Source organism: Coregonus clupeaformis, chromosome 21 (genome assembly GCF_020615455.1).
Source record: "Coregonus clupeaformis isolate EN_2021a chromosome 21, ASM2061545v1, whole genome shotgun sequence".
NCBI classification, from domain to species: Eukaryota; Metazoa; Chordata; class Actinopteri; order Salmoniformes; family Salmonidae; genus Coregonus; species Coregonus clupeaformis.
In genome coordinates, this window is record NC_059212.1 from 50,963,918 (window position 1) to 51,105,948 (window position 142,031).

At 43.2% G+C, this 142,031-nt stretch overlaps 9 protein-coding genes across 19 annotated transcripts; all 9 read left to right on the forward strand.

Annotated features, from left to right (window-relative positions):
- Positions 1–11,989: 11,989 nt before the first annotated feature.
- LOC121535604 (zinc finger protein 333) lies at positions 11,990–13,621 on the forward strand. Its single transcript, XM_045206052.1, has 2 exons — positions 11,990–12,074; positions 12,251–13,621. The coding sequence occupies exons 1-2, from the start codon at positions 11,990–11,992 to the stop codon at positions 13,360–13,362; spliced, it is 1,197 nt and encodes a 398-aa protein (XP_045061987.1). The 3' UTR covers positions 13,363–13,621.
- A 9,078-nt stretch (positions 13,622–22,699) lies between these two features.
- Positions 22,700–26,344, forward strand: LOC121535602 (zinc finger protein 16-like). The gene is made up of 4 exons (XM_041842827.2): positions 22,700–23,117; positions 23,238–23,338; positions 24,550–24,664; positions 24,888–26,344. Exons 1-4 carry the CDS (start codon positions 22,904–22,906, stop codon positions 26,003–26,005), a joined length of 1,548 nt encoding a protein of 515 aa, XP_041698761.2. The 5' UTR covers positions 22,700–22,903; the 3' UTR covers positions 26,006–26,344.
- Positions 26,345–28,188: 1,844 nt separating this feature from the next.
- LOC121535603 (zinc finger and SCAN domain-containing protein 2-like) lies at positions 28,189–31,448 on the forward strand. Of its 2 annotated transcripts, XM_041842828.2 has the most exons (4): positions 28,189–28,522; positions 28,647–28,747; positions 28,905–29,019; positions 29,764–31,448. In XM_041842828.2, the coding sequence occupies exons 1-4, from the start codon at positions 28,309–28,311 to the stop codon at positions 30,867–30,869; spliced, it is 1,536 nt and encodes a 511-aa protein (XP_041698762.2). In that variant the 5' UTR covers positions 28,189–28,308; the 3' UTR covers positions 30,870–31,448. The 2 variants fall into 2 exon arrangements, with proteins under 2 accessions (XP_041698762.2, XP_041698763.2); XM_041842829.2 differs by lacking the exon at positions 28,189–28,522 and having other exon boundaries at positions 28,529–28,747.
- A 7,399-nt stretch (positions 31,449–38,847) lies between these two features.
- On the forward strand, positions 38,848–64,501 carry LOC121535594 (zinc finger and SCAN domain-containing protein 2-like). 4 transcript variants are annotated; one of them, XM_041842807.2, is made up of 7 exons: positions 38,848–39,231; positions 39,330–39,451; positions 39,612–39,726; positions 42,236–42,336; positions 42,890–43,004; positions 62,105–64,000; positions 64,415–64,501. In XM_041842807.2, the coding sequence occupies exons 1-6, from the start codon at positions 39,027–39,029 to the stop codon at positions 63,211–63,213; spliced, it is 1,767 nt and encodes a 588-aa protein (XP_041698741.2). In that variant the 5' UTR covers positions 38,848–39,026; the 3' UTR covers positions 63,214–64,000; positions 64,415–64,501. The 4 variants fall into 4 exon arrangements, with proteins under 4 accessions (XP_041698741.2, XP_045061891.1, XP_041698742.1 ...); XM_045205956.1 differs by lacking the exons at positions 42,236–42,336; positions 42,890–43,004; XM_041842809.2 differs by lacking the exons at positions 38,848–39,231; positions 39,330–39,451; positions 39,612–39,726 and adding an exon at positions 41,226–42,116.
- Positions 64,502–65,844: 1,343 nt separating this feature from the next.
- LOC121535596 (zinc finger protein 35-like) lies at positions 65,845–75,828 on the forward strand. 2 transcript variants are annotated; one of them, XM_041842814.2, is made up of 4 exons: positions 65,845–66,291; positions 73,859–73,980; positions 74,141–74,274; positions 74,473–75,828. In XM_041842814.2, exons 3-4 carry the CDS (start codon positions 74,190–74,192, stop codon positions 75,606–75,608), a joined length of 1,221 nt encoding a protein of 406 aa, XP_041698748.1. In that variant the 5' UTR covers positions 65,845–66,291; positions 73,859–73,980; positions 74,141–74,189; the 3' UTR covers positions 75,609–75,828. The 2 variants fall into 2 exon arrangements, with proteins under 2 accessions (XP_041698748.1, XP_041698747.1); XM_041842813.2 differs by having other exon boundaries at positions 65,846–66,291; positions 74,141–74,255.
- An 8,505-nt stretch (positions 75,829–84,333) lies between these two features.
- Positions 84,334–87,244, forward strand: LOC121535595 (zinc finger and SCAN domain-containing protein 2-like). The gene is made up of 4 exons (XM_041842811.2): positions 84,334–84,811; positions 84,910–85,031; positions 85,192–85,306; positions 85,524–87,244. Exons 1-4 carry the CDS (start codon positions 84,607–84,609, stop codon positions 86,666–86,668), a joined length of 1,587 nt encoding a protein of 528 aa, XP_041698745.2. The 5' UTR covers positions 84,334–84,606; the 3' UTR covers positions 86,669–87,244.
- A 2,583-nt stretch (positions 87,245–89,827) lies between these two features.
- Positions 89,828–92,327, forward strand: LOC121535601 (zinc finger and SCAN domain-containing protein 2). 2 transcript variants are annotated; one of them, XM_041842826.2, is made up of 4 exons: positions 89,828–90,256; positions 90,364–90,449; positions 90,608–90,722; positions 90,946–92,327. In XM_041842826.2, the coding sequence occupies exons 1-4, from the start codon at positions 90,043–90,045 to the stop codon at positions 92,064–92,066; spliced, it is 1,536 nt and encodes a 511-aa protein (XP_041698760.1). In that variant the 5' UTR covers positions 89,828–90,042; the 3' UTR covers positions 92,067–92,327. The 2 variants fall into 2 exon arrangements, with proteins under 2 accessions (XP_041698760.1, XP_041698758.1); XM_041842824.2 differs by having other exon boundaries at positions 89,829–90,256; positions 90,343–90,449.
- A 479-nt stretch (positions 92,328–92,806) lies between these two features.
- On the forward strand, positions 92,807–101,976 carry LOC121535593. 2 transcript variants are annotated; one of them, XM_041842806.1, is made up of 14 exons: positions 92,828–92,870; positions 93,421–93,777; positions 93,859–93,961; positions 94,041–94,185; positions 94,405–94,487; positions 94,789–94,896; positions 96,570–96,688; positions 96,790–96,946; positions 97,179–97,276; positions 97,399–97,470; positions 97,635–98,384; positions 98,538–98,725; positions 98,829–99,523; positions 99,634–101,976. In XM_041842806.1, the coding sequence occupies exons 2-14, from the start codon at positions 93,570–93,572 to the stop codon at positions 101,501–101,503; spliced, it is 4,596 nt and encodes a 1,531-aa protein (XP_041698740.1). In that variant the 5' UTR covers positions 92,828–92,870; positions 93,421–93,569; the 3' UTR covers positions 101,504–101,976. The 2 variants fall into 2 exon arrangements, with proteins under 2 accessions (XP_041698739.1, XP_041698740.1); XM_041842805.1 differs by having other exon boundaries at positions 92,807–93,777.
- An 8,894-nt stretch (positions 101,977–110,870) lies between these two features.
- Positions 110,871–121,605, forward strand: LOC121535606 (zinc finger protein 567). Of its 4 annotated transcripts, XR_005994759.2 has the most exons (6): positions 110,871–111,284; positions 116,286–117,143; positions 117,856–117,994; positions 119,332–119,408; positions 120,915–121,025; positions 121,454–121,605. XR_005994759.2 is itself a non-coding variant. In XM_041842833.2 (5 exons), exons 1-4 carry the CDS (start codon positions 111,008–111,010, stop codon positions 120,996–120,998), a joined length of 1,296 nt encoding a protein of 431 aa, XP_041698767.2. In that variant the 5' UTR covers positions 110,871–111,007; the 3' UTR covers positions 120,999–121,025; positions 121,454–121,605. The 4 variants fall into 4 exon arrangements, 2 of the variants coding, with proteins under 2 accessions (XP_041698767.2, XP_041698766.2); XR_005994758.2 differs by having other exon boundaries at positions 116,286–117,994; XM_041842833.2 differs by lacking the exon at positions 117,856–117,994.
- Positions 121,606–142,031: the final 20,426 nt, after the last annotated feature.

Here is a 142,031-nt window from a genome sequence, read left to right on the forward strand (position 1 = left end):
GTGCATTTTGTGCTGAGGGCAATAAAAGGCCACTAAAATGTGCAGTTTTGTCACAACACAATGCCACAGATGTCTCAAGTTTTGAGGGAGCGTGCAATTGGCATGCTGACTGCAGAAATGTCCACCAGAGCTTTTGCCAGAGAACAGAGAATTGAATATGAATTTCTCTACCATAAACCGCCTCCAACGTCTCAAAACATGGTACCCGCATACCCTGGGGATCCACACAAGTTTAATGTAGTCTCTGACCAGATGGAACAAATAGTTCAGAATTGCATATTTTTTTGCTAGCTTTCTATGGGGAAAGGTATTTTGAGACATTTTGACAAGCATTTCCTCCTACTTCATTAGTGAAATGATTTTCATGTTTGACTGTTAAGGGCTCCTCAGTTTTATTTAAAAAACCTTTTTATTTTTTATGAAACATATTCTATTCTCATTTACAATGTAAGTGACTCCAAAATGACACAATACATTATTTACTATTCATTACTATTGTGCACAACATAATCCGAATTACAACCAAAACAAACTGCACAAGCATCCAACAAGTCACATGCTTGATTTAGTCATTGCGTGCTAGGAATATGGGACCAAATACTAAACATTTGACAAAATGTAATACACTATAAGTGAATTTGTCCAAATACTTATGACCCCTTCAAATGGGGGGACTAGATGCGTAAAGTGCATTCATTTCTAAACGGTAAAACATATGTATGAATATACCCTCAAATATAAGGTGACATTCTGTACTGTCGCCTCATAGGGAACGTTTGATCTCAAATCCAAAATGCTGGAGTATAAAGCCAAAAGTTTTAGCTTCCCTGTCCAAATAAATACGTAAGGGATTGTATATGAAGAGTTTCATTACAAAACGCTATGTGTCAATTTTCAGGCATGTTGGTATATTAGCTTCTATTGTTTAAAGAGAGAGATTGGTGTGTTTTTTTCACCAACTAATCATGACATGGTTGTTCAATGACCGATGTATTTGTTTGAAATCTATCACTTGATGGTTTCATTTCAGAGACAAATAATAATGTTTTGTTGCAAAACTCTATATCCACCTCTCTCAGAGAAATAAAATAAAAATATATATTATAATTATAATAATACGTATTACTGCTATGTTTTACAGTCAAAAGTAACAAATAACGATATTTTTATAAATAACTGTACAAATGATACATTAGTGACATCAATATCAAACATTTAAAAAAATTAATCAATACAGTAATAAGATCTGTACCAAAATATTTTCATTTTAGTCATTTAGATGCTCTTATCCAGAGCGACTTAGTTAGTACATTCATCTTAAGATCGCTAGGTGAGTCAACAGTCAAATATACAGGATACGAACATTCCATTCCAGCTAAACAATGGATATATAGCGTTTTACAAAACCCATTTTAATACACATCTAAAATCGATGACTAAAACATCTGAGAACAGTAATATTTTACACACACATGAAGGTACAAGGTACCCATAAGCAATCATTTCTGATGAAAAAACACGTGAAAATTTGGTGGATATAGCCTTTTGGAACAAAACTCTTATGTACAGTGCCTTCAGAAAGTATTCATACCTTTTGACCTTATTCCACATTTGTTTTGTTACAGCCTGAATTCAAACTGGATTAAATTGTTTTTTCTCTCTCAGCACCCCATAATGACAAATGACAAAGTGAAAACATGTTTTCAGACATTTTTGCAAGTTTATTGAAAATGAAATACAGAAAGTATTCACACCCCTGAGTCAATACATAGAATTACCTTTGGCAGCAATTACAGCACATTTGCACACCTGGATTATACAATATTTGCACATTCTTTTAAAAATTCTTCAAGCTCTGTCAAATTGGTTGTTGATCATTGCTAGACAGCCATTTTCATGACTTGCCATAGATTTTCAAGCCGATTTATGTCAAAACTGTAATTAGGCTGCACAGAAACTTTCAATGTCGTATTGCCTAACGGAGCCTAAGAATGAAAAGAGGTTAAGTAGTCCCCCAGATAAGCAGGGCGAGTTCGTGCCCGCATAGGCCTTTCTTCCACCGTCACCGCTTGTGGCTCTGGCCCTTGGGGAACCCACAGAGGCTGGGGCTCAGGTGGTAGTGGTGGAGGAGGTCCATCCGGTGGCGTCTCTGGCCTGCATGTCTGTTTTGTGTGCCTTCGTGTTCCTTGAGGGGCAGGGACTTTTCTGAGGCGGCTGGCGTGCCAGCGTGATCCATTGCTCATCATGAATGTGGCGGGCCCCAGTTGTCGACTGACCTGCAAGGGGTCCGACCAGAATGAGGCCATTTTGTTGCACCGCTGAGGCCGTCGGGCTCGGACCCAGTCTGACACTTGAATGATCGACTTCTTCACCCTGTGTGCCTTGTCAAAACGCTGTTTCATTGCTCTTTGGTGCCTGGTCACTGCCTGCTGTTCTTGGGTGCGCCTAGTCGCCGGTTCTGCTACTCTCTGTGTTCTGAGTCTGTCCAGTGGCAGTTCCATCTCACGACCTAGCATGAGGGATGCCGGGGAGACCTGTGTTGTTGTGTGTTTGCTTGCTCTGTAGTGCATTAGCGTTTGATTCAAAGCAGTTTGGAGCGTGCACCCCTGGACCAGGTGCGGCTCTGATGCCGTTCTTCAGCGTTTGGTTGAAGCGTTCCACCCCCTCCGTTAGCTTGTGGGTTGTAGTAGGCCGTGCGGATGTGTTTGATTCCCTTGTTGCTGAGATATGAGGAGAACTCGGCAGAGGTTAGCTGGGGCCCATTGTCCGTGGTAAGGGTGAGGGTAGGCCCCACCTTGTGAACAGGCTGTCTAGGATGTCCACGATGGCCTGTGCTGTGACAGTTCCGACAGGAACCACTTCTGGCCACTTAGAGTGGAGGTCATACACCACCACCAGGAAGCGCTGATGGTGAGGGACTGCGTGTCCATGGATCTCGCCACAGATGTCCAGTTGGATGTGCTCCCAGGGGTGGGACGGCCATGCGAGAGGCTGCAGGGGGTGGGGCGGACTGTCCTGTTTTCCCACTGAGGAGGCATGCAGCACAATCCCTGACCAGGGCTTCAATGTCGTGGTCGATGCCTGGCCACCACACAAGGTCTCGACATCGCTGTTTGACCTTGACTATGCCCAAGTGACCCTCGTGCGCCATGGATAGAACACGCGCACGCAGGCCACTCGGGACCACAGTGCAAAACCCTCGAGAGACACAGACTTCTTCCCAGCAAGAAAGTTCGTGCTTCACTCTGGCGAAAGTCGCCAGCTCTTCCGGCACATGTGCTGGCCATTTAGTGCGTATGTAGGTGCGCAGGGTAGACAGTGTGGGATCCTGTTCCGATGCTTGCTTCAGCTCCTCCAGTGAGACGACTGACTGAAGAGGAGCGTAGAGCATTTGTACAAGCTCTGTTTCGTTGTCGTCTGGCAAGACGGTTGGAGTAGGAGCGTCAAAGGAGCGTGAGAGGAGGTCTGCCACCACGTTATCCCTCCCCGGAGTGAACTTCAGCTGATAGTCATACTGTCTGAGGCGGTCGGCCCATCTGTGCAGCCGAAGTGGCTTGTGGCCAGTTCCTGATGCTGACAGTAGCGTTGTGAGGGACTGGTGGTCGGTTCGGAGTGTGAACAGACGGCCATATAGGTAGAGGTGCCACCTTTCGCACGCCCAGACACAGGCCAGTGCTTCTCGTTCGCCCACAGAGTACCGTTGTTCTGTGGGGCTCAGGGCCCTTGAGGCGAAGGCGACGGGCCTCTCAATGCCATTCTGCAGCTGTGAGAGGACAGCTCCTAGTGCTCCAGCTGAGGCGTCACATGTGACAATGGTGTGGCAGACGGGGTCAAAGTGAGCCAAGACTGGGGCTGTGGTGAGCTGGCTCTTCAGTGAGCGGACCGCGTCTGAGCAGGCTGCCGTCCAGGCCCATGGCTCATCCTTCTTGAGGAGCTGGCGAAGGGGCGCTGTGGTCTGAGAGTAGTGGGGCAGAAACCGGAGGTAGTAAGCTGTCATGCCCAAGAATGAGGCCACCTGAGAGGCTGAGGTCGGTTCGGGATCCGGTGGACGGCTTCAATGTTCGAGCATGAGTGGGGCAATGCCTTTGGCCGACAGGCGGAAGCCCACAAACTCGACGGCTGGAGCTGCAAAGGTGCACTTTCCACCGTTCAGGGTCAGGTTGTTCCGCAGTAGAGCACTGAATACTCTGTGGAGTCGATAATCATGGATGTGGAGGTCAGGGCCATGGACCACGATGTCATCCAGATAGACCGCCACCCCAGGTATTCCAGCGAGGATGGTGCTCATCACCTTCTGGAAGCAGCTGGGGGCAGAGCTAAGTCCAAAAGGCATGCGTGTATATCTGAACACGCCAGCGTGTGTGACAAAGGCCGTGAGGTCTCTGCTAGCTGCATGGAGGGGTACCTGAAGATAACCCTGACGAAGGTCAAGCTTCGTGAAGATCGTGGAGCCATGGAATTGTGCGGTCAGCTCCTCAGCTGTAGGCAAGGGGTACTTATCCGGGACAACGGCCTTGTTCACAGCACGGAGATCCACACAGGTCCGGATTCCACCGGACTTTTTGGTTGCAATGACCAAGTTTGAAATCCAGGGGGCAGCGTTGACTGGCTCAATGATGCCTGCATCCAACTGTGACTGGAGATCTTTTGTGACATCATCACGCAGTGCAAAGGGAATGCGCCGCAGGGGCTGCATGACTGGGGTCACTTCCCGGATTCACTAGGGGCCTGTGAGTAAAGGCTGTGAGGCAGCCCAGTCCATCAAACAGAGTCGGCCAGTTCTGTTGCCATGTGCAGGTAACCTGGTAGATAGCTGACCCACTGTCATCTCTCAGTGTGAATCCCAAGCCTGTGAAGAGGTCGAGGCCCAGGAGGTTGGCACCCCGCTTTGCAACATGAAATGTGAATGATGGCAGATGTTTGGTGCCGTAGTGTACTGGGACCTGGAGGGTGCCTACAATGTCTATCTTAGATCTACCGTACCCACACAGGGCAGTGGAGGGCTGTTGGAGTGGTAGGTGACTGAAAAACTTGTAGTAAGTGGCAAGGTTGAGCAACGACACCGCAGCGCCAGTATCCAGCAGCAAAGGCAAACCCACCTCACCCAGCTGCACAGTGCATGTCCTGAATGACACATGGTTGGTGGAGACGGTTCGGATTTCCCGTGTGTTCATGTTGAGAGTGAGATGAAACGAAGGGCCTGTTCTGGGTGGAGCTAGTAGCAGGGGCAGAACGACACACTTTCGCAAAGTGATTGTATTTTTGAACAGTTCTTGCATATTTTCCCACGGGCTGGGCAGTTTGAAGCCCTTGAATTGTGAGAGCTAGCCCCACAGTTGCCACAGCTAGTTCTGTTTGTTTGTCTGTGTGCCTGCTGCACGGGCATGTCGGTGTCTGTGTCCATGCAGCTATCGACGCGGGAGGCGTGCGCAGCGCGTGATCGTTGTAGTGCGCCTGCTCGGGCTGAAGCTGCTGTGTGAGAATGGCTGGGGGCCGAGTGTATGCTGCAGAGCTGTCTGTTAGCATAGAAGAGCATTCCAACGCCGCTTCAACCTGGAGTGCTATTTTAATAGCTCCATCTAGTTGTAAATTATCCGATTCCAAAAGCAGTTTCTCCCTTGTCTTTTCACATAACGTCCCCTCTATCAACTGATCCCTGATGATCTCGTCCTGAAGTGTCCCGTAGTTACAAGAGCTAGCCAAATCCCTCAGATTAGCCACGTAGCTTTGAATGGACTCACCCGGCCGTTGGTGTCTCTTCCGTAGCCGGTAGCGTCGGAGGAGCACTCGCTCTTTCCCGGCGAAGTGGTTCCGTAAGAGGCTGACTGCAGCAGTGAATGTAGGAGCCGATCCAAGCGCTCTGAAAATCCTCTGTCCCTCTGTACCAAGGCAGTGACGGAGCAGTGCTGTCCTCCGCTTGTCGGAGATTGTAGAAAAGTCCATAGCTTCTAAATAAGTGTTAAAACTATCAAGCCAGTTATTCCACGGGACTGGAGGTTCGCCAGGCACGGCGAGGAATGGTGCTGGCGGTGGTAAACTGAATTCAGCCATCTTCGTCGCCAATGTTATATCTAGCCTAGTTGTAAAAGAACGGACATCTGCACAGTTTCACATTGAACATCACTCTGTCGTTTAATGACATGTGCCACGCATTCTGACAACCCATTCATCCGTAACGCAGCACACTGTCGTAAACCATAACAACGTACAGTACGACGTACAGCACGTCGTACCATACATAACAGTATTGCTAAGCAACTCCAGTGTATATTTGGCCTTGTGTTTTAGGTAAGTGTCCTGCTGAAATATAGATTTGTCTCCCAGTGTCTGTTGGAAAGCAGACTGAACAAGATTTTCCTCTAGGATTTAGCCTGTGCTTAGCTCTATTCTGTTTATTTTTGTCCTAAAAAAAACTCCCTAGGCCTTGCCGATGACAAGCATACCCATAACATAATGCAGCCACCACCATGCTTGAAAATATGAAGAGTGGTACTCAGTGATCTGTTGTGTTGGATTTGCCCCAAACGTTTTCTATTCAGGACATAAAGTTAATTTCTTTAGCAGTTTTACTATAGTGCCTTATTGCAAACAGGATGCATGTTTTGGGATATTTTTATTCTGTACAGGCTTCTTTCTTTTCACTCTGTCATTTAGGTTAGTATTGTGGAGTAACTTCCATCAGTGGTGTAAAGTACTTAAGCAAAAATACTTATACTACTTAAATCGATTTTTGGGGCATCTGTACTTAACTTTACTATTTATATTTTGGACAACTTTTTACTTTTCCACTACATTCCTAAAGAAAATAACGGACTTTTCACTCCACTTTTTACTCGGACACCCGAAAGTTACATTTTGAATGCTTAGCAGGACAGGAAAATGGTCCAATTCACGCACTTATCAAGAGAACATCTCTGGTCATCCCAACCGCATCTGATCAGTTAGACTCACTAAACACAAATGCTTCATTTGTAAATTATGTCTGAATGTTGGAGTGTGGCCCTGGCTTTAAAAAACAAGAACATTATCCCGTGTGGTTTGCTTAATTAATGTGAAGAATTTGCTATTATTTTAATTTTGATAAGTATATTTAAAACCAAATACTTTTACTCAAGTAGTATTTTACTGGGTGACTTTCACTTTTACTTGTCATTTTCTATTAAGGTATGTTTACTTTTACTCAAGTATGACAATCGGGTACTTTTTCCACCACTGACTACGATGTTGTTGAGCTGTCCTCCGTTTTCTCCTATCACAGCCATTAAACTCTGTAACTGTTTTAAAGTCACCATTGGCCTCATGGTGAAATCCCTGAGCGGTTTCCTTCATCTCGCAATTGAGTTAGGAAGGACGCCTTTATCTTTGTAGTGACTGGGTGTATTGATACACCATCCAAAGTGTAATTATTAACTTCACCATGCTCAAAGGGATATTCAATGACTGCTTTTAGAATGTTTTTTACCCATCTACCAATAGGTGCCCTTCTTTGTGAGGCATTGGAAAACCTCCCTGGTCTTTGTGATTGAATCTGTGTTTGACATTCACTGCTCAACTGAGGCGCCTTATAGATAATTGTATGTGTGGGGTACAGATATGAGGTAGTCATTCAAAAATCATGCAACTTATGTGACTTAAGCACATTTTTACTCCTGTACTTATTTAGGCTTGCCATAAGACATTTCAGCTTTTCATTTTTAATTAATTTGTAAAAATGTCTAAAAACATAATTCCACTTTGACATTATGGGGTATTGTGTGTATGCCAGTGATACAAAATCTAAATGTAATCCATTTTTAATTCAGGCTGTCACGTAACATTTTACATTTTAGTCATTTAGCAGACGCTCTTATCCAGAGCGACTTACAGGAGCAATTAGTGTTAAGTGCCTTGCTTAAGGGCACATCGACAGATTTTTCACCTAGTCGGCTCGGGGATTAGAACCAGCGACCTTTCGGTTACTGGCACAACGCTCTTACCCACTAAGCTACCTGCCGCCCATCAGTGGAAAATGTAACATCATGTGGAAAATGTCAAGGGGTGTGAATACTTTATGAAGGCACTGTGCATTGTACTGCACTTTCCCCGACATGTAACCATATACAGTATATTGACTAATAAGATCATACGTTTTAGGATCTGAATTCTTTATTCAGATCGTAAAACGTCTTCTTTTTTTTTGTCAATAGTTATGGCTACCCTACACTGTATATGCAGATTAGAATATACCCTGTTATTTTCTGGCCGGTGTTAATTTATACAATTTTTGAAGGGCTGTTGCAGTCTCATATTTACGGTAATAAATACTTACCTTCACGAATTGAACGGAAGAGCGATAGCAGTGGCTCCAAGACTTCAAGGCAGAATCACTGCAAGGACCATTGTAGCTAGGAAATGTCCCGCCCTCACAGGAGTCTTTTGAGCCTGTGAAGGGACCTGATTTGATTTTTTTTATTATGATTTTTTTTTACACAAAAGCAGGTTGATTTAGTTTAGTTAATTTATTTTTTGTCAGTTTGTATGATATTAGATTTATTTTTTACCCACATTATTTCATTTTTTTAGTATCTTTATTATTCAGCCGCACAGTAGGTGGCGGAATACACATCAAATTGTTGTTAACGCCATTATACCATAGAAGAAGAGCAGCGATTGCAATTGCGCACTTATCTCCCGCTTCACTACATTGTTGCCATTTATCAACAGATACGGATTGTTTATTGCACATTATCTTGGAAATTGAATACTATTTACTTCACACAGGCAATACGCATCTGTAATTTGGGCTGGACAAGATGGCGAGCTGTAATTTTCAGGCGCAGTTGGTATCCATTCTGGAGGTATTAGCTAAAGCAGCTGTAGCAGAAATAAACAAACGTGTAGATGATAGCTGTGCGATTATACGTTTGGAAATGACCCAAAGCCAGCGAGATATTGATGTATTGAAAAGGAAGTGGCAAATAATGGAGAGCGAGTTGGAGAAGAAACGAGGACGAAAAGGTAGTTTGTTATTTTTCATGATAAATGTATAGCCTGTCGACGTTGAATTGTATTGGATTCAACGTCGGGCATAAATTAGCATTTGGATCAGGAAAGTTGACTCTCACGATCTCTACAAGCCAGAATGTAATATATATATATATATTTTAATTTACTTTACCGGTTGTCCGTGCGGTTGGTCCTTTGGCAGGTAGGAATGCGTGAGATCCACAGGAAAGTATAATTAAATCGACTTTCAAAGTGCTAGTAGTTTATTTAAGCAATAAGGCCCGAGGAGGTGTGGTATATGGCCGATATACCTCAGCTAAGGGCTGTTCTTATTCGCAATGAGGAGTGCCTGGACACAGCCCTTAGCCGTGGTATATTGGCCATATATCACAAACCCCTAGGAGCCTTATTGCTATTATAAACTGGTTGCCAATGTAATTAGAGCAGTAAAACTAAATGTTTTGTCATGCCCTTGGTATACAGTCTGATATACCATGGCCTTCAGCCAATCAGAATTCAGGGCTCAAACCACCCAGTTTATAATCAGATTTCTATCACGTGCATGTATGAAAATACATACGCGCCACCATGCATACTTGCCAAGCTCTTGCACGTGTTTACATGGTTTTGTGCATGCTTCAGGTGATAGAAATCTGAATGCCCTACCAGCGCTTTGAAAGGTTGATTTAATTATACTTTCCTGTGGATATTGTCTCACAATAAAATTTTATTTGTCACATGCGCCGAATACAACAGGTTTAGACTTTACCGTGAAATGCTTACTTACGAGCCTTTTCCCCCCCCAAAAAAGGAAGAAAAATGTGCTAAAATGTTTTGCTAAAAATAGTAACACAATAAAATAACAGTAACGAGACTATATACAATGAGTACCGGTACAGAGTTAATGTCATGTAGAACCTGAACAGGTGATCTGCGTGGCAGACGTGTCGTCAATCTACAGAGTGCCTCTGCTACTGGAGGACCAGGGGGTGGTGGGCTACTTCTGTCAGAGACTAGACCTTCCTATAGAGACACGCCCCAGGAAGATGCTTACCAAGTGGAAGGAGATGTCTGACAGGTGGGTGAGTGTGTCTGACAGGTGTGCTGGCAAGGCGGTCTCGGGCTGGTAGCACTCAATTATTTAGACCAGGGCCTGGTTTCCCCAAAAGCATTTTAAGGCTAAGTTCATCATTAGAACCATTGTGGTTCTCATCCACGTACTCAGCATCTCCGTAAAGTCTTCCTGCAATGAAACGACTATAAGCACAGAGCAGGTATGTGGTGTGATTATGACACTGTGGTCTCTTACTTAGTATACTGTTGGTGGTCTTGAAAACTCAGCCTTAAGATGCTTTTGGGAAACCGGGCCCAGGGCTGTTCAATGTCAGTCATTCTAATAAGGGACTAATTCAGATCTGAGACACCAGGTGAGTGCAATTAACTACCAGGTAGAAACAAAAAACTGATGTTTCGACCCTCCAGGACCGGAATAGAACAGCCCTGATTTAGACCCACCATGTTTGAGTTTGACCCCTGGATAAAGAACTACATGTCTGGGTGAGAAAACTACAGAGATACTATATGTAATGATGCTGTTTGGGTGCTGTGCCTATTCACCTGTTCTATTGCAGCACTATGGAGTGACCTGTATTCAGATTATTGGTGCTTTCGAGACAGCTGGGAACTCAAAGAAAGAAACTCGGTCTCAACCGAGTGGTCTCAACCGAGTGGCGCAGTGGTCTAAGGCACTGCATCGCTAGCTGTGCCACTAGAGATCCTGGTTCGAATCCAGGCTCTGTCATAGCCGGCCGCGACCGGGAGACCCATGGGGCGGCGCACAATTGGCCCAGCGTCATCCAAGGTAGGGGAGGGAATGGCCGGCAGGGATGTAGCTCAGTTGGTAGAGCATGGCGTTTGCAACGCCAGGGTTGTGGGTTCGTTTCCCACGGGGGGCCAGTATGATTTTTATTTTTTTATAATAATGTATGCACTCACTAACTGTAAGTCGCTCTGGATAAGAGCGTCTGCTAAATGACTAAAATGTAAAATGTAAATGTAATGTGCAGGGGTACAAGGTAGTTGAGGTAATATGTACATGTAGGTAGGGCTAAAAGTATCTAGGCAGTCAGGATAGATAATAAACAGAGTAGCAGCAGCGTATGTGAAAGTGTCGGTGTGTGTGTTTGGGGCGTCAATATATCTGTCTGTGTTTTGTGTGAGCTTATGTAGTGTATGTGTGTGTTGGAGTGTGTGTAGTATGTGTGGAGTCCAGTGAGTGTGCATAGAGCCGGTGCTAGAGAGTCAGTGCAAGTAGTCAGGGAAGCCATTTGATTAATTATTCAGCAGTCTTATGGCTTGGTGGGTAGAAGCTGTTCAGGAGCCTTTTGGTCCCAGACTTGGCACTCCGGTATCACTTGCCGTACCGCTTTTCCTACCTGCAAAAGCAACAACAACAAGGACAACCGGTAAAGTAAGTTAAAATATAATTTTATTCAACATTCTGGCTTGTATAGGTTGTGAGAGGAAACTTTCCTGATCCAGATGCTCATTTATGCCCGACGTAGAATTCAATGAAATTTAACGTCGGGTCTCCAGGCTAGTAAATTGATTGCATATGTAAAACCCAAATGTGTGAATAGCCCTAATATTTGACTGAATACAATTATTTTCCATGTTTTTACCCCATGGCATCAGAGACATCTTCATATCCAGTCAAGATTGTTTTGAACAAGCAGAAGAGTAGCTCACAGTGGAGAGACAGAGAGATGGCTGTTGAAGAGGACTCTCAACCCCAGGTGTGATGCATCACCTTTTACAACTATAGAGACCTGACCTCTTGGATCAATTCTGCTATTGGAATATCAGGAGAATTTATCGCTTTTGTGTGATTCATGAGTATGAAAATGGTTAGATATGGTTTGTGTCCAGAGTAATAACCTCAGTCCCCTGTTACAGCCTACAGATGTGGAGCAGAGAGTGGAGACTGAACCCATACTGATCAAAGATGAGGAGACAGCAGAGGACGTGTGGAAGGCTGACCCTCAGGAAGAGCTCAGGGTCACTGGAGAGGGTGGGTGCGACCATAAGGGGTACTGCTCTGTCTGTCTATGGAAGACTGTGTGGGTGTGGTGGTATGCACGTTCCAAATTGCTACATTGGTGTTGGGTGTTTTATGTTCTGGCATATGGAGCGCACGGACACACAGTCAGTTCTAACTGTTAAGGGTCTTTTGTAATGTTTTTCATGTTTATCCCGAAATCTTTAGAGCCTGGTTCCAAACCTAGGAAACCACCATCCTTTGAACAACGGTACTGTAATGAAGAATTCATCACACAACCCAACATATCTCCTGAAGACTCAGTGGAACATTACCCCAATTCTGATCATCCAGAGGAACCAGGTACACCCCGGCTCGCGTCTACAGAAGTGTTCAGCACAGAGCAGCACCGGCAGGACGAGGACGAGGACTCACTAGACCTAGTGATGGTGAAGGATGAGAAAGAGGAGGAGCTAGATCAGACCACGGCCCTGGCAGGACCTGACCAGTTTGTTATGGATGAGACTGATGGGCAGCTGTGGACCTCTGTGGATCCAGGCAGAGATACTGACCCTGATGGCCACCCAGATTTCTCCTTTCATTCCACAGAAGAGTACTCTCAGAATATCTCAATTTTCCCATCTCATAGTGGGCTGCCATCCGTTCCTACTATGACAGATGATGTGGGGCCATCGCTTCACTCTTCTATATGGAAACCACATGCTAACATGTTCAGTGCAGCATCACACATGAAAAGACATATCAGGACAATGGCTGATGGGACTAGACAACAGATGCCAGAGGGAGAGAACAGCGAGAGGCTGAACTCAAATAATGAAGGAAATAGTTTAGCTCTACAGCCAATGCAGCATCAATACAGGGCTTCAGAAGCAACGGTGAGATTGAGTGAGTGCATGACAGAGTCAAACATGGCCACCACCTCCACCTTCTCTGGATACAGCCTGAGTCGCAGTAGTTTTAACATGGTGAAGAGAATGAGGACTCAGTGGAGGTCGGGCGGCACCACCGAGAGGCGTTTCAGCTGCACTTTCTGTGGGAAGAGTTTCCAGCGTCTCTGCCAGCTCAAAGAACACCTCCGGAGTCACACCGGAGAGAAACCGTACACTTGCGAACAGTGTGGCAGGAGTTTCACCAAGCAGTGCAACCTGATCAGACATGCTATGGTCCACAGCGGGGAGAAGCCCTATGAGTGCACACAGTGTGGGAAATGCTTCACCAGGCGCTCCAAAATGACATCGCATCAGAGAACTCACATAGTAGAGAGTCCAGTGTCTCAATACGTGGTGCCCGCATACCCTGGGGATCCACACAAAAGTTGAATGTAGTCTCATGAGATGGAACTTAATTGTATAGTTGTTCTGTAACACTTTATGTGAAAATGTGGTACAGAAGTTATTTTGAGACATTTTCAAATGTTTTCCTCACAATTGATTTGTAAAATGGTTTTCATGTTTGACTATTGATGGCTCCTCACTTTCGTTTTAACAACCTATTTACAACTGGTAACAATGTGTATTTGTACCACAATCATAAAAACAATGTTATATAATAAATAATCGTATTGATTTTATGAGTCAATCTGCGCTTTAAAATTAATAATACATGGGACCTATATAGAGCTTTTTAATTAGCCAAAGTTGATTTAGAATTGTAGAAACTAAACACAAAAAAACAGATCACTGCAAGACACCAGACTAACAGCAAGAAGAAACTAAAAGATGAAACAAAGAGAAGAGGGAGGGGCTTAAAGTAGGGAAAAGTGTGATGTGACCCTCAGTCCTCTCGTCTCTTCTTGAAAAGGTAATAGGGGAGGTGGCGAGGAGAGTGATGGGCATGAAAATGTGCTTGTATGTAATGACAGTCCTTATCCACTCAAGCGTCATCAGGAAAGGACATTTACAGGGATAGATCCCAAAATAAATGTAAAGTGATAATTCGTTTTTAAGTTAGTTGTGCAAGACATTTTTATAGATAAAAGGATAAGTAGCATATCATTTTTAAAGGTGAACTGCACTCACCGATTCTGCTTGTGTTCCGGTGCTCATTAAGAAATGCAGCGTCCATTACTGAAGCCCAAAATAGTTGTCTTTGTGGTTTAATGTGGATATTTCTTTGCCATTCAATCACAACAAACAAACAAGGGCAGTGGTGAGTAACTTAGTGACAGCGAGTTAAGCTAAGCTATCTGCTATGGAGACTTAGAAGTTTTTAAGTTGACTTCTCGCCTCTTGACTGACTCGCCATCTCAAGATGATCTGCTAATTCAGTTCTATGTGTAGGCTAAAGCCTGTGTTGACCTTGTGTTTAGCCAACCTGACAGCAGCTAGCTAGCTAGCACAGCTTCGGGATAGACTATCGAGCTGTAACTATCTAGCTGGCTGATATTTCTCTGTCATCAGTTATAGTGCCTTCAGAAAGTATTCATATCCCTTGACTTATTCCACACTTTGTGTTACAGCCTGAATTCAAAATGATTGTTTGTTTTTTACCCATCTACACACTACCCCATAATGACAAAGTGAAAATGTAGTTTTTTTTGCAAATGTATTAAATGAAATACAGAAATATGTAATTTACATAAGTATTCACACCCCTGAGTCAATACATGTTAGAATCACCTTTGGCAGCGATTACAGCTGTGAGTCTTTCTGGGTAAGTCTAACAGCTTTGCACACCTGGACTGTACAATATTTGCAATATTTGTCAAAACTGTAACTAGGCCACTCAGGAACATTTAATGTTGTCTTGCTAAGCAACTCCAGTGTATATTTGGCCTTGTTATAAGTTATTGTTATTGTATCCAGGACATAACGTTTAATTCTTTGCCACATTTTTTGCAGTTTTACTTTAGTTCCTTATTGCAAACAGGATGCATGTTTTGGAATATTTTTATTCTGTACAGGCTTCCTTCTTTTCACTCTGTCATTTAGGTTAGTATTGTGGAGTAACTACAAGTCACCATTGGCCTCATCGTGAAATCCCTGAGTGGGTTTCTTCCTCTGGCAACTGAGGACGCTTGTATCTTTTGTAGTGACTGGGTGTATTGATACACCATCCAAAGTATAATTAATGCTCAAAGGGATATTCAATGTCTGCTTTTTTATTTTTACCCATCTACCAATAGGTACCCTTCTTCGTGAGGCATTGGAAAACCTCCCTGGTCTTTGTGGTTGAATCTGTTTGAAGTTCACTGCTCAACTGAGGGACCTTACAGATAATTGTATGTGTGGGGGACAGATGAAGTAGTCATTCAAAAATCATGTTAAACACTTATTGCCAGCCCATGCAACTTATGTGACTTGTTAAGAAATGTTTTACTCCAGAACTTATTTAGGCTTGCCATAACAAAGGGGTTGAATACTTATTGACTGAAGATATTTCAGCTTTTCATTTTTTAAAAATTAAGTAGTAAAAATGTCTAAAAACAGAATTCCACTTTGACATTATGGGGTATTGTGTGTGTGTGTGTGTAAGCCAGTGACACAATCTCTATTTAATCCATGTTAAATTCAGGCAAAATGTGGAAAAAGTCCAGGGGTGTGAATTCTTTCTGCAGGCACTGTATGCCAAGATAGCAAGAAGTGTCTGGAATGTTTTTCATGAGACACTAGGTCTACAACACCTTGCTACAAAATAGCTTGCAACTTGATATCAACAAATGTGTTGAATATCCCTTCTTCAGTCAGCTCTGATGTCAACACAATATTCTATAACAGGCTAGTTTTGTCTAGTCCCGTTTCTCGTTATGTCTGTTGTTAGATCATTCCCGGGGGACAATTAGCAGAACTAATATCCCTACAGGTGGAAGCTACATGTGGACATTGCACAAAACATGGCCAGCTAGAGTGTAGATAAATGTATCAACAACAAAAAAATCGAAGGGTGTGTTTGTTACAAAGACAAAATATTTTCTGCTGTAAATAGGCTATCATATTGATTTGCTAATTAAGACAGTACAGTCGTGGTCAAAAGTTTTGAGAATGACAAGTATTGGTCTTCACAAAGTTTGCTGCTTCAGTGTTTTTAGATATTTTTGTCAGATGTTACTATGGTATGCTGAAGTATAATTACAAGCATTCCATAAGTGTCAAAGGCTTTTATTGACAATTACATTAAGTTTATGCAAAGAGTCAATATTTGCAGTGTTGACCCTTCTTTTTCAAGACCTCTGCAATCCGCCCTGGCATGCTGTCAATTAACTTCTGGCCCACATCCTGACTGATGGCAGCCCATTCTTGCATAATCAATGCTTGGAGTTTGTCAGAATTTGTGGGTTTTTGTTTGTCCACCCGCCTCTTGAGGATTGACCACAAGTTCTCAAAGGGATTAAGGTCTGGGTAGTTTCCTGGCCATGGACCCAAAATGTTGATGTTTTGTTCCCCGAGCCACTTAGTTATCACTTTTGCCTTATGGCAAGGTGCTCCATCATGCTGGAAAATTCATTGTTCGTCACCAAACTGTTCTTGGATGGTTGGGAGAAGTTGCTCTCGGAGGATGTGTTGGTACCATTCTTTATTCATGGCTGTGTTCTTAGGCAAAATTGTGAGTGAGCCCACTCCCTTGGCTGAGAAGCAACCCCACACATGAATGGTTTCAGGATGCTTTACTGTTGGCATGACACAGGACTGATGGTAGCGCTCACCTTGTCTTCTCCGGACAAGCTTTTTTCCGGATGCCCCAAACAATCGGAAAGGGGATTAATCAGAGAAAATGACTTTACACCAGTTCTCAGCAGTCCAATCCCTGTACCTTTTGCAGAATATCAGTCTGTTCCTGATGTTTTTCCTGGAGAGAAGTGGCTTCGTCGCTGCCCTTCTTGACACCAGGCCATCCTCTAAGTCTTCGCCACACTGTGCGTGCAGATGCACTCACACCTGCCTGCTGCCATTCCTGAGCAAGCTCTGCACTGGTGGTGCCCCGATCCCGCAGCTGAATCAACTTTAGGAGACGGTCCTGGCGCTTGCTGGACTTTCTTGGGCGCAATGAAGCCTTCTTCACAACAATTGAACCTCTCTCCTTGAAGTTCTTGATGATCCGATAAATGGTTGATTTAGGTGCAATCTTACTAGCTGCAATATCCTTCCTTGCCTGTGAAGCCTTTTCTGTGCAAAGCAATGATGACGGCACATGTTTCCTTGCAGGTAACCATGGTTAACAGAGGAAGAACAATGATTTCAAGCACCACCCTCCTTTTAAAGCTTCCAGTCTGTTATTGTCAACACTCTCACCTGTGTTAACGAGAGAATCACTGACATGATGGCAGCTGGTCCTTTTGTGGCAGGGCTGAAATGCAGTGGAAATGTTTTTTTGGGATTAAGTTCATTTTCATGGCAAAGAGGGACTTTGCAATTAATTGCAATTCATCTGATCACTCTTCATAACATTGTGGAGTATATGCAAATTACCATCATAAAAACTGAGGCAGCAGACTTTGTGAAAATTAATGTGTCATTCTCAAAACTTTTGACCACGACTGTATGCCTCGACTTCGCAAATGAAAATACGTTGTGTAGAGCACAACCACAGAACAAGGAGCATATACATCTTTGGTACAACTTCAGCTGTCCCAGAACTAGCAGGGAAGTCTATTCTATTTCTTTGGTCTATTCTAAGGATTTGGCTGTCTAACCACACACTGACATGCACATCTCTCTGGGTGAGGTTCTGTCTTCAAGTCTCCAGTGGGTGATGAAGTCCCTTCCATCTATGTAATGTATTACTGGTTATGGACAGGTGCAGTCAGGTGATAGGAGGGGTAGAGTGCATGACACTCCATCCTGGACATGACAGAGTTGGCCTCAACCCATGGGTCCAGCAGGCAGTTAAATAAAAACAGTCAGATGTAGGAAGTTGGCACTCTTCTTATACCACTATCAAATTAAATCAAATTGTATTTGTCACATGCGCCGAATACAACAGGTGTAGACCTTACAGTGAAATGCTTACTTACAAGCCCTTAACCAACAATGCAGTTCTAAGAAAAATAAGTGTTAAGTAAAAAATAGATAGGTAAAAAAAGAACAAATAATGAAAGAGCAGCAGTAAAATAACAGCAGCGAGGCTATATACAGGGGGTACCGGTACAGAGTCAATGTGCGGGGGCACAGGTTAGTTGAGGTAATATGTACATGTAGGTAGAGATAAAGTGACTATGCATAGATAATAAACAGAGTAGCAGCTAGCCATTTGATTAGCTGTTCAGGAGTCTTATGGCTTGGGGATAGAAGCTGTTAAGAAGCCTTTTGGACCTAGACTTGGCGCTCCGGTACCGCTTGCCGTGCGGTAGCAGAGAGAACAGTCTGACTAGGGTGGCTGGAGTCGTTGGCCATTTTTAGGGCCTTCCTCTGACACCGCCTGGTATAGAGGTCCTGGATGGCAGGAAGCTTGGCCCCAGTGATGTACTGGGCCGTACGCACTACCCTCTGTAGTGCCTTACGGTCAGATACCAAGCAGTTGCCATACCAGGCGGTGATGCAACCAGTCAGGATGCTCTCAGTAGTGCAGCTGTAGAACCTTTTGAGGATCTGAGGACCCATGCCAAATCTATTCAGTCTCCTGGGGGGGAATATGCTTTGTCGTGCCCTCTTCACGACTATCTTGGTGTGTTTGGACCATGATAGTTTGTTGGTGATGTGGACACCAAGGAACCTGAAGCTCTCAACCTGCTCCACTACAGCCCCATCGATGAGAATGGGGGCGTGCTCGGTCCTCCTTTTCCTGTAGTCCACAATCATCTCCTTTGTCTTGATCATGTTGAGGTAGAGGTTGTTATCCTGGCACCACACGGCCAGATCGCTGACCTCTCATTGTTGTCGGTGATCAGGCTTGCCACTGTTGTGTCATCGGCAAACTTAATGATGGTATTGGAGTCGTGATTGGACATGCAGTCATGGGTGAACAGGGAATACAGGAGGGGACTGCGCACGCAACCCTGAGTGGCCCCCGTGTTGAGGATCGGCCCATCAGGAAGTCCAGGATCCAGTTGCAGAGGGAGGTGTTTAGTCCCAAAGTCCTTAGCTTAGTGATGAGCTTTGAGGGCACTATGGTGTTGAACGCTGAGCTGTAGTCAATGAATAGCATTCTCACCTAGGTGTTCCTTTTGTCCAAGTGGGAAAGTGCAGTGTGGAGTGCAATCGAGATTGCATCATCTGTGGATCTATTGGGGTAGTATGCAAATTGGGGTGGGTCTAGGGTTTCTGGGATAATGTTGTTGATGTGAGCCATGACCAGCCTTTCAAAGCACTTCATGGCTACAGACGTGAGCGCTACGGGTCGGTAGTCATTTAGGCAGGTTACCTTAGTGTTCTTGGGCACAGGGACTATGGTGGTCTGCTTAAAACATGTTGGTATTACAGACTCAGTCAGGGACAGGTTGAACATGTCAGTGAAGACACTTGCCAGTTGGTCAGCGCACAGCTTATCATGAGAAACTCTACCTCAGGCGAGCAAAACCTTGAGACTTCCTTAATATTAGATTTCGTGCAACAGCTGTTATTATGTAGCTACTGACCAAGCTTCCTCCAGGAAGAAGCTTTGAATCGGTTAGTAACCTACAGAGGAATATGAGAAGAGTGCAATTGCTGAACTTATGTAGATATTCTAAACAAAGTGTTTTGATAACTTGCAAGTGTAATGGTTCCATGTAGAATAAACCATAATTCACATAATACTGTAGAAAGTGTTCTTCTAATATAACAATGTACAAATATTACACTTGTCTTTCATCTTCTATTGTCATTCACAGCCGATAAAAATACTGTATCACCATTTTGTCTGGTGGTACAAAATGTGCCTATTTACACTTTGTAGAAAATGTTGACACTAGAATGTATGTTTTTGACTCATATCGATGCCACATAGGCCGTTTAAACCAGAGAAGTTGGTTCTAGGAGGAAGTTCCTCTTTAAATGTGTGCATGCTTTACTCCTCCGACAATACAACTGCTGATTCTAAGGGGGTGTGGCAGATAACAAAACTCTTGAAGGGCACAATTGCGGCCTGCAATTCGTGGCGTTCCTGTATGTGGGCATTCCTGCATCTGCAGGAACCCCTCTTTATACTGCAAGTTAGCTAGCACACAGTGTCCCAGCTAACTAGCAAGTTAGCTAGCACATGGTGGCCCCCCGATCCTTCCACCTGCTGTGCTAGCGATAAGCGGGGGAGACACCGGTAGACAGTGTCCTTCGCCCACGCCTGTCAGGCACAGTTTTCTACAGCACGCGGGAGGAGTGGGCGACACTGTGTGCTAGCTAACTAGCAAGCTAACACATGGTGTCACTAACAAGCTAGCTAGTTAGCTAGCACATGGTGTCGCCCCAGCCTCCCGCCTGCTGTGCTAGCGTGAGGCGGGGGCAACCGGTAGACACAGTCCTTCAACCCTTCCTGTCAGGCAGTTTTCCCTCAGTTCTGTTAACGACGGTAAGGGCTGGTGTTCGGCAGGCAGGAGCGAAGGAGCGAAAAAACTCATACCTTTATTTCTCTTGACTCGCATTCAAAAGTGTCACAAGGAGTACGCTATGCTGAAGAGGTGGGACTTTAGGAGGGACTGAAAGATGGTGATGTTCTCAGTCACAGATGGCTGGTGGGAGGGAGTTCTAGAGCCTTGGTGCAACCCTGGAGAAGGCCCTGTCGCCGAAGATCTGGAGCTTGGACTTGGGAACGGCAAGGTGGCCTGCTGTGATGGAACGTGAGCGTGTGGGTTGGTAGGGGAGAAGAAGGTCGGAGAGCGGGCAAGGTGGTGAAGGGCTTTGTAGGTCAGAAGGAGGATCTTGTAGTTAATAAGTTGGGAGACAGGGAGCCAGTGGAGTTCATGGAGGACAGGGGGCATGTGTTGCGAGGACTTAGTGTGGTTAAAGAGTCGGGCTGCAGAGTTCTGAACCATTTGGAGCTTATATAGGGAGGCTTGCGTTGATGCCGGAGAGTAGTAAGTTGCAGTAGTCGACACGGGAGGTGATGAATGTGTGGATGAGGGTTTCAGCGAAAGGAAGGGAGAGAAAGGACCTGACTTTGGCAATATTGTGGAGGTGGAAGAATGAGGATTTGACAGTGTCGGATGTGGTGGTCGAAGGAGTGTGGAGTCCAGGATGATGCCAAGGTTGCGTGTGTGGGGGGATGGCGAGACAATGGTGTCATAAATGGTGAGTGTGAGTTTGCCAACTCTGCTGATACACTCCCCTATGTATGTATTTGGACACTCCAGCATTTTGGATTTGAGATCAAAAGTTTTATGATGCGACAGAACTGAATGTCAATTTGAGGGTATTTTCATACATATCTGTTTTACTGTTTAGAAATGAATGCACTTTATGTATCTAGTCCCCCCATTTGAAAGTGTCATAAGTACTTAGTGTATTAATACATTATTTACCATACACAACATAATCTGAAACACAACCAAATAAACTGCAAATGTATCCAAGTTTGTAGAGTAGTCATTGCATGGTAGGAATATGGGACCAAATAATAAACTTGTGTCGTTTTGGAGTGAACAGAGTGCCCCATGGTGGTGGTGGGATTCTGGTATGTGTAGGTATAAGCTACGGACAACGAACACAGTTGCATTTTATCAATGGCAATTCGAATGCACAGAAATACCGTGACGAGATCCTGAGGCCCATTGTCGTGCCATTCATCTGCAGCCATCACCTCATGTTTCAGCATGATAATGCACGGCCCCATGTTGCAAGGATCTGTACACAATTCCTGGAATCTGAAAATGTCCCAGTTCTTCCATGGCCTGCATACTAACCAGACATGTCACCAATTGAGCATGTTTGGGATGCTTTGGATCCACGTGTAGGACAGCGTGTTCCAGTTCCTGCCAATATTCAGCAACTTTGCACAGTCATTGAAGAGGAGTGGGACAACATTCCACAGGACACAATCAACCGCCTGATCAACTCTATGCAATGGAGATGTGTTGTGCTGCATGAGGCAAATGGTGGTCACACCAGATACTGACTGGTTTTCTGATCCACGCCCCTACCTTTTTTAAAGGTATCTGTGACCAACAGATGCATATCTGTATTCCCAGTCATGTGAAATCCATAGGTTAGGGCCTAATGAATTTATTTCAATTGACTGATTTGTGATTTCCTTATATGAACTGTAACTCAGTAAAATCTTTGAAATTCTTGTGTGTTGCATTTATATTTTTGTTCAGTGTGTATATACCTTTTTCTGTCCTTTAATAAATACCATACCACATTTTCAGAATGGTTTCATTAGGTTGTGTAGATGACAATATTTGATCATATATAAATATGTTGTGAAGGAGTCATTGGATGGATACACCGTGCTGCATTTGTGGTGGGAACCACGTGCCCGAGTTTCAAGAGTGCCCTGTGAAGGTGAAGGAGGTCGAAGTAGCGCCTAAAGGGATTGGGGTAGACATATATTTTTCACCCTTTCCCTATTTCCCCATGTTTTTTCTGCGTTAAAGTTCCCCAGTTTTCACCCCACACAGTAGGTGGCGGCTGTTATGTTTGTTCCTTTGAATAATGACAAACCGGGGCGTAGGTTGAACCACTTTTAATAAACTGATACTTTAGCTAGCAATCTCCCTGTGTAGCCATACTACAATCCCCCCCACCCCCCTCGCATAGCCTGCTGGGTAACGTAGTCTTCATGTTATTAACGCATAACAACACAGCGGCATGCACATCTAACGTATGTTTGCGGACCGCCATAATACCATAGAAGAAGAAGAAGAAGCCGACCAAGAAATGCAATTGCGCACGCATTTCCCACATTGTTGCCATTTATCAACATCTACGGGTTGTTTATCGCACATTAGCTTGGAAATTGTATACAACTTACTTCACACAGAGAATACACATCTGTAATTTGGATCTTAACAAAATGGCCAGCTGCAATTTTCAGGCACAGTTGGTATCCATTATGGAGGTATTAGCTAAAGCAGCTGTAGCAGAAATAAACAAACGTGTAGATGATAGCTGTGCAGTTATACGCTTGGAAATGACCCAAAGCCAGCGAGATATTGATATACTGAAAAGGAAGTGTCAAATGATGGAGAGCGAGCTGAAGAAGACACGAGGACGAGTCAAGAGAAAAGGTAGTTGATTTATCCGTTATTCATGGTAAATTGATTGTATATGCAAAACCCAAATGTCTGAATAGCCCTAATATTTGACTGAATATTTTCCTATTTTTTTATTTTATTCCATGGCATCAGAGAGATCTTCATATCCAGTCAAGATCGTTGTGAATAAGCAGAGAAGTAGCTCACAGTGGAGAGACGGAGAGAATGCTGTTGAAGAGGACTCTCAACCCCAGGTGTAGCCCTTGATCATGACTCGCAGTTCCATTCCATTACACATAACAATCATTGGACGAAGGCGTCTTCTGTACAGGGGACGCTACATTACTATGCATCGCTTGAGGTACGGTTTTGGAACTGTACTGTGATGCCCAAACTTGTGAAACATAGATGTCTACGATTGTTTCAGATTTGGTCAGGTCTGGACCAACCAAATGTGGTGGTGTTTGGGGGCGGAGCTCATTACAATAATAGCCAGTGTGTAGAATAATACCCAAATATACAAAACAACAGTGGTGTAAAGTACTTAAGTAAAAATACTTGAAAGTACTACTTAAGTAGTTTTTTTTGGGTATCTGTACTTTACTTTACTATTTATATTTTTGACAACTTTTACTTCACTACATTCCTAAAGAAAATTATGTACTTTTTACTCCATACATTTTCCCTGACACCCAAAAGTACTCGTTACATTTTGAATGCTTAGCAGGACAGGAATGGTCTAATTCAGTGTTGGAGCATGCCCCTAGCTATCCATAAATTAAAAAAACAAGAAAATAGTGCCGTCTGGTTTGCGTAAGATAAGGAATTTGAAATTAATTATACTTTTACTTTTGATACTTAAGTAAATTTAAAACCAAATACTTTTACACGTTTACTCAAGTAGGATTTTACTTGGTGGCTTTCACATTTACTTGAGTCATTTTCTATTAAGGTATCTTTACTTTTACTCAAGTACGATAATTGGGTACTTTTTACACCATTGCAAAACAAGGATATTGCATATTTCTACCTTTGTGTACCTATTCAGGATACATCACCATGAAGAGAATGATATTCATATCCATAATTATTCATTTCTGTATAGTACAGATCAGGGACCCATGATGTAATTCCATTACCGGATGTAAATCCACTTAATCTACTGTAGTTCAATAACCACTTTTTTTTTTTTACTCAAGGTGTCATAGCTGACACCCCATTCCTTCTGCAGACATCTTTGAATCTTAATTCGGAGCAGATATTTTAAAAATGTGGCAAACTAGGGAAAATTTTACCGTAATTCTGTTACCAAACTTTACATCTGCACAGTTCTTCCAGTTTTTGTGAAATGTTCAGTGTAAATTGTTCAAAGACTGTGTCTCAATGGGCTTTTCCTGGTTAAATAAAGGTAATACAAATAAATATATGGTGTGTCCAGAGTAATAACCTCAGTCCCCTGTTACAGCCTACAGATGTGGAGCAGAGAGTGGAGACTGAACCCATACTGATCAAAGATGAGGAGACAGCAGAGGACGTGTGGAAGACTGACCCTCAGGAAGAGCTCAGGGTCACTGGAGAGGGTGGGTGTGACCATAAGGGGTACTGCTCTGTCTGTCTATGGAAGACTGTGGGGGGTGGGGTGTGGTGGTATGCACGTTCCAAATTGCTACATTGGTGTTGGGTGTTTTATGTTCTGGCATATGGAGCACACGTACACACACAGTCAGTTCTAAAGCAGTCATGTTTTCCAACTGTTAAGGGTCTTTTGTAATGTTTATTTTATGTTTATCCCCAAATCTTTAGAGTCTGGTTCCAAGCCTGGGAAACCACCATCCTTTGAGCAACAGCACTGTGATGAGGAGTTCATCACACAACCCAATATATCTCCCGAAGACTCAGTGGAACATTACCCCATTTCTAATCGTCCAGAGGAACCAGGAACACCCTGGCTTGTGTCTACAGAAGTGTTCAGCACAGAGCAGCACCGGCAGGACGAGGACAAAGACTCACTAGACCTAGTGAAGGTGAAGAATGAGAAAGAGGAGGAGCTGGATCAGACCATGGCCCTGGCAGGACCTGACCAGTTTGTCATGGATGAGACTGATGGGCAGCTGTCGACCTCTGTGGATCCAGGCAGAGACACTGACCCTGATGGTCACCCAGATTTCTCCTTTCATGCCACAGAAGAGTACTCTCAGAATATCTCAATTTTCCCATCTCATAGTGGGCTGCCATCCGTTCCTACTATGACAGATGATGTAGGGCCATCGCTTCACTCTTCTATATGGAAACCACATGCTAATATGTTCAGTGCAGAAAAACACATGACAAGAGATGTCAGGACATTGGCTGATGAGACTAGACAACAGATGCCAGAGGGAGAGAGCAGTGAGAGGCTGAACTCAAATAATGAAGGAAATAGTTCAGCTCTACAGCCAAGGCAGCATCAATACGGGGCTTCAGAATCAACAGTGAGATTGAGTGAATGCATGACAGGGTCAAACATGGCCACCACCTCCACCTTCTCTGGATACAGCCTGAGTCGCAGTAGTTTTAACATGGTGAAGAGAATGAGGACTCAGTGGAGGTCGGGCGGCACCACCGAGAGGCGTTTCAGCTGCACTTTCTGTGGGAAGAGCTTCCCACGTTTCTGGCAGCTCAAAGAACACCTCCGGAGTCACACTGGAGAGAAACCGTACACCTGCGAACAGTGTGGCAGGAGTTTCACCAAGCAGTGCAACCTGATCAGACATGCTGTGGTCCACAGTGGGGAGAAGCCCTATGAGTGCACACAGTGTGGGAAATGCTTCACCCAGCGCTCCAACATGACGTCACATCAGAGAACTCACATAGGAGAGAGTCCAGTGTCTCAATATGTGGTACCCGCATACCCTGGGGATCCACACACAAGTTTAATGTAGTCTCAGAACAGATAGAACAAATAGTTCATAATTGCATTACGTTTTGAAAACACTTTCAATGTGAAAATGTAGCTGAATCAACATTACTTGCTATCTTCTACACTATCTGATGTGCTTACTTTTTGTATCTAATACCTCTACTGATATACTCCCCTACGTATTTATTTGGACAGTGAAGCTAAAACTTTTAATTTGGCTCTATACTCTAGGATTTTGGATTTGAGATACAATGTTATATATGAGGCGACTGAATGTACTGAATGTCATCTTTTATTTGAGGGTATTTTCATACATATGTTTTACCGTTTAGAAATGAAAGCACTGTATGTATCTAGTCCCCCACATTATAAGGTGGCATAAGTATTTGGACAAATTCCCATATGATGTATTACATTTTGTCAATCGTTTAGTATTTGGTCCCATATTCTTAGCACACAATCGCTACATCAAGCTTGTGACTACAAACTTGTTGGATGCATTTGCAGTTTGTTTTGGTTGTGTTTCGGATTATGTTGTGCCCAGTAGAAAGTAATGGTAAATAATGTATTGTGTCATTTTGGAGTCACTTTTATTGTAAATAAGAATAGAATATGTTTCTGAACCCTTTTACATTAATGTGAATGCTACCACTATTACGGATAATCATGGATTAATCATAGATAATGATGAGTGAGAAAGTTAGAGGCATAAATATCATGCCACCCAAAAGATGCTAACCTCCCATGTTATTGGTAGTGGTGAGAGGTTAGCATGTTTTGGGGGCATGATCTTTGTGCATCTGTAACTTTCTCACTCATCATTATCCACGATTCATTCAGGATTATCCGTAATCATGGTAGCATCCACATTAATGTAGATTATATTCTTATTCTTAATAATGTTCTAATTTACAATAAGTGACTCCGACACAATATATTATTTACCATTAATTTATATTGGCCACAACATCATCCGAAACAACCAAAACAAACTGCAAATGAAACCAACAAGTTTGTATAGTCACAAGCTTGATGTTGTCATTGCTTGGTAGGAATATGTGACCAAATACTAAACTTTTGACTAAATTAAATAAACTAAGTGAATTTGTCCAAAATACTTATGACACCTTCAAATGGGGGCAGCAGGCAGCCTCGAGATTAGAGCATTAGGCCAGTAACCGCAGGTTGCTGGTTCGAATAAAGGAGCCGACAAGGTGAAACATCTTTCGCCCTTGTGCCTTTGAGCAAGGCATTTAATCCAAATTGCTCCAGGGGCGCTGTACAATGGAGACCCTGCCTGTGACCCCACTCCCTGCGGGTGTCTCGGGCAGATGGGATATGCAAGAAATACATTTTCATTACACACTTGTGAGACAAATATAATCACCCCCAAAATTATTATTCTAAATGGGGTGACTAGATATATGACGTGCATAAACAGATATGCATTAAATATCCTCAAATAAAAGGTGACATTCTGTACTGTCCCCTGATATAAAGTATTTGATCTCAAATCCAAAATGCTGGAGTATAGAGCCAAATTAAAAGTTTTAGCTTCATTGTCCAAAATAATAAATAGGGGAGTATATGCATGTGCCTTATAATCCCTAAGAGAATAACCTCCGCTATAATGCATGAATAATGCAATAGTTACTTGAAATATACAGTATTATTAAATGAAGTTTACATTAAACTAGTTTATCATCTTTGTTCCCCAGCTGTGTGTCTAACAAGTTATAAACCTTTTTCTATCATTTAATAAATACCATACCACATTTTCTAAATGGTTTCATTAGGTTGTGTCGATGACAATATCTGATCATATATAAACCATGAGTTTTTATGAATGGTTGAAGAACGTGTTTTTGCATTTTACGTTTTACCACAGTGCAACATGCATTATGCATATATAGCCTTTTATGCATTAAAAACCATGCATGTGAGCCACTGCATTGCACTGCACTCTCCCCTTCATGTAGCAATAACAATTGACTAAAACAGAATACGTTTTATGGTCTGAATTCATTATTCAGATAGTAAAAATGATTTTATTATTCAATAGATATGTCTACCCTACATGCAGACTAGAATAGACCCTGGTACTGTATTTGTCTTGCCAGTGATAATTCCAGCAATATGAAGGCATGTTGTAGTCTCATATTTACGGTAATAAATACTTACGTCACGAGTTGAACGGAAGTGCGATTGCAATTGTGCACGCATCTCCAATTCAGACATTGTTGCCATTTATGAACATCTACGGATTGTTTAGTGCACATTAGCTTGGAAATTGAGAGTACAAATCTGTAATTTGGGCTGGACAAGATGGCCAGCAGCAATTTTCAGGCGCAGTTGTTATCTATTATGGAGGTATTAGCTAAAGCAGCTGTAGCAGAAATAAACCAACGTGTAGATGATAGCTGTGCAGTTATACGTTTGGAAATTACCCATAGCCAGCGAGATATTGATGTACTGAAAAGGAAGTGTCAAATGATGGAGAGCGAGCTGAAGAAGACACATAAACGAGTCAGGAGAAAGGGTAGTTGATGTGTTATTCATAGTCAATTGAATGCATTGCATATTCAAAACCCAAATGTGTGAAATATAGCTCTAATATTTGACTGAATACAATTATTTTCAATTTTTTTACCCCATGGCATCAGAGAGATCTTCATATCCAGTCAAGATTGTTTTGAACAAGCAGAGGAGTAGCTCACAGCGGAGAGACAGAGAGATGGCTGTTGAAGAGGACTTCCAACCCCAGGTGTGATGCATCACCTTTTACAATTACAGAGAACTGACCTATTGAATCATTTCTGTTATTGTAACAGGAGAATTTACCGCTTTTGTGTGATTCATGAGTATGAAAACGGTTAGATATGCTGTGTTTCCAGAGTAATAACCTCAGACCCCTGTTACAGCCTACCGATGTGGAGCAGGGAGTGAAGACTGAACCCATACTGATCAAAGATGAGGAGACAGCAGAGGACGTGTGGAAGGCTGACCCTCAGGAAGAGCTCAGGGTCACTGGAGAGGGTGGGTGCAAATCAAAACAAATCAAATAATTTTATTTTCACATACACGTGTTTAGCAGATGTTATAGCGGGTGTAGTGAAATGCTTGTGCTTCTAGCTCCGACAGTGCAGTAATATCTAACAAGTAATATCTAACAATTTCACAACATATACCCAATACACACAAAACTAGTAAGGAATGGAAGGGGTACTGCTCTGTCTATGGAAGACTGTGTGGGTGTGGTGGTATGCACGTTCCAAATGGCTACATTGGTGTTGGGTGTTTTATGTTAGCCTATGGAGCCAACGTACAGACACAGTCAATCCTAAAGCAGACATGGTATGCAACTGTTAAAGGGATACTTTGGGATTTTGTCAATGAGGCCTTTTTTCTACTTCCCCAGAGTCAGTTGAACTCGTTGATACCATTTTTTTGTCTCTGTCCAGTATGAAGGAAGTTAGAAGTAGTTTTGCGAGCCAATGCTAACTAGCATTAGCGCAATGACTGGAAGTCTATGGGTATCTTCTAGCAAGCAACAGTAGTAGATAACCATAGACTTTCAGTCATTGCACTAACGCTAGTTAGCATTGTCTCGCGAAACTACCTCTAACTTCCTTCATACTGGACACAGATACATACAAATTGTATCAACAAGTTCATCTGACTCTGGGGAAGTAGTTAAAGGACATAATTGACAAAATCCCAAAGTGTCCATTTTAAAGGTATTTTGTAATGTTTATTTTATGTTTATCCCCAAATCTTTAGAGTCTGGTTCCAAGCCTGGGAAACCACCATCCTTTGACCACGGGCACTGTGATGAGGACTTTATCACACAACCCAACAAATCTCCCGAAGACTCAGTGGAACATTACCCCAATTCTGATCATCCAGAGGAACCAGGCACACCCCGGCTCGGGTCTACAGAGGTGTTCAGCACAGAGCAGCACCAGCCAGACAAGGACTCACTAGAGCTAGTGATGGTGAAGAATGAGAAAGAGGAGGAGCTGGATCAGACCACGGCCCTGGCAGGACCTGACCAGTTTGTTATGGATGAGACTGATGGGCAGCTGTGGACCTCTGTGGATCCAGGCAGAGACACTGACCCTGATGGCCACCCAGATTTCTCCTTTCATGCAACAGAAGAGTACTCTCAGAATATCTCAATTTTCCCATCTCATGATGTAGGGCCATCACTTCACTATTCTATAGTGAAACCACATGCTAACATGTTCAGTGCAGCAGCACACTTGAAAAGACATGTCAGGACATTGGCTGATGAGACTAGACAACAGATGCCAGAGGGAGAGAGTAGTGAGAGGCTAAACTCAAATAATGATGGAAATATTTTAGCTATACAGCCAAGGCAGCATCAATACAGGGCTTCTTCAGAAGCAACGGTGAGATTGAGTGAGTGCACGACAGAGTCAAACATGGCCACCACCTCCACCTTCTCTGGATACAGCCTGAGTCACAGTAGTTTTAACATGGTGAAAAGAATGAGGACTCAGTGGAGGTCGGGTGGCACCACCGAGAGGCGTTTCAGCTGCACCTTCTGTGGGAAGCGCTTCCAACGTTTCTGGCAGCTCAAAGAACACATCCGGAGTCACACCGGAGAGAAACCGTACACCTGCGAACAGTGTGGCAGGAGTTTCACCAAGCAGTGCAACCTGATCAGACATGCTCTGGTCCACAGTGGGGAGAAACCGTACGAGTGCACACAGTGTGGGAAATGCTTCACCCAACGCTCCAAAATGATGTCACATCAGAGAACTCACATAGGAGAGAGTCCAGTGTCTCAATATGTGGTACCTACATACCCTGGGGATCCACACACAAGTTTAATGTTGTCTCAGACCAGATGGAACAAATAGTTCATAATTGCATTGTTTTTTCTGTAACACTTTTTATGTGAAAATGTGGTACAGAAGGTATTTTGGGACATTTTCACAAGCTTGTCTGCTCCTCACTTTTATTTTAACAACCGATTTACAACTGGTAACATTGTGTATTTGTACCAAAAAATCATAAAAAACATGTTATATTCAATCAAATTTGTTCTGTGGTTTTAGATCAATAATACACTCCCCTACGTATTTATTTGGACAGTGAAGCTAAAATATTTAATTTGGTTTTATACTCCAGCATTCTGGATTTGAGATCAAATGTTTTTTATGAGGCGACAGTACAGAATGTCACCTTTTATTTGAGGATATTTTTCATACATATCTGTTTTACCGTTTAGAAATTAATGCACTTAATGTATGTTGTGTCGTCCCCCCCCCCCAATTTGAAGGACGCAAGTTAATTTATAGTGTATTACATTTTGTCCCATATTTCTAGCACGCAATGACTACATCAAGCATGTGACTCTACAAACTTGTTATATGCGTTTACGGTTTGTTTTGGTTGTGTTTCGGATTCTGTTGAATATAAATTAATTATAAATCATGTATTGTCTAAATTTGGAGTCACATTAACTGTAAATAAGAATATAATATGTTTCTGAACACTTTTACATTAATGTGGATGCTACCATAATTACGGATAATCATGAATGAATCGTGAATTATGATGAGTGAGAAAGTTACAGATGCACAAAGATCATGCCCCCAAAACATACTAACATTTTTTCGGGATATGATATCTATGCCTCTAACTTTCTCACTCACCATTATTCACGATTGATTCATGATCATCCGTAATCATGGTAGCATCCACATGAATGTAGAATTGTTCAGAAACATATTATATTCTTATTTACCATTCATTTCTATTGGGCACAACATTTATTTTATTTTTATTTATTTCACCTTTATTTAACCAGGTAAGCCAGTTGAGAACAAGTTCTCATTTACAACTGCAACCTGGCCAAGATAAAGCAAAGCAGTGCGATAAAAACAACAACACAGAGTTACATATGGAATAAACAAAAACAAAACGTACAGTCAATAACACAATAGAAAATCTATATACAGTGTGTGCAAATATATTAAGTTATGGAGGTAAGGCAATAAATAGGCCATAGTGCAAAATAATTACAATTTAGTATTAACACTGGAGTGATAGATGTGCAGAAGATGATGTGCAAATAGAGATACTGGGGTGCAAATGAGCAAAATAAATAACAATATGGGGATGAGGTAGTTGGGTGGACTAATTACAGATGGGCTGTGTACAGGTGCAGTGATCAGTAAGCTGCTCTGACATCTGATGCTTAAAGATAGTGAGGGAGATAAGTGTCTCCAGCTTCAGAGGTTTTGCAGTTCGTTCCAGTCATTTGCAGCAGAGAACTGGAAGGAATGGCGGCCAAAGGAGGTGTTGGCTTTGGGGATGACCAGTGAGATATACCTGCTGGAACGCATACTACGGGTGGGTGTTGCTATGGTGACCAATGAGCTAAGATAAGGCAGGGATTTGCCTAGAAGTGATTTATAGATGACCTGGAGCCAGTGGGTTTGGCGATGAATATGTAGTGAGGGCCAGCCAACAAGGGCGTACAGGTCACAATGGTGGGTAGTATATGGGGCTTTGGTGACAAAACGGATGGCACTGTGATAGACTACATCCAATTTGCTGAGTAGAGTGTTGGAAGCTATTTTGTAAATGACATCGCCGAAGTCAAGGATCGGTAGGATAGTCAGTTTTACGAGGGCATGTTTAGCAGCATGAGTGAAGGAGGCTTTGTTGCGAAACAGGAAGCCGATTCTAGATTTAACTTTGGATTAGAGATGCTTAATGTGAGTCTGGAAGGAGAGTTTACGGTCTAACCAGACACCTATGTATTTGTAATTGTCCACATATTCTAAGTCAGACCCGCCGAGAGTAGTGATTCTAGTCGGGTGGGTGGGTGCAAGCAGCGTTCGATTGAAGAGCATGCATTTAGTTTTACTAGCGTTTAAGAGCAGTTGGAGGCCACGGAAGGAGTGTTGTATGGCATTGAAGCTCGTTTGGAGGTTTGTTAACACAGTGTCCAATGAAGGGCCAGATGTATACAAAATGGTGTCGTCTGCGTAGAGGTGGATCTGAGAGTCACCAGCAGCAAGAGCGACATCATTGATATACACAGAGAATAGAGTCGGCCCGAGAATTGAACCCTGTGGCACCCCCATAGAGACTGCCAGAGGTCCAGACAACAGGCCCTCCGATTTGACACATTGAACTCTATCTGAGAAGTAGTTGGTGAACCAGGCGAGGCAGTCATTTGAGAAGCCAAGGCTATTTAGTCTGCCAATAAGAATGTGGTGATTGACAGAGTCAAAAGCCTTGGCCAGGTCGATGAAGACTGCTGCCCAGTACTGTCTTTTATCGATCGCGGTTATTATATCGTTTAGGACCTTGAGCGTGGCTGAGGTGCACCCATGACCAGCTCGGAAACCAGATTGCATATCGGAGAAGGTACGGTGGGCGGGGTAAGGGTAGCTCTCGATTGTCGTAGATGTATCGGTGGTGACAGTGTTTCCTAGCCTCAGTGCAGTGGGTAGCTGGGAGGAGGTGCTCTTATTCTCCGAACATAATCCGAAACACAACCAAAACAAACTGCAAATGCATCCAACAAGATTGTAGAGTCACAAGCTTGATATAGTCATTGCATGCTAGGAATATGGCACCAAATACTTAACTTTTCAATAAATGTAATACACTATAAGTGAATTTGTCCAAATACTTAAGACACCTTCAAATGGGGGGACTAAATGCATAAATTGCATTAATTTCTAAACGGAAAAACACATACAGTTGAAGTCGGAGGTTTACATACACTTAGGTTGGAGTCATTAAAACTTGTTTTTCAACCACTCCACAAATATCTTGTTAACAAACCAAAGTTTTGGCAAGTCGGTTAGGACATCTACAGTGGGGGAAAAAAGTATTTAGTCAGCCACCAATTGTGCAAGTTCTCCCACTTAAAAAGATGAGATAGGCCTGTAATTTTCATCATAGGTACACGTCAACTATGACAGACAAAATGAGATTTTTTTTCTCCAGAAAATCACATTGTAGGATTTTTAATGAATATTTGGTCAATAACAAAAGTTTCTCAATACTTTGTTATATACCCTTTGTTGGCAATGACACAGGTCAAACGTTTTCTTTAAGTCTTCACAAGGTTTTCACACACTGTTGCTGGTATTTTGGCCCATTCCTCCATGCAGATCTCCTCTAGAGCAGTGATGTTTTGGGGCTGTCGCTGGGCAACACGGACTTTCAACTCCCTCCAAAGATGTTCTATGGGGTTGAGATCTGGAGACTGGCTAGGCCACTCCAGGACCTTGAAATGCTTCTTACGAAGCCACTCCTTCGTTGCCCGGGCGGTGTGTTTGGGATCATTGTCATGCTGAAAGACCCAGCCACGTTTCATCTTCAATGCCCTTGATGATGGAAGGAGGTTTTCACTCAAAATCTCACGATACATGACCCCATTCATTCTTTCCTTTACACGGATCAGTCGTCCTGGTCCCTTTGCAGAAAAACAGTCCCAAAGCATGATGTTTCCACCCCCATGCTTCACAGTAGGTATGGTGTTCTTTGGATGCAACTCAGCATTCTTTGTCCTCCAAACACGACGAGTTGAGTTTTTACCAAAAAGTTATATTTTGGTTTCATCTGACCATATGACATTCTCCCAATCCTCTTCTGGATCATCCAAATGCACTCTAGCAAACTTCAGACGGGCCTGGACATGTACTGGCTTAAGCAGGGGGACATGTCTGGCACTGCAGGATTTGAGTCCCTGGCGGCGTAGTGGGTTACTGATGGTAGGCTTTGTTACTTTGGTCCCAGCTCTCTGCAGGTCATTCACTAGGTCCCCCCGTGTGGTTCTGGGATTTTTGCTCACCGTTCTTGTGATCATTTTGACCCCACGGGGTGAGATCTTGCGTGGAGCCCCAGATCGAGGGAGATTATCAGTGGTCTTGTATGTCTTCCATTTCCTAATAATTGCTCCCACAGTTGATTTCTTCAAACCAAGCTGCTTACCTATTGCAGATTCAGTCTTCCCAGCCTGGTGCAGGTCTACAATTTTGTTTCTGGTGTCCTTTGACAGCTCTTTGGTCTTGGCCATAGTGGAGTTTGGAGTGTGACTGTTTGAGGTTGTGGACAGGTGTCTTTTATACTGATAACAAGTTCAAACAGGTGCCATTAATACAGGTAACGAGTGGAGGACAGAGGAGCCTCTTAAAGAAGAAGTTACAGGTCTGTGAGAGCCAGAAATCTTGCTTGTTTGTAGGTGACCAAATACTTATTTTCCACCATAATTTGCAAATAAATTCATAAAAAATCCTACAATGTGATTTTCTGGAGAAAAGTTTTCTCAATTTGTCTGTCATAGTTGACGTGTACCTATGATGAAAATTACAGGCCTCTCTCATCTTTTTAAGTGGGAGAACTTGCACAATTGGTGGCTGACTAAATACTTTTTTTCCCCACTGTACTTTGTGCATGACACAAGTACTTTTTCCAACAATTGTTTACAGACAGATTATTTAACATATAATTAACTGTATCACAATTCCAGTGGGTCAGATGTTTACATACACTAAATTGACTGTGCCTTTAAACAGCTTGGAAAATTCCAGAAAATGATGTCATGGCTTTAGAAGCTTCTGATAGGCTAATTGACATCATTTTAGTCAATTGGAAATTGCTTGACATCATGGGAAAACCAAAAGAAATCAGCCAAGTGTAGACCGCCACAAGTCTGGTTCATCCTTGGGAGCAATTTCCAAACGCCTGAATGTACCACGTTCATCTGTACAAACAATAGTACGCAAGTATTAACACCATGGGACCACGCAGCCGTCATACCGCTCAGGAAGGAGACGCGTTCTGTCTCCTAGAGATGAATGTACTTTGGTGCGAAAAGTGCAAATCAATCCCAGAACAACCGCAAAGGACCTTGTGAAGATGCTGGAGGAAACAGGTACAAAAGTAAAACGAGTCCTATATTGACATAACCTGAAAGGCCGCTCAGCAAGGAAGAAGCCACTGCTCCAAAACCGCCATAAAAAAGCCAGACTACGGTTTGCAACTGCACATTGGGACAAAGATCGTACCTTTCTGGTCTGATGAAACAAAAATAGAACTGTTTGGCCATAATGACCTTCGTTATGTTTGGAGGAAAAAGGGGGTAGCTTGCAAGCCGAAGAACACCATCCCAACCGTGAAGCATGGGGGTGGCAGCATCATGCTGTGGGGGTGCTTTGCTGCAGGAGGGACTGGTGCACTTCACAAAATAGATGGCAAGACATCAGTCAGGAAGTTAAAGCTTGGTCGCAAATGGGTCTTCCAAATGGACAATGACCCCAAGCATACTTCCAAAGTTGTGGCAAAATGGCTTAAGGACAACAAAGTCAAGATATTTGAGTGGCCATCACAAAGCCCTGACCTCAATCCTATAGAAAATGTGTGGGCAGAACTGAAAAAGCGTGTGCGAGCAAGGAGGCCTACAAACCTGACTCAGGTACACCAGCTCTGCCATGTGGAATGGGCAAAAATTCACCCAACTTATTGTGGGAAGCTTGTGGAAGGCTACCCGAAACGTTTGACCCAAGTTAAACAATTTAAAGGCAATGCTACCAAATACTAATTGAGTGTATGTAAACTTCTGACCCACTGGGAATGTGATGAAAGAAATAAAAGCTGAAATAAATCATTCTCTCTACTATTATTCTGACATTTCACATTCTTAAAATAAAGTGGTGATCCTAACTGACCTAAAACAGGGAATTTGTACTACGATTAAATGTCAGGAATTTAGAAAAAGTGAGTTTAAATGTATTTGGCTAAGGTGTATGTAAACTTCTGACTTCAACTGTATGTATGAAAATATCCTCAAATAAAAGGGTGACATACTGTCGTTTTAGGTTCACTGTCCAAATAAATATATAGGGGAGTGTGTACAGTAACTTCAGAAAGTATTCACACCACCTGACTTTTTCCACATTTTGTTGTGTTACAGCCTACATTTAAAATTGATTAAATTGAGATTTTTTGTCACTGGCCTACACACAATACCCCATAATATCATAATGGAATTATGTTTTTTTTTTATGTTTACAAATTAATAAAGAAATGAAAAGCTTAAATGTCTTGAGTCAATAAGTATTCAACCCCTTTGTTATGGCAAGCCTAAATAAATTCATGAGTAAAAATGTGATTAACCCTTTGAGAGTGGTGAAGTTATTAATTACACTTTGGATGGTGTATCAATAAACCCAACCACTACAAAGATACAGGCGTCCTTCCTAACTCAGTTGCCGGAGAGGAAGGAAACGGCTCAGGGATTTCACCACGAGGCCAATGGTGACTAAAATAGTTACAGAGTTGAATGGCTGTGATAGGATCAAACTGAGGATGGATCAACAGCATTGTACTTACTCCACAATACTAACCTAATTGACAGTGAAAAGAAGGAAGCCTGTACAGAATAAAAATGTTCCAAAACATGAATCCTGTTTGCAACAAGGCACTAAAGTAATACTGTAAAAAATGTGGCAAAGCAATACACTTTTTTGTCCTGAATTCAAAGGGTTATGTTTGGGGCCAATCCAATACAACGCATTACTGAGTACCACTCTCAATATTTTCAAGCAAAGTGGTGGGTGCATCATGTAATGGGTACGCTTGTAATCATTAAGGATTGGGGAGTTTTTCAGGATAAAAAATAAACGGAATGAAGCTAAGCACAGGCAAAATCATAGCGGGAAAAACCTGGTTCATGTCTGCTTTCAATCAGACACTGGGAGATGAATTCACCTTTCAGCAGGACAATAACATAAAACACAAGGCCACATATACACTGGAGTTGCTTACCAAGAAGACAAGTGAATGTTCCTGAATGGCCAGGTTACAGTTTTGACTTAAATCTGCTTGAAAATCTATGGCAAGACTTGAAAATGGTTGTCTAGCAAAGAACAACAACCAATTTGACAGAGCTTGAATGTTGAAAAGAATCATGGGCAAATATTGTACAATCCAGGTGTGCAAAGCTCTTAAAGACTTACCCAGAACGACTCACAGCTGTAATCGCTGCCAAAGGTGATTCTAACATGTTTTGACTCGGGTGTGAATACTTACGTAAATAATATATTTCGGTATTTCACTTTCAATACATTTTCAAAAATTTCTAAAAACATGTTTTCACTTTGTCATTATGGGGTATTGTGTGTAGATGGGTGAGAAAAATATCTATTGAATCCATTTTGAATTTGGCTGTAACACAACAAAATGTGGAATAAGTAAAGGGGTATGAATACTTTCTGAAGGCACTGTGCCTTAAAAACCCTGAGAAGAACCTCTGAATGCAAATCAGCTATAATGCATGTAGTATGCAAAAGTTACTTTAAATATATCATGAAATTAAGTTTATTTAAAGTTTACATGAAACTAGTTTATCGTCTTTGTTCCCCAGCTGTGTGTTAAACAAGTTATATACCTTTTTCTATCCTTTAATAAATACCATACCACATTTTCAGAATGGTTTCATAAGATTGTGTCGATGAGAGTGTATATGATAATATTAATGAAAATATTTGATCATATATAAATCATGAGTTTTTATTCATGGTTGAAGAAAGTGTTTTTGTATTTTACGTTTTACCACGTTTAACCATGTGAGCCACTGCATTGCAGTGCACTCTCTCACCCACATGTAGCCATACCTATTGGCAAAAAAAACACAAGACGTTTTACAATATGAATTCTTTATTCAGATAGTAAAACGTGTTATTTTTTTGTCAATAGATATGGCTACCCTAAACTGTATATGCAGACTAGAATCGACCACGGTATTTGCATTGCCAGTGCTAATTCTACCAATTTGAAGGGCTGTTGCAGTCTCATATTTACGGTAATAAATACTTACGTCAAGAGTTTAACGGAAGTGCTATTGAAATTGCGCACTCATCTCCTACTTCACTACATTGTTGTCATTTAGCAACATCTACGGATTGTTTATTGCACATTAGCTTAGTTAAATAGTATACTACTTACTTAACACGGAGAATACAAATCTGTAATTTGGGCTGGACAAGATGGCCAGCTGCAATTTTCAGGCGCAGTTTGTATCCATTATGGAGGTATTAGCTAAAGCAGCTGTAGCAGAAATAAACAAACGTGTAGATGATAGCTGTGCAGTTATACGTTTGGAAATTACCCAAAGCCAGCGAGATATTGATGTACTGAAAAGGAAGTGTCAAATGATGGAGAGCGAGCTGAAGAAGACGCGCAGACGAAAGGGTAGTTGATGTGTTATTATTCATGAAAAATTGATTGCATATGCAAAACCCAAATGTGTGAATAGCCCTAATATTTGACTAAAAACAATTATTTTCCAGGTTTTTACCCCATGGCATCAGAGAGAACTTCATATCCAGTCAAGATTGTTTCGAACAAGCAGAGGAGTACCTCACAGTGGAGAGACAGAGAGATGGCTGTTGAAGGGGACTCTCAACCCCAGGTGTGATACATCACCTTTTACAATTACAGAGACCTGACCTCTTGGATCAATTCTGTTATTGGAATATCAGGAGAATTTACTGCTTTTGTGTGATTCATGAGTATGACAATGGTTAGATATGGTTTGTGTCCAGAGTAATAACCTCAGTCCCCTGTTACAGCCTACAGATGTGGAGCAGAGAGTGGAGACTGAACCCATACTGATCAAAGATGAGGAGACAGCAGAGGACGTGTGGAAGGCTGACCCTCAGGAAGAGCTCAAGATCCCTGGAGAGGGTGGGTGCGACCATAAGGGGTACTGCTCTGTCTGTCTATGGAAGACTGTGTGGGTGTGGTGGTATGCACGTTCCAAATTGCTACATTGGTGTTGGGTGTTTTATGTTCTGGCATATGTAGCGCACGGACACACAGTCAGTTCTAAAGCAGTCATGTTCTGCAACTGTTAAGGGTCTTTTGTAATGTTTAATTGATGTTTATCCCTAAATCATTAGAGTCTGGTTCCAAGCCTGGGAAACCACCATCCTTTGAGCAAAAACACTGTGATGAGGACTTTATCACACAACCCAACTTATCTCCCGAAGTCTCAGTGGAACATTACCCTAATTCTGATCGTCCAGAGGAACCAGGTACACCCTGGCTCGCATCTACAGAGGTGTTCAGCACAGAGCAACACCAGCCAGCCAAGGACGAGGACTCACTAGACCTAGTGATGGTGAAAGAGGAGGAGCTGGATCAGACCATGGCCCTGGCAGGACCTGACCAGTTTGTTATGGATGAGACTGATGGACAGCTGTGGACCTCTGTGGATCCAGGCAGAGACGCTGACCCTGATGGCCACCCAGATTTCTCCTTTCATGCCACAGAAGAGTACTCTCAGAATATCTCAATTTTCCCATCTCATAGTGGGCTGCCATCTGTTCCTACTATGACAGATGATGTAGGGCCATCGCTTCACTCTTCTATATGGAAACCACATGCTAACATGTTCAGTGCAGCATCACACATGAAAAGACATATCAGGACATTGGCTGATGAGACTATACAACAGATGCCAGAAGGACAGAGCAGCGAGAGGCTGAACTCAAGTAATGACAGAAATAGCTTAGCCCTACAGCCAAGGCAGCATCAATACATGGCTTCAGAAGCAACAGTGAGATTGAGTGAGTGCATGACAGGGTCAAACATGGCCACCACCTCCACCTTCTCTGGATACAGCCTGAGTCGCAGTAGTTTTAACATGGTGAAGAGAATGAGGACTCAGTGGAGGTCGGGCGGCACCACCGAGAGGCGTTTCAGCTGCACCTTCTGTGGGAAGAGCTTCCAGCGTTTATGCCAGCTCAAAGTACACCTCCGGAGTCACACCGGAGAGAAACCGTACACCTGCGAACAGTGTGGCAGGAGTTTTACCAAGCAGTGCAACCTGATCAGACATGCTCTGGTCCACACCGGGGAGAAGCCCTATGAGTGCACACAGTGTGGGAAATGCTTCACCCAGCGCTCCAAAATGAAGTCACATCAGAGAACTCACATAGGAGAGAGTCCAGTGTCTCAATATGTGGTACCTACATACCCTGGGGATCCACACACAAGTTTAATGTTGTCTCAGAACAGATGGAACAAATAGTTCATAATTGCATAGTTTTTCTGTAACAATTACTTAAACTGCATACTGTGTACTAATTGTATTACATAATATTTAGAACATACTGTTTAGTAAAATAAATGCCATAAGCAAGAAATACAAGGCTCATCCTACTGAGAATGCGTCATCTAATGTGCAATTGCGTTGATTCCCGCCATACATTCATTTTGGTACAGATTGTCCCATCAGTTATACCTTTTTATATCCTTAAATAAATACCATACCACATTTTCAGACGGGTTTCATTAGGTTGTGTTGATGAGAATGGAGATGAAAATATTTGATCATATATAAACCATGAGTGTTTATGAATGGTTGAAGAAAGTGTTTTTGTATTTTACGTTTTATCACAGTGCGTCGTGCATTATGCATCTACGGCCTTTTATGCTTAATAACCATGTGAGCCACTGCATTGCACTGCACTTTCCCCTACATGCAGCCATATATATTAACTTAAAAACAGAAGACGTTTTACAATCTGAATTATTTATTCAGATAGTAAAACGTCTTATTTTTTTGTCAATAGATATGGCTACCCTACACTGTATATTCAGACTGGAATATACTCTGGTACAGTATTTACCTTGCCGGTGCTAATTTTAAGAATTTTGAACTGCTCATATTTACCGTAATAAATACTTATATCACGAGTTGAACGGAAGTGCGATTGCAATTGCGCATGCATCTCGCACTTCACTACATTGTTGTCATTTAGCAACATCTACGGATTGTTTTTTGCACATTAGCTTGTAAATTGCAGACATTTTACTTCAAACAGAGAATAAAAATCTATCATTTGGGCTGGACAAGATGGTGGGCAGTAATTTTCAGGCGCAGTTGGTATCCATTCTGGAGGTATTAGCTAAAGCAGCTGTAGCAGAAATAAACAATCGTGTAGATGATAGCTGTGCAGTTATACGTTTGGAAATGACCCAAAACCAGCGAGATATTGATGTACTGAAAAGAAAGTGTCAAATGATGGAGAGCGAGCTGAAGAAGACACAAGGACGAGTCAGGAAAAAAGGTAGTTGATGTGTTATTCATGATAAATTGATTGCATATGCAAAACGCAAATGTGTGAATAGCTCCAATTATATTTGATTGAATACAATAATTTTCCCGTTTTTTACCCCATGGCATCAGAGAGATCTTCATATCCAGTCAAGATTGTTTTCAACAAGCAGAGGAGTACTTCACAGTGGAGATACAGAGAGATGGCTGTTGAAGAGGACTCTGAACGCCAGGTGTGATACATCATCACCTTTTACAATTACAGAGACCTGACTAATTGGATAAATTCTGTTATTGGAAAATCAGGAGAATTTACTGCTTTAGTGTGATTCATGAGTTTGAAAAGCATTAGATATTTGTTCATATACTAAGCCCTTCTGTTCTGGGTAAACTCCCTATTTACCTAGCCTGCTCTCCTACCAGATGTTACCTCTGTAGCCTGAGTTAAGAAAGACAGCCTTCTCCTATTGTGCACCAGAAGCATGGCATTTTCTACAAAGTATGCTTAAACTAGATGTACTAAGCTAGTGCCCCTCAATGAGTTTAGAACTATGGTACAAAACTCTGTTCAGGAGGAGTGTAAATGTTTCCTGTAGGCTGATATTGTATTGTTGTGCTTATTGTATGTTTTAAATGTTGTATTGATTGCTGCTACCATCTTGGCCAGGTCTCGCTTACAAAAGAGACTCTGTCTCAATGGGCTTTTCCTGGTGAAATAGAGGTGAAATAAAAAAAACGATGGTTCTGGTCTGTGTCCAGAATAATAACTTCAGTCCCCTGTTACAGCCTACAGATGTGGAACAGAGAGTGGAGACTGAACCTGTACTGATCAAAGATGAGGAAACAGCAGAGGCTGTATGGAAGACTGACACTCAGGAAGAGCTCAGGGTCACTGGAGAGGGTGGGTGCGACCATAAGGGGTACTGCTCTTTCAAATCAAAACGTATTGGTCGCGTACACAGATTTGAAGTTGTTATTGCAAGTGCAGCGAAATGCTTAATTTTCTAGTGCCAACATTGCAGTAATACCTAGCAATACAAATAAATAATAAACAATACACACATAATCCTGATATATATTTTTTAAATATATATATATATATATATACAGTGGGGAAAAAAAGTATTTAGTCAGCCACCAATTGTGCAAGTTCTCCCACTTAAAAAGATGAGAGAGGCCTGTAATTTTCATCATAGGTACACGTCAACTATGACAGACATATTGAGACATTTCTTTCCAGAAATCACATTGTAGGATTTTTAATGAATTTATTTGCAAATTATGGTGGAAAATAAGTATTTGGTCACCTACAAACAAGCAAGATTTCTGGCTCTCACAGACCTGTAACTTCTTCTTTAAGAGGCTCCTCTGTCCTCCACTCGTTACCTGTATTAATGGCACCTGTTTGAACTTGTTATCAGTATAAAAGACACCTGTCCACAACCTCAAACAGTCACACTCCAAACTCCACTATGGCCAAGACCAAAGAGCTGTCAAAGGACACCAGAAACAAAATTGTAGACCTGCACCAGGCTGGGAAGACTGAATCTGCAATAGGTAAGCAGCTTGGTTTGAAGAAATCAACTGTGGGAGCAATTATTAGGAAATGGAAGACATACAAGACCACTGATAATCTCCCTCGATCTGGGGCTCCACGCAAGATCTCACCCCGTGGGGTCAAAATGATCACAAGAACGGTGAGCAAAAATCCCAGAACCACACGGGGGGGACCTAGTGAATGACCTGCAGAGAGCTGGGACCAAAGTAACAAAGCCTACCATCAGTAACACACTACGCCGCCAGGGACTCAAATCCTGCAGTGCCAGACGTGTCCCCCTGCTTAAGCCAGTACATGTCCAGGCCCGTCTGAAGTTTGCTAGAGTGCATTTGGATGATCCAGAAGAGGATTGGGAGAATGTCATATGGTCAGATGAAACCAAAATATAACTTTTTGGTAAAAACTCAACTCGTCGTGTTTGGAGGACAAAGAATGCTGAGTTGCATCCAAAGAACACCATACCTACTGTGAAGCATGGGGGTGGAAACATCATGCTTTGGGGCTGTTTTTCTGCAAAGGGACCAGGACGACTGATCCGTGTAAAGGAAAGAATGAATGGGGCCATGTATCGTGAGATTTTGAGTGAAAACCTCCTTCCATCAGCAAGGGCATTGAAGATGAAACGTGGCTGGGTCTTTCAGCATGACAATGATCCCAAACACACCGCCCGGGCAACGAAGGAGTGGCTTCGTAAGAAGCATTTCAAGGTCCTGGAGTGGCCTAGCCAGTCTCCAGATCTCAACCCCATAGAAAATCTTTGGAGGGAGTTGAAAGTCCGTGTTGCCCAGCGACAGCCCCAAAACATCACTGCTCTAGAGGAGATCTGCATGGAGGAATGGGCCAAAATACCAGCAACAGTGCGTGAAAACCTTGTGAAGACTTACAGAAAACATTTGACCTGTGTCATTGCCAACAAAGGGTATATAACAAAGTATTGAGAAACTTTTGTTATTGACCAAATACTTATTTTCCACCATAATTTGCAAATAAATTCATAAACAATCGTACAATGTGATTTTCTGGATTTTTTTTCTCATTTTGTCTGTCATAGTTGACGTGTACCTATGATGAAAATTACAGGCCTCTCATCTTTTTAAGTGGGAGAACTTGCACAATTGGTGGCTGACTAAATACTTTTTTCCCCCACTGTATATATATATATTATAAAGAAAGAAATTAAGAAATATCAGAAAGAGCAATGTCAGAGACCAGAATATAAATACCTATACATATAATGTACATAAATATATATACACATTTACATTACATTTACATACACTACCATTTCTATATATATATATACACTAAAGTTTTAGAACACCTACTCATTCAAGGGTTTTTCTTTATTTTTACTATTTTCTACATTGAGGAATAATAGTGAAGACCTCAAAACTATGAAATAACACATGGAATCATGTAGTAACCAAAAAAAGTGTTAAACAAATCAAAATATATTTTATATTTGAGATTCTTCAAATAGCCACACTTTGCCTTGATGACAGCTTTGCACACTCTTGGCATTCTCTCAACCAGCTTCATGAGGTAGTCACCTGGAATGCATTTCGATTAACAGGTGTGCCTTCTTACATTTGACATTTTAGTCATTTAGCAGACGCTCTTATCCAGAGTGACTTACAGTTAGTGAGTGCATACATTTTTTTCATACTGGCCCCCCGTGGGAAACAAACCCACAACCCTGGCGTTGCAAGCGCCATGCTCTACCAACTGAGCTACAGGGGACTTAAAAGTGAGTTTGTGGAATTTCTTTCCTTCTTAATGCGTTTGAGCCAATCAGTTGTGTTGTGACAAGGTAGAAGATATACAGAAGATAGACCTATTTGGTAAAAGACCAAGTCCATATTATGAAAAGAAGAGCTCAAATAAACAAAGAGAAATGACAGTCCATCATTACTTTAAGACATGAAGGTCAGTCAATGCGGAACATTTCAAGAACTTTGAAAGTTTCTTCAAGTGCAGTCGCAGAAACCATCAAGCGCTATGATGAAACTGGCTCTCATGAGGACCGCCACAGGAATGGAAGACCCAGAGTTACCTCTGCTGCAGAGGATAAGTTCATTAGAGTTGCCAGCCTCAGAAAGTGCAGCCCAAATAAATGCTTCACACAGTTCAACAGACACATCTCAACATCAACTGTTCAGAGGAGACTGTGTGAATCAGGCCTTCATGGTCAAATTTCTGCAAAGAAACCACTACTAAAGGACACCAATAAGAAGAAGAGACTTGCTTGGGCCAAGAAACACGACCAATGGACATTAGACCGGTGGAAATGTGTCCTTTGGTCTGGAGTCAAATTTGAGATTTTTGGTTCCAACCAACGTGTCTTTGTGAGACACGGTGTGGGTGAACGGATGTTCTCATCATGTGTATTTCCCACCGTAAAGCATGGAGGAAGAGTTGTTATGGTGTGGGGATGCTTTGCTGGTGACACTGTCTGTGATTGATTTAGAATCCACACTTAACCAGCATGGCTACCACAGCATTCTGCAGCGATACGCCATCCCATCTGGTTTGGGCTTAGTGGGACTATAATTTGTTTTTCAATAGGACAATGACCCAACACACCTCCAGGCTGTGTAAGGCCTATTTTTTATAAAAAGGAGAGTGATGGAGTGCTGCATCAGATGACCTGGCCTCCACAATTCCACGACCTCAACCGAATTGAGATGGTTTGGGATGAGTCGGACCGCAGAGTGAAGGAAAAACAGCCAACAAGTGCTCAGCATATGTGGGAACTCCTTCAAGACTGTTGGAAAAACATTCCAGGTGAAGCTGGTTGAGAGAATGCCAAGAAGGCAAAGGGTGGCTATTTGACGAATTAAGGCAAAGTGTGGCTATTTGACGAATCTCAAATATAAAATATATTTTGATTTGTTTAACACTTTTTTTGGTTACTACATGATTCCAGATGTGTTATTTCATAGTTGTGATGTCTTCACTATTATTCTACAATGTAGAAAATACATTTTTTAAATTAAAGAAAAGTCCTTGAATGAGTAGGTGTTCTAAAACTTTTGACCTGTAGTGTGTGTGTGTGTATGTATGTATGTGTGTATATATATATATATATATATATACAGTGGGGAGAACAAGTATTTGATACACTGCCGATTTTGCAGGTTTTCCTACTTACAAAGCATGTAGAGGTCTGTAATTTTTATCATAGGTACACTTCAACTGTGAGAGACGGAATCTAAAAAATCTAGAAAATCCAGAAAATTACATTGTTTGATTTTTAAGTAATTAATTTGCATTTTATTTCATGACATAAGTATTTGATCACCTACCAACCAGTAAGAATTCCAGCTCTCACAGACCTGTTAGTTTTTCTTTAAGAAGTCCTCCTGTTCTCCACTCATTACCTGTATTAACTGCACCTGTTTGAACTTGTTACCTGTATAAAAGACACTTGTCCACACACTCAATCAAACAGACTCCAACCTCTCCACAATGGCCAAGACCAGAGAGCTGTGTAAGGACATCAGGGATAAAATTGTAGACCTGCACAAGGCTGGGATGGGCTACAGGACAATAAGCAAGCAGCTTGGTGAGAAAGCAACAACTGTTGGCGCAATTATTAGAAAATGGAAGAAGTTCAAGATGACGGTCAATCACCCTCGGTCTGGGGCTCCATGCAAGATCTCACCTCGTGGGGCATCAATGATCATGAGGAAGGTGAGGGATCAGCCCAGAACTACACAGCAGGACCTGGTCAATGACCTGAAGAGAGCTGGGACCACAGTCTCAAAGAAAACCATTAGTAACACACTACGCCGTCATGGATTAAAATCCTGCAGCGCACGCAAGGTCCCCCTGCTCAAGCCAGCGTATGTCCAGGCCCGTCTGAAGTTTGCCAATGACCATCTGGATGATCCAGAGGAGGAATGGGAGAAGGTCATGTGGTCTGATGAGACAAAAATATAGCTTTTTGGTCTAAACTCCACTCGCCGTGTTTGGAGGAAGAAGAAGGATGAGTACAACCCCAAGAACACCATCCCAACCTTGAAGCATGGAGGTGGAAACATCATTCTTTGGGGATGCTTTTCTGCAAAGGGGACAGGACGACTACACCGTATTGAGGGGAGGATGGATGGGGCCATGTATCGCGAGATCTTGGCCAACAACCTCCTTCCCTCAGTAAGAGCATTGAAGATGGGTCTTGGCTGGGTCTTCCAGCATGACAACGACACGAAACACACAGCCAGGGAACTAAGGAGTGGCTCCGAAAGAAGCATCTCAAGGTCCTGGAGTGGCCTAGCCAGTCTCCAGACCTGAACCCAATAGAAAATCTTTGGAGGGAGCTGAAAGTCCGTATTGCCCAACGACAGCCCCGAAACCTGAAGGATCTTGAGAAGGTCTGTATGGAGGAGTGGGCCAAAATCCCTGCTGCAGTGTGTGCAAACCTGGTCAAGACCTACAGGAAACGTATGATCTCTGTAATTGCAAACAAAGGTTTCTGTACCAAATATTAAGTTCTGCTTTTCTGATGTATCAAATAATTATGTCATGCAATAAAATGCAAATGATTACTTAAAAATCATACAATGTGATTTTCTGGATTTTTGTTTTAGATTCCGTCTCTCACAGTTGAAGTGTACCTATGATAAAAATTACAGACCTCTACATGCTTTGTAAGTAGGAAAACCTGCAAAATTGGCAGTGTATCAAATACTTGTTCTCCCCACTGTATATACAGCTGCTGAAAAAATTAAGAGACCACTGCTAAATTATCAGTTTCTCTAGTTTTACTCTTTATAGGTATGTATTTGGGTAAAAATAACATTTTAGTTTTATTCTATAAACTACTGACAACATTTCTCCCAAATTCCAAATAAAAATATTGTAATTTAGAGCATTTATTTGCAGAAAATGACAACTGGTCAAAATAACAAAAAAGAAGCAGTGTTGTCAGACCTCGAATAATGCAAAGAAAATAAGTTCATGTTCATTTTTAAACAACACAATACTAATGTTTTAACTTAGAAATCAATATTTGGTGGAATAACCCTGATTTTCAATCACAGCTTTCATGCGTCTTGGCATGCTCTCCACCAGTCTTTCACATTGATGTTGGGTGACTTTATGCCATTCCTGGCGCAAAAATTCAAGCAGCTCTGCTTTGTTTGATGGCTTGTGACCATCCATCTTCCTCTTGATCACATTCCAGAAGTTTTCAATGGGGTTCAGGTCTGGAGATTGGGCTGGCCATGACAGGGTCTTGATCTGGTGAAAAAAAAAAAAAAAATTGATCTGGTGGTCCTCCATCCACACCTTGATTGACCTGGCTGTGTGGCATGGCGCATTGTCCTGCTGGAAAAACCAATCCTCAGAGTTGGGGAACAATGTCAGAGCAAAAGGAAGCAAGTTTTCTTCCAGGACAACCTTGTACGTGGCTTGATTCATGCGTCCTTCACAAAGACAAATCTGCCCAATTCCAGCCTTGCTGAAGCACCCCCAGATCATCACCGATCCTCCACCAAATCTCACAGTGGGTGCGAGACATTGTGGCTTGTAGGCCTCTCCAGGTCTCCGTCTAACCATTAGACGACCAGGTGTTGGGCAAAGCTGAAAATTAGACTCATCAGAGAAGATGACCTTACTCCAGTCCTCTACGGTCCAATCCTTATGGTCTTTTGCAAACCTCGCCTGGCTCTTCTTTGCTTCTCATTGATTAAGGGCTTTTTTCTAGCTTTGCACGACTTCAGCCCTGCCCCTAGGAGCCTGTTTCGAACCGTCCTCGCCGTGCACTTCACCCCAGCTGCCGTTTGCCATTATTTTTGTAGGTCACCTGATGTCATCCTACGGTTGTTGAGTGACATTCGAATGAGTTGGTGGTCATCCCGGTCAGTAGAGAGTCGTTTTCGCCCTCTGCCGGTCTGTAGCTTTGTTGTCCCAAATGTCTGCTGCTTGACCTTGTTCTTATGAACCGCTGTCTTTGAAATTTTAAGGATGGAAGCAACCTGACGCTCACTGTATCCCTCTGCCAGTAAAGCCAGAATTGAACCCTTCTTTTCCTAACTAAAAACTTTCATTTTCAAATCTTTTGGGATGGTCAATTGTTATTTTTTGATTAATATTACTTTTGAGGTAGTATTAGCACTGTTTTTGCCATCCAGCTGGTCCTATTGCAAGAGGATAGTGATGACCAGCATTCAAAAGTGACCAAAACATCAGCTAGGAAGCATAGGAACTGAGAAGTGGTCTGTGGTCACCACCTGCAGAACCACTTCTTTATTGGGGGTGTCTTGCTAATTGCCTATAATTTCCACCTGTTGTCTATTCCATTTGCACAACAGCATGTGAAATGTATTGTCAATCAGTGTTGCTTCCTAAGTGGACAGTTTGATTTCACAGAAGTGTGATTGACTTGGAGTTACATTGTGTTGTTTAAGTGTTCCCTTTATTTTTTTGAGCAGTGTATATATACACTACTGTTCAAAAGTTTGGGGTCACTTAGAAATGTCCTTGTTTTCGAAAGAAAAGCAATTTTTTTGTCCATCAAAATAACATCAAATTGATCAGAAATACAGTGTAGACATTGTTAATGTTGTAAATGTCTATTGTAGCTGGAAATGGCTGATTTTTAATGGAATATCTACATAGGCGTACAGAGGCCCATTATCAGCAACCATCAGTCCTGTGTTCCAATGGCACGTTGTGTTTGCTAATCCAAGTTTATCATTTTAAAAGGCTAATTGATCATTAGAAAACCCTTTTGCAATTATGTTAGCACAGCTGAAAACTGTTGTGCTGATTAAAGAAGCAATAAAACTGGCCTTCTTGAGACTAGTTGAGTATCTGGAGCATCTGCAATTGTGGGTTCGATTACAGGCTCAAAATGGCCAGAAACAAATAACTTTCTTCTGAAACTCGTCAGTCTATTCTTGTTCTGAGAAATTAAGGCTATTCCATGCAAGAAATTACCAAGAAACTGAAGGTCTCGTACAACGCTGTGTACTTCTCCCTTCACAGAACATTAGACCCAAGTTAAACAATTTAAAGGCAATGCTACCAAATATTAATTGAGTGTATGTAAACTTCTGACCCACTGGGAATGTGATGAAATAAATAAAAGATGAAATAAATCATTCTCTCTACTATTATTCTGACATTTCACATTCTTAAAATAAAGTGGTGATCCTAAATGACCTAAGACAGGGAATCTTTACTAGGATTAAATGTCAGGAATTGTGAAAAACTGAGTTTAAATGAATTTGGCTAAGGTGTATGTAAACTTCCGACGTCAACTGTATATACATATAATGGTGCGTAAAGACAGTATGGACAGTATATTAATATAACAGGTGTGTTCAATAGTAGTTTTAAATGATTAATTATGTATATACTTTATATGTACAGTTGAAGTCGGAAGTTTACATACACCTTAGCCAAATACATTTAAACTCAGTTTTTCACAATTCCTGACATTTAATCCTAGTAAAAATTCACAAAATGTCAGAATAATAGCAGAGAGAATTATTTATTTCAGCTTTTAATTCTTTCATCACATTCCCAGTGGGTCAGAAGTTTACATACATTCAATTAGTGTTTGGTAGCATTGCCTTTAAAATTGTTTAATTTGGGTCAAACGTTTCGGGTAGCCTTCCACAAGCTTCCCACAATAAGTTGGGTGAATTTTGGCCCATTCCTCCTGACAGAGCTGGTGTAAGGTTTGTAGGCCTCCTTGCTCGCACACGCTTTTTCAGTTCTGCCCACACATTTTCTATAGGATTGAGGTCAGGGCTTTGTGATGGCCACTCCAATACCTTGACTTTGTTGTCCTTAAGCCATTTTGCCACAACTTTGGAAGTATGCTTGGGGTCATTGTCCATTTGGAAGACCCATTTGCGACCAAGCTTTAACTTCCTGACTGATGTCTTGAGATGTTGCTTCAATATATCCACATAATTTTCCTTCCTCATGATGCCATCTATTTTGTGAAGTGCACCAGTCCCTCCTGCAGCAAAGCACCCCCACAGCATGATGCTGCCACCCCGGTGCTTCACGGTTGGGATGGTGTTCTTCGGCTTGCAAGCCACCACCTTTTCCTCCAAACATAACGATGGTCATTATGGCCAAACAGTTCTATTTTTGTTTCATCAGACCAGAGGACATTTCTCCAAAAAGTACAATCTTTGTCCCCATGTGCAGTTGCAAACCGTAGTCTGGCTTTTTTATGGCGGTTTTGGAGCAGTGGCTTCTTCCTTGCTGAGCGGCCTTTCAGGTTATGTTGATATAGGACTCGTTTTGCTGTGGATATAGATACTTTTGTACCTGTTTCCTCCAGCATCTTCACAAGGTCCTTTGCTGTTGTTCTGGGATTGATTTGCACTTTTCGCACCAAAGTACATTAATCTCTAGGAGACAGAACGCATCTCCTTCCTGAGCTGTATGACGGCTGTGTGGTCCCATGGTGTTTATACTTGCATACTATTGTTTGTACAGATGAACGTGGTACCTTCAGGCGTTTGGAAATTGCTTCCAAGGATGAACCAGACTTGTGGAGGTCTACAATTTTTTTTCTGAGGTCTTGGCTAATTTCTTTTGATTTTCTTATGATGTCAAGCAAAGAGGCACTGAGTTTGAAGGTAGGCCTTGAAATACATCCACAGGTACACCTGCAATCCACAGGTACACCTCCTATCAGAAGCTTCTAAAACCATGACATCATTTTCTGTAATTTTCCAAGCTGTTTAAAGGCACAGTCAACTTAGTGTATGTAAACTTCTGACCCACTGGAATTGTGATACAGTGAATTATAAGTGAAATAATCTGTCTGTAAACAATTGTTGGAAAAATTACTTGTGTCATGCACAAAGTAGATGTCCTAACCGACTTGCCAAAACTATAGTTTGTTAACAAGAAATTTGTGGAGTGGTTGAAAAACGAGTTTTAATGACTCCAACCTAAGGGTGTGGAAACTTCCAACTTCAACTGTATGCTCGCTTCGAGGCAAGTAACACTGAAACATGCATGAGAGCATCAGCTGTTCCGGACGACTGTGTGATCAAACTCTCCGTAGCCGATGTGAGTAAGACCTTTAAACAGGTCAACATTCACAAGGCCACAGGGCCAGACGGATTACCAGGACGTTTACTCCGAGCATGCGCTGACCAACTGGCAAGTGTCTTCACTGACATTTTCAACCTCTCCCTGTCTGAGTCTGTAATACCAGCATGTTTCAAGCAGACCACCATAGTCCCTGTGCCCAAGAACACTAAGGTAACCTGCCTAAATGACTACCGACCCGTAGCACTCACATCTGTAGCCATGAAGTGCTTTGAAAGGCTGGTCATGGCTCACATCAACACCATTATCCCAGACCCACTCCAATTTGCATACCGCCCCAACAGATCCACAGATGATGCAATCTCTATTGCGCTCCACACTGCCCTTTCACACCTGGACAAAAGGAACACCTATGTGAGAATGCTATTCATTGACTACAGCTCAGCGTTCAACACCATAGTGCCCTCAAAGCTCATCACTAAGCTAAGGACCCTGGGACTAAACACCTCCCTCTGCATCTGGATCCTGGACTTCCTGACTGGCCGCCCCCAGGTGGTAAGGGTAGGTAACAACACATCCGCCACGCTGATCCTCAACATGGGGGCCCCTCAGGGGTGTGTGCTCAGTCCCCTCCTGAACTCCCTGTTCACTCATGACTGCATGGCCAGGCATGACTCCAACACCATCATTAAGTTTGCCAACGACAACAGTGGTAGGCCTGATCACCGACAACGTTGAGACAGCCTATAGGGAGGAGGTCAGAGACCTGGCCGTGTGGTGCCAGGACAACAACCTCTCCCTCAACGTGATCAATACAAAGGAGATGATTGTGGACTACAGGAAAAAGAAGAGGACCGAGCACGCCTCCATCCCACTTCTGACAAACCTTTATGTGGTCCTCTGTAGCTCAATTGGTAGAGCATGGCGCTTGTAACGCCAGGGTAGTGGGTTCGATCCCCGGGACCACCCATACGTTAAAATGTATGCACACATGACTGTAAGTCGCTTTGGATAAAAGCGTCTGCTAAATGGCATATTATTATTATTATTATTATTATTATTATATTATTCTCATCGACAGGGCTGTAGTGGAGCAGGTTGAGAGCTTCAAGTTCCTTGGTGTCCACATCACCAACAAACTAACATGGTCCAAGCACACCAAGACAGTCGTGAACAGGGCATGACAAAACCTATTCCCCCTAAGGAGACTGAATAGATTTGGCATGGGTCCTCAGATCCTCAAAAGGTTCTACAGCTGCACCATCGAGAGCATCCTGACTGGTTGCATCATTGCCTTGTATGGCAACTGCTCGGCCTCCGACCGCAAGGCACTACAGAGGGTAGTGCGTACAGCCCAGTACATCACTGGGGCCAAGCTTCCTGCCATCCAGGATCTCTATACCAGGCGGTGTCAGAGGAAGGCCCTAAAAATTGTCCAAGACTCCAGCCACCCTAGTCATAGACTGTTCTCTCTGCTACCACACTGCAAGTGGTACCGGAGCGCCAAGTCTAGGTCCAAAAGGCTTCTTAACAGCTTCTACCCCCAAGCCATAAGACTCCTGAACATCTAATCAAATGGCTACCCAGACTATTTGCATTGCCCCCCCTCCCCCCTCTTTCTTTTACACTGCTGCTCTCTGTTTATTATCTATGCACAGTCACTTTAATAACTCTACCTACATGTACATGTTACCTCAATTACCTCGACTAACCCGTGCCCCCGCACATTGACTCGGTACCGGTACCCCCTGTATATAGCCTTGCTATTGTTATTTTACTGCTGCTCTTTAATTATTTGTTACTTTTATTTCTTGTTATTTTTTTATTTAATGTTTTTTTGCAATTTGTTTGGTATTCTTTCTAACAATTGCATTGTTGGTTAAGGGCTTGTAAGTAAGCATTTCACAGGGTCTACACCTGTTGTATTCGGCGCATGTGACAAATACAATTTGATTTGATAGTAATTTAGTTAAGTTACAGTGCCTTCTGAAAGTGTTCATGCCCCTTGACTTATTCCACATTTTGCCTGAATTCAAAATTGATTAAATAGGTTTTTTTCACAAATCAACACACAATATTCCATAATGACAAAGTGAAAACATGTTTTTAGAAGTTATTCAAAATGAAATACAGAAATATCTTATTTACGTAAGTATTCAATACATGTTAGAATCACCTTTGGCAGTGTGATTAAAGCTATGAGTCTTTCTGGGTAAGACTAAGAGCTTTGCACATCTGGATTGGACAATATTTGCACATTATTCTTTAAAACATTCTTCAAGTTCTGTCAAGTTGGTTATTGATCATTGCTAGATAGCGATTTTCAAGCTGATTTAAGTCAAACTATAACTAGGCCACTCAGGAACATTCAATGTCGTCTTAGTTGTTTTAGGTTATTGTCCTGCTGAAAGGTGAATTAATCTCCCAGTGTCTGTTGGAAAGCAGACTGAACCAGGTTTTCCTCTAGGATTTTGCCTGTGATTAGCTCCATTCTGTTTCTTTTTTATCCTGAAAAACTCCCCAGTCCTTAACGATTACAAGCATACCCATAACATGATGCAGCCACCACTATGCTTAAAAATATGGAGAGTGGTACTCAGTAATGTGTTGTATTGGATTTGACCCAAACATAACACTTTGAATTCAGGACAAAAAGTGTATTGCTTTGCCACATTTTTTGCAGTATTACTTTAGTGCCTTGTTGCAAACAGGATGCATGTTTTGGAATATTTTTATTCTGTACAGGCTTCCTTCTTTTCACTCTGTCAATTACATTTACATTTTAGTCATTTAGCAGACGCTCTTATCCAGAGCGACTTACAGTTAGTGAGTGCATACATTTTAATACTGGCCCCCCGTGGGAAACGAACCCACAACCCTGGCATTGCAAACGCCATGCTCTACCAACTGAGCTACATCCCTGCCGGCCATTCCCTCCCCTACCCTGGACGAATTGTGCGCCGCCCCATGGGTCTCCCGGTCGCGGCCGGCTACGACAGAGCCTGGATTCGAACCAGGATCTCTAGTGGCACAGCTAGTACTGCGATGCAGTGCCTTAGACCACTGCGCCACTCGGGAGTTAATTAGGTTAGTATTGTGGAGTAACTACAATGTTGTTGATCCATCCTCAGTTTTCTCCTATCACAGCCATTAAACTCTGCAAATGTTTTAAAGTCACCATTAGCCTCATGGTAAAATCCCTGAGCGGTTTCCTACCTCTCTGGCAACTGAGTTAGGAAGGATGCCTGTATCTCTGTAGTGGCTGGGTGTATTGATACACCATCCAAAGTGTAATTAATAACCTCACCTTGCTCAAAGGGATATTCAATGTCTGCTTTTTTTATGTATACCCATCTACCAATAGTTGCCCTTCTTTGCGAGGCATTGTAAAACCTCCCTGGTCTTTGTGGTTGAATCTGTGTTTGAAAGTCACTGCTTGACTGAGGGACCTTACAGATATTTGTACGTGTGGGGTACAGAGATGAGGTAGTCATTCAAAAGTAATGTTAAACACTGTTATCGAACATAGTGAGTCCATGCAACTTATGTGACTTGTTAAGCAAATCTTTACTCCTGAACTTATTTAGGCTTGCCATAACAAAGGGGTTGAATACGTATAGACTCCAGACAGTTCAGCTTTTCATTTTTAATTAATTTGTAAAAATGTTCAAAAACATAATTCCACTTTGACATTATGATGTATTGTGTGTAGGCCAGTGACACAAAAATTCAGGGTGTAACACAACAAAATGTGGAATAAGTCAAGGGGTGTGAATACTTTCTGAAAGCACTGTACCTTTGCTTTTTGGGGGTACAGGAACAATGGTGGCCATCATGAAGCAAGTGTGGACAACCGAATGGGATATGGAGAGATGGAATATGTCCATAAACACTCCAGCCAGCTGGTTGGCACATGCTCTGAGGACACGGCTTGGGATGCCGTCTGGGCCGGCAGCCTTGCAAGGGTTAACACGCTTTAATGACTTACTCACGTTGGCCACGGAGAATGAAAGCACACAGTCCTCGTAAGCATCGGGGGCCCGCGTCGGCGGCTCAATGTTGTTTTCCTCGAAGTGGGCGAAGAAGGTGTTTAAATCGAGGCGTCGGTTTCCGCAACATGGCTGGCTTTCCCTTTATAATCTGTGATTGTCTGGAGTCCCTGCCACATACGTCTCGGGTCTGAGCCGTTGAATTGTGACTCCACTTTGTCCCTGTTCTGTCGTTTTGCCTCTTTAATTGCCTTACAGATCACCCCTCCTGTTTATACACGTCCGTGTTCCCGGTCTCCTTGCCATGGTTAAATGGGTGGTTCACGCTTTCAGTTTTGCGCGAATGCTGCCATCTATCTATCCACGGTTTTTGGTTTGGATAAGTTCTAATCGTCACAGTGGGAACAACATCCTCTATGCACTTCTTGATGAACCCCGTCACCGAGTCAGTGTATATGTCGATACTACAGTGGCTTGCGAAAGTATTCACCCCCCTTGGCATTTTTTAAAATAATTTGATTTACACAGCATGCCTACCACTTTGAAGATGCAAAATATATTTTCTTGTGAAACAAACAAGAAATAAGAAAAGAAAAACAGAAAACTTGAGCGTGCATAACTATTCACTCCCACCAAAGTCAATACTTTGTAGAGCCACCTTTTGCAGCAATTACAGCTGCAAGTCTCTTGGGGTATGTCTCTATAAACTTGGCACATCTAGCCACTGGGATTTTTGCCCATTCTTCAAGGCAAAACTGCTCCAGCTCCTTCAAGTTGGATGGGTTCCGCTGGTGGACAGCAATCTTTAAGTCATACCACAGATTCTCAATTGGATTGATGTCTGGGCTTTGACTAGGCCATTCCAAGACATTTAAATGTTTCCCCTTAAACCACTCAAGTGTTGCTTTAGCAGTATGCTTAGGGTCATTGTCCTGCTGGAAGTGAACCTCCGTCCCAGTCTCAAATCTCTGGAAGACTGAAACAGGTTTCCCTCAATAATTTCCCTGTATTTAGCGCCATCCATCATTCCTTCAATTCTGACCAGTTTCCCAGTCCCTGCCGATGAAAAACATCCCCACAGCGTGATGCTGCCACCACCATGCTTCACTGTGGGGATGGTGTTCTCGGGGTGATGAGAGGTGTTGGGTTTGCGCCAGACATAGAGTTTTCCTTGATGGCCAAAAAGCTCAATTTTAGTCTCATCTGACCAGAGTACCTTCTTCCATATGTTTGGGGAATCTCCCACATGACTTTTGGCGAACACCAAACGTGTTTGCTTATTTTTTTCTTTAAGCAATGGCTTTTTTCTGGCCACTCTTCCGTAAAGCCCAGCTCTGTGGATTGTACGGCTTAAAGTGGTCCTATGGACAGATACTCCTATCTCCGCTGTGGAGCTTTGCTGCTCCTTCAGGGTTATCTTTGGTCTCTTTGTTGCCTCTCTGATTAATGCCCTCCTTGCCTGGTCCGTGAGTTTTGGTGGTCGGCCCTCTCTTGGCAGGTTTGTTGTGGTGCCATATTCTTTCCATGTTTTAATAATGGATTTAATGGTGCTCCGTGGGATGTTCAAAGTTTCTGATATTGTTTTATAACCCAACCCTGATGTGTACTTCTCCACAACTTTGTCCCTGACCTGTTTGGAGAGCTCCTTGGTCTTCATGGTGCCGCTTGCTTGGTGGTGCCCCTTGCTTAGTGGTGTTGCAGACTCTGGGGCCTTTCAGAACAGGTGTATATATACTGTGACGTCACGAGAGGCTACACAGCTTTCAGCGGGATTGCTCAAGTAGTGCAAGGAGACAAGGTTCAAACAAAACAAGGATTTTATTATAGGTCTTGGGAAATTAACGAAAATATAACAAAATTCTGTTCTCTTGTGGCTCTTTAAGGGTTAACAGTTCAGGGATGTCTCTTCCACATCCAAAATCATAATTCTCACTCGCTCAGATAACTTTTCCCCAGCCTTACTGTAGTCCACGTTGCAGCTAGTGGCCAACCCAGCAAAAAGTCCTTCCAAATGTCTCTCACGTATTTCCACAGGTGCATATATCCAAAGGTGAGTATTTCCCAAAGGTAAGTATCTCCAAATCCTTATATTCCTCATGGAAGTGGACGTGCAGCACTCTTGTCCTCCAGAGAGCCCAGGTTGGAGACTGTGTCTCTTCACCCCCACACACTCCCTCAGTGTGTCTCTTCCCTTCCCAAACCTTCAGCTCATCAGCTCCTCATTTGTTTCAGCTGCGTGGGAAGATTGGCCATAGAGGGGTGGAGTTCCCGACCATACCAGCAGATGGAGCCATAGCTGTCTGGGTTTGCAGCCACCTCAGGGGGATGTAACGTCCCTCCAGGACACAGCCTCTCGTGACATCACACATCCCCCTCCTCGGGACCGACGTCCTCGTCGGGTAAAGGCAGCGAAGAAGGCATCACGCCGGGAGAGGGCGTCCGCATTGCCGTGGTGCTTGCCAGACTGCTCTCTCTTCAACTCCTCCAACTCTAGGACCAGGGACTCAGCCTCCTGTTGTCTCTCCTTGAGTTTCTTACTGAACGCATCAGCCTTGGTTTTAGCAGAGTTTAGCTTCTGTTGAGCAGCTTTCAGTTCCTTCTCTCTCTCTGCCTCCGCATTCTTCATCTTGTTCTCCAACACCTTGTACTTCTCCTCTGCCTTCTTCTGGACCTCCTTACTACTGCGCAGGGTCTCCTCACACTCCTCGATGGTCCTGCGCAGCCTCTCCAGCTCCTCCTGTTGCTTAGGGAAGGAGCTCTGTTGGAGTTTAGCCTGGAGGATATCTAACTCTTCTGTCTTCATGTCTAACTGTTGCTTTAACAAACGATACCTCTCAGCGGTCCCCTTCAGACCAGACAGTTCTTTGTCCAGATTCTGTAGCTCCGTCTCTGTGTCGGTCTGGGCACCTGCCATCCCTATCAGAGCCCGGGGCGGGAGTGAGTAACTCGGAGGGTTGCACCGGAGCCTTCCCAGGATGAGTCTTGCCTCTCCGTTTCCGAGGTACTCGGGTTATCCTCTCCTGAGACTCTCTCCAGAGTGGGTAAAAGGCTGGGCAGTCTCGTCCAATTAGGACAGGGACGGGGAGGGAATCAACCACCCCCGCCGTCGTGTGTATGGTTCCCCGTGTGCTGGTCATTGTAAGTTCAGTAATGGGGTATTCTCTGGTGTCCCCATGGACACAGGAAACTGGGAGGACTTTCCCCGGGGTCAGACACGTTGGGCCCACCAAATCCTTACGCACCAGGGTGGCCCGGCTACCAGAATCCAGTAAGGCCTCCACATCATGGTGATTCACAGTTACCGGGCAGGTGGGGGGTCGATCTGGGCCGCCATCTACGACTCCCAAGAGCGAGGCAAAACGGTGTGTGGGTGCTGAGCTGGAGGACTCCGCAGTGGGCATAGGTTCATCGGCTGGTTTCCCACACTGCCAGGAGATATGTCCCATCTCCCCACACCGGTAACACTGTCGAGTTTCCCCCTCCTGGTGTACTCTTCTTGGACCCGCCTGGTTTCTGGCTCCCCCTGGAGCCGGGATAAGTCCTGACGTGGCTGGGTTCGAGACCTTGGGGTCCTTTGGACGGGTTCTTCCCATTTGTGGTGGGGCCGCACTCCTGGGGTCTTTTCGGGAAGCATTCAGCATCTCCGCTGTGGCCTGGTACTTTTCCACAGCTTCCACGGTCAGATCAGCCGTGGTCAAGGCCTGTTGACTGATGAACCGTTTTGCCTCATAAGGCAGGGCGCGTGAGTAACGATCCACCACAACGGCCTCCACCACCGCCGCTGCTGTATTCCTCTGCGGATCCAGCCATTTCCTTGCGATTCGGACAAGTTCATGCATCTGCGCCCGAGGAGGTTGGTCTGGTTGGAAGGTCCAGCCGTGAAAGCGCTGGGCCATACCAAACTTTGTGAGTCCATATCTGCTGAGGATCTCAGACTTCAGGGCATCATAGTCAGTAACCTGGTCAGGGCCCAGGTCCCGGACAGCATTCAGTGATTCCCCGGTTAGAAAGGGGGCTAACAGACCAACCCACTGTTGCTTGGGCCAGGCTTCCCTAGTGGCCGTGGCCTCAAATGCATGCAGGTATGCCTCAATGTCATCGGTAGCTCCCATCTTAGATATAAAGTCACTTGCCTTTATTGGGCGGGTATTTTGGACAACCCTCTGTCTCTGCAACTGCAATTCCTCTGCCTTCAGAAGGTTGGCTTTCTTTTGCTCCTCCAAGAGAGCCACGTTTGCTTGCATCTGGGCTTGCTGGCCAGCAACAAGGGCTTTCAATATGTCCTCCATTTCAGTCGGCGGGGAGCCTACGGCCAACTTGGAAAACTGGGTGATCAAACCTTCGGTATCCTCCTCTGACATGCACTATTAACGCTTGAGCGTGCCCGTATTCTCCACCATCTGTGACGTCACGAGAGGCTACACAGCTTTCAGCGGGATTGCTCAAGTAGTGCAAGGAGACAAGGTTCAAACAAAACAAGGATTTTATTATAGGTCTTGGGAAATTAACGAAAATATAACAAAATTCTGTTCTCTTGTGGCTCTTTAAGGGTTAACAGTTCAGGGATGTCTCTTCCACATCCAAAATCATAATTCTCACTCGCTCAGATAACTTTTCCCCAGCCTTACTGTAGTCCACGTTGCAGCTAGTGGCCAACCCAGCAAAAAGTCCTTCCAAATGTCTCTCACGTATTTCCACAGGTGCATATATCCAAAGGTGAGTATTTCCCAAAGGTAAGTATCTCCAAATCCTTATATTCCTCATGGAAGTGGACGTGCAGCACTCTTGTCCTCCAGAGAGCCCAGGTTGGAGACTGTGTCTCTTCACCCCCCACACACTCCCTCAGTGTGTCTCTTCCCTTCCCAAACCTTCAGCTCATCAGCTCCTCATTTGTTTCAGCTGCGTGGGAAGATTGGCCATAGAGGGGTGGAGTTCCCGACCATACCAGCAGATGGAGCCATAGCTGTCTGGGTTTGCAGCCACCTCAGGGGGATGTAACGTCCCTCCAGGACACAGCCTCTCGTGACATCACAATACTGAGATCATGTGACAGATCATGTGACACTTAGATTGCACACAGGTGGACTTTATTTAACTAATTATGTGACTTCTGAAGGGGGTATACACGGCAGTGACGATGACTGAAGAAAATTCTACCAGAAGCAGAGTATGTTACAATCCCTGATTTCGCTCTGGAAGGAGATCCTCACCCCGAGCTCCTCTGTCTATTTGCTCTGTCTGTGTATAGAAGATGTGTTGATTATGGGTGTGGTGGTATGCGCGTTTCAAATTGCTTCATTGGTGTTGGGTGTTTCATGTTCTGGCATATGGAGCGCACAGACACACAGTCAGTTTTAAAGCACTCATGTTTTGCAACTGTTAAGGGTCTTTTGTAATGTTTTTTTCATGTTTGTCCGTATCTTTTAGAGTCTGGTTCCAAGCCTGGGAAACCACCATATTTTGAACAACGGCACTGTGATGAGGACTTCATCACACAACCCAACATATCTCCCGAAGAGTCAGTGGAATTTTACCCAAATTCGGATCATCCAGAGGAACCAGGCACACCCCGGCTCGCGTCTACAGAGGTGTTCAGCACAGAGCAGCACCGGCCAGCCGAGGACTCACTAGACCTAGTGATGGTGAAGAATGAGAAAGAGGAGGAGCTAGATCAGACCACGGCCCTGGCAGGACCTGACCAGTTTGTTATGGATGAGACTGATGGGCAGCTGTGGACCTCTGTGGATCCAGGCAGAGACACTGACCCTGATGGCCACCCAGATTTCTCCTTTCATGCAACAGAAGAGTACTCTCAGAATATCTCAATTTTCCCATCTCATAGTGGGCTGCCATCCGTTCCTAAAATGACAGATGATGTAGTGCCATCGCTTCACTCTTCTTTATGGAAACCACATGCTAACATGTTCAGTGTAGCAAAACACATGACAAGACATGTCAGGACATTGGCTGATGAGACTAGACAACAGATGCCAGAGGGAGAGAGCAGCGAGAGGCTGAACTCAAATAATGAAGGAAATAGTTTAGCTCTACATCCAAGGCAGCATCAATACGGGGCTTCGGAATCAACAGTGAGATTGAGTGAGTGCATGACAAGGTCAAACATGGCCACCACCTCCACCTTCTCGGGATACAGCCTGAGCCGCAATAGTTTTAACATGGTGAAGAGAATGAGGACTCAGTGGAGGTCGGGTGGCGACACCACCGAGAGGCGTTTCAGTTGCACCTTCTGTGGGAAGAGCTTCCAGCGTTTCAGCGAGCTCAAAGTACACCTCCGGAGTCACACCGGAGAGAAACCGTACACCTGCGAACAGTGTGGCAGGAGTTTTACCAAGACGTGCAACCTGATCAGACATGCTGTGGTTCACAGCGGCGAGAAGCCCTACGAGTGCACACAGTGTGGGAAATGCTTCACCCAGCGCTCCAACATGACGTCACATCAGAGAACTCACATAGGAGAGAGTCCAGTGTCTCAATACGTAGCACCCACATACCCTGGGGATCCACACAAAAGTTGAATGTAGTCTCAGAACAGATAGAACAAATAGTTCATAATTGCAATTTCTATGTGAAAATATAGTGAAGAAGATATTTTGGGACATTTTGACAAGACTTTTCTCCTAATTGATTTGTGAAATGGTTTTCATATTTGACAGTTAACAGATCCTCACTTTTATTTTAATAACCTATTTATTTACAGCTGGTAACATTGTGTATTTTTAACACAAAATCATAAAAAACATGTTATATTCAATAAAATTGATTTAATGAAAGAGTCAATCTGTGCTTTTAGATCAATAATATATAGGATCCATTTAGTATGTATTGTCTAGTTAGTGTTTGACTATCTGTGATGTCACTTCTTGCCACAAGGGACAGTCTCATATCAGGTCAGGTTAAGAACTCAATTCAACTTGATTTTCCAAGTTATATTTAGAAGTTACTCTGCTGCCTTAAAATATTAAGTTACTCTATGTAATCTCAAAACTAGGCAAAAAAATATTTGTTTCAGTGTAATAGGCTATACATGTTCATACAACTTTACATTTTACATCTGGAAACTACACTTTTAATATGTACATTGTCTAAGCTGACACCACTGGTACTGTATAAAACTGGTCAACTATGTCAAAGATCATTAGATACTGTAGATTGCTAAATAGATAATCATTGATTTGCCAAACAACAGAGGTGGATATAATGGGGAAGATCGCAAGAGAGAGACTCAGGAAGTCAACAGGGGAAGTTTAGTGGTTTCTTACGTCATCGCTTGCTGCAGCTTGGTTGTGCCGGTGCAGAGTGAAGGTAGGAACAGTCAACTCTTTTTCTTACGCTTTCTTATTCTTGTTTTACCTCAAAGTCACTCTGAAACTTGAGAGGAGTAGCAGTGACAGTGTGTTAGGGGTGGAATGGTAGGGGTCAGGGGGATGGAGAGGTGGGGTCAGGCTCAGAGGCTTCATGTTCTACGACGGGCCTGCAGTCACAACGACGTACAATTCAATTGACTTCCGCTGCAGTGAGAGGGCCACAATGGCTGCGAGAGGCAGGGAGGAGAAGGCCTTTATCGGTCACAGAGAACAGCCAGAGCTGTGGTTAGGGGTGTCAGGGTGTCCATCAGCATAATCATACACATTGTGATACATATTGTGAATCATATGTAAACAAGTTGTTATATGAATAATTTATTAACTGCACTGTTATTCTGTGTCCTGTCTCCAGAGTTGTTGGGTTGTGGAGATTCCAAGGGAAACGTGGTTCAAGCAGCCACCAAACACAAACTCCAGGAGCAGCAGGAAACCTGTAAGATCTCTCCCTTTTCCTCTGATGAAACCTGTCTTTTTTCAATGATAACTATTTGTATGGATTTTCCTTAGGCACACAGTGACAGGATCAGTGTACTGAGACTCACCAACAGCACGATGATCTCGGCGTCCCATGACAGAACTGTCAAAATGTGGGACAGAAACACCAAGAAACAGGTGCATGTCATTTTAACTCTTCAATTTCCACACACTCAAATAATTTCATAAAGAATGGATGAGTAGTCACAGTAATATACTGTTTGTGTGTGTTTGCTTACACTATCTCTCTGTACAGGTGGGTGTGTTTGTGTGTTCGGGTCCTGTTCTGGTCTTGGAGGTGAACCCACACTGCTCCAGTGAACTGGAGTGTGTCGATGCACTCTGCCAGCTCTACTTCCTCTCCTGGAGAGAATAATCACCCAGTGTACACACAAAGTCATTGTATACACACTCTGCTCCATACACACACATGCAATCATAATTAACTTACTCTCACACACAGATATATCAGTACTACTGTACTGTTATGCATATTCTCTCAGGCAGCTCAATCAACACTACTTGCTATCTTCTTCTACACACAATCTAATATGCATACTCTTTATATCTAATACCTCTACTTATATATGTATGTGCCTTAAAAACCCTAAGTGAAGAACCTCAATGTAAATCAGCTATAATGTATGCAGTAGTTACTTGTGGTCCTCTGTAGCTCAGCTGGTAGAGCACGGCGCTTGTAACGCCAAGGTAGTGGGTTCGATCCCCGGGACCACCCATACACAAAAAAATTTATGCACGCATGACTGTAAGTCAAAGCGTCTGCTAAATGGCATATTATTATTATTATTTACTTGAAATATATAATGAAATTAAGTTTACATGAAACTAGATTATTGTCCTTGATTCCCAGCTGTGTCAAACAAGTTATATCCGTTTAATAAACACCATACCACATTTTCAGAATGGTTTCATTAGGTTGTGTGGATGACAATGGAGATGGCAATATTTGAAATGTTTAACAATTTCCTGACACCAGTGTTCAATCCTTTATAAAGGCATCATTAGACTCATAAGGAACCATTACTTTTTAAGAATGGTTGAATAAAGTGTTTTTGTATTTTACCACAGTGTGTTGTGCATTATAAATGCATATAGCCTTTTATGCAGTTCTAACCATATGAGCCAATGGACTGCACTCTCACTTACAGAAGACGTTTTACTATCTGAATCCTTTAACGTCTCCTTTTTTTAGTCAATAGATATGGCTGCCCTATCCACTCTGGTATTTGAATTGCCAGTGCTAAACTGCCCATTTTGAAGGGCTTTTGCAGTCTCATATTTACGGTAAAAAATACTTACGTCACAAGTTGAACGGAAGTGCGATTGCGCACGTATCTCCCTTTTGAAACGTTGTTGGAATTTATCAACATCTATTGCCTTAATCGATCTCTTAACAAATGCCAAATTGTGCAAATAACATTTACCATAGTGTGAGAACTTGAAATAAACGAATTGTTTATTGCACATTGGCTCGAGATTTGTAGACTATTTACTTAATCACAGAGAATACTGGGCTGGACAAGATGGCCAGCTGCAATTTTCAGGCGCAGTTGGTCTCCATAATGGAGGTTTTAGCTAAAGCAGCTGTAGCAGAAATAAACCAACGTGTAGATGATAGCTGTGCAGTTATACGTTTGGAAATTACCCAAAGCCAGCGAGATATTGATGTACTGAAAAGGAAGTGTCAAATGATGGAGAGCGAGCTGAAGAAAACACAACGAGTCAGGAGAAAAGGTAGTTGACGTCTTATTCATGGTTATTTGATTGCTAGGCCATTCGATAGACCAGGGATTGGCAACTGTCTGGGTCTCAATTTACTGTTGAGAGTTAGAATAGTTGAATACACAAGGTGAAATGTAGTTGTGCATCAGCAGTTTTCTCTTGTAATGTCAGTCACTCAATTAGCCCATGTCATCTAACATTTGTTTGATTGGTAAATTAGTCTAGCCAGCCCCTTACAAAAAAAGATTGCAGCTTTGAAACTGCAGTAAAGGTGCAGTAACTGTGGTATTTTGTATGTAGTAATTGCAGAATTATACTGCACTAACTGCAGTTACAATGCAAAAGTACTGCAGTAAAAAATAGTGTTCTTTTGGACGCAATTATACTGCACTCTGACTGCAATCTTTTTTCGTAAATCATGGTTGAATTACCGATGGGACCCCCATTGATTTTGTTAGTCACTCTCACTCATATTAAAAACTTTTCTCTCCACCCTATGGCAAAATGCTGACTGTATGTGTGGGTATTGATGTGGGTACGCAAACCCGCCAGCCACTGCAGCCCCTCATGATGAGTTCAGATTTTTTTTTATATCCCCCACCCCATCAAAGTTGACCATCCTTGCAATAGATGGAAATTATAGTCTATTCACGAAGCTGTCTGCCGCGTGAGGGGCATTTATAGAGCGAGATACCTGCCAAAAGGTTGAACATACATATCGTTAGGATCGTAAGAAAATCCATATGTAAATTGTTATGATCCTAAGAAAAGCCATGCGTGAAACGTAAACGTGAAATTTCATCTGTGAACATACGAACACCATGATAAGATTACTGACTAATATTTTAGGTTTGAACAAATCTTGTGTTGCAATTCTGATGTACAATAATACCTTTCAGCGTTTTGGCAGTTTCATCTCACCAACAAAAAAAACGTACACCAAACTGCTTGTGAGGAGTGCTATGCGAACAAGTCAGTGAAACCGGAATGGGTATCCTGCACTTTTTCAAGTTAAAAGTCTCCATTCTCTATTACTCCTCAGTTGAGTTTGCGTCACATTTAGGTAGCTAATGTAATGGATTTGTTTGCCAGCACAAGTTTAGATAGGCATAATAAAGCTAGTACTACAACAGTGAAGTTTCAGTCCACTAGGTGTATCTCTACTGCATGGGCATACCTCTGGGTGACGTGAACATCCCCATGCATGCACCGTATCAAAATATGACTAATTCAATATTGCACCATACCATTCTCTGGGCTCTGTCAGCAATTATAACCAGTAGTATCTACCAGGAATAATTAAACATTGAATAATAATAGATGTTTGGTGAATCTATGAATTAATATGACCACTGGAGTCTTTGCCACTCAAAATATGTATTTATAGAATATTTTGATATTTATTTAATCACTCAAAATCATGCCAAATCATATTCTGTAGGAGGGGTTAATATGAATTTTAAATAATTTTACATGATTTATATGAATCGGGTAATGAAGATATGGACTTTGAAATGAACAAGGGAGAGGTTAAACGTAGGCTAAGTCTGGCATAAACATATTCTCCCACTTTACAATAACTCTGTTGCAGTGGTCTTAGGCAGTCTCCGTATAGGCGATTCCCTCCATCGCAACACTGCTGCCCAGTTGAAGAGCTTGTGATCTCCATGCAGCACCACAGCACCATGCACCTTCGGAAAAGCACCCCTCAGCTTCAGAAGATGCCCTTCTGGAGGCATGCAGCCATAGCCATTATACCCTAATGTAGACCTATTTGCCTACTAGCCAAATAAAGTGCAGAGCATGCATGATGCGTGCAACTCGTCATTCCAACATATTTGAACATTTAATTCATTCAGTTCAATTCAGTCAGTATGTCATCCATCCAGTCATTTGTCTGAGTTGCAATAGGAACTAAATCAAAGAGAACAGAACAGTCTTATCCATTTGTTTATTGAAATCAATGTGTGTATACAAAATTATATTAATTCTCTAAAGTTCTTTAGCCTATCACTTTAATAATTCAATGTTTAATTTAGGCCTATCCAAATAAAAATAGGCCTTCAACTTGTAGGCATTGCAATTTAGGCTATCATTTTGGTTACTGTATTTGTATTTATTATGGATCCCCATTAGCTGCTGCCAAGGCAGTAGCCACTCTTCCTGGGGTCCAGCAAAATTAAGGCAGTTATACAATTATTTATTTATTTACAGTACATTCACAACATATTTCCCAACACATTAAGTGTGCCCTCAGGCCACTACTCTACTACCACATATCTACAACACAAAATCTATGTACGTGTGTGCATAGTGCGTATGTTATCGTTTGTGTGTACTGGTGTCTTGCGGAATAATTTTTGAACTCTGTTTTATAACTGTATTATAGGGCTCCCCTTAGAAGAGACCCTAGCTCACAGGCCTCTAAATACATTTAACAAAATAGTTGAAGAAGCACGTGCAGTGGCAGATAGGGAAAACACATCTGGCAATAAGAATAGGCTATAGATAGTCTTGACCATTTGGGACCCCTTGGCTATTTAGCTCAGGACAGGTTATAGCCAAGACTTAATCAATATTTTGTTTTGTCTCATTTATTGATATGGATATAGCCTCTGCGTGATGGGGTTGTGCAACGCAAATGGCTATAACAAGCCTACATACAGAGTGGAATTCACCAATACAACAGTCAAAATGCCTAATATAAGGCCTACAGTCCATGCTCCCAAATACTGGAAAAAGTGTGATTCATTAAGTTACATGATCACCACAGTAGCCCCACGTGGCTATAAAAAATTTAATATGCAATTATATGGTCATTAAATAACCCACAACAGCATGGTATATTTAGATAGCGGAATAGGCCTAGCCTAAATCATATTTACTTTCTATTTTGTAGCTCAGGCAGTTATTCTAGACAAGGCTCTTCTGTGTCTTTGTCACGATCGTCAGGGAGAGAAGTAGACCAATGCGCAGCGTGTTGAACGAACATGTTTAGACTTTATTTAATAAAGCACGAACAAAACAATAAACGACTCGTAACGTCCAACGGTAACAAATACCGACACGGAACAAAAACCCACAAACACAAAGGGAAAACAGACAGTTTAAATATGGCTCCCAATCAGAGACAACCAGCCAACAGCTGACACTCGTTGCCTCTGATTGGGAGTCACTCAGGCAAAACATAGAAATAGACGAACTAGAACCCCCAACATAGAAACACACCACATAGAACAAACACACCCTGGCTCAACAACTAGAGTCCCATAGCCAGGGTGTGACAGTACCCCCCCCCCCCTAAAGGCGCGGACTGCGACCGCGCCTCAAAAAGAGCAAAACAGGGGAGGGCTGGGTGGGCATACCTCCTCGGCGGCGGTTCTGGCTCCGGGCTTGACCCCCACTCCTTCTCTAACCCCCCAAAGTACCCCTGGTCCGGTCTGGCCCTGCTGACCAGAGCTGAACTGAACACTGGTGGAGCGGATTGCTCTAGCTCCGGCGTGACGCAGCACCTGACCGGTGCCGGACCCGCCACCGGTGGAACAGGCACGGGCCGTGCCGGACTGACGACGCACACCACTGGCTTGGTGTGGGGAGCAGGAGCGGGCCGAGCCGGGCTGACGAAACGCACCACTGACTTGGTGCGGGGAGCAGGAGCGGTCGAACCGGGCTGACGAAGCGCACCACTGACTTGGTGCGGGGAGCAGGAATGGGCCGTGCCCGGGCTGACGACGCGCACCACTGACTTGGTGCGGGGAGCAGGAACGGGCCGGACAGGGCTGACGCAAACGCACCACTGACTTGGTGCGGGGAGCAGGAATGGGCCGGACTGGGCTGGCGACGCGCACCACAGACTTGGTGCGGAGAGCAGGACCGGGCCGGACAGGGCTGCCGAAACGCACCACAGACTTGGTGCGGGGAGCAGGAATGGGCCGGACTGGGCTGGCGACGCGCACCACAGACTTGGTGCGGAGAGCAGGAACGGGCCGGACAGGGCTGACGAAACGCACCACAGACTTGGTGCGGGGAGCAGGAATGGGCCGGGCCGAGCTGGCGATGCGCACCGTAGACTTGGTGCGAGTGGCAGGAACAGGCCGGACCGTACTGGGAACACACACCACTGGCCCTACGTGGGGATCAGGAACAGGCCGGACCGGACTGGCAACACACGCCAGTACCTCTCGCCGTGCCTCTACATCTTCCACCCCCTCTTCGACCAGTGGCCCCCTTAACCTGGCGGCCTCCTCTGCCAATCCGCTGGGCCGCTCTGCCGCGGTCTCCTGCTGGCCCGACGTCGTGAGCCCCCCCCTAAAAAATTTCTGGGGGTCTCTCCTCCCCGTGGGCCAGGCCTCTATCGTTCTCGCCCAACTCTCGCTCTTCTGTCTCCAACTCCCGCTATTCAGCTCCTCAATGGGCTTGACCCAGTCGAGGCTCTTCCTCCATTGTTCCCAAGTCCACTCTCTCTGCTCTTCCCTCGGCTTGACCCAGTCGAGGCTGCCACGGAGATCTGCTAGGGATCTCCCTGGCGATGGCTCCTCGACTCGCTGCTTGGTCCAGTTGTGGTGGGTTTTTCTGTCACGATCGTCAGGGAGAGAAGTAGACCAATGCGCAGCGTGTTGAACGAACATGTTTAGACTTTATTTAATAAAGCACGAACAAAACAATAAACGACTCGTAACGTCCAACGGTAACAAATACCGACACGGAACAAAAACCCACAAACACAAAGGGAAAACAGACAGTTTAAATATGGCTCCCAATCAGAGACAACCAGCCAACAGCTGACACTCGTTGCCTCTGATTGGGAGTCACTCAGGCAAAACATAGAAATAGACGAACTAGAACCCCCAACATAGAAACACACCACATAGAACAAACACACCCTGGCTCAACAACTAGAGTCCCATAGCCAGGGTGTGACAGTCTTGATCATTCTCACTAAGTCATTTGCTGAAGGCCCAAGCCTATACTACACCATCTACTGGTGTAACATCGTTATTGAATGCAGTTCTAAAACAAGCTCTAGACTTTTATTTTGGAAATGAAACCGGAAGCTGCAAAGCAACTAATGTCTGGGCTAGAGTGAGAGGATGTGTTGTAGCTGAGGTTGTGTGTGAAAACAACCGGGTGCAACTTTGCTAAACTGTGCACAGTAAGTGTATCTTTTGTATTTGAAAGATTCTTTCTCGCTTATATGAAAGTTAAGTTCCAAAGTTTTCCAAAACCGTATGGCAAATGAGGCGTATTTGCGTTTAGACAGAGCGTTGGGATTAAACAGCGCATCGGAATTGTAGTTCACATGGAGCCAGCTGTAGTTCGTACCATCAGCTGAGAACCCAAAAGGGGGACTGGCTGTAAACTGGGTATGCCCCCTTGGGTTCTTGAGAGCTATTTGATTGTACCATGGAACAACTGAAAAAACCCATAAAATCAAATTCTATTTGTCACATACACGTGGTTAGCAGATGTTATTGCAGGTGTAGTGAAATGCTTGTGCTTCTAGCTCCGACAGTGCGGTAATATCCAACAAGTAATATCTAACAATTTCACAACATATACCCAATACACACAAATCTAAGTAAGGAATGGAATTAAGAATATACACTACCGGTCAAAAGTTTTAGAACACCTACTCATTCAAGTTTTTCTTTCTTTATTTTTTTTCTTTATACATTGTAGAATAATAGTGAAGACGCCAAAACTATGAAATAACACATATGGAATCATGTAGTAAACAAAAAAGTGTTAAACAAATCAAAATATATTTTATATTTGAGATTCTTCAAATAGCCACCCTTTGCCTTGATGACAGCTTTGCAAACTCTTGGCATTCTCTCAACCAGCTTCACCTGGAATGCTTTTCCTACAGTCTTGAAGGAGTTCCAACATATGCTGAGCACTTGTTGGCTGCTTTTCCTTCACTCTGCTGTCCGACTCATCCCAAACCATCTCAATTTGGTTGAGGTCGTGGAATTGTGGAGGCCAGGTCATCTGATGCAGCACTCCAACATTCTCCTTCTTGGTAAAATAGCCCTTACACAGCCTGGAGTTGTGTTGGGTCATTGTCCTGTTGAAAAACAAAAGATAGTCCCACTAAGCCCAAACCAGATGGGATGGCGTATCGCTGCAGAATGCTGTGGTAGCCATGCTGGTTAAGTGTGCCTTGAATTCTAAATAAATCACCAGCAAAGCATCCCCACACCATAACACCACACGTGGTGTGGAGATCATCCGTTCACCCACACCACGTCTCACAAAGACACGGCGGTTGGAATCAAAAATCTCCAATTTGGACTCCAGACCAAAGGACACATTTCCACCGGTCTGATGTCCATTGCTCGTGTTTCTTAGCCCAAGCAAGTCTCTTCTTCTTATTGGTGTCCTTTAGTAGTGGTTTCTTTGCAGCAATTCGACCATGAAGGCCTGTTTTACACAGTCTCCTCTGAACAGTTGATGTTGAGATGTGTCTGTAACTTGAACTCTGTGAAGCATTTATTTGGGCTGCAATTTCTGAGGCTGGTAACTCTAATGAACTTATCCTCTGCAGCAGAGGTAACTCTGGGTCTTCCATTCCTGTGGCGGTCCTCATGAGAGCCAGTTTCATCATAGCGCTTGATGGTTTTTGCGACTGCACTTGAAGAAACGTTAAAAGTTCTTGAAATGTTCCGTATTGACAGACCTTCATGTCTTAAAGTAATGATGGACTGTCGTTTCTCTTTGCTTATTTGAGCTGTTCTTGCCATAATATGGACTTGGTCTTTTACCAAATCGGGCTATCTTCTGTATACCCCCCTTACCTTGTCACAACACAACTGTTTGGCTCAAACGCATTAAGAAGGAAAGAAATTCCACAAACTCACTTCTATGAAGGCACACCTGTTCATTGAAATGCATTCCAGGTGACTACCTCATGAAGCTTGTTGAGAGATTGCCAAGAGTGTGCAAAGCGGTCATCAAGGCAAAGGGTGGCTATTTGAAGAATCTCAAATATAAAATATATTTGGATTTGTTTAACACTTTTTTGGTGACTACATGATTCCATATGTGTTATTTCATAGTTTTGATGTTTTCACTATTATTTTACAATGTAGAAAATAGTAAAAATAAAGAAAAACCCTTGAATGAGTAGATGTTCTAAAACATTTGACCGGTAGTGTATACACATATGGATGAGCAATGACAGAGCGGCATGGACTAAGGTACAGTAGAATATTATATAATACAGGATATACATATGAGATGAGTAATGCAATATATGTAAATATTATTAAAGTGACTAGTGTTCCATTTCTTAAAGTGGCCAGTGATTTCTATAGGCAGTAGCAGCCTCTAATGTGCTAGTGATGGCTATTTAACAGTCTGATGGCCTTGAGATAGAAGCTGTTTTTCAGTCTCTCGGCCCCAGCTTTGATGCACCTGTACTGACCTCGCCTTCTAGATGATAGCGGGGTGAACAGGCAGTGTCTCGGGTGGTTGATGTCCTTGATGGTCTTTTTGGCCTTCCTGTGATATTGTGTGCTGTAGGTGTCCTGGAGGTGTGATTAGCCCTAATATTTGACTGAATACAATTATTTTCCAGTTTTTTACCCGATGGCATCAGAGAGATCTTCATATCCAGTCAAGATTGTTTTGAACAAGCAGAGGAGTACCTCACAGTGGAGAGAAGGAGAGATGACTGTTGAAGAGGACTCTCAACCCCAGGTGTGATACATCACCTTTTACAACAACAGAGACCTGACCTCTTGGATCAATTCTGTTCATTTATTATCGAGAGTATTTACCGCTTTTGTGTGATTCATGAGTATGAAAATGGTTAGAAATGGTTTGTGTCCAGAGTAATAACCTCAGTCCCCTGTTACAGCCTACAGATGTGGAGCAGAGAGTGGAGACTGAACCCATACTGATCAAAGATGAGGAGACAGCAGAAGACGTGTGGAAGACTGACCATCAGGAAGAGCTCAGGGTCACTGGAGAGGGTGGGTGCGACCATAAGGGGTACTGCTCTGTCTGTCTATGGAAGACTGTGTGGGTGTGGTGGTATGCACGTTCCAAATTGCTACATTGGTGTTGGGTGTTTTATGTTCTGGCATATGGAGCACACGTACACACACAGTCAGTTCTAAAGCAGTCATGTTTTCCAACTGTTAAGGGTCTTTTGTAATGTTTATTTTATGTTTATCCCCAAATCTTTAGAGTCTGGTTCCAAGCCTGGGAAACCACCATCTTTTGAGCAACGGCACTGTAATGAAGACTTCATCACACAACCCAACATATCTCTCGAAGACTCAGTGGAACATTACCCCAATTCTGATCATCCAGAGGAACCAGGCACACCCCGGCTCGCGTCTACAGAGGTGTTCAGCACAGAGCAGCACCAGCCAGACAAGGACTCACTAGAGCTAGTGATGGTGAAGGATGAGAAAGAGGAGGAGCTAGATCAGACCACGGCCCTGGCAGGACCTGACCAGTTTGTTATGGATGAGACTGATGGGCAGCTGTGGACCTCTGTGGATCCAGGCAGAGACACTGACCCTGATGGCCACCCAGATTTCTCCTTTCATTCCACAGAAGAGTACTCTCAGAATATCTCAATTTTCCCATCTCATAGTGGGCTGCCATCCGTTCCTACTATGACAGATGATGTAGGGCCATCGCTTCACTCTTCTATATGGAAACCACATGCTAACATGTTCAGTGCAGGATCACACATGAAAAGACATGTCAGGACATTGGCTGATGAGACTAGACAACAGATGTCAGATGGAGAGAGCAGCGAGAGGCTGAACTTAAATAATGAAGGAAATAGTTTAGCTCTACAGCCAATGCAGCATCAATACAGGGCTTCAGAATCAACAGTGAGAATGAGTGAATGCATGACAGGGTCAAACATGGGCACCACCTCCACCTTCTCTGGATACAGCCTGAGTCGCAGTAGTTTTAACATGGTGAAGAGAATGAGGACTCAGTGGAGGTCGGGCGGCACCACCGAGAGGCGTTTCAGCTGCACCTTCTGTGGGAAGAGCTTCCAGCGTTTCAGCGAGCTCAAAGTACACCTCCGGAGTCACACCGGCGAGAAACCGTACACCTGTGAACAGTGTGGCAGGAGTTTCACCCAGCAGTGCAACCTGATCAGACATGCTCTGGTCCACACCGGGGAGAAGCCCTATGAGTGCACACAGTGTGGGAAATGCTTCACCCAGCGCTCCAAAATGAAGTCACATCAGAGAACTCACATAGGAGAGAGTCCAGTGACTCAATATGTGGTACCTACATACCCTGGGGATCCACACACAAGTGTAATGTTGTCTCAGAACAGATGGAACAAATAGTTCATAATTACATAGTTTTTTTCTATAACACTTTCTATGTGAAAATGTGGTACAGAAGGTATTTTAAGACATTTTGACCAGCTTTTTCATCCAATTGATTTGTGAAATGGTTTTCATGTTTGACTGTTGACTGCTACTCGTTTTCATTGGTGGTCCTCTGTAGCTCAACTGGTAGAGCACGGCGCTTGTAACGCCAAGGTAGTGGGTTCGATCCCCGGGACCACCCATACACAAAAATTTATGCACGCATGACTGTAAGTCGCTTTGGATAAAAGCGTCTGCTAAATGGCACATTATTATTATTATTATTATAAGAACTTATTTACAACTGGTAACATTGTGTATTTGTACCACAAAATCATCAAACATGTTATATTCAATAAAATTGAGTTCATGAAAGAGTCAATCTGCGCTTTTAGATCAATAATATATAGGATCCATTTAGTATGTGTTGTCTAGTTAGTGTTTGACTATCTGTGATGTCACTTCTTGCCACAAGGGACAGTCATATCAGGTCAGGTTGATAACTCAATTCAACTTGATTTTCAGAGTTCGATTTTGAAGTTACTCTGCTGCTATAAAATGTTAAGTTACTGTATGTCATCTCAAAACTAGACAATCAAATATTGTTTGTGTAATAGGCTATACATGTTAATACAACTTTACATTTTACATCTGGAAACTACACTTTTACTGTGTACATTGTCTAAACTGACACCACTGGGACTGTAAATCTGGTCAAGGATCATTAGATACTGTAGATGGCTAAATAGATAAGAGAGATAGATTATGATTGGTCGTTTCTATGATTTACTGGTTCATTGATTTGTCAATCAACGGAGGCGGAGATGATGAGGGAGATATACAGAAAGAGAAACGCAAGAGAGAAAGAGAGAGTAGGAAGTCAACAGGGGAAGTTTAGGTGTTTCTTGCATTATCGCTTGCTGCTGCTTGGTGTTCAGAGTGAAGGTAGGAACAGTCTTAACTCTATCTTATTTTTTGTTTTTACCTTAGTCACTCCAAAACTTGAGAGGAGTAACAGTGACCGTGTGTTAGAGGTGGGATGGTAGGGGTCAGGGGGATGAAGAGGTGGAGTCAGGCTCAGGCGTCATGTTCTACGACGGGCCTGCAGTCACAACGACGTACAATTCAATTGACTTCCGCTGCAGTGAGAGGGCCACAATGGCTGCGAGAGGCAGGGAGGAGAAGGCCTTTATCGGTCACAGAGAACAGCCAGAGCTGTGGTTAGGGGTGTCAGGGTGTCCATCAGCATAATCATACACATTGTGATACATATTGTGAATCATATGTAAACAAGTTGTTATATGAATAATTTATTAACTGCACTGTTATTCTGTGTCCTGTCTCCAGAGTTGGTAGTGTGTGGAGATTCCAAGGGAAACGTGGTTCAAGCAGTCACCAAACGTCAACTCCTGGAGCAGCAGGAAACCTGTAAGACCTCTCCCTTGCCCTCCCACTGTTTCATGTATCAGGTACGCGGTGAGTGGAATGGAGTATTATAGTTTTGTGGTGACATCACGTTCCCTGCATACCTTCAAAATGATTTGGCAATCATCATTTTTTTGGAAAACACAGTTTCGACCATAAAGATTATGTTTGACTAAAGAAAAATGCGCCCCGTCGAACCGATTTTAAAATGTTGTAGATCTTTAGAAAATGTCTCTTATATCTGCCGTTTCCATTACACATGTCGCAATTTTTTTTTTTTGCAACATTGCTTTTGTCTAATAAACCTGGGTCAATGGAAACCTATTGTATACAGACACACATGCAATCATAATTCACTTACTCTCACAAAGCTACAGGTAACTGCCAAAATAAAGGAAACACGTCAGTAAATGAGGGACACAAAGTATATTGAAAGCAGTAGCTTCCACACAGGTGTGGTTCCTGAGTTAATTAAGCAATAAACAGTCCTCTGTAGCTCAGCTGGTAGAGCACGGCGCTTGTAACGCCAGGGTAGTGGGTTCGATCCCCGGGACCACCCATACACAAAAATGTATGCACGCATGACTGTAAGTCGCTTTGGATAAAAGCGTCTGCTAAGTGGCATATTATTATTATTTATCATGCTTAGGGTCATGTATACAAATGCTGGGCAGGACATTATTTTGGCTACCATGGCTATGCCCCCATAGGATGACAATGACCCCATCCACAGGGCACGAGTGGCCACTGAATGGTTTGATGAGCATGAAAACTATGTAAACCATATGCCATGGTCAGTCACCAGATCAGTCACCAGATCTCAACCCAATTATGGGAGATTCTGGAGCAGCGCCTGAGGCAGTGTTTTCCACCACCATCAACAAAACAACAAATGATGGAATTTCTCTTGGACGAATGGTGTCACATCCTTCCAATAGAGTTCCAGACTGCAGAATCTATGCCAAGGTGCATTGAAGCTGTTCTAGCTCGTGGTGGCTCAACGCCCTATTAAGACACTTTATATAGTTTTTTCCTTTATTTTGGCAGTTACCTGTATATCAGTACTACTGTACTGTTATGCATATTCTCTCAGGCAGCTCAATCAACACTACCTGCTATCAACACTATATTCTACACACTATCTGATATGCATACTCTTTATCTAATACCTCTACTTATATATGTACATGCCTTTAAAAACCTAAGAGACTAACCTCTAAATGTAAATCAGCTATAATGCATGTAGTATGCAATAGTTACTTGAAATATATAATGAAATTAAGTTTATTTGAAGTTTACATGAAACTAGTTTAGCGGCTTTGTTCCCCAGCTGTGTGTCAAATAAGTTATATCCCCTTTCTATCTTTTAATAAACACCATACCACATTTTCAGAATGGTTTCATTAGGCTGTGGAGATGACAATATTTGATAATATGTTTAACAATATTTCCTGACACCTGTGTTCAATCATTCATGAATGCATCATTAGACTCATAAGGAACCATTACTTTTAAAAAATGGTTGAATAAATTGTTTTTGTATTTTACCACAGTGTGTTGTGCATTATCAATGCATATAGCCTTTTATGCATTTATAACCATATGAGCCACTGCACTACACTCTCCCCTGCATGTAGCCATATATATTTACTTAAAACAGATGACGTTTTACTATCCAAAGTTTTAAGGTCTTCTCTTTTTAGTCAATAGATATGGCGGGGTTCTGACTAGAGGGAGTACAGCTACGACCAGAAGTTACTTTTCCGTAGCAGGTTAGGAGAACTTACACAGCAGGTTAGGATAATTAACGTGGCAGGTTAAGAGACTTAGGTTAAGGTTAGGAAAAGGGTTAGGGTTAGCTAAAATGCTCCCCTAACCTGCTACGAAAGTCACTTCCGGTCGTACATCTTGTCACAACCGTTTGCAAGATGACAAACAACATAAAAGGAATAATACCGCCATCTTGTGGCCGGTTGGCCTAGAAAACACCCTGGTATTTGCCTTGCCAGTGCTAAACTCTACCAAATTTGAAGGGCTGTTGCAGTCTCATATTTACGGTAATAAATACTTACCTCACCAGTTGAACAGAAGTGGCATTAAGAGGATGAGTGGGGTCAGACGAGATTGGGATCTCCCTGTGCTGAAAAGTGGGGAGACTGTTGCAGTGAGAGATATGGAGAAGGCCGAAATGTTAGCTCAGGCATTTGTGAAGGTACACAGCTCAAATAATCTGACAGAAGAGGGGCAGCGGAGAACATCCAGGGGTCCTGGATCAGAGAGAAGTGGTGGAGAATGCATTGAATGCTCCTTTTACGTTGGCTGAGATGAAGATAGTGATAGCTAAAGCTGGGGTAACATCTCCTGGGAAGGATGAGATGTTTTACATCATGATGGCTCATCTCAGTGACACTGCAATGGGGAAAGTATTGGGCCTTTACAATAAGGTGAGGCAGGAAGGGAAACTGCCTAACAGTTCAAAGCAGGCTGTAGTGGTGCCGATAAACCAGGGAAAGAAAGACCCTACTAGTCTAAACTATAGGCCGATAACGTTGGCATTTCATGCATGTAAACTTTTTATTTTGTTTTTATTTATTATTATTATTTATTTATTTTTGTCATTTAGCAGACGCTCTTATCCAGAGCGATCTTACAGGAGCAATTAGGGTTAAGTGCCTTGCTCAAGGGCACATCGACAGATTTTTAACCTAGTCGGCTCAGGGATTAGAACCAGCGACCTTTCGGTTACTGGCACCACGCTCTTAACCACTAAGCTACCTGCCGCCCCAATGGAAAGGATGATAACGGAAAGGCTGACATACTTTCTGGAGAGCAGAGGCCTAATGTCACCAGATCAAAGTGGGTTCAGGATAGGCAGGGGAACGATGGATCCTGTACTGTGCCTAGAGTCAGTCATACAGAAGGCACAGGCAAATAAAGAGATGGTGGGAGCTGTTTTCTTTGATGTAGAGAAGGCCTATAATGTGGAAGGAAGTACTACTCATCAAACTGGATATCATGGGTTTGGAGGAAGGGTTTTTAACTGGATAAAGGATTTTCTTTTTGGGCGATCAATACAAGTGAGGGTGGGGATTTCTATGTCAGAAAGTTATGACGTAGATAATGGTACCGCCCCAGGGAAGTGTCATTAGTCCTTTGTTGTTCTCCATTATGATTGACGATTCTCCCAGGTGAGACCAGATATTAGGAGGTCATTGTTTGCGGATGCTGGGGAAGAGAGGGAGAAATATTCCCCATACATACAGCTGGTAGTGTTCAAGAAGCGAATTTGAACAATCCCTCAGATGGGCTTCAAGTTCTCAGTTGAGAAAACATACTTTTTTTTACTGCCTGAAGCTGTACGAAAAGGAATCTTGAGAGGGTGGGAGTTTAGGTTCCTGGGGGTCTGGTTTGACACTCGAATAACATGGGCGGAGCATATTAAAAGAGTCGTTGTCAAAGAAAATATTGAATGTGATTCGTTGCCTGTCAGGAATAGAGTGGGTGGCAGATAGAATGGCATTGAAAATGCCCTATACACTGACTCTACAAAACATTAGGAAAACCAAGCTCTTTCCATGGCAGACTGACCAGGTGAAGCCAGGTGAAAACTATAAACCCTTATTGATGGCACTTGTTAAATCCACTTTAATCAGTGTAGCTGAAGGGGAGGAGACCGGTTAAAGAAGGATTTTTAAGCCTTGAGACAATTGAGACATGGATTGTGTATGTGGGCCATTCAGAGGCTGAATGGGCAAGACAAAATATTTAAGTGCCTTTGTACAGGGTATGGTAGTAGGTGCCAGGCGCACTGGTTTGAGTGTGTCAAGAACTGCAACGCTGCTGGGTTTTTTACGCTCAACAGTTTCCCTTGTGTATCAAGAATGGTCCACCACCCAAAGGACATCTAGCCAACTTGACACAACTGTGGGAAGCATTGGAGTCAACATGGGCCAGCATCCCTGTGGAACGCTTTCAACACCTTATAGAGTACATGCCCCGACGAATTGAAGCTGTTCTGAGGGCAAAAGGGGGTGCAACTCAATATTAGGAAGGTGTTCCTAATGTTTTGTACACTCAGTGTATAGCGCTGTCAAGGTCATCACTGGACAATGGAAGTGTAGCATATGGATCAGCAGCTCAAACATCTTTGGAAAAGGTAGATGTAATCCAGGCTCATGCCTAAGAATATGTTGTGGAACAATCAGGACCTCCCTGGTGGCAGCTCTGCAGGTAGAGTGAGGAGACATGCCGTTAAAGTTAAGACAACAGCTAGCCATGACATATTGGGTAAATCTACAAGGACTTAAGGTTACACATCCTACAAAAAAAGGTGCTCCTAGAGTGCTGGGAACATGAACGAAATCTGAATAAAAGTTTGGGGTGGATCGGTATGTAATGGCATGGTGAGAGAGAGCCCCTCAGTGGTTCTTCCTGCTATCCCACCTTGGTTGCTTCCTCAGCCAATAATAGGCCTAGGGTTGCTTTAGAGGGTAAGAGCTGGAGTAGAGGAAGGAGTATTGTATGAGATTTTACAGTGCTTGTATAGTGTGAGATAGATGGGGGTAGTTGGATGTTCCACTGGGAACAAGCACATGTGGGAGTAGAGGGGAATGAGGAGGTGGATGTTCTCGCCAAGCAGGCACTCAAACATCATAATGTTGAAATGTAATTGTCAATCAGTAAAGCAGAAGCCAAGTGGTTGATAGGAACAGTGGTTAAAAACAAATGGCAAGAGTTGTGGAACAGGGAGGGAAAGGGAAGATCTGAATAAGATCAAGGAGAAGGTGGGGGCAGGGAGGTCATCAGGTCGAGCGAGAAGGGAGGAAAGTGTAATCACAAGGCTGAGAATGGGACACACAAGGCTCAACAGTTTCTGTATAGCACTTTGTAACATCTGCTGATGTAAAAACGGCTTTATAAATAAAATGTGATTGATTGATTGATTTAAACCGTAAGGAAAACTTCAGACTGGGAGGTGTGATCACTGTCAGGAGGAGATGGAGACAGCGGAACGCATTCAATTTCAGTGGCAGCAATATGGGAGGGAAAGGGAGAGATTGTAATTAGATCTAAGGAGTAATGGTGTTGAAGAGTTTTTTTCCTGTAGATTTTCGCTCCAACCCCAGTTGTAACTGACCTGATTCAGCTTATCAACCAGCTAATTATTAGAATTAGGTGCGCTAGATTAGGGTTGGAGTGAAAACCTACAGGACGGTAGCTCTCCAGGAACAGGATTGGGGAGCCCTGATTTAGACCTTCCCTGTCTCTGTTCCACCCTCCAGTCATTTGGTGGTGGTAATGCGCCTTAAAGTTGGTTGCCAACCTCCATATAAAATCCACAGAAGAAGAAGATGAACGGAGTGAGCCGTGCGCCTGACAGAGTTCAGGAGGTAAAATGGAAGTGAATGAGGGTTAGTTAAGTGAGGTGGAAGGTGTGGTGAAAAGCTCGGAACCCGAGCCTGGCATCGATGGACATGATAAAGAAGAATCTGGTCCAGTAGAAGAGACATTTGAGAAAGTGGATCCTTCCCTTTTGGCGGATCCATTTGTGGTTTCAGGGTGGGTGGGAAAGGAGTTGGGTGCAGTTGAATCAGTGAAGGTAACCTGTAGTGGACTTGTGATATTTGTTTGTGTTTCTTCTGACCAGAGGGAGCGGGCGCTCCATGTCACACAACTTGGGTCAAGATCTGTTTCTTGCTTTGCTCTATTTCTTGCTTTGCTCTTATTGAAAGGAGTGATTTCTGGGGTAACTTTAAATGTGAAGGTGGAGCAATTGAAGTTGAAGATTCCTGGTGTTTGTGATGCCTGCCATTCGGTGCGACGCAGACCCGGTGGTGCGTATGGTGAAACAGAGGAGTCACTGTCAGTCCTTTGGAGTTTTGAGTCAGTCTTTACCCGACAAAGGATATAGGATATATCAGTTATCCTGTTAGAGCTTTTGTGCAAAATCCACTGCGCTTTTTCAGGTGCAACGTTTATGGTCATGTCGCAGCAGTTTGTAAGAGGGAGATTCTAAGATGTGGGAAGTGTACAGGAGGGCATTGGATAGAGGATTGTGTAGTTTCGGTGGATATAGTTGTGTGTGTCAACTTGTAGGGGTGCCCATGGTACTGGGGATCGGAAGTGTGCGGTGCGAGAGAGGCAGGTTGAGGTTGCTAGAGTCAGAGTAGTGCATTAGGTGTCGTATGCGGAGACGGTGAAGTAAGTAGAGGAGGATGGGTCAAGGGAGAGGGATCCTGAGAGGATCCCTGAGAATAGTAGATCTATGTACTCAGTTGTCATACTTGAGTAAAAGTAAAGATATCTTAATAGAAAATGACTCAAGTAAAAGTGAAAGTCACCCAGTAAAATACTACTTGAGTAAAAGTCTAAAAGTATTTGGTTTTAAATATCAAAGTATCAAAAGTACATGGAATTGCTAAAATATACTTAAATATCAAAAAATCATTTCAACTTCCTTATATTAAGCAAACCAGAAGGCACAATTGTTTTATTTTGTTTTATTGACGAATAGCCAGGGCACTCTCCAACACTCAGACATAATTTACAAACGAAGCATTTGTGTTTAGTGAGTCCGCCAGATCAGAGGCAGTAGGGATGACCAGGGATGTTCTCTTGATAAGTGTGTGAATTGGACCATTTTCCTGTCAAAATGTAATGAGTACTTTTGGGTGTCAGGGAATATGTATGGAGTAAAAAGTACATTATTTTCTGTAGGAATGTAGTGAAGTAAAAGTAAAAGTAGCCAAAAATATAAATAGTAAAGTGCAGATACACAAACAAACGACTTAAGTAGTACTTTAAAGTATTTTTACTGAATTACTTTACACCACTAATGCCAGCACAGAAGGATAGGCCAATGAGTGATATATCCTTCAGTAAGGTTGGCTTCTTAGCGTTCATAGCAATGGCTATCAACTGTACAGCATAAATGGAACGTAAATCACAGAAAATAGATGTTGTGGTGGCAGCTGCAGAGAAGTGTTTGGGTTTATGAGATTTGACTTTGGAAGACTTACAGGGTGTGTTGAGTGGTGGTGTCCCATCCTCCCAGGCCGCTGGCATGGTGCAGGAGCAGATAGGGTCAAAATAGTGGAATAGGGTAGTGGGTTTTTATTGAGTGTAGGATTAGTTGGATGGGTGTTTAAAAAGAATATATCATTGGTTTTGTTTAGTTTAGTTTTTTTCCTTTTCCCCTTTTCACATTTTGTATCACAAAGTATAATAGATGTATATTGTAGTCCAGTTGGGGGCGGTAATGCAATTTATTGGATGCCAACCGCGGTTAAACGCCGAAGATAATGATGATGATGATGATGAAGAAGAAGAACGGAAGCGCGATTGCGCACGCATCTCCGACTTGAAACATGGTTGGCATTTATCAACATCGTTTGCCTAAATCGATCTCTTACAAATGCCAAATTGGGCCAATATCAACGTTTGCCATAGTGTGAGAACTTGAAATAAACGGATTATTTATTGCACATTGGCTAGCTAGAAAATTGTAACATTTACTTAATCACACCGAATAAATACTGGGCTGGACAAGATGGTCAGCTGCAATTTTCAGGAGCAGTTTGTATCCATAATGGAGGTATTAGCTAAAGCAGCTGTAGCAGAAATAAACAACCGTGTAGATGATAGCTGTGCAGTTATACGTTTGGAAATTACCCAAAGCCAGCGAGATATTGATGTACTGAAAAGGAAGTGTCAAATGATGGAGAGCGAGCTGAAGAAGACGCGCAGACGAAAGGGTAGTTGATGTGTTATTATTCATGAAAAATTGATTGCATATGCAAAACCCAAATGTGTGAATAGCCCTAATATTTGACTAAAAACAATTATTTTCCAGGTTTTTACCCCATGGCATCAGAGAGAACTTCATATCCAGTCAAGATTGTTTCGAACAAGCAGAGGAGTACCTCACAGTGGAGAGACAGAGAGATGGCTGTTGAAGGGGACTCTCAACCCCAGGTGTGATGCATCACCTTTTACAATTACAGAGACCTGACCTCTTGGATCAATTCTGTTATTGAAATATCAGGAGAATTTACCGCTTTTGTGTGATTCATGAGTATGAAAAGAGTTAGATATGGTTTGTGTCCAGAGTAATAACCTCAGTCTCCTGTTACAGCCTACAGATGTGGAGCAGAGAGGGGAGACTGAACCCATACTGATCAAAGATGAGGAGACAGCAGAGGACGTGTGGAAGACTGACCCTCAGGAAGAGCTCAGGGTCACTGGAGAGGGTGGGTGCGACCATAAGGGGTACTGCTCTGTCTGTCTATGGAAGACTGTGTGGGTGTGGTGGTATGCACGTTCCAAATTGCTACATTGGTGTTGGGTGTTTTATGTTCTGGCATATGGAGCACACGTACACACACAGTCAGTTCTAAAGCAGTCATGTTTTCCAACTGTTAAGGGTCTTTTGTAATGTTTATTTTATGTTTATCCCCAAATCTTTAGAGTCTGGTTCCAAGCCTGGGAAACCACTATCTTTTGAGCAACGGCACTGTGATGAGGACTTTATCACACAACCCAACATATCTCCTGAAGACTCAGTGGAACATTACCCCAATTCTGATCGTTCAGAGGAACCAGGCACACCCCAGCTCGCATCTACAGAGGTGTTCAGCACAGAGCAACACCGGCCAGCCGAGGACAAAGACTCACTAGAGCTAGTGATGGTGAAGGATGAGAAAGAGGAGGCGCTGGATCAGACCACGGCCCTGGCAGGACCTGACCAGTTTGTTATGGATGAGACTGATGGGCAGCTGTGGACCTCTGTGGATCCAGGCAGAGACGCTGACCCTGATGGCCACCCAGATTTCTCCTTTCATGCAACAGAAGAGTACTCTCAGAATATCTCAATTTTCCCATCTCATAGTGGGCTGCCATCCGTTCCTAAAATGACAGATGATGTAGGGCCATCGCTTCACTCTTCTTTATGGAAACCACATGCTAACATGTTCAGTGTAGCAAAACACATGACAAGACATGTCAGGACATTGGCTGATGAGACTAGACAACAGATGCCAGAGGGAGAGAGCAGCGAGAGGCTGAACTCAAATAATGAAGGAAATAGTTCAGCTCTACAGCCAAGGCAGCATCAATACGGGGCTTCTTCGGAATCAACAGTGAGATTGAGTGAATGCATGACAGGGTCAAACATTGCCACCACCTCCACCTTCTCTGGATACAGCCTGAGTCGCAGTAGTTTTAACATGGTGAAGAGAATGAGGACTCAGTGGAGGTCGGGCGGCCCCACCGAGAGGCGTTTCAGCTGCACCTTCTGTGGGAAGAGCTTCCCACGTTTCTGGCAGCTCAAAGAACACCTCCGGAGTCACACCGGAGAGAAACCGTACACCTGCGAACAGTGTGGCAGGAGTTTCACCAAGCAGTGCAACCTGATCAGACATGCTGTGGTCCACAGTGGGGAGAAGCCCTACAAGTGCACACAGTGTGGGAAATGCTTCACCCAGCGCTCCAGCATGAAGTCACATCAGAGAACTCACATAGGAGAGAGTCCAGTGTCTCAATATGTGGCACCCGCATACCCTGGGGATCCACACACAAGTTTTATGTTATCTCAGACCAGATGGAACAAATAGGAACATAATTGCATTCTTTTTCGGCAACACTTTCGATGTGAAAAGTAGCTCAATCAACACTACTCGCTATCTTCTTCTACACTCCCCTGTGTATTTATTTGGACAGTGAAGCTAAAACTTTTAATTTGGCTCTATACTCTAGGATTTTGGATTTGAGATCAAATGTTTTATATGAGGCGACAGTGCAGAATGTCATCTTTTATTTGAGTGTTTTAATACATCTGTTTTACCGTTTAGAAATGAAAGCACTGTATGTATCTAGTTCCCGCATTTGAAGGTGTCTTAAGTATTTAGACAATTTCACTTATAGTGTATAGAAATGTCTAACATTTAGTATTTGGCCCCATATTCTTAGCACGCAATGACTACATCAAGCTTGTGACTCTACAAACTTGTTGGATGCATTTGCAGTTAGTTTTGGTTGTGTTCTGGATTATGTTGTGTCATTTTGGAGTCACTTATTGTAAATAAGAATATAATTTGTTTCTGAACCCTTCTACATTGTGAACAATACCATGACTACGGATAATCATTAATTCATCTTGAATAATGATGAGTGAGAAAGTTACAGAAAGATAAATATCATGCCCCCCCCAAAATGCTAACCTCCCATGTTATTGGTAATGGTGAGAGGTTAGCATGTTTTGGGGGCATGATCTTTGTGCATCTGTCACTTTCTCACTCATCATTATTCACTAATTCATTCATGATTATCTGTAATCATGGTAGCATCCACATTAATGTAGAAGTGTTCATATTCTATTCTTATTTACAATAAAAGTGACTCCCAAAATGACACAATACAGTATTTACCATTCATTTCTATTGGGCACAACATTATACGTTACACAACTAAAACAAACTACAAATGCATCCAGCAAGTTTGTAGAGTCACGAGCTTGATGTAGTCATTGCATGCTAGGAATATGGGACCAAATACTACACTTTTGACTACATTTAATACACTAAGTGAATTTGCCCAAATACTTATGACACCTTCAAATGGGGGGAGTATATACATGAAGTGCATTCATTTCTAAACAGTAAAACAGGTATGTATAAAAATACCCTCAAAGTAAAGGGTGACATTCAGTACTGTCGCCTCATATAAAACATTTGATCTCAAATCCAAAATACTGGAGTATAGAGCCAAATTAAAAAATGTAACTTCACTGTCCAAATAAATACGTAGGGGAGTGTATGTGCCTTAAAAACCTTGAGAAGAACCTCAATGTAAATCAGCTATAACACATGTAGTATACAATAGTTATTGGAAATATATAATTAAATGAAGTTTATTTGAAGTTAACATGAAACTAGCTTATCGTCCTTGTTCCCAGCTGTGTGTCAGACAAGTTATATCCCTTTTCCTTTAATAAATAGCAATCTACATTTTCAGAATGGTTTCATTAGGTTGATCATATATAAACCATTAGTTTTTATGAATGGTTGAAGAAAGTGTTTTAGTATTTGACGTTTTACCACAGTGTGTCATGCATTATGCATCTATAGCATTGTAATGCATTAATAACCATCTGAGCCTTTTCCCCTACATGTAGCCAAAGCTATTGAAAAAAACATGACGTTTTACGATCTAAATTCTTTTAGATCGTAAAACATCTTCTTTCTTTAATCAATAGATATGGCTACTCTACATGTAGCTCTCCGTAGGGTTTTCAGCGGTTAGCTTCGCCCGCGACTGGCTCCTTGTGAACTACAATCCCGACGCTGTGTTATAATGTTTAGAAACGTCAATAATCATCACATGCTAAATGGTTTTCAAAACATATGGACCTTATCTTTAATATCAGCAGAATTAATCTTTCAAATAAAAAACATACACATACTGTAGCAGATTATACAGATCCATATGCTATGTGTGCCTCCAGCCGACGAACTACACTTCCGCTACACTTCCTCCCCAGTTACGTTTACACCAAGGTGTTCGGAGCGCGATAGGTGGCTAATTAGCACAAGTGGTCACCTCTGTTTTCAGTCTGTCTTCAGTCTGTCAAGCGCTGTAACATGGAGATATGGCCGTGTAGAAACACTAACCCTAACACTATAGGTGTGTTGTAATTTAACCTTTTTTTTTTTATAGAAAAAAAATCTCTGATATGGTAGATACGTTCCTTATGTTTCCAAAACCGCACTGCAAGCGGTGTGTTAACGTTCAGAACAAGTGTCGGGGGGCTTAACAAAAGTCCCCCAGGAAGAGGATACTATTGTCAATAGGCGCTAAAGGTAGTTAGTTAGCTCTATGAATGGGCTACCCTACAGGCAGACTAGAATAGACCTGGTATATATACTGAACAGAAATATGAACACAACATGTAAAGTGTTAGTCCCATGTTTCATGAGCTGAAATAAAAGATCCCAGAAATGTTCCAAACGCACAAAAAGCTTATTTTCTCATTTTGTGCACAAATTTGTTTACATCCCTGTTAGTGACCATTTCTCCTTTGCCAAGATAATCCATCCACCTGACAGGTGTGGCATATCAAGAAGCTGATTAAACTGCATGATCATTACACAGGTGCACCTTGTGCTTGGGACAAAAGGCCACTCTAAAATGTGCAGTTTTGTCACATAACACAATGCCACAGATGTCTCATGTTTTGAGGGAGCATGCAATTGGCATGCTGACTGCAGGAATGTCCACCAGAGTTGTTGCCAGAGAATTTAATGTTAATTTCTCTACCGTAAGCCGCCTCCAACGTAGTTTTAAAGAATTTGGCAGTACGTTCGACCAGCCTCACAACCGCAGACCGAGTGTAACGACGCCAGCCCAGAAATTCCACATCCGGCTTCTTCACCTGCGTGATCGTCTGAGACCAGTCACCCGGACAGCTGATGAGACTGAGGAGTATTTGTGCCTGTAATAAAGCCCTTTTGTGGAGAAAAACTCATTCTGATTGGCAGGTCATGGCTCCCCAGTGGGTGGGCCTGGCTCTCAAGTGGGTGGGCCTATGCCCTCCCAGGCCCACCCATGGCTGCGCCCCTGCCCAGTCATGTGAAATCTATAGATTAGGGCCTAATGAATTGATTTCAATTGACTGATTTCCTTATATGAGCTGTAACTCAGTAAAGTCGTTGAAATTGTTGCATGTTGCGTTTATATTATTGTTCAGTATATTTGCCTTGCCAGTGGTAATTCTACCAATTTTGAAGGGCTGTTGCAGTCTCATATTTACGGTAATAAATATTGACGTCACGAATTGAACGGAAGTGCGATTGAAATTGCGCACGCATCTCCTACTTCACACATTGTTGCCATTTATCAACATTACGGATTGCTTTTGCACGTTAGTTTGTAAATTGTAGACTATTGACTTCAAACAGAGAGTACAAATCTGTCATTTGGGTTTGACAAGATGGCCAGCTGCAGTTTTCAGTCGCAGTTGGTATCCATTATGGAGGTATTAGCTAAAGCAGCTGTAGCAGAAATAAACAAACGTGTAGATGATAGCTGTGCCATTATACGTTTGGAAATGACCCAAAGCCAACGAGATATTGATGTACTGAAAAGGAAGTGTCGAATGATGGAGAGCGAGCTGAAGAAGACACAAGGACTAGACAGGAGAAAAGGTAGTAATTTGAGTGCATGAACAACTGAAGAAAATCCCAAATGTGTGAATAACCCTAATATTTGACTGAATACAATTATTTTCCAGTTTTTTACCCCATGTCAACAGAGAGATTGTCATATCCAGTCAAGATTGTTTTGAACAAGGAAAGGAGTAGCTCACAGTGGAGAGGCAGAGATGACTCTCAGTGCCAGGTGTGATACATCACCTTTTACGATTACAGAAACCAGACCAGTTGGATCATTTCTGTTATTGGAATATCAGCATAATTTATCGCTTTTGTGTGATTCATGAGTATGAAAAGCATTAGACATGGTGTGTCCAGAGTAATAACCTCAGTCCCCTGTTACAGCCTACAGATGTGGAGCAGAGAGAGGATACTGAACCCATACTGATCAAAGATGAGGAGACAGCAGAGGACGTGTGGAAGACTGACCATCAGGAAGAGCTCAGGGTCACTGGAGAGGGTGGGTGAAACCATAAGGGGTACTGCTCTGTCTGTCTATGGAAGACTGTGGGGGGTGGGGTGTGGTGGTATGCACGTCCCAAATTGCTACATTGGTGTTGGGTGTTTTATGTTCTGGCATATGGAGCACACGTACACACACAGTCAGTTCTAAAGCAGTCATGTTTTCCAACTGTTAAGGGTCTTTTGTAATGTTTATTTTATGTTTATCCCCAAATCCTTAGAGTCTGGTTCCAAGCCTGAGCAACCACTATCTTTTGAGCAACGGCACTGTAATGAAGACTTCATCACACAACCCAACATATCTCCTGAAGACTCAGTGAAACGTTACCTCAATTCTGATATTCCAGAGGAACCAGGCACACCCCGGCTCATGTCTACAGAGATCTCAGAGGTGTTCAGCACAGAACAGCACCGGTCAGCCGAGGACAAGGACTCACTAGACCTAGTGATGGTAAAGGATGAGAAAGAGGAGGCGCTGGATCAGACCACGGCCCTGGCAGGACCTGACCAGTTTGTTATGGATGAGACTGATGGGCAGCTGTGGACCTCTGTGGATCCAGGCAGAGACACTGACCCTGATGGCCACCCAGATTTCTCCTTTCATGCCACAGAAGAGTACTCTCAGAATATCTCAATTTTCCCATCTCATAGTGGGTTGCCATCCGTTCCTACTATGACAGATGATGTAGGGCCATCGCTTCACTCTTCTATAGTGAAACCACATGCTAACATGTTCAGTGCAACAGCACACATGAAAAGACATGTCAGGACATTGGCTGATGAGACTAGACAACAGATGCCAGAGGGAGAGAGCAGTGAGAGGCTGAACTCAAATAATGAAGGAAATAGTTCAGCTCTACAGCCAAGGCAGCATCAATACGGGGCTTCAGAATCAACAGTGAGAATGAGTGAGTGCATGACAGGGTCAAACATGGCCTCCACCTTCTCTGGATACAGCCTGAGTCGCAGTAGTTTTAACATGGTGAAGAGAATGAGGACTCAGTGGAGGTCGGGCGGCCCCACCGAGAGGCGTTTCAGCTGCACCTTCTGTGAGAAGAGCTTCCCACGTTTCTGGCAGCTCAAAGAACACCTCCGGAGTCACACCGGAGAGAAACCGTACACCTGTGAACAGTGTGGCAGGAGTTTCACCAAGCAGTGCAACTTGATCCGACATGCTGTGGTCCACAGCGGGGAGAAGCCATATGAGTGCACACAGTGTGGGAAATGCTTTACCCAGCGTTCCGGTATGAAGTCACATCAGAGAACTCACATAGGAGAGAGTCCAGTGTCTCAGTACGTGGTACCCACATACCCTGGGGATCCACACACACGTTTAGTGTAGTCTCAGACCAGATGGAACAAATAGTTCATAATTACATAGTTTTTTCTGAAACACTTTTTATGTGACAATGTGGTACAGAATGTTTTTTGAGACATTTTGACAAGCTTTTCCTCCCAATTGATTTGTGAAATGGTTTTCATGTTTGATTGTTAAAGGATCCTCACTTTTATTTTAATAACCTATTTATTTACAGCTGGTAACATTGTGTATTTCTACCACAAAATCATAAAAAACATGTTATAGTCAATAAAATTGATTTAATGAAAGAGTCAATCTGTGCTTTTAGATCAATAATATATAGGAGCCATTTAGTATGTGTTGTCTAGTTAGTGTTTGACTATCTGGGATGTCACTTCTTGCCACAAGGGACAGTCATATCAGGTCAGGTTAAGTACTCAATTCAACTTGATTTTCCAAGTTAGCTTTAGAAGTTACTCTGCTGCCTTAAAATATTAAGTTACTGTATATCTTCTCAAAACTAGGCAATCAAATATTTGTTTCAGTGTTATAGACTATACATGTTTATACTTTACATTTTGCGTTGTCTAAACTGACCGCTGGTACCGTATAAAACTGGTAATCTGAATCAAAGATCATTAGTTAAGAGAAATAGATTGATATGATTGGTAGTTTGAAGGATGTACTGGTTCATTGATTTGCCAATCAACAGAGGCGGAGGTAATGGGGGAGATATACAGAAAGAGAACGCGAGAGAGAGAGAGACTCAGGAAGTCAACAGGGGAAGTTTAGTGGTTTCTTACGTCATCGCTTGCTGCAGCTTGGTTGTGCCGGTGCAGAGTGAAGGTAGGAACAGTCAACTCTTTTTCTTACGCTTTCTTATTCTTGTTTTACCTCAAAGTCACTCTGAAACTTGAGAGGAGTAGCAGTGACAGTGTGTTAGGGGTGGAATGGTAGGGGTCAGGGGGATGGAGAGGTAGGGTCAGGCTCAGAGGCTTCATGTTCTACGACGGGCCTGCAGTCACAACGACGTACAATTCAATTGACTTCCGCTGCAGTGAGAGGGCCACAATGGCTGCGAGAGGCAGGGAGGAGAAGGCCTTTATCGGTCACGGAGAACAGCCAGAGCCATGATTAGGGGTGTCAGTGTGTACATCAGCATAGGAAGACTAGGCGTTATTGAATTTAAAGTGTCCCCAAATCACAGCACGGAGAGGGAGTCTGGGAGTTTTGGGGTGAAGGGTGTGGCCTGTTTATTTTGTGAAGAAGACATTAAGGGGAAGTGAAGAGTGATGCGTGCTGTAGATTTTGAGCGATGCTCACAAGTGATCAAATTAAGTGTTGTGTTGGTGTACGCTAATTGAGAAGATGATTTTGCTGGTTTCATACTTTGCAGAGTGCCACAAAGACAGCATGACCTATCACAATGCCTTAAAACACAGCTCGTTATAGCACAGTATAGCACTGCACATCACAGAGTGGAACAATAAAATTAATGAAATGCAATGAAGAAAACAACACAGTGTAAATGTATATGAGCACCTCATGGTCACGTTACCCTTGACCAAGTCATACAGAAAATTCATATATCAGACACGCATACACGCACAGAGAGTTGACCACAGGGCTGGATGTGCGAGAGGTTGCGGCAGGAGAAAAGAAGAGATGCGGAGACTCCGGAGAAAAGGAGGGAACAATGAGAAGGTGTTTGGCTGTGACCTGTTGGACCACTTGTCCACTTCCTGTCAGGAGAGTAAGTCCCAAGTTTCCTCAGTCAGTTGACTAGAATACGTTAAATATTAGCCTAAATATTGTCGTCTTGTATCCCTCTCAGTTCCCCAGGTGCTGCGAAGTTGCAGTGAATTCATTGAGGAGCATGGGGTGGTAGATGGGATCTATAGGCTATCTGGGGTGTCATCCAACACACAGAAACTAAGGTAAGTGTGGTGTGTGAGTTTGTGTGCGTGTGTTTGCCTGTGTACAGCAGTGAAATGTTATGTGTTTGTCTCCAAACAGGGGTGAGTTTGACAGTGAGGGGACCCCAGATCTCAATAAGGATGTGTACCTGCAGGACATTCACTGTGTCAGCTCTGTCTGCAAGGCCTACTTCAGAGAGTTACCCAATCCCCTCCTCACATACCAGCTCTATGACAAATATGCTGTGAGTACCTGTCTTGAAAGTAATTCAGATACGAGTATAGACACCAGGGTTGCATTCAGTAAGAACAAAAAGGAGAAAGCGTTTTTAAATGGATAAGTCTTGTTTTATTAAGTTCAGGTAGAAAACATTTACTCCCATGTCATACCAACTGAATGGGACCCAGCATAAAGATGGCATATGCCTTTTTGTATCAACCTCACACACCTCTTCACCCATCAGGAAGCTGTGGCGATACAGTTGGAGGAGGAGAGGCTGGTTAAGATTAAGGATGTGCTGAAAGAGTTACCCGCTCCCCATTACAAGTAAAGCTCTACTATTTAACCATCTCTCTCACTATAGATAGAGAAAGTATAAATGATTCCTGTATGTTTTCATATATCACATGGCCTGCAACCGTCTGTTAATAACTAGAGGTAAATTCTGTGTTGCTTCATACCATATCTCTTGAACTTACTAGTATATCTCAGGCTGTGCACTGCTTTTCTGGCCATGTGTAGTTTTTCTCCAACAGTTTCAAATGTTTTTAAACGAACTGTTTTTAAACTAACTAACTATTCCACTTCCATCTCTTTCTGCCCCTTCTCTCTCCCCCTGGTTTCTCAGAACTCTAGAGTTCCTGATGCGTCACCTTGTCAAGATGGCTTCTCATTCCTCACACACCAATATGCATTCCCGGAACCTCGCCATTGTTTGGGCACCAAACCTTCTCAGGTGTGTGTGTAAATAGAGTACCAGTCAAAAGTTTGGACACACCTACTCATTCAAGGGTTTGTCTTTATTTTTACAATTTTCTACATTGTAGAATAATAGTGAAGACATCAAACCTATGAAATGACACATATGGAATCATGTAGTAACCAAAAAAGTGTTAAACAAATCAAAATATATTTTATATTTGAGATTCTTCAAATAGCCACCCTTTGCCTTGATGACAGCTTTGCACACTCTTGGCATTCTCTCAACCAGCTACACCTGGAATGCTTTTCCAACAGTCTTGAAGGAGTTCCCACATATGCTGAGCACTTGTTGGCTGCTTTTCCTTCACTCTGCCGTCCGACTCATCCCAAACCATCTCAATTGGGTTGAGGTCGGGGGATTGTGGAGGCTAGGTCATCTGATGCAGTATTCCATCACTCCTCCTTCTTGGTAAAATAGCCCTTACACAGCCTGGAGGTGTGTTGGGTCATTGTCCTGTTGAAAAATAAATGATAGTCCCACCAAGCCTAAACCAGATGGGATGGCGTATCACTGCAGAATGCTGTGGAGCCATGCTGGTTAAGTGTGCCTTGAATTCTAAATAAATCACAGACCGTGTCACCAGAAAAGCACCCCCACACCATAACACCTCTTCCTCCATGCTTTACAGTGGGAACTACACATGCTGAGATCATCCGTTCACCCACACCGCGTCTCACAAAGACACGGCGGTTGGAAACAAAAATCTCCAATTTGGACTCCAGACCAAAGGACACATTTCCACCAGTCGAATGTCCATTGCTCGTGTTTCTTGGCCCAAGCAGGTCTCTTCTTCTTATTGGTGTCCTTTAGTAGTGGTTTCTTTGCAGCAATTCGACCATGAAGGCCTGATTCACACAGTCCCCTCTGAACAGTTGATGTTGAGATGTGTCTGTGACTTGAACTATGTGAAGCATTTATTTGGGCTGCAATTTCTGAGGCTGGTAACTCTAATTAACTTATCCTCTGCAGCAGAGGTAACTCTGGGTATTCCATTCCTGTGGCGGTCCTCATGAGAGCCAGTTTCATCATAGCGCTTGATGGTTTTTGCGACTGCACTTAAAGAAACGTTCAAAGTTCTTGAAATGTTCCGCATTGACTGACCTTCATGTCTTAAAGTAATGATGGACTGTCGTTTCTCTTTGCTTATTTGAGCTGTTCTTGCCCATAATATGGACTTGGTCTTTTACCAAATAGAGCTATCCCCCCCCCCCCCTACCTTGTCACAACACAACTGATTGGCTCAAACGCATTAAGAAGGAAATAAATTCCACAAATTAACTTAAGAAGGCACACTTAAGAAGGCACACCTGTTAATTCCAGGTGACTACCTCATGAAGCTGGTTGAGAGAATGCCAAGAGTGTGCAAAGCTGTCATCAAGGCAAAGGGTGACTATTTGAAGAATCTCAAATATAAAATATATTTAGATTTGTTTAACACTTTTTTGTTTACTACATGATTCCATGTGTTATTTCATAGTTTTGAGGTCTTCACTATTATTCTACAATGTAAAAATAAAGAAAAACCCTTGAATGTGTGTCCAAACTTTTGACTGGTAGTGTACATGAGAGAGAAAGACGTGAAGATATAGTTAAAACAGTGTGTTTGCATTGTTCAACGTTGTTTAATCCTCTGAGGTTGTTTGCAGGTCAAAGGACATTGAGGCTTCAGGGTTTAACGGTACAGCAGCCTTTATGGAGGTGAGGGTCCAGTCTATCGTGGTGGAATTCATCCTCACCCACGTGCCCCAGCTGTTTCCTGATTCAGGTATATATATATATATCTCTCTCTCTCTCTCTCTGCCATAGAGAATATATACTCACAAGCTCTCATATCTCCTCCCTTTCTTCTTCACCTCCTTATTAAAGGCATTGCGGAGCGTCGGAAGTCGCTCCCATCTCCCTCTATACACAATCCAGAGGAACCTTTCTTCCGGGCCATTCCATTCCACGTAGGCAACATCAGCCCAGGGGACGGTCCCCCTGCCATGCGCTCCTACCACGCCATCATAGACGGGACAGACAAGTAAGCAAATTAACCAAAGAACCAAAACATGGCCAGTTTATGCCAATTTATCATCAAGATGATGATGAATGATGATAAGTAGCAGTACAGTGTTTGAGGTTGGAAGACGTTTAGTGGTCGTAATGGTAATAGATAGGTTAGTATTAGGATGTATAGTTTTTCCTACATGGCCAGGTCAAGTGGTGCAGAAAAATCCAGGCCAGAGTAACATAAGTAACATTCTCTACTTCAGGAGGAAGGGATCTCTCAAGGGCAGGAAGTGGAAGTCCATCTTCAATTTAGGAGGCAGACTCCATGACCCGAGACGGAGGAACAAGAACTCAGCCAAAGGTATGCACCCACTCCCATAAGAATTAGTGCCACACTGATGTTATTATCTTTTCATTCAAGGCATGGCTTTGCAATGGTAATAATGATTCATTTGAGTTTAACAATCATCCTTCCATCTGTAGATAAAGAGAAAACTATCTTGAGGCCAGCGAAGAGCATGGATTCCCTGAGCTCTGTGCCCTATCCGCATGAAGGTGCATCTCCTTCCTTGTTTACCCAGTCTTTATCTTATTGTATAGATGTTGGTGAATATGTTTGTATAGTAATTAAATGAATGAGGCTAAGGAATCCTTTATTTTCTGTGTTCAATTATGACAGTTTTGTGTAGACTAATGTGAATGTTTACAATACCTCTCAGGTTCCAGACAACGAGCCCCTTCCACTGTGATGTCCCCCCTGGCTCAGCCATCTCCCTCTACCCAGGGGGGTGCGGAGGGAGCGGCATCCAGTAGTGGTGGTGGTGTGGGCAGCGGGTATGCTGTTACCTACCGGAGGGGTCAGGGGGCTAGTGTGAGTGTAGTGAGCGGGGGCGGGGGAACACAGGGCATATACAGTCGACTAGACAGTCACTGTGGTGGGGGCAACAGCACTGAGGCGCTGCAACCCCCATCCAGATCCCCAGGACTCTCCAGCAAAGCCGACCGGCGGGCAGGGATCCACATCTCCGGACCTTTCTCGGTCACAGTGCCCCTTCACATCACATCAGGCCTGGCCTTTGGGGTGCTGCAGGGGGGTGGAGCGGAAAGGGGCAACCATAGAGGAGGACAGGAGAGTGGAGATAAAGGAGAGGGAAGGGAGGGTGAGAGACAGAAGGGAAGGGAGGGTGAGAGACAGGAGGGAGGTGAAGGGGAAAGGTACATCCAAGTAGAAGTTATGGGGGAGGACAAGACTGACCTAGGCAAGAGAAGAGATGAAGAGGTAACGGGGGAGAGGAGAGGTGAGGCAGAGGAAGATCAAGTTGAAGGAAAAGGAGGAAGAGGAGAAGAGGAAGTGAATGGGGACTGTGTATCTAAGCCATCAGAGGAGAGGATTGTAGAGAGTGAGGGTGAGGGTGGAGAGGAGGATGCAGAGAACCATGACAACGATGAGGAAGAGGGAGAATACATGGGTATGTCTAATCATTAATGTGTTTAAATAAGCATAATTTGTGTAATAAGGGAAGTACAATAGTCATGGTAGTAGGTTTATAGATACCGGTTGGAGTGAAATCGCTTGGATAGGACATTTGTGTCAATCTGTAACATCTGCCTTTACTCCTCAGATATGAAAGGCTCTGTGCAGACTGCCCTGGATGCCCCAGATATGTCAGGTGTCAGAAATGATGCAGTTGCTATCGATGTGCCATTCCCTCTGATGGAGGAGGACAATGCACAAGACCAGGACTGTCCACTGGACTTTCAGGATACTTTTGGATTCCTGGACCTCATGGACAGCAGTGTCTCCAGCCAGGTGTGTGTGTGTGTGCGCACACGTGCGTGTCCATTTGTGTGTGAGTGTGTTTAATAATTTAGTCATGATCCTAACCTCTCTTCTCCATCCTCTCTCCTCCCAGATGTTCCAAGAGTTCTCAGTGGAGCCTCATCATGGGGATGATGAGTATGAGGACGAGGTGGAGCAGAGATCCCCTGGACTCTCACATGACAGACCAGACCCTGTCACACAACCACCTGTAGACACACAGACACAAATACAAACAGGCCGGCAAACACAAAAGCCCATACACAGACCTCTAAGCATCGATCAGTATGGGCGGGCCAACAAGTCAATGAGTCTGCCTTACATGTCCCGGCCCTTCCTGCCTGCTCTGTCTTCGTCCTCTGAAGAAGAAGAGGATGAAGAAGATGATGATTACGACAAAGAAGATGAGGAGGAGGATGATGAGGATGATGATGACATGTTTTGTAAAAGTCTACCATCTAGTTTGGTGTTCAACAGACTGACATGGAGTGGACCTCAGACTGACTTGGAGAACAGTTTGTCCCTACCTCCTATGCCCTCACAACAACTGGACAGTGCCTCTGATGATGGACCAATTCCAAGTTCTGAGGCCAGAATGACCCCTGAGCACTTGGACATTGATTCCCCTGACTGCTGTGACCCATCAGTGGAGGTTTTGAGGCATAGCAAGGCTGAAGAAGAGAATAGACTGGAAGCAATGAAACTGGTTGAGGAGGAGGATATGGAACAGGATCGAGACAGCCAGGAGAAAGACCAGGCAGACACCCTGACGAATACATGCACAAAAAGGTAAGCAGAGGTGGGTTATTTATAAAGTGAATCAAAGTGAAGAACAGCAGATCAGGATAAATGTACTTGATAAATGTTACTTGTCATCATAGATTGCCTTCACTTTGCAGCACTGACATAGAAGAAAGTTGTCACTTGGTTGAAACCAGCATCATGGAGGAAGAGGAAACTCCAGATGACATTGAGAGGAGCCTCGCTTCAGCATCTGCATCAACTGACTGCGAGGAGGCCTCACTGCAGACCACTGCAGAGGGAAAGGACACTAGAGTTCACCTGAAGCTCAAAGACGAGGAAGAGGTCCTGAAGAGTCACTGTGCTGAAGAAGGTGTGATTTCAGAGGGTTATAATGGTGATACAGTGAGCGAAGCTGAGGCAGAAAATCCAAAAGAGCATTTACTCACAGCCTGTCATATTGTTTCCTGTGCTAAAGAGCCAGAGAACATAGTCAATGAGCAATCAGAGGAAGTTTCTAGAGATTCCGCTGGGGATGTAAAGGAGCATCCTGAAAAAGGTGCTAAGAGGGAGAGAGAGGAAGAGAAGGAAGATGGAGAGGAGAAGGTAGAGGAAGAGATGGAGGAAAGAGAAGATAGAAATGGGGGAGAATGGGACAAACAAGAGGGAGAAGAAACAACACCTGAGAGCGAGGGAGATATGGGCAAAGGAGAGGAGAGAGAGGTATTAAAGGAGATGGAAAAAACAGAGGAAAAGGATGTGGGGGTGAGGGTGGAAGTGGAGGAGAAGGAACAAGGAGGAATGATTGAAGAAGAGGAGGAAAGAATAGCAGGTGATGAAAGGGAAGTAGGAGAAGAGGACACAAAGCAGGAAGAGGTCATTTCTGAAGAGATGATGAGCATAGTAGCGAGGGATGACATGATGGAAAGTGGAGAGAGGAAGGATAGGGAAGGAGAGACTGAGGGAAGGACATTTATGGAGGAAGTGATAGAAACCAAAGAAGATGGAGAGATGATTGGAGTACAACAGAAAGAGATCATGAAAGAGATAGATAAGGAAGGAGAGAGTAAGGCAAATGAAGAGATGAGTGCAAAAGAAGAGGCGAAGAAGAGAGCGCATGAAGGAGTGGATACCATGGGAGAGAAAGAGGCAGCTGAAGAGGGGGTGGAAAAGATGTCGATTGATAATGAGAAGCGGAAACAGGACCTAGAGGCACAGCATGTTTTAGAGAGAAGAGAAAGAGATATGGATCTAATAAAGGATGTTGTTGGAGAGGGATATGAGGAGGGAGATAAAGAGATGGAAGTGGGAGAGGTAATCAGGGAGGAAGAAGGAGATAGTATACGTGTGGTCCAACAGGAGACGGATAAGGAAGAGAAGAAGAAGAAAGGTGAGACAAAAGAGAAACTACAGACACCAACGATAGTAGAGGAAAGAGAGGAAGAACTGAAAGAGGTCCAGATAAACAGCCCAAAAAAATATGAGGGAGAGAAGGAAGCGATAGATAGTAAAGTGGGGTCTAAAAAAGGGGTGGGGAGAGTGCTGGTCGCGTCCAAACAACAAACAACTCCTAAAGTGTATCAAGCAAGATCAGTGCCAGTGGTACCACCCAAGCCACATCACTGCCGAATAACTGCACTGAACCTCAGACAACAGCAGCACCAGAGGGAGAGGAGAGAGACAGACGGAGACAGTGGAAAGGGAAAGGTACACAGGACTATGGGACAGCAAGATAAGGACAAGGAGAGAAAGATGGAAGGAAAGCCAGAGCATGACAAAGTCAGCGAGACAGAACGAGGGTGGAATGAGGATGGGGAAGATGAGGGCAGAGGCAAAAGGGAGGCACAGTGGGGAGGGGAGATGGAGAGGAGGAGAGATGTGGATGAGGGGGGAGTGAGAGACATGACGAAGAACAGTCCAATCAGTATGTGTTTTGATGAAGCTGTTGCCATGGGAATCAAGAGAGGGAGAGAGAAAGAGGGCAGTGAAAGGGAGAAAAAGAAAGAGAGAGGATATGAAGTACAATAAAGAGAAAGAGGTGGACATAAAAGCCAGTAAATGTTATAGTCATTGACTCTATCTGGACAGTTAGTATACAAACAGATCATTTATATATAGTTATATTTTCCATACTGCCTGTATAATTCAGCCTGGGCCTAGAACCCCGTCCCACTAAGATTCAGGGCTACTCAGAAAACTGATCCTCCACAGACTTCTCTCTCTCTCCGTCTGTAAATGTCCTACTTTTTGTTGCTATTTTCAACCTATTAACTAACTTACAATTTTTACTTGGTTTTATTCGATCTACAAAGAGTTGTACATTTACACCCAGGTATGGAAATCTCAGGTATCACATCTCATGCATAACCATGGGTATTGTGAGCAAGCAAATGTAATAACTTCTGAGTAGCATTGTCTAGAGATGTCATTATTTGTATCAATTCCATAAACCAAAGCATTTTCTGTTTTTAATTAGTTTTTGTGAATAAACTTATTCTGCAGAGAAAGATAATTGTCTTATTTGTGTTTTCACAAATAATTGTACAAGTTGGTGTCTGATTTCACAGAAATATCATCATATAAGGACATTTATTACAGATTTACGGTAACCCTTTCTGTTGCCATTTTTGCGGAAAATATATATATACACTACCAGTCAAAAGTTTGGACACACCTACTCATTCAAGGGTTTTCTTTATTTTTACTATTTTTTACATTGTAGAATAATAGTGAAGACATCAAAACTATGAAATAACACATATGGAATCATATAGTAAACAAAAAAGTGTTAAACAAATCAAAATATATTAGCCACCCTTTGCCTTGATGACAGCTTTGCACACTCTTGGCATTCCCTCAACCAGCTTCACCTGGAATGCTTTTCCAACAGTCTTGAAGGAGTTCCCACATATGCTGAGCATTTGTTGGCTGCTTTTCCTTCGCTGCGGTCCGACCCCCCCCCCACTACCTTGTCACAGCACAACTGATTGGCTCAAACGCATTAAGGAGAGAAATTCCACAAATTCACTTTTAAGAAGGCACACCTGTTAATTGAAATGCATTCCAGGTGACTACCTCATGAAGCTGGTTGAGAGAATGCCAAGCGTGTGCAAAGCTTTCATCAAGGCAAAGGGTGACTATTTGAAGAATTTCAAATTTAAAATATATTTTGATTTGTTTAACACTTTTTTGGTTACTACATGATTCCATATGTGTTATTTCATAGTTTTGATGTCTTCGCTATTATTCTACAATGTAGAAAATGGTCAAAATAAAGAAAAACCCTGAAATTAGTAGGTGTGTCCAAACTTTTGACTGGTACGGTATATATATATACACTGCTCAAAAAAATAAAGGGAACACTTAAACAACACAATGTAACTCCAAGTCAATCACACTTCTGTGAAATCAAACTGTCCACTTAGAAAGCAACACTGATTGACAATACATTTCACATGCTGTTGCGCAAATGGAATAGAACAGGTGGAAATTATAGGCAATTAGCAAGACACCCCCAATAAAGGACTGGTTTTGCAGGTGGTGACCACAGACCACTTCTCAGTTCCTATGCTTCCTGGCTGATGTTTTGGTCACTTTTGAATGCTGGCGGTGCTTTCACTCTAGTGGTAGCATGAGACGGAGTCTACAACCCACACAAGTGGCTCAGGTAGTGCAGCTCATCCAGGATGGCACATCAATGCGAGCTGTGGCAAGAAGGTTTGCTGTGTCTGTCAGCGTAGTGTCCAGAGCATGGAGGCGCTACCAGGAGACAGGCCAGTACATCAGGAGACATGGAGGAGGCCGTAGGAGGGCAACAACCCAGCAGCAGGACTGCTACCTCCGCCTTTGTGCAAGGAGGAGCAGGAGGAGCACTGCCAGAGCCCTGCAAAATGACCTCCAGCAGGCCACAAATGTGCATGTGTCTGCTCAAACGGTCAGAAACAGACTCCATGAGGGTGGTATGAGGGCCCGACGTCCACAGGTGGGGGTTGTGCTTACAGCCCAACACCGTGCAGGACGTTTGGCATTTGCCAGAGAACACCAAGATTGGCAAATTCGCCACTGGCGCCCTGTGCTCTTCACAGATGAAAGCAGGTTCACACTGAGCACATGTGACAGACGTGACAGAGTCTGGAGACGCCGTGGAGAACGTTCTGCTGCCTGCAACATCCTCCAGCACCATATGCTGGTGCTGTTGGCCCTGGGTTCCTCCTAATGCAAGACAATGCTAGACCTCATGTGGCTGGAGTGTGTCAGCAGTTCCTGCAAGAGGAAGGCATTGATGCTATGGACTGGCCCGCCCGTTCCCCAGACCTGAATCCAATTGAGCACATCTGGGACATCATGTCTCGCTCCATCCACCAACGCCACGTTGCACCACAGACTGTCCAGGAGTTGGCGGATGCTTTAGTCCAGGTCTGGGAGGAGATCCCTCAGGAGACCATCCGCCACCTCATCAGGAGCATGCCCAGGCGTTGTAGGGAGGTCATACAGGCACGTGGAGGCCACACACAATACTGAGCCTCATTTTGACTTGTTTTAAGGACATTACATCAAAGTTGGATCAGCCTGTAGTGTGGTTTTCCACTTTAATTTTGAGGGTGACTCCAAATCCAGACCTCCACGGGTTGATAAATTTGATTTCCATTGATCATTTTTGTGTGATTTTGTTGTCAGCACATTCAACTATGTAAAGAAAAAAGTATTTAATAAGATTATTTCATTCATTCAGATCTAGGATGTGTTATTTTAGTGTTCCCTTTATTTTTTTGAGCAGTGTATATATATATATATATATATATATATATATAAATAATTTTTTTATTTTGTATTTGTTTCTCACAAACAATGCTGCTTGGCTGTACAATAGTAGAAACGATTCTGTTATAAACATTTCACAGAGGCACTAGCACTGCATATTCGTTTCTGTGTAACAATGAGGATTTTATTTCTAACACTATTTATTTTAGTACACAAATAGCTGCAATCATGGCTGTGATAGCAAAGGCAGCTGTTGCAGAAATAACCAAACTTGTAGACGAGGGCACTATTGTGCTACGACTTGAAATGTGTCGGAAAGAAAATGAGATAGAAGGCCTTCGTAAAAGTTTACGGCTGATGGAAAGAGAACTGAGGAAAGCTCAAAGGGAAGCAGCAGCACGTGACAAATGACAGGCAACATGCTGATGGAATTCAGGTTGGGAGTGGGACTCCACAAAAAGGTGAGAGCTGACTCTTAGTGCTATCAAGTCAGGTTGTATTTGGCACTGTTCAAGGTTTTGTTTTATTGCTTATTTGACTTTATCGTTTCTAACAATTACATAAACCGTCTACTCTACTTCCAGGTGATGAAGAGGACCAGAAAGCCCAATACATGCCTGTAGAGGACCCAGTAGAGAGCTTCAATGAGCTGCAGAGGTCTGGACACCTTGAAGAGGTGAGGGGTGGACTGGAGTTTCTGGTGAAAGCAGAGCAGGTAGAAGAACATGTAGCCCAGGGAACCATACAAGACCCAGGAATCACAGACAGAGTAGACTTTATAATGGATGAGAGAGATAGTCAGCTGTGGTCCTCTGTTACACAAGGACTAAGTGGGAATAATTCTGGTCACCCAGATGGGTCTTACACCACAGAGAGATGCTTACAGATGTTCTCCTCTCAGGCAGATCAATATCCCGCTCCCATCCCATCCTGCTTCCTGCAACTCTTTGTCCACTGTAGGGAAACCGTTGGATGACATAGTCAGCACTGTCCCAGTGAAAGTGGAGCCTGAGAGGCATCCTGTGTATCATGACGATGCCATGTCTGAGTCCATACAAGCTGAGCAAGGGAAGTACAGAGATACTCTGCATCCTATTGTGAGGGAGGGCTTGATTTTACATCCCAGACTGCAGCAACCAGAACCTTCTTCACAAGGGCTTATAAGAGCAACTGAGAGCACATCTGAGTCACACTCACACAACCAAGAGCATATTCTTAATAAGAACAGATTGAAAACAAAGAGGATGGTAAATGTTTGGAGAGCTGTAGCAAACCAAAAAGTGCTAATCTGCTCATTGTGTGGAAAGAGCTTCCACCGCCAGTGTCAACTTGAAGTTCACCAGCACATTCATGTTGGAGTCAAACCATACAGATGTCTTGAGTGTGGGAAAGGTTTTACTCAAAAAAAAGACTCAAGTCACATCAGTGTTCACACGGGTGAGCGACCTTTCAGTTGCAGACTCTGTGGCAAGATGTTTGCAAGGCAGGACCACTGCCAAAGACATGAGTGATTTCACAGTGGAATAAATGCAATTTAGTTGTGTGCAGTGTGGTAAAAGTTTCACAATTCTCAGTAACCTCAAAATATATTTTTTTTAATCAATGTACATTTGCAAATGTAAGATTATGCTTTTCAGTGTTTTCTTCAGCATTGTACAGTTAATGAACTGTTCATGTTGATTGTTGAGCCGTTCAACTGTACTGAGATTAGCAGGTTTAGGTTTCCAATATGTCATTGGTTTCTACATTATGAATCAAGTATTGAATCAAGTATTTCTACATTATGAATTGCTTTGCGCATGATCTCCTGTAGTTACGGTTCATTTCCGTAGCATGTTCTATCATGTCACTTTTGTAGCATGATCGTAGCAGCAGTTCGAGTTCGTGCATTTTGCGATTAAAAATAAAGTTTACATTTGATGATTGCATCGTAAAACATCTTTAACATTTCTACAAAGACTTTGCAGTGTAAGTGCAATGCAACGAAATGTGAAACTGTACTTTTTGTCAGTCACTGTCAGTGAACTGCTTTATTTGTTTACGGCTAGTTGAATTTTTGCCACACAGTTCGACTGCCAGCTAAATTGACTATAGTCCAATATTGGACTAAAGGAGCCTAACGTTACTCCTTATTCCAAGGACCTTACATGTTCTGTTTAAAGGGCGAATTGGCTCTGGAAGCGAAAACAGCCAAATGCTCCATCTAAACGTGAATCGATTCTCAATTACGGTACGGTTCTATACTGAACAAAAATGTAAACACAACATGTAAAGTGTTGGTCCCATGTTTCATGAGCTGATATAAAATATCCCACAAATGTTCCATATGCACAAAAAGCTTATTTCTCAAAAAAATGTTGCACACATTTGTTTACATCCCTGTTAGTGAGCATTTCTCATTTGCCAAGATAATCCATCCACCTGACAGGTGTGGCATATCAAGAAGCTGATTAAACAGCATGATCATTACACAGGTGCACCTTGTGCTGGGGACAATAAACGGACACTCTAAAATGTGCAGTTTTGTCACATAACACAATGCAACAGATGTCTCAAGTTTTGAGGGAGTGTGCAATTGGCATGCTGACTGCAGGAATGTCCACCAGAGCTGTTGCCAGAGAATGTAATGTTAATTTCTCTACCATAATGTCGTTTTAGAGAATTTGGCAGTACGTCCAACCGGCCTCACAAACACAGACCACATGTAACCACTCCAGCCCAGGACCTCCACATCCGGCTTCTTCACCAGCTGATAAAACTGTGGGTTTGCACAACCAAAACATTTCTGCACAAACTGTCAGAAACCGTCTCAGAGAAGCTCATCTGCATGCTCCTCGTCCTCACCAGGGTCTTGAGCTGACTGCAGTTCGGCGTAGTAACCGACTTCAGCGGACAAATGCTCACCTTCGATGGCCACTGAGCATGCTGGAGATGTGTGCTCTACCCGGATAAATCCCGGTTTCAACTGTACCGGGCAGATGGCAGACATATGGCGTTGTTTGGGCGAGCGGTTTGCTGATGTCAATGTTGTGAACAGAGTGCCCCATGGTGGCGATTGGGTTATGGTATGGGCAGGCATAAGCTATGGACAACGAACACAATTGCATTTTTATCAATGGCAATTGAATGCACAGAGATACCGTGACGAGATCCTGAGGCCCATTGTCGTGCATTCATCCGCCGCCATCACCTCATGTTTCAGCATGAAAATGCACTGCCCCATGTTGCAAGGATCTGTACACAATTCCTGGAAGCTGAATATGTCCCAGTTTCTCCATGGCCTGCATACACACAAGACATGTCACCCATTGAGCATGTTTGGAATGCTCTGGGTCGACGTGCACGACAGCATATTCCAGTTCCCGCCAATACCCAGCAACTTCGCACAGCCATTGAAGAGGATTCTACAGGCCACAATCAACAGCCTGATCAACTCTATGCGAAGGAGATGTGTCACGCTGCATGAGGCAAATGGTGGTCTCACCAGATACTGACTGGTTTTCAGATCCACGCCCCTATTTTTCTAAAAAGGTATCTGTGACCATCAGATGCATATCTGTATTCCCAGTCAAGTGATATCTATAGATTAGGGCCTGATGAATTTATTTCAATTCACTGATTTCCTTATATGAACTTTAACTCAGTAAAATCATAGAAATTGTTGCATGTTGCGTTTATATTTTTGTTCAGTGTAGAAACATAAATCCCTTTACTTTCATATCACATCAAAATAATTTCACAAATGCAAAATACTAATTTACTGTACACTGTTTTAACTGGTTTTAACGCCATTGCAGTCAACACACACAGGTATTCGGAGATGCAGATAGCTAATTAGCACAGGTAGTCCACTCTGTCTTCTGTCTGTTTTTCATAAACAAGTGCTGTAACATGGAAATATGGCCGTGTGGGAACCCTATTTTTGTATTTATTATTTCTAGCCAATATGAAAGATAAGGTCCTTATGCATCCAAAACATTGCTGCAAGCGATGCGTGTTAATGTTCAGACTGAGCGTTGCGGCTCTTAACATAACTCCCCCCTGCAGAAGACGCCTTTTTTATTTTATTTTATTTATTTCACCTTTATTTAACCAGGTAAGCCATTTGAGAACAAGTTCTCATTTACAACTGCGACCTGGCCAAGATAAAGCAAAGCAGTGCGATAAAAACAACAACAACACAGAGTTACATATGGGGTAAAACAAAACATACAGTCAATAACACAATAGAAAATCTATATACTGTGTGTGCAAATGTAGTAAGTTATGGAGGTAAGGCAATAAATAGGCCATAGTGCAAAATAATTACAATTTAGTATTAACACTGGAGTGATAGATGTGAAGAAGATGATGTGCAAATAGAGATACTGGGGTGCAAATGAGCAAAATAAATAACAATATGGGGATGAGGTAGTTGGGTGGGCTAATTACAGATGGGCTGTGTACAGGTGTAGTGAACGGTAAGCTGCTCTGACAACTGATGCTTAAAGTTAGTGAGGGAGATAAGAGTCTCCAGCTTCAGAGATTTTTGCAGTTCGTTCCTGTCTTCATCCAATGACTTCCCGGCTGAGCCATTGTTGCTCCTAGCCTTCATCCAATGACTCTTATGTGTAATGGAATGGAACTGAGAGTCATGATCAGGGGCTAGGCTGACTATGTGCAGAGCCTTTTGTAACATAAGCAGTGGTGTGTATTCATGGATGCCAAGAGAAGCCAGGCTTCCCCCCCAAAATTGACCAAGTAAAAAAGTCATTTATATTTTGTCTCTCTGTGTTTTCATAATTTTCCTTCAATTCGCAAGAGGCTGAACGTACACCAAATGACCAAAAGTATGCGGACACTAGATAATAATAATAATAACTAGATGTTGGAACATTGATGCGGGGACTTGCTTCCATTCAGCCACAAGAGCATTAGTGAGGTCGGGCACTGATGTTGGCCGAGTAGGCCTGGCTCGCAGTCGGCGTTCCAATTCATTCCAAAGGGGTTCGATGGGGTTGAGGTCAGGGCTTTGTGCAGGCCAGTCAAGTTCTTCCACACCGATCTCGACAAACCATTTCTGTATGGACCTCTCTTTGTGCACGGGGGCATTGTCATGCTGAAACAGAAAAGGGCCTTCCCCAAACTGTTGCCACAAAGTTGGAAGCACAGAATTATCTAGAATGTCATTGTATGCTGTAGCGTTAAGATTTCCCTTCACTCGGTAGTGAGTGTTGCAACCGAGGACAGACGAATTTTATGCGCTACGCACTTCAGCGGTCCTGTTCTTGTGTGGCCTATGACTTCCCGGCTGAGCCATTGTTGCTCCTAGACGTTTCCACTTCACAATAACAGCACTTACAGTTGACTGGGGCAGCTCTAGCCTGGCAGAAATTGTACGAACTGACTTGTTGAAAAGGTGGCATCCTATGATGGTGCCACATTGAAAGGCTCTTCAGTAAGGCTATTCTACTGCCAATGTTTGTCTATAGAGATTGCATGGCTGTGTGCTCGGTTTTATACACCTGTCAGCAACAGGTGTGGCTGAAATAGACGAATCCACATACTTTTGTGTATATTACCCATGTCCTTGTTCAGCCATGACTCAGACAAGTATAGTATATTACAGTTCTTAATGTCCCGTTGATAAGAAAGTCTTGAAGCTCGTCCAGTTTATTCTCCAGCGATTGCACATTCGCCAATAGAACAGAGGGTAGAGGCGATTTATTCATTCGCCGCCATAGTCTCATCAGGGTGCCCGCGCGCCGGCCTCTATAGCACTGTCTTCGCCTGCTTCAAGTGTTGGGGATTAGGGCCTGGTCCGGGATAAACAATATGTCTTTCGCCTCCAACTCATTGAAGTAGAAGTTCTCATCCATATTGAGGTTAGTGATAGCTGTTCTGATGTCCAGAAGCTCTTTTCGGTCATAGAAAATGATGAAGGAAACATTATGTTCAAAATAAGTTAAGATCAACGCAGAAAAATACACAAAATAGCACAATTGGTCAGGAGCCTGTAAAACGGCCACCATTCCTTCCGGGGCCATTCTTCCATCTTCATACTGTATGCACATACTGTAGGTTAACTTGAGTGTACTAGTCTGGAATGCATTAAAATCAGTTCATTTCAGTCTTTGGATTGAAGTCTCTGACTATTAACTATTAATCTGACTATTAATTATACTGCCTGAAAAAATCAGCCTGGGCCTATAACCGCCCCACTAAGATTCAGGGCTACTCAGAAAACTGATCCTCCCATACTCCGCTCTCTCTCGCTCTCTCGCACGCGCTCTAGCTCTCTCTCAAATTAGTTTTAATCAATCTGCAAAGAGTTGTCAATTTATACTCAAGTATGGAAATCTCAGGTATCCCATCGCATGCATAACCATGGTATTGTTAAGGATGAGCAAGCAAATGTAATAACTTCTTATGAGCATTGCCTAGCGATGTTTTGTCATTATTTGTATCAACTCCATAAACCGATGCATTTTCTGTTTTTTATTCGTTTTTGTGAATAAACTTCTTCTGCAGAGAACTAATTGTCTTATTTTTGTTTTCAGACTGATTTCACAGAAATAGCTCCATATATGGGCATTTATTAGAACGTTTACGGTTACCCTTTCTGTCGTCATTTCCGTTATCCATCGTTCCGAAAGAGAACATATTTTTTCACAATCCGTGCTGATTGCCAGCTGTACAGTTGTTGAAACAATTCTGCTATAAATATTTCACAGAGGCACTGGCATTGCATATTCGTTTTTGTGTAACAACGGTCATTTTATTTGAAGAACAATGTCTAACACTGTTTCTTTCAGTACACAAATAGCTGCAATCATGGATGTGCTAGCAAAGGCAGCTGTTGCAGAAATAACCAAACTTGTAGACGAGGGCACTGTCGTGCTACGGCTTGAAATGTGTCGGAAAGAAAATGAGATAGAAGGCCTTCAAAATAGTGTACAGCTGATGGAAAGAGAATTGAGGAAAGCTCAAAGGGAAGTAGCAACACGAGTGGCAAATTACAGGCAACATGCTGAGGGAATTCAGGTTGGAAGTGGGACTCTACAAAAAGGTGAGGCGAGCTGACTTAGTGCTATCATGTCAGGTTATGTTGCACTGTTCAAGGTTTTGTTTGATTGCTTATTATGGGTTCACAGCTGTGAAACATTGTTATTCTCTATTCATTTTTTCTTGACTTTTTTTATTTAAAATTTTAAATTTTTAGTCATTTAGCAGACGCTCTTATCCAGAGCGATTTACAGTTAGTGAGTGCATACATTTTCATACTGCCCCCCCCGTGGGAAACGAACCCACAACCCTGGCGTTGCAAGCGCCATGCTATACCAACTGAGCTACAGGGGACTATTATCAAATAACTCAAGCATAAATTAACTTTTTTTTTTTATTTGGCACACAGAAACTAAAATCCATGAGTAGCTTGGTCTAAAGAAATGGCACAGATTGGCGTGTAGGGGGATTGGCATATAGGGGGCCCTGTTATAAGCAGTCTCACTTAAACCCACATCCGTCGCCCCGTTAGACCTATGAGATTCCCTTAACACACCACCTTCATGCAGCTACGACCAGAAGTGACTTTTTCGTAGCTGGTTAGGAGCATTAACGTAGCAGGTTAGGATAATTGGGTTAGGGTTAGCTAAAATGCTATCCTAACCTGTACGAAAAATCACTTCCGGTCATAGATGGTGTGTTTTTAGGGAGACACTGAACTTTTTCCTTCCTTGTGCTGAACAAATTTGCCTCAAGGACCTTGAAGGTCCGTCAGGATAGATTTTCCTCCATTTATTATTATTATTATTATTATTATTATTATTATTATTAATTTCTCAAATAACACCAAATTCGGTATGTAGGCCCATGGTACATCTCTTAACTTAGTTTAAGAAAAGCTAAGGGTTGGTTAAGAGATGGCTGAGGTATTGATAAAACAGGAAATTCGATTTTACGTGTTTTGTAAATCCACTCCACAAAGACTTTACCATGATGAACCATGTTAAGTTGGGCTTTGATACTGTATGTTAAGTAAGTAAACATACTTAAATAAGTAAACTATTAACAATTCGCTTTTTTGACTATGCAACACTAATGCTTAATATAATCATAAAAAATTGACTTCTCATGGACTAAAAGTCAGATTCACTCCAAATGTGGTCTTTGGACTCAACACAATAACATCAAAATAAAAATCAAATAAAAATTATGTTGCTGCATTTAAAGACGGCCACACTATACCAGTAGATGCATATTAGCACATACACTAATATGCTAATATGTAAACAACGGGTTGGCTGGGACTCATTAAAGTCCCGTAGATCACTTCATTTTTTTATTTCACCTTTATTTAACCAGGTAAGCCAGTTAAGGACAAGTTCTCATTTACAACTACGACCTGGCCAAGATAAAGCAAAGCAGTGCGATTTAAAAACAACAACAGAGTTACATATGGGGTAAAACAAAACATAAAGTCAAAAAAATACAACAGAAAATATATATATACAGTGTGTGCAAATGTAGCAAGTTATGGAGGTACGGCAATAAATAGGCTATAGTGCAAAATAATTACAATTAGTATTAACACTGGAATGATAGATGTGCAAATAGAGATACTGGGGTGCAAATGAGCAAAATAAATAACAATATAGGGATGAGGTAGTTGGGTGGGCTAATTTCAGATGGGCTGTGTACAGGTGCAGTGATCGGTAAGGTGCTCTGACAACTGATGCTTAAAGTTAGTGAGGGAGATGAGTGTCTCCAGCTTCAGAGATTTTTGCAATTCGTTCCAGTCATTGGCAGCAGAGAACTGGAAGGAATGGCGGCCAAAGGAGGTGTTGGCTTTGGGGATGACCAGTGAGATATACCTGCTGGAGCGCATACTACGGGTGGGTGTTGCTATGGTAACCAATGAGCTAAGATAAGGCGGGGATTTGCCTAGCAGTGATTTTATAGATGGCCTGGAGCCAGTGGGTTTGACGACGAACATGTAATGAGGACCAGCCAACAAGAGCGTACAGGTCACAGTGGTGGGTAGTGTATGGGGCTTTGGAGACAAAACGGATGGCACTGTGATAGACTACATCCAATTTGCTGAGTAGAGTGTTGGAGGCTATTTTGTAAATTACATCGCCAAAGTCAAGGATCGGTAGGATAGTCAGTTTTACGAGGGCATGTTTGGCAGCATGAGTGAAGGAGGCTTTGTTGCGAAATAGGAAGCCAATTCTAGATTTAACTTTGGATTGGAGATGCTTAATGTGAGTCTGGAAGGAGAGTTTACAGTCTAACCAGACACCTAGGTATTTGTAGTTGTCCACATATTCTAAGTCAGACCCGTCGAGAGTAGTGATTCTAGTCGGGCGGGCGGGTGCCAGCAGCGTTCGATTGAAGAGCATGCATTTAGTTTTACTAGTGTTTAAGAGCAGTTGGAGGCTACTGAAGGAGTGTTGTATGGCATTGAAGCTCGTTTGAAGGTTTGTTAACAGTGTCCAATGAAGGGCCAGATGTATACAAAATGGTGTCGTCTGCGTAGAGGTGGATCTGAGAGTCACCAGCAGCAAGAGCGACATCATTGATATACACGGAGAAAAGAGTCGGCCCAAGAATTGAACCCTGTGGCACCCCCATAGAGACTGCCAGAGGTCCAGACAACAGGCCCTCTGATTTGACACATTGAACTCTATCTGAGAAGTAGTTGGTGAACCAGGCGAGGCAGTCATTTGAGAAACCAAGGCTATTTAGTCTGCCAATAAGAATGCGGTGGTTGACAGAGTCGAAAGCCTTGGCCAGGTCGATGAAGACTGCTGCACAGTACTGTCTATTATCGATCGCGGTTATAATATCGTTTAGGACCTTGAGCGTGGCTGAAGTGCACCCATGACCAGCTCGGAAACTGGATTGCATAGCGGAGAAGGTACGGTGGGATTCGAAATGGTCGGTGATCTGTTTGTTAACTTGGCTTTCAAAAACTTTCGAAAGGCAGGGCAGGATGGATTACTCCCTTTTTGTTTAGAAAGCTCTACTATACAAGCTTCTGACTTAACTTCATTGTTAAAGTATAAAAACATGAGATACCAAACCTGTTCACAGGGTGGGTAACTCTTGAGATTCCTCGGGTCTCCACCAAACTAGGTAAATCCGCTTTTAGTTTTAATGCTCCACATTTTTGGAATCACTTGCAAAATTCATTACATTTGGATTCCCTGGTGCCACTGGGGCAGTTTAAAACCCTGATGATAAATGAGTTCACCGAGGTGTGCAATAGTTTTGATTGACTTTAATAATGTGTTGGTGATGTTTGATGTTCTAATGTAATGTTTTTGTTATTCTATCTTGTGTCTTGTAGTTTTATATTTTATTTTATGTCCTCAGGGCACCATTTGAAAATGAGACCCTGGTCTCAGTTGGGCTCCCATGATTAAATAAATAAATGCAAAAAAGTATTCAAATATTTTTCTCGTGAACCATAGGACCAAATGACACCAAATGTAGAACATAGGCCCATGGTACATGTCTTAACATTGTCTTAGTTTGAGAAAAGCTAAGGGATTGGTCAAAAGATGGCTGAGTTATTGACAAATCAATAATCCGATTTTACATGTCCATTAATAAAACCACTGTAAATCCACTCCACAGTGGCCTATAAACTTGAAACTTTTCATCCCTATCATGGACGTCCCTAAGATGAACCACACTGAATTTGGTATTGATATCTCAAAAAACAAGGAAACTATTAACTCATTCTTTGCATATGACTCCCGAGTGGCGCAGTGGTCTAAGGCACTGCATCGCAGTGCTAGCTGTGCCACTAGAGATCCTGGTTCGAGTCCAGGCTCTGTCGCAGCCGGCCGCAACCGGGAGACCCATGGGCGGCGCACAATCGGTCCAGCGTCGTCCAAGGTAGGGGAGGGTTTGGCCGGCAGGGATGTGGGTTCGTTTCCCACTGGGGGCCAGTATGAAAAAAAATAAAACTTATGCATTCACTAACTGTAAGTCGCTCTGGATAAGAGCATCTGCTAAATGACTCAAATGTAAATATGTAACGCTAACGCTCAAAATCATCTGCAATAATCTTCTCATGAATCATATGTCAGATGAACTCCAGATTTTGTTTTTAGAGTCGTTGAATTAACCGCTAATGAATTTGAGAATGATTAGTTGCTGCATTTAAAGTTGACAACACTACACCACTACCAGGCACCATATCACATCAGGGCTATAAGAACTGAACCGATGGGCATGGGGCCATGACATTTTGTATGTAAACCTTATGTATATGTCCTTTAGAAGCTGTGTGAATATGAAGTCACTGCAACCTTAGATGGCTGCACCAGACCAGTTGGTGGCACTATAGATGTCAATGGCACCATAGGATACTAAAGCAATAACTATTGATCAAGTGGATTTTGTCTCATGCAAATTAATTTTAGATTTAAATAATGCAGACAAACAATGTGAAATATTGTGATTAGTATATCAGTATGATCACATTGGTGTGCTATTATGTGGTCTGAACGTAGTGAAAAGTGGATATTTTATTCTGAAAAATGTAAAACCTTAAGTCCTGCCGTTTGCGCAGTCAGCGACTAAGTGCAATCAGTGAAAGTATTACCATGTTTATCTCTCAATACCACAATGACGCAAGTGAACTTTAGTCTAGTGCTGTAAGTTGGTTATCTTTGAATGCAGCAGGTAATCATTCTTAAAGTCATTACTTAATGTATTGAGTTTATATACCAATTCTGAGGTCAATTTGACTGGTTTATGTTAAGTTTTGTGAAATATTTTCAGCATTAGTGTATTGGTATATTGCGGTAATCTTTGAATTCTGGGACTTTATTATGTCAATCTGTTTGTGTAAATTATTTTAATCTCAGTTGGTACACTCCACATTAGCGTTCCAAAATACTTCAATACACTCTCACAGCTGTAATACTTGGTTTGTTATCCAACTGGTCTTGTGTACTTTCTGTCATCCTGTGAACTCCGTTCATTGCTGCTCGCAGCTATATTTAGACTTTTTATCATTTCTAGCAATTACATAAACCGTCTACTCTACTTCCAGGTGATGACAAGAACCAACAAGCCCAAGCCATGCCTGTAGAGGACCCAGTAGAGAGCTTCAATGAGCTGCAGAGGTTTGGACACCTTGAAGAGGCGAGGGGTGGAATGGAGTTTCTGGTGAAAGCAGAGCAGGTGGAAGAACATGTAGCCCAGGGAACCATACAAGACCCAGGAATCACAGACAGTGTAGACTTTATAATGGATGAGAGAGATAGTCAGCTGTGGTCCTCTGTTACACAAGGACTAAGTGGGAATAATTCTGGTCACCCAGATGGGTCTTACACTACAGAAAGATGCTTACAGATGTTCTCCTCTCAGGCAGATCAATATCACAATCCCATCCCATCCCCTCCTTCCTGCAACTCTTTGTCCACTGTAGGGAAACCGTTGGATGACATAGTCAGCACTGTCCCAGTGAAAGTGGAGCCTGAGAGGCATCCTGTGTATCATGACGATGCCATGTCTGAGTCCATACAAGCTGTGCAGGGGCAGTACAGAGATACTCTGCATCCTGTTGTGAGGGAGGGCTTGATTTTACATCCCAGACTGCAGCAACCAGGACCTTCTTCACAAGGGCTCATAAGAGCAACTGAGAGCACATCTGAGTCACACTCACACAACCAAGAGCATATTCTTAATAAGAACAGATTGAAAACAAAGAGGATGGTAAATGTTTGGAGAGCTGTATCAAACCAAAAACTGTTTATCTGCTCATTGTGTGGAAAGAGTTTCCACCGCCATTGTCAACTTGAAGCTCACCAGCACTCTCATGCTGGAGTCAAACCATACAGATGTCTTGAGTGTGGGAAAAGTTTTACTCAGAAAAAAAGACTCAAGTCACATCAGAGTGTTCACACGGGTGAGAGACCTTTCAGTTGCAGACTCTGTGGCAAGATGTTTACAAGGCAGGACAACTGCCAAAGACATGAGCGATTTCACAGTGGACAAAAGCCATTTAGTTGTGTGCAGTGTGGTAAAAGTTTCACGGTTCTCAGTAATCTCAAACTACATCAAAAACATCAATGTAAATTTGCCGATGTCAGAATGTAAGATTGCATGTTGTTCAGTGTTTTCCTCAGTTAATGAACTGTTCATATCGATTGTTGAGCCGTTCAACTGTACTGAGATTAGCAGGTTTAGGTTTCCAACATGTCACTGGTTTCTACATTATGAATTAAGTATTTTCTTTGCCTCACCAAGAGAGCAACAGCTGCATGATAGCTTGAATTTTCTTGTGCATATTCTCCTGTAGTTACGGTTCATTTTTATGATCATAGCAGCAGTTTGAGTTAGTGCATTTTGGGGTTAAAAATAAAGTTGACATTTGATTGCATTGTAAAACATCTTTAACATTTCTTCAATTACTTTGCAGTTTAAGTGCAATGCAATGAAATGTGAAACTGTGCTTTTTGACAACTGTCAATCAACCGCTGTTTTGTTGCCACACAGTTCGACTGTAAGCTAGGCTGCCTATGTAACTTAAATTGCTTGATTAACATTATTGCTTGAGGATTTTGTACCCGGATGGGTTTTGACATTAATAATAGCCTAATTGTTTCTTCCCGTTGTAGCTACTGTAGGTGTCCACTCCCAAGTGTGACTGTCAGAAGGATGCTTCAAAAGCTTGTTTTGGCCTGGCATCTGCGACCTGCTGCTCTAGGCCCGGTTTCCCAGAAGCATATAAAGGCTAAGTTCATCGTTAGAACCTTCGTAAGAGCATCATTAAACCTCTGAGCTGTTTCCCAAAACCATCGTTACTAAAGTTGCACTTAAACGCTCATTATTTACCGACTGCCTCAGACCACTGGTAGAACAGCTAAGTGCGTCGTTAGATGCTTTTTTTGCCATTCTGTGTCACTTTAAACACACGTAGAATCAAGATGCTAAACATAGAATCAAGATGTTTGTCTCTGTGATCGCAGATAACTTCAGAACGAAGTTGACTACACATAAAGTTGCCAATGTCTTTGCAATAGTTACAAACAAGCGAAATATAAAGTTGCTTCAAAAGAAAACCGATGACTGCATTAAAAGATAAATACAGTAGGATTGTAGGCTTTGGTTAGATTCATGGGACCACCCATACTAAAAATGTATGCGCCATTGGAGGCTGATGGGAGGACGGCTCATTGTAATGACTGGAATGGAATTAATGGAACGGTATCAAACACATCAAGCATACAGTATGGAAACGACATGTTTAACTCCGTTCCAATAATGCCATTCCAGCCATTACTATGAGCCTGTACTATAGCTTCTCCCACCAGCCTCCACTCGTATGCACGCATGACTGTAAATCACTTTGGATAAAAGTGTCTGCTAAATGGCATATCATTATATATTATTATGTTGAAATCATGTTCACTCAATTGAGTTATATTTAGCTAATTGTAGGCTGTCTAATTTCTGCCTCAATATATTACATTGTGTAATAACAACATGTGCGCAATGATGTGCCAAATGTGATTTAGTGCATTGTTATTGGGTAGGCTAAGCCACCTCAATATTTGCAGCCGTGGGTTATAACATATCTTTAGGAGTTGACCCATCATTAGTATTGTGAAATAATTCAGCCTGGAATCAGTCATACCAATATACTTTACGTCAGGGTTCTTCAATTACGGTCCTGGAGGGCCGAAACACCTCTGTTTTTCATCCTCTCCTTCTAATCAGGGGCTAATTCAGACCTGGGACACCAGGTGAGTGCAATTAACTACCAGGTAGAAATAAAAAACAGAAGTGTTTCGGCCCTCCAGGACCGGAATTGAAGAACCCTGCTTTACGTATTTCTGAGCACCTCCAAAATGTATGATAGCTACGGCAGGAACGCCCCGAATTGCTGGCCGTAAACACACCCTTCTGTTGGTCGGGGAGGATGGGTGGTTGTAATCCGCGACAGTCTATCAATCCAAAGGTTGCATGTTAGTTTTATTCTAAACTTAACCCATTTCACCTAACCTGCTACGTAAGTTCACCTAACCTTTGTCTTTATAGTTCCCCAAACTGCCAAAGTAGATTCTCCCCATAATTCTTCTTTGTTGTTACAGCGCAACAAGCAATCTGGTCTCAGATAAAGACGTGCAATACTATACATCCTCCAATTCGTATGCTATTGTACGACCAGGTAAGACGTATGATACTATACATCCTCTAATTCGTATGACATTGTACAACCGCTATTCCATTCATAATGTAACATATCATACTAAATGGCATGTTACGGATTACATACTGAATAATACAAATTGCCCTGAGACCATGTTTAATCATTCTGATGTCAAAGGGAAATTTCACCACTGCTCTATTTCACTATACATTTCCATTAATGTTATTAACGTACATCCATACAGTGCATTCGGAAAGTATTCAGACCCCTTGATTTTATTTACATAAGTATTCAGACCCTTGGTTATGAGACTCGAAATTGATCTCAGGTGCATCCTGTTTCCATTGATCATCCTTGATGTTTCCACCTGTGGTAAATTCAATTGATTGGACATGATTTGGAAAGGCACACGCCTGTCTATATAAGGTCCCACAGTTGACAGGGCATGTCAGAGCAAAAACCAAGACATGAGGTCGAAGGAATTGTCCGTAGAGCTCCGAGACAGGATTGTGTCGAGGCACAGATCTGTGGGTCCCCAAGAACACAGTGGCCTCCATCATTCTTAAATGGAAGAAGTTTGGAACCACCAAGACTCTACCTAGAGCTGGTCGCCCGGCCAAACTGAGCAATTGGGGGAGAAGCGCCTTGGTCAGGGAGGTGACCAAGAACCTGATGGCCACTCTGACAGAGCTCCAGAGTTCCTCTGTGGAGAACCTTCCAGAAGGACAACCATCTGTGCAGCACTCCACCAATCAGGCCTTTATGTTAGAGTGGCCAGACAGAAGCCACTCCTCAGTAAAAGGCACATGACAGCACGCTTGGAGTTTTCCAAAAGGCACCTAAAGGACTCTCAGACCATGAGAAACAAGATTCTCTGGTCTGATGAAACCAAGATTGAACTCTTTGGCCTGAATGCCAAGCATCACGTCTGGAGGAAACCTGGCACCATCCCTACGGTAAAGCATGGGGGTGTCAGCATGCTGTGGGGATGTTTTTCAGCGGCAGGGACTGGGACACTAGTCAGGATCGAGGGAAGATGAACGGCGCAAAGTACAGAAAGATCCTTGATGAAAACCTGCCCAGGACCGCAGACTGGGGTGAAGGTTCACCTTTCAACAGGACAACAACCCTAAGCACACAGCCAAGACAACGCAGGAGTGGCTTCGGGACAAGTCTCTGAATGTCCTTGAGTGGCCCAGCCAGAGCCCAGATTTGAAACCAATTGAACATCTCTGGAGAGACCGGAAAATAGCTGTGCAGCTATGCTCCCCATCCAACCTGACAGAGCTTGAGAGGATCTGCAGAAACGACAGGCTTGAAGTCTAAATTGGAGAAAAATGAGGTATTAGTCAGGAGGGGATGGTGTGGGTGACTGACTGGTGTCTGTTGGGGGCGGGTATTGTGTGTGTGTGAAGGGTATTATGCATGATCTATTGACGGGGGGGGATAGTATGTTTGAATGTGTATTGATGGGGGCAAAGTAGGACAATGTTGGTTAATCACTGACTACTGTGTGTCCTACAGACTAATCCTGCTGCTGATGACGATGACACCAGCTTTAGTAGTACTGAGCCTGTAGACCCGCTGCTCAAGCTCAACATCATCTGACTTTGAAACAAGGCAGGACAGCCAAAGGTGTTTATAAAAGCACAATACCCTCTTGAGAAAACAAAATCACCAATACACTAAACTGTCTACAAGACAAGTGCTCCTCAAACTTTTCCCACCTTGCAGTCAGTTGTTTGGCATGGGGGAGAGAGGCTGTTAGTATATCTTCTAGCCTATTCACTCTATTGTTGGCAGTGCTTGTCTACTCAACATCACAATGTAGGTGCTCATACACAACTAGACTGTCTACAAGTCAAGCCCCCCTCAAACTTTTCACATCTTTGCTAACAGCCCATCTCAGTGCCCCATTATTGACTCTGACTAACAAAACTCATACCAGTCTACTGTAGTCTTTTTTGTTTACAGATGAACATGGCTTCTTGTATGGTTACACATCCTCATGATCTGTCTTCATGTTTTACACATCCTCATGATCAGTCTTCATGTCTTTCCAGGAGACTTGCAGTACAAACAAATATTCTGCAAGAGGTCGAAGCAGTGGGTGGTGAAGAAAGTGTACGAGAGACTTTGTCCACCACAGACTGTCCAGGAGTTGGCGGATGCTTTAGTCCAGGTCTGGGAGGAGATCCCTCAGGAGACCATCCGCCACCTCATCAGGAGCATGCCCAGGTGTTGTAGGGAGGTCATAACGGCACATGGAGGCCACACACACTACTGAGCCTCATTTTGACTTGTTTTAAGGACATTACATCAAAGTTGGATCAGCCTGTAGTGTGGTTTTCCACTTTAATTTTGAGGGTGACTCCAAATCCAGACCTCCATGGGTTGCTAAATTTGATTTCCATTGATAATTTTTGTGTGATTTTGTTGTCAGCACATTCAACTATGTAAAGAAAAAAGTATTTAATAAGATTATTTCATTCATTCAGATCTAGGATGTGTTATTTTAGTGTTCCCTTTATTTTTTTGAGCAGTGTATTTCACCTGTTGTATTCGGGGGCACGTGACAAATAACATTTGATTTGGATAATGAACTTCTTTCAAAGCGTTTCACATTCTCTCCTGGAATTGGTTCACATTCTCTACTGGTTGAAATTAAGTCTTCATTTGATGAAATACTACACCTATCCTGTGTTCTCAGATCAGTGCAGAGAAAGGAAATTAGATATTGAGATTAACCTGTTTTAGAGTATTTACATGATGCATAGGAAGTGTAGTGTACTGTTTTTTAAAAATTCTGGTTCTGTATATATGAATTACAAATCAGCCTTAACTAGTTAAATCATGTGTTCTAGTCTATTGCAGAGTTACAATGTGTAACCATTGATGTCCCAGGACCAGGATTGGTTAACACTGTTGAAGTGTATACACAGCATTATTCAAAGACTGGCGTTTGATACTCATGGTATTGGATATGACTGAAAAAGAATGTCTCACAGACATTCATACCTGAACCGCACCTTTATTTGCCAAGGTAGAGTACATGATCAGTGAATATATTCAATGTACAGGCTACAATATGAGGAACTCATGCTTGGTAATAACTACATGTATATACGACTTGCATCCTTGGCACAAAGTTATATTATATTCTACTAAATCCATAGGCTTCATCGATGCCATTGAGACTGTTTTGAAGTTGATACAACCGGCTATGATTGCTGAGCTTCATAGCTAGCTAATATTGACATTATAATATTGACGTGTAACAGTCATTTTCTGCAATTTCTTGGGGATTCATGATTAACTGGTGGAAGCAATTAAAACCACTGTTCTCAACTAATATTTATACCAAACGTTTTAGGGTCCATACACAGATCGGCTACATAGCTAGCTACACATCCATAGGCATACAGGTATTTTTATCCTCCACTACACAATAAGCAAGAAAATAGTTAGCTAGCTAGGTACGTTACTTCAGCTGCATTGCATGGCAAATATCAGCAAGGCAAGCTTACAAAATTGTACATTCAATTTGCAGTAAATCCTTTAGCTAGCTAGATTCTTTACATCCATTGTTTCACAAGACGACAGCCTGGTTTGCTGGTTTTGTCAGGAGTCCCTAAAACATTAAACACAAATTCCAATTTCATACTAATGTCAAAACGCCCATACAGCTAGCTAGCTGGCTAATGTTAGCTAGTCAGCTAGTGTGCTAAATAGCGATTTTCGTAAATTAACTTTATGACAAAAAATATGCATAATCGTTTGTTCCTACATTAACTAACATATTCCTCTCAACTGTACTTTTTTTTTGTGCATTATTCGTTATGACGTTATACTTACTTACATTTGTTTCCATCCTAGTATTTTTGTAAAGCCATCTTTGCTGAAGAAAGTCTCCAGTGTTGGATCACATAGTGTCAAATTTGTTATGGGAACCATTCGATATGATTGGTCATCGCCATGCTTTCAGAGCTGGTGATTTACATAACATTGGGAAATGCAGAACTTTTTCACTGCCTCGCACACCACGTTCGTGCCTCCCAATGGTTCCCCGCCCACTCCGCTTCTCACTGCTTTCCTTCCATTGAAAATTAATGGGAAGCGGTGTTTCACCGTGCGGTACCACCCCTAGCGTACATGAGCCGTCGCAAAGCTGGCTAGCTGCTGAATGAATTCACGCCCACGAAGCACTGTCGGTTGTGCAGGGCGCATTTCGTGTCTTGTAAGTCTTGTCACAGTTTGCTACCGAGCTATGCTCTCTGTTGTAAATCATCAACTTCAGTAAATTCAACTTCTGCAGCATTGATACTGTCATCAGTTAGCTTTCTGATTACTTAACTAATGTTAGCTAGCCATCTTTACATGGCAAGCGGCTCTGAGGGAATGAAGGAAGGTTGAGGGAAAGATGACAAAAGCATCACACTGGCTACATTCAAAATAAGGGCCACCCATAGGTGTTTATCTACTAGATATTTGCATTTTAATTACATAACCTGCTAATCTATCTATTGCAAGAGTGGAATTTGGAGTTGGTGATTTTGTTATATCACTATTACTAGCTAGTTGTTTGCTACATCAGTCTTGCAACTATTAAAGTTACTCTAAACTAATTACTATGAGAATAACATGGAGCAGATTAGTTTAGTTACATTTACATTTTAGTCATTTAGCAGACGCTCTTATCAGTTGATACCAACTCCTGAATCTTTTCACAGAGAAAAGTGATAATCCACTGAGCTCAGACTACGTGCCATCTGTCTTCGCCCACCTTACATCCAGTCAGAAAGACACCAGTCACTACAACCTAAAGAAATGTCTAACCAGATGAGGAGAAAAAGGGTAAAGGCTCAGAAGGAGGCGGGTGTCACAACAATGCCCATGGATGCAGCTACAGGGAAAGGCTTGGAGGAAGAGGAGGGCACTTGCGATTGGTGAATCTGCAAGAAAACGCTAAAATGCCTGGTGATGACCTGAGAGAAAATGAAGTTTAGTACATCTCTGCTGTCGAATGTACATCTTTGCTGACTGAGATCGATCGGCTAAGAGAGAGAGAAAAGGTCCTGCAAAAAAAGGTAGATTGGCTGTGTTTTAATCAAGCAAGTTTCAAGAAAGATGACGAAAGGGTCCAGGAGCTGACAGGCCTGCCATCCTATGCAAGGTTGATGGTACTCTTGACATTCATCTCTGTGTCCCTCAAATCTACCTCCCTGACACCTTTTCAGCAGTTGATCACCCTGTTGAGAATGAAGTTCAACATGCCACTGCACTTTTTGGGTCATTTCTTTCATATTTCTGGGTCAACAGCTTGCCGCATTTTTAACAAAACATTGAATGTTGTGTCAGAGAGGTTGACTCCCTTGATTTTCTGGCCAATACAAGAACAAATTAGGTTAAGTCTGCCAATGTGTTTCCATCCAAATTACAGTAACTGTACATCCATAATTGATTGTTTTGAGATCTTCATTGAAAAACCCAAACAGCTCTGAGCACGTGCACAAACCTACTCCAACTACAAACATCACAACACAGTGAAGTACCTAATCTCTATCACCCTACAGGGAGTCATTTCTTTTGTTTCCAGAGGTTGGGGTGGCAGGACCAGTGACAAACAAATAACTGAGAACTCTGGGTTCATTGACAAACTGTCTCCAGAAGATGTTGTGCTTTTTATTTATTTATTTATTTATTTATTTAACCTTTATTTAACCAGGTAAGCCAGTTGAGAACAAGTTCTCATTTACAACTGCTACCTGGCCAAGATAAAGCAAAGCAGTGCGGTAAAAACAACAACACAGAGTTACATATGGAATAAACAAAATGTACAGTCAATAACACTAGAAAATCTATATACAGTATGTGCAAATGTAGTAAGTTATGGAGGTAAGGCAATTAATAGGCCATAGTGAAAAATAATTACAATTATAATTTAGTATTAACACTGGAGTGAAATGTGCAGAAGATGATGTGCAAATAGAGAGACTGGGGTGCAAATGAGCAAAATAAATAACAATGTAAATAACAAAATGGGGATGAGGTAGTTGGGTGGGCTAATTACAGATGGGCTGTGTACAGGTGCAGTGATCGGTAAGCTGCTCTGACAACTGATGCTTAAAGATAGTGAGGGAGATAAGTGTCTCCAGCTTCAGAGATTTTTGCAGTTCGTTCCAGTCATTTGCAGCAGAGAACTGGAAGGAATGGCGACCAAAGGAGGTGTTGGCTTTGGGGATGACCAGTGAGATATACCTGCTGGAACGCATCCTACGGGTGGGTGTTGCTATGGTGACCAATGAGCTAAGATAAGGCAGGGATTTGCCTAGAAGTGATTTATAGATGACCTGGAGCCAGTGGGTTTGGCGACGAATATGTAGTGAGGGCCAGCCAACGAGAGCGTACAGGTCACAATGGTGGGTAGTATATGGGGCTTTGGTGACAAAGCGGATGGCACTGTGATAGACTACATCCAATTTGCTGAGTAGAGTGTTGGAAGCTATTTCGTAAATGACATCGCCGAAGTCAAGGATCAGTAGGATAGTCCGTTTTACGAGGGCATGTTTAGCAGCATGAGTGGAGGCTTTGTTGCGAAATAGGCAGCCGATTCTATATTTAACTTTGGATTGGAGATGCTTAATGTGAGTCTGGAAGGAGAGTTTACGGTCTAACCAGACACCTAGGTATTTGTAGTTGTCCACATATTCTAAGTCAGACCCGCCGAGAGTAGTGATTCTAATCGGGCAGGCGTGTGTAAGCAGCGTTCGATTGAAGAGCATGCATTTAGTTTTACTAGCGTTTAAGAGCAGTTGGAGGCCACGGAAGGAGTGTTGTATGGCATTGAAGCTCGTTTGGAGGTTTGTTAACACAGTGTCCAATGAAGGGCCAGATGTATACAAAATGGTGTCATCTGCGTAGAGGTGGATCTGAGAGTCACCAGCAGCAAGAGCGACATCATTGATATACACAGAGAATAGAGTCGGCCCGAGAATTGAACCCTATGGCCCCCCATAGAGACTGCCAGAGGTCCAGACAACAGGCCCTCCGATTTGACACATTGAACTCTATCTGAGAAGTAGTTGGTGAACCAGGCGAGGCAGTCATTTGAGAAACCAAGGCTATTTAGTCTGCCAAAAAGAATGCGGTATTTGACAGAGTCAAAAGCCTTGGCCAGGTCAATGAAGACGGTTGCAGTGGAGGGTGCAGAGCTGGTGGCCGGGGTAGGGGTAGCCAGGTGGAAAGCATGGCCAGCCATAGCAAAATGCTTGTTGAAATTTTCGATTATGGTAGATTTATCGGTAGTGACCGTGTTTCCTAGCCCAGTGCAGTGGGCAGCTCGGAGGAAGTGCTCTTATTCTCCATGGACTTTATAGTGTCCCAAAACTTTTTGGAGTTAGTGCTACAGGATGCACATTTCTGTTTGAAAAAGTTAGCCTTTGCTTTTCTAAATGATTGTGGATATTGGTTCCTGACTTCCCTGAAAAGTTGCATATCGCGGGGGCTGTTCGATGCTAATGCAGTACGCCACAGGAGGTTTTTGTGCTGGTCAAGGGCAGTCAAGTCTGGGGTGAACCAGGGGCTATATCTGTTCTTAGTTCTGCATTTTTTGAATGGGGCATGCTTATTTAAGATGGAGAGGAAAGCACTTTTTAAAGAACAACCAGGCATCCTCTACTGACGGAATGAGGTCAATATCCATCCAGGATACCCGTTCCAGGTCAATTAGAAAGGCCTGCTTGCTGTGTTTTAGGGAGCATTTGACAGTGATGAGGGGTGGTCGTTTGACCGCGGACCCATTACGGACGCAGACAATGAGGCAGTGATTGCTGAGATCCTGGTTGCAGACAGCATAGGTGTATTTAGAGGGTAAATTAGTCAGGATGATATCTATGAGGGTGCCCATGTTAAAGGATTTAGGGTTGTACCTGGTAGGTTCCTTGATAATTTGTGTGAGATTGAGGGCATCTAGTTTAGATTGTAGGACGGCCGGGGTGTTAAGCATATCCCAGTTTAGGTCACCAAGCAGTACGAACTCTGAGGATAGATGGGGGGCAAGCAATTCACATATGGTGTCCAGGGCACAACTGGGGGCTGAGAGGGGTCTGTAGCAAGCGGCAACAGTGAGAGACTTATTTCTGGAAAGGTGGATTTTTAGAAGTAGAAGCTCAAACTGTTTGGGCACAGACCTGGATAGTATGATAGAGCTCTGCAGGCTATCTCTACAGTAGATTGCAACTCCGCCCCCTTTGGCAGTTCTATCTAGACGGAAAATGTTGTAGTTGGGAATGGACATTTCAAAATCTTTGGTGGCCTTCATAAGCCAGGATTCAGACACTGCTAGAACATCAGGGTTGGCGGAGTGTGCTAACGCAGTGAATAACTCAAACTTAGGGAGGAAGCTTCTGATGTTAACATGCAAGAAACCAAGGCTTTTGCGGTTACAGAAGTCAACAAATGATAGCGCCTGGGGAGCAGGAGTGATACTGGGGGCTACAGGGCCTGGGTTAACCTCTACATCACCAGAGGAACAGAGGAGGAGTAGAATAAGGATACAGCTAAAGGCTTTAAGAACTGGTCTTCTAGTGCGTTGGGTACAGAGAAAAAAAAGGGGCAGATTTCCGGGCGTTGTAGAATAGATTCAGGGCATTATGTACAGACAAGGATATGGAAGGATATGAGTACAGTGGAGGTAAACCTAAGCGTTGGGTCGAAAAACATTTGTCATAAGAAACTAGCTCCCTGGTATACAGAAAATACCCGAGCTTTGAAGCAAGCTTCCAGGAAATTGGAACGGAAATGGCGCCACACCAAACTGGAAGTCTTCCGACTAGCTTGGAAAGACAGTACCGTGCAGTACCGAAGAGCCCTCACTGCTGCTCGATCATCCTACTTTTCCAACTTAATCGAGGAAAATAAGAATAATCCAAAATTTCTTTTTGATACTGTTGCAAAGCTAACTAAAAAGCAGCATTCCCCAAGAGAGGATGGCTTTCACTTCAGCAGTAATAAATTCATGAACTTCTTTGAGGAAAAGATCATGACCATTAGAAAGCAAATTACGGACTCCTCTTTGAATCTGCGTATTCCTCCAGGGCTTAGCTGTCCTGGATCTGCACAGCTCTGCGAGGGCCTGGGATCGGGAGAGACACTTAAGTGTTTTAGTACTATATCTCTTGACACAATGATGAAAATAATCATGGCCTCTAAACCTTCAAGCTGCATACTGGATCCTATTCCTACTAAACTGCTGAAGGAGCTGCTTCCTGTGCTTGGCCCTCCTATGTTGAACATAATAAACAGCTCTCTATCCACCGGATGTGTACCAAACTCACTAAAAGTGGCAGTGATAAAGCCTCTCTTGAAAAAGCCAAACCTTGACCCGGAAAATATAAAAAACTATCGGCCTATATCGAATCTTCCATTCCTCTCAAAATTTTTAGAAAAAGCTGTTGCGCAGCAACTCACTGCCTTTCTGAAGACAAACAATGTGTACGAAATGCTTCAGTCTGGTTTTAGACCCCATCATAGCACTGAGACTGCACTTGTGAAGGTGGTAAATGACCTTTTAATGGCGTCAGACCGAGGCTCTGCATCTGTCCTCGTGCTACTAGACCTTAGTGCTGCCTTTGACACCATCGATCACCACATTCTTTTGGAGAGACTGGAAACCCAAATTGGTCTACACGGACAAGTTCTGGCCTGGTTTAGATCTTACCTGTCGGAAAGATATCAGTTTGTCTCTGTGAATGGTCTGTCCTCCGACAAATCAACTGTACATTTCGGTGTTCCTCAAGGTTCCGTTTTAGGACCACTATTGTTTTCACTATATATTTTACCTCTTGGGGATGTTATTCGAAAACATAATGTTAACTTTCACTGCTATGCGGATGACACACAGCTGTACATTTCAATGAAACATGGTGAAGCCCCCAAAATTGCCCTCGCTAGAAGCCTGTGTTTCAGACATAAGGAAGTGGATGGCTGAAAACTTTTTACTTTTAAACTCGGACAAAACAGAGATGCTTGTTCTAGGTCCCAAGAAACAAAGAGATCTTCTGTTAAATCTGACAATTCATCTTGATGGTTGTAAAGTCGTCTCAAATAAAACTGTGAAGGACCTCGGCGTTACTCTTGATCCTGATCTCTCTTTTGACGAACATATCAAGACTGTTTCAAGGACAGCTTTTTTCCATCTACGTAACATTGCAAAAATCAGAAATTTTCTGTCCAAAAATGATGCAGAAAAATTAATCCATGCATTTGTTACTTCTAGGTTAGACTACTGCAATGCTCTATTTTCCGGCTACCCGGATAAAGCACTAAATAAACTTCAGTTAGTGCTAAATACGGCTGCTAGAATCCTGACTAGAACCAAGAAATTTGATCATATTACTCCAGTGCTAGCTTCCCTACACTGGCTTCCTGTTAAGGCAAGGGCTGATTTCAAGGTTTTACTGTTAACCTATAAAGCGTTACATGGGCTTGCTCCTACCTATCTTTCCGAGTTGGTCCTGCCGTACATACCAATACGTACGCTACGGTCACAAGACGCAGGCCTCCTAATTGTCCCTAGAATTTCTAAGCAAACAGCGGGAGGCAGGGCTTTCTCCTATAGATCTCCATTTTTATGGAACAGTCTGCCTACCCATGTGAGAGACGCAGACTCGGTCTCAACCTTTAAGTCTTTACTGAAGACTTATCTCTTCAGTAGGTCATATGATTGAGTGTAGTCTGGCCCAGGAGTGTGAAGGTGAACGGAAAGGCTCTGGAGCAACGAACAGCCCTTGCTGTCTCTGCCGGGCCGGTTCCCTCTCCACTGGGGTTCTCTGCCTCTAACCCTGTTGCAGGGGCTGAGTCACTGGCTTGCTGGTGCTCTTTCATGCCGTCCCTGGGAGGGGGTGCGTCACTTGAGTGGGTTGAGTTACTGACGTGATCTTCCTGTCTGGGTTGGCGCCCCCCCTTGGTTTGTGCTGTGGTGGAGACCTCTGTGGGCTATACTCGGCCTTGTCTCAGGATTGTAAGTTGGTGGTTGAGGATATCCCTCTAGTGGTGCGGGGGCTGTGCTTTGGCAGAGTGGGTGGGGTTATATCCTTCCTGTTTGGCCCTGTCCGGGGTTTCTTTCGGATGGGGCCACAGTGTCTCCGGACCGCTCCTGTCTCAGCCTCCAGTATTTATGCTGCAGTAGTTTATGTGTCGGGGGGCTGGGGTTAGTTGGTTATACCTGGAGTACTTCTCCTGTCTTATCCAGTGTCCTGTGTGAATTTAAGTATGCTCTCTCTAATTCTCTCGTTCTCTCTTTCTCTCTGAGAACCTGAGCCCTAGGACCATACGTCAGGACTACCGGGCATGATGACACCTTGCTGTCCCCAGTCCGCCTGGCCTTGCTGCTATTCCAGTTTCAACTGTTCTGCCTGCGGTTACGAAACCCCTACCTGTCCCAGACCTGCTGTTTTCAACTCTTAATGATCGGCTATGAAAAGCCAACTGAGAGACCTGAGCACCTAGGACCATACGTCGGGACTACCGGCCGTGGTGACTCCTTGCTGTCCCCAGTCCGCCTGGCCTTGCTGCTATTCCAGTTTCAACTGTTCTGCCTGCGGTTATGGAACCCCTACCTGTCCCAGACCTGCTGTTTTCAACTCTTAATGATCGGCTATGAAAAAGCCAACTGAGATTTATTCCTGATTATTATTTGACCATGCTTGTCACTTATGAACATTTTTGAACATCTTGGCATGGTTCTGTTATAATCTTCACCCGGCACAGCCAGAAGAGGACTGGCCACCCCTCATAGCCTGGTTCCTCTCTAGGTTTCTTCCTAGGTTTTCGCCTTTCTAGGGAGTTTTTCCTAGCCACCGTGCTTCTACACCTGCATTACTAGCTGTTTGGGGTTTTAGGCTGGGTTTCTGTACAGCACTTCGAGATATTAGCTGATGTAAGAAGGGCTATATAAAATAAAATTGATTGATTGATTGGGTCAAGATGAAAGAGATAGCATCACTGGAGTCACCGATTGAGCCGGTCTCCGCGTGTGTGGGGGGTGGGACAAAGGAGCTATCTGAGACAGGTTGAGCAGGACTGGGGGCTCTACATTGAAAAAGTACAGTTAGAACTAACCGAAACAGCAATAGGCAAGGCATATTGACATGGGAGAGAGGCATATAGCAGTCACAGGTGTTATTCGAGAGAGCTAAGACAACAGCTGGTAATGGCGACAAAAGTTTGAGCTGAGGCTAAACAGATAAACAGGATGGGGTACCGTATAAAGGAACAGTCCAGCAGGCATCAGCTGTGTAGCTGAGTGATCATAAGGTCCAGTGAACAGCAATAAGTAAGTCCGGGAGCAGTTCAGTGGCTGCTACTCTACAGGCGAGCTGGAGGCACGGCTGTTGATTGCGTGTGCTAGCGGGCCGGGGATAGCAGATGGATCTTCGTGGTCGTCGCAACGGGAAGCCTGTTGAAACCATATCAGACGATTACGTCGGCAGACCAGACGTGATGGATCGGCGGGGCTCTGTGTCAACACTAGGAGGTCCTGTCCGGTTGACAGAGAGGTAGATAGCCGGGAGATGGGCCTGGCTCGAGGCTAGCTCAAGGCTAACTGGGGTTAGCTTCAGGACAGTGGTGATTAGCCAACAACGACAACAGCCATTCGGTTGCAGCTAGCTAGTTGCGATGATCCGGTGTTAAGGTCCAGTGATTCAGTGATTCCGGCAGAAAATCCGATATGCTCTGGCTCGATAGCGTGATGTGCAGACTGTGCAGACTGGCCGATAATTGTCCAGGCTAGAGCTGGCTTGTAGGTAGTGCAGGCCACGGACAATGGTGAAGACCACTAACGGTGGCTAATAGCAAGTAGCTAGTTAGCTGGTGAGGAACAAGTACACAATCCTCCAAGGAACAATCCCAATTACCCTTTGTCAGGCAGCCCCAGGAGACATCACTCCTCTGGATAAGATTGTTCTGGTGTGTTGCTCTCTTTGCAACGTGCCCTTCCATTGTCCCCTCTGAATGAACCTTGGAGGTGAAGTCCCCTTTTGTGCTCTCTAGCTGTCCCAGAAATATTGTTGGACTTAAGTATTTTTTGTGTGTAATCATTTCTAACTATTCACCATTAATGAGTTTGTTGCCATCCCAGCAGATTCTATTCACGTCGGTGTTGACTATTAATCAGTTTGTTGTCATTTTATCAGATACTATTCACATGAGTTTTGATCAATAGTCAGTTCCTTGTTCACTAATAATACCTTCTACCATAGTCTTTTTTTCATACGCCTCACTTTCATGCAGCTGGTGAAAAAGGGACTGGAGTTCCTCATCTGATGGTTTGAGGGTGGAGGTGGATGGAAGAGAAGAGCAGGCTTTATTTCTTCCGAAGGAGATCTTGCTGAGTTCAGTACACTGCACCTTCTTAACGGCCTCCAAACTTGGCTGGTCCCACTCACATGGCCTGTCAGTGCATGCCTGCCCACTTTTCAGATCGACAGCTGCCAACACTGCATACATGAAGGCAGCAGCATGGGAACATGCCTCACCAAGGCCAGCCTTGCATGTACAGTGTGCCATCAGCACAGTTCCATCCTCTTGTACAGTAAGCCAAGGATGTGTTGGGGTCATGTTCAAGCTTTTGAATTATTTACCTGTAACAATAAAACCTTCACTTAGCAAACATCACTTCGACTCTGTTGAAAAAAGGTCTGTATTTGGGGGATGCGACACTTACGATGCTCTACCCTACATTTACATTTTAGTCATTTAGCAGACGCTCTTATCCAAAGCGACTTATAGTTAGTGAATGCATACATTTTCATACTGGCCCCCCATGGGAAACGAACCCACAACCCATGCGTTGCAAGCGCCATGCTCTACCAACTGAGCTACAGGGGACTAGCTGTATAGGTCTACCTTATACACAAATAGATACTGTGAACATTTGCAGGACAGAAAGATTTCCCTGATCACAGGCAAGGTAGCAAGCTAGCTAGCTAAACAATTTATATTAGCGAGCTAGCTAGTTAGCTCTTGCTAAACGTATTTATTCATAATTTAGTTTGTCTCTCCTATAACATATAGATAGCTAGTTTCTTTAACTTACCTTGCCTGTGATGAGGAACATCTTCCTGTCCTGCATACAGTGGCTTGCGAAAGTATTCACCCCCCCTTGGCATTTTTCCTATTTTGTTGCCTTACAACCTGGAATTAAAATGGATTTTGGGGGGTTTGTATCATTTCATTTACACAACATGCCTACCACTTTGAAGATGCAAAATATTTTTTCTTGTGAAACAAACAAGAAATAAGACAAAAAAGCAGAACTTGAGCGTGCATAACTATTCACCCCCCTAAGTCAATACTTTGTAGAGCCACCTTTTGCAGCAATTACAGCTGTACGTTTCTTGGGGTATGTCTCTATAAGCTTGGCACATCTAGCCTCTGGGATTTTTGCTCATTCTTCAAGGCAAAACTGCTCCAGCTCCTTCAGGTTGGATGGGTTCTGCTGGTGTACAGCAATCTTTAAGTCATACCACAGATTCTCAATTGGATTGAGGTCTGGGCTTTGACTAGGCCATTCCAAGACATTTAAATGTTTCCCCTTAAACCACTCAAGTGTTGCTTTAGCAGTATGCTTAGGGTCATTGTCCTGCTGGAAGGTGAACCTCTGTCCCAGTCTCAAATCTCTGGAAGACTGAAACAGGTTTCCCTCAATAATTTCCCTGTATATAGTGCCATCCATCATTCCTTCAATTCTGACCAGGTTCCCAGTCCCTGCCAATGAAAAACATCCCCACAGCGTGATGCTGCCACCACCATGCTTCACTGTGGGGATGGTGTTCTCGGGGTGATGAGAGGTGTTGGGTTTGCGCCAGACATAGAGTTTTCCTTGATGGCCAAAAAGCTCAATTTTAGTCTCATCTGACCAGAGTACCTTCTTCCATATGTTTGGGGAATCTCCCACATGACTTTTGGCGAACACCAAACGTGTTTGCTTAATTTTTTCTTTAAGCAATGGCTTTTTTCTAGCCACTCTTCCGTAAAGCCCAGCTCTGTGGACTGATCCTGGCGCCGATGAAGATGGCGGCCTCGCGACTAGCTCTTAGGAAACTTTGCGATATTACTGCACTGTCGGAGCTAGAAGCACAAGCATTTCGCTACACCCACTATAACATCTGCTAAACACGTGTATGTGACAAATAAAATGTGATTTGATTTGTAAGGCTTAAAGTGGTCCTATGGACAGATACTCCAATCTCCGCTGTGGAGCTTTACAGCTCCTTCAGGGTTATCTTTGGTGTCTTTGTTGCCTCTCTGATTAATGCCCTCCTTGCCTGGTCCGTGAATTTTGGTGGGTGGCCCTCTCTTGGCAGGTTTGTTGTGGTGCCATATTCTTTCCATTTTTTTTATAATGGATTTAATGGTGCTCCGTGGGATGTAATATTTTTTTATAACCCAACCCTGTTCTGTACTTCTCCACAACTTTGTCGCTGACCTGTTTGGAGAGCTCCTTGGTCTTCATGGTGCCGCTTGCTTGGCGGTGCCCCTTGCTTAGTGGTGTTGCAGACTCTGGGGCCTTTCAGAACAGGTGTATATATACTGAGATCATGTGACAGATCATGTGAAACTTAGATTGCACACAGGTGGACTTTAACTAATTATGTGACTTCTGTAGGTAATTGGTTGCACCAGATCTTATTTAGGGTCTTCAAAGGGGGTGAATACATATGCACGCACCACTCTTCCTTTTATTTATTTGCATTTTTTTAAACAAGTCATTTTTTTCACTTCACCAATTTGGACTATTTTGTCCATTACATGAAATCCAAATAAAAATCCATTTAAATTACAGGTTGTAATGCAACAAAATAGAAAAAACGCCAAGGGGGATGAATACTTTTGCAAGGCACTGTGACTCATTCACCCAACCAGCACTGAAATACCTAAAGGCATCGGTGCTTTTATATGCCTTCAAGTTTGCTCCAGTGTAGGGTGAAGGGTTGTGGATGAGGTAAATGTAAACATCGGGAAATGTCATATTTGGAGGGTCACCTCCCCCAAGTACAACTAGTTTATCTAAGTATTTAATTTTTTCCTCAGAGTTGAGGTGAGCTGTGTATTTCGTCATTGCGACTACCTAGCTAGACTCGATTCCAGACATCAATATGGCGGCCACCCTGGTTGAGAATGCTCATAACAATAGTGTGACGTGACCGAGTGACGTTGGTGCAACCCATGAATAGCAAACAACACAGCTAGCTAAACTAGGCTAGCAAGCCCATTATGGCCGAATCGATCACCAAATTGTAATGTACTGAACAACACTGCCTCGGTTAAAAGAGAGCTTTTATTGCTAACTAGCTACCGACAGCAAAACAACTTACTCGTTTGTCATTTACCCTCCTGAGTCCTGGTCTAGGCTGCCGCCGCCGCTGCTTGCTGGTCTCGCAATTATTGTTCTAGCCATCTCAACTCTCCTCAATCAACCAATGCCGTCAATGGTTGAACTCTCCCGGCGCGAAAATAAAAAAAATAGTTTTTAAACTATTAAGCTTTTTGTCCTTCTTTCTGTCCTCCATCCACTTTCATAGGATTTCCTCAGCATTCTAAAGGGCCCATTGTGACATCATCACTCCCAACATTTTATTCTATTCACTGTAAACAATGTAACTTTGACCACTTTCCCAAAAAGTTAGAAGGTATGACATCTCCCTTTGCTTCTCTGCTATTCAAATCTGAAATCGTAACAAAAATACAGTGGGGAAAAAAAGTATTTAGTCAGCCACCAATTGTGCAAGTTCTCCCACTTAAAAAGATGAGAGGCCTGTAATTTCCATCATAGGTACACGTCAACTATGACAGACAAAATGAGGAAAAAAAATCCAGAATAATAATAATAATAATAATGAATTTATTTGCAAATTATGGTGGAAAATAAGTATTTGGTCACCTACAAACAAGCAAGATTTCTGGCTCTCACAGACCTGTAACTTCTTCTTTAAGAGGCTCCTCTGTCCTCCACTTGTTACCTGTATTAATGGCACCTGTTTGAACTTGTTATCAGTATAAAAGACACATGTCCACAACCTCAAACAGTCACACTCCAAACTCCACTATGGCCAAGACCAAAGAGCTGTCAAAGGACACCAGAAACAAAATTGTAGACCTGCACCAGGCTGGGAAGACTGAATCTGCAATAGGTAAGCAGCTTTGTTTGAAGAAATCAACTGTGGGAGCAATTATTAGGAAATGGAAGACATACAAGACCACTGATAATCTCCCTCGATCTGGGGCTCCACACAAGATCTCACCCCGTGGTTTCAAAATGATCACAAGAACGGTGAGCAAAAATCCCAGAACCACACGGGGGGACCTAGTGAATGACCTGCAGAGAGCTGGGACCAAAGTAACAAAGCCTACCATCAGTAACACACTTCGCCGCCAGGGACTCAAATCCTGCAGTGCCAGACGTGTCCCCCTGCTTAAGCCAGAACATGTCCAGGCCCGTCTGAAGTTTGCTAGAGTGCATTTGGATGATCCAGAAGAGGATTGGGAGAATGTCATCTGGTCAGATGAAACCAAAATATAACTTTTTGGTAAAAACTCAACTCGTCGTGTTTGGAGGACAAAGAATGCTGAGTTGCATCCAAAGAACACCATACCTACTGTGAAGCATGGGGGATGGAAACATCATGCTTTGGGGCTGTTTTTCTGCAAAGTGACCAGGACGACTGATCCGTGTAAAGGAAAGAATGAATGGGGCCATGTATCGTGAGATTTTGTGTGAAAACCTCCTTCCATCAGCAAGGGCATTGAAGATGAAACGTGGCTGGGTCTTTCAGCATGACAATGATCCCAAACACACCGCCCGGGCAATGAAGGAGTGGCTTCGTAAGAAGCATTTCAAGGTCCTGGAGTGGCCAAGCCAGTCTCCAGATCTCAACCCCATAGAAAATCTTTGGAGGGAGTTGAAAGTCCGTGTTGCCCAGCGACAGCCCCAAAACATCACTGCTCTAGAGGAGATCTGCATGGAGGAATGGGCCAAAATACCAGCAACAGTGTGTGAAAACCTTGTGAAGACTTACAGAAAACGTTTGACCTGTGTCATTGCCAACAAAGGGTATATAACAAAGTATTGAGAAACTTTTGTTATTGACCAAATACTTATTTTCCACCATAATTTGCAAATAAATTCATTAAAAATCCTACAATGTGATTTTCTGGATTTTCTTTTCTCATTTTGTCTGTCATAGTTGACGTGTACATATGATGAAAATTACAGGCCTCTCATCTTTTTAAGTGGGAGAACTTGCACAATTGGTGGCTGACTAAATACTTTTTTCCCCCACTGTACAGCTATAGTGAATAATTATGTCTGAAATACCCTCTCATTACTCATAATTATGTAGGGAGACTGGAAAAAAAACCAAACAGTGTCTAGCTGTAAAGTTTCCCTTTAACCTCTACGGTATCGGTGTCCCGTATACGGGACGGTTGAGCTCACGTGTGCTAATGTGTTTAGCATGACTGTTGTAAGTAACAGCAAACCTTCCAGGACATAGACATGTCTTGTTTTTATTTTTTACTTATCTATATTTTACTTAACACTTTTTTTCTTTTCTTTCTTAACTGCATTGTTGGGTAAGGGTTTGTAAGTAAGCATTTCACTGTAAGGTTGTATTCGGTGCATGTGGCAAATAAAATTTGATTTGATTTGAAAGCTTAAATTCTTGTTAATTTAACTCCACTGTCCAATTTACAGTAGCTATTACAGTGGAAAAATACCATGCTATTGTTTGAGGAGACTTCACAACAACAAAAAACGTATCACGGCAACTGGTTTGATACATTCACCTCTGAAGGTAAATAATGTACTTACATTCAGTAATCTTGCTCTGATTTGTCATCCTAAGGGTCCCAGAGATAAAATGTAGCATAGTTTTGTTTGAGAAAATCCATTTTTATATTCAAATGTAGGAACTGGGTTCTACAGTTTGAACCCCTGCTGTCTCTGGCTCCACACCCACCCCGCCCGGCCATCTAGATGTGTGAAAGTTAGTGTATAAGCTAATGATCCATCATGTATGACATTCCTGGGAGTGTGTAAACTTACATTTTGTATTACCATATCATTTTTGTATGTTCTCTATAGTTATGTACTTGAAAATGTATCAATTGACCAATTCGGCACATTTGTGCAGGCTTTATACAAAATAGTCCAATATTGCAACGCTTCACTGGATCAATCTGAAACTTTGCACACACACTGCTGCCATCTAGTGGCCAGAATCCAAATTGTGCCTAAACTGCAATATTATATTCCAAATCAAATCAAATCAAATGTTATTGGCCACATGCGCCGAATATAACAGGTGCAGACATTACAGTGAAATGCTTACTTACAGCCCTTAACCAACAGTGCATTTATTTTTTATAAAAAAAGTAAAATAAAAAAACAACAAAAAAGTGTTGAGAAAAAAAGAGCAAAAGTAAAATAAAATAACAGTAGGGAGGCTATATATACAGGGGGGTTACCGGTGCAGAGTCAATGTGCGGGGGCACCGGCTAGTTGAGGTAGTTGAAGTAATATGTACATGTGGGTAGAGTTAAAGTGACTATGCATAAATAATTAACAGAGTAGCAGCAGCGTAAAAAGCTGGGGTTGGGGGTGGGGGTGGTGGGCCAGTGCAAATAGTCTGAGTAGCCATGATTAGCTGTTCAGGAGTCTTATGGCTTGGGGGTAGAAGCTGTTGAGAAGTCTTTTGGACCTAGACTTGGCACTCCGGTACCGCTTGCCGTGCGGTAGCAGAGAGAACAGTCTATGACTAGGGTGGCTGGAGTCTTTGACAATTTTGAGGGCCTTCCTCTGACACCGCCTGGTATAGAGGTCCTGGATGGCAGGAAGCTTGGCCCCAGTGATGTACTGGGCCGTACGCACTACCCTCTGTAGTGCCTTGCGGTCGGAGGCCGAACAGTTGCCATACCAGGCGGTGATGCAACCAGTCAGGATGCTCTCGATGGTGCAGCTGTATAATTCTTTGAGGATCTGAGGACCCATGCCAAATCTTTTCAGTCTCCTGAGGGGGAATAGGCTTTGTCGTGCCCTCTTCACGACTGTCTTGGTGTGTTTTGGACCATGATAGTTTGTTGGTGATGTGGACACCAAGGAACTTGAAGCTCTCAACCTGTTCCACTACAGCCCCGTCGATGAGAATGGGGGCGTGCTCAGTCCTCTTTTTTTTCCTGTAGTCCACAATCATCTCCTTTGTCTTGGTCACGTTGAGGGAGAGGTTGTTATCCTGGCACCACACGGCCAGGTCTCTGACCTCCTCCCTATAGGCTGTCTCATCGTTGTCAGTGATCAGGCCTACCACTGTTGTGTCGTCTGCAAACTTAATGATGGTGTTGGAGTCGTGCCTGGCCATGCAGTCATGGGTGAACAGGGAGTACAGGAGGGGACTGAGCACGCACCCCTGAGGGGCCCCCGTGTTGAGGATCAGTGTGGCAGATGTGTTGTTACCTACCCTTACCACCTGGGGCCCGTCAGGAAGTCCAGGATCCAGTTGCAGAGGGAGGTGTTTAGTCCCAGGATCCTTAGCTTAGTGATGAGCTTTGAGGGCACTATGGTGTTGAATGCTGAGCTGTAGTCAATGAATACCATTCTCACGTAGGTGTTCCTCTTGTCCAGGTGGGAAAGGGCAGTGTGGAGTGCAATAGAGATTGCATCATCTGTGGATCTGTTGGGGCGGTATGCAAATTGGAGTGGGTCTAGGGTTTCTGGGATAATGGTGTTGATGTGAGCCATGACCAGCCTTTCAAAGCACTTCATGGCTATAGACGTCAGTGCTATGGGTCGGTAGTCATTTAGGCAGGTTATCTTAGTGTCCTTGGGCACGGGGACTATGGTGGTCTGCTTGAAACATGTTGGTATTACAGACTCAGTCAGGGACATGTTGAAAATGTCAGTGAAGACACTTGCCAGTTGGTCAGCACATGCTCAGAGTACACGTCCTGGTAATCCGTCTGGCCCTGCGGCCTTGTGAATGTTGACCTGCTTAAAAGTCTTACTCACATCGGCTACGGAGAGCGTGATCACATAGTCATCCGAAACAGCTGGTGCTCTCATGCATGCTTCAGTGTTGCTTGCCTCGAAGCGAGCATAGAAGTGGTTTAGCTCGTCTGGAAGTCTTGTGTCACTGGGCAGCTCGCAGGTGTGCTTCCCTTTGTAGTCTGTAATAGTTTTCAAGCCCTGCCACATCCGACGAGCGTCAGAGCCGGTGTAGTACGATTCAATCTTAGTCCTGTATTGACTCTTTGCTTGTTTGATGGTTTGTCGGCGGGCATAGCGGGATTTCTTATAAGCTTCCAGGTTAGAGTCCCGCTCCTTGAAAGCGGCAGCTCTACCCTTTAGCTCAGTGCGGATGTTTCCTGTAATCCTTGGCTTCTGGTTGGGGTATGTACGTACGGTCACTGTGTGGACGACATCATCAATGCACTTATTGATGAAGCCAGTGACTGATGTGGTGTACTCCTCAATGCTATCTGAAGAATCCCGGAACATGTTCCAGTCTGTGCTAGCAAAACAGTCCTGTAGCTTAGCATCTGCGTCATCTGACCACTTTTTTATTAACCGAGTCATTGGTGCTTCCTGCTTTAGTTTTAGCTTATAAGCAGGAATCAGGAGGATAGAGTTATGGTCAGATTTGCCAAATGGAGGGCGAGGGAGAGCTTTTGTATGCGTCTCTGTGTGTGGAGTAAAGGTGGTCTAGAGTTTTTTTCCTCTGGTTGCACATTTAACATGCTGGTAGAAATTAGGTAAAACGGATTTAAGTTTCCCTGCATTAAAGTCGCCGGCCACTAGGAGCGCTGCCTCTGGATGAGCGTTTTCCTGTTCACTTATTGCCTTATACAGCTCATTCAGTGCAATCTTAATGCCAGCATTGGTTTGTGGTGGTAAATAGACAGCTATGAAAAATATAGATGAAAACTCTCTTGGTAAATAGTGTGGTCTACAGCTTATCATAAGATACTCTACCTCAGGCGAGCAAAATCTCGAGACTTCCTTTGTATTTGATTTTGTGCACCAGCTGTTGTTTACAAATATACACAGACTGCCACCCCTTGTCTTACCGGAGTCAGCCGTTCTATCCTGCCAATGTAGCGTATAGCCCGCTAGCTGTATGTTGTCCATGTCGTCGTTCAGCCACGACTCGGTGAAACATAAGATATTACAGTTTTTAATGTCCCGTTGGTAGGATAACCGTAATCTTAGGTCATCCAATTTATTCTCAAATGATTGAAGATTGGCTAATAGGATTGATGGGAGAGGCAGTTTACTCGCTCGCCGTCGGATCCTTACAAGGCACCCCGACCTAAGTCCATGATATCTCCGTCTCGTTCTCATGCGAATGACGGGGATTTGGGCCTTGTCGGGTGTCTGTAGGATATCCTTCGGCCGCCTCGTTGAAGAAAAAATCTTCGTCCAATACGAGGTGAGTAATCGCTGTCCTGATATCCAGAAGCTCTTTTTGGTTGTAATAGATGATGGCAGAAACTTTATGTACAAAATAAATTACAAATAACGCGGAAAAACACACATAATAGTACAATTGGTTAGAGGGCTGTAAAACGGCAGCCATCTTCTCC

Excerpts from the sequence above, each read along its gene's own strand:
- LOC121535604 (XM_045206052.1), top strand. The coding sequence starts at position 11,990 with ATGAGGAGACAGCAGAGGACGTGTGGAAGGCTGACCCTCAGGAAGAGC. Across the intron at positions 12,075-12,250 it reads GGTGGGTGCGACCATAAGGG|AGCCTGGTTCCAAACCTAGG; the intron begins GTACTGCTCTGT and ends CGAAATCTTTAG.
- LOC121535602 (XM_041842827.2), top strand. The coding sequence starts at position 22,904 with ATGGCCAGCTGCAATTTTCAGGCACAGTTGGTATCCATTATGGAGGTA. Across the intron at positions 23,339-24,549 it reads AAGAGGACTCTCAACCCCAG|CCTACAGATGTGGAGCAGAG; the intron begins GTGTAGCCCTTG and ends CCCCTGTTACAG. Across the intron at positions 24,665-24,887 it reads GCTCAGGGTCACTGGAGAGG|AGTCTGGTTCCAAGCCTGGG; the intron begins GTGGGTGTGACC and ends CCAAATCTTTAG.
- LOC121535603 (XM_041842828.2), top strand. The coding sequence starts at position 28,309 with ATGGCCAGCAGCAATTTTCAGGCGCAGTTGTTATCTATTATGGAGGTA. Across the intron at positions 28,748-28,904 it reads AAGAGGACTTCCAACCCCAG|CCTACCGATGTGGAGCAGGG; the intron begins GTGTGATGCATC and ends CCCCTGTTACAG. Across the intron at positions 29,020-29,763 it reads GCTCAGGGTCACTGGAGAGG|AGTCTGGTTCCAAGCCTGGG; the intron begins GTGGGTGCAAAT and ends CCAAATCTTTAG.
- LOC121535594 (XM_041842807.2), top strand. The coding sequence starts at position 39,027 with ATGGCCAGCTGCAATTTTCAGGCGCAGTTTGTATCCATTATGGAGGTA. Across the intron at positions 39,452-39,611 it reads AAGGGGACTCTCAACCCCAG|CCTACAGATGTGGAGCAGAG; the intron begins GTGTGATACATC and ends CCCCTGTTACAG. Across the intron at positions 43,005-62,104 it reads GCTCAGGGTCACTGGAGAGG|AGTCTGGTTCCAAGCCTGGG; the intron begins GTGGGTGCGACC and ends CGTATCTTTTAG.
- LOC121535596 (XM_041842813.2), top strand. The coding sequence starts at position 66,081 with ATGGCCAGCTGCAATTTTCAGGCGCAGTTGGTCTCCATAATGGAGGTT. Across the intron at positions 73,981-74,140 it reads AAGAGGACTCTCAACCCCAG|CCTACAGATGTGGAGCAGAG; the intron begins GTGTGATACATC and ends CCCCTGTTACAG. Across the intron at positions 74,256-74,472 it reads GCTCAGGGTCACTGGAGAGG|AGTCTGGTTCCAAGCCTGGG; the intron begins GTGGGTGCGACC and ends CCAAATCTTTAG.
- LOC121535595 (XM_041842811.2), top strand. The coding sequence starts at position 84,607 with ATGGTCAGCTGCAATTTTCAGGAGCAGTTTGTATCCATAATGGAGGTA. Across the intron at positions 84,812-84,909 it reads GAAGACGCGCAGACGAAAGG|GTTTTTACCCCATGGCATCA; the intron begins GTAGTTGATGTG and ends ATTATTTTCCAG. Across the intron at positions 85,032-85,191 it reads AAGGGGACTCTCAACCCCAG|CCTACAGATGTGGAGCAGAG; the intron begins GTGTGATGCATC and ends CTCCTGTTACAG.
- LOC121535601 (XM_041842824.2), top strand. The coding sequence starts at position 90,043 with ATGGCCAGCTGCAGTTTTCAGTCGCAGTTGGTATCCATTATGGAGGTA. Across the intron at positions 90,257-90,342 it reads AGGACTAGACAGGAGAAAAG|TTTTTTACCCCATGTCAACA; the intron begins GTAGTAATTTGA and ends ATTATTTTCCAG. Across the intron at positions 90,723-90,945 it reads GCTCAGGGTCACTGGAGAGG|AGTCTGGTTCCAAGCCTGAG; the intron begins GTGGGTGAAACC and ends CCAAATCCTTAG.
- LOC121535593 (XM_041842805.1), top strand. The coding sequence starts at position 93,570 with ATGGTCACGTTACCCTTGACCAAGTCATACAGAAAATTCATATATCAG. Across the intron at positions 93,962-94,040 it reads TCCAACACACAGAAACTAAG|GGGTGAGTTTGACAGTGAGG; the intron begins GTAAGTGTGGTG and ends GTCTCCAAACAG. Across the intron at positions 96,689-96,789 it reads CCAGCTGTTTCCTGATTCAG|GCATTGCGGAGCGTCGGAAG; the intron begins GTATATATATAT and ends TCCTTATTAAAG.
- LOC121535606 (XM_041842832.2), top strand. The coding sequence starts at position 111,008 with ATGTCTAACACTGTTTCTTTCAGTACACAAATAGCTGCAATCATGGAT. Across the intron at positions 111,285-116,285 it reads AAGTGGGACTCTACAAAAAG|GTGATGACAAGAACCAACAA; the intron begins GTGAGGCGAGCT and ends CTCTACTTCCAG.